Source organism: Heliconius melpomene, chromosome 6 (genome assembly GCF_056956725.1).
Source record: "Heliconius melpomene rosina isolate 202511_hmr_F chromosome 6, ASM5695672v1, whole genome shotgun sequence".
In the NCBI taxonomy this organism is placed as follows: Eukaryota; Metazoa; Arthropoda; class Insecta; order Lepidoptera; family Nymphalidae; genus Heliconius; species Heliconius melpomene.
In genome coordinates, this window is record NC_140394.1 from 2,049,377 (window position 1) to 2,193,555 (window position 144,179).

Genomic DNA, 144,179 nt, shown 5'->3' on the forward strand with positions numbered 1-144,179 from the left:
ACTAACTGTAACATATTCAATTTATAGCGGCTATTAAAGACATAGCAGGAGGTGTTTGCCATTGACATTGTGGTCACGTCCCACCCAGAGCTACTCGTACCACGTGAAATATTCACAAACCGGTGGTAGTTTGCCCCGGAACCGCCTTTTAGCGGGGACATAAAAATAAAATCGGGATCGTTTTAAGCGTGTCAACGAATAAAATGGTATTTACATTTTATATGGGATAGGCAATATTTGTGAAACTGAAAAGAAAAAAAAAATAATTGAAAAAAATGTAGCTTAACGCTGTATTCCGTGAATAGCACGGTTGGTAGAGGGCATTGAGGCACCTAGTGTTAAGACGTTCCGTTTTCATTAAGATATTTCCATTAAAGACTTTGAGACAATGAGGCATTGCATGTTGAGTGGCGGAACCCAACACCGCGGCGCTTGACAAAAGTTATTCCTACCAGCTACGCGCTTACCGTAAAATTACATAAATTTAAATTTAAACAGCTAAAACAATAATTAATATTAGGCTACTTAACATGCTGTCGTTAACAGAGTCATCATGGTTATTTAGTTAACGTACAAAATTATATAATGGACTAGATAATTAGACAACGTATCATTTTAGTCTAAACCCACAAAGCTATTACTAAAACGGAATTTTTAATTAATTTTTAATAACTTTTTTTTTTTTTTTAATTAATTTTACTTTAAAAAATTTTTATAATGCCTTAGCGGTATTTAACCAACACACAAGTACTATCAATCGTCTAGCGGTTACTAAAGTGTCGTTGCGGTCACACCACGGCTATAGCTGGCTGGCGACCAAATATTTATTAATTCATATGTAATCCTTAAAATTGTAATTACTATTACCTTATAAATAATATAGATTTTTTAAGTAGGTAGGTATGTGTGTTAGTCTGGTATAATAAATATTTTCATTTCTTTTGATGAATAATTAGTTTTTTTTACGAAATTGGAGAAAAAATTGTATTAAGGAATTTAGTAATCTCGAAAAATATGTTAAAATATCGTGTTTTAAGAATTTTTATAATTTATATATAAGTTATATAATTTATATAGTAGTGGGACATCAATATAATATGTAATACGAACACTGCCGGAAGTGCAATGTCGCAGACATTAATTCAGACATCCATAATTCTTCTACCATCCTATATCTTATAAAACAAAGTCGCTTTTCGTGTCTGTCTGAACTTTCTAACTCTTCTTCTTCTAAACCACCCAACGGATTTTTATGCGGTTTTCACCATTAGGTCGAGTATTTCTCAGGGAAGGTTTATATATAGTTTATTATATGTACATTCTTATGTAAATTAACATAAATACGATAAATGTGTCTAAAGTCCTACCCGTTGAGACACTTTCGCGCATGCGCTGCATTAATGGTAAGTACTACATGAAAATAATGTACTGGAGTATTGTTCCTCTTAATAAGATCTACAAAAAAGTCCGCGAGAGCATATTTTTATCTTTTAAGGATAACGTGTAGTGATCATATTTCTGTCTAAAAGTAGTAATTTCAATATATTTTTTATTGTGAGGGATATTTTTCCATAATGGTATTAATCCTTATCCTTTAAAATACTTTATTAATTTTCTACGTTAAACGAAGATAAAATTTGCTATTTACACTATTTCGAAATTGCGAATAGTTTTAGAGAAAAACGCATTTAATTGTTGACACATCACGCCGTTGACACATTAGCTATGTTTCACTTATTCCTTACTCTCAGCATATAAATAAGTATATTAGTTACGTGGGCCATTTAATGTAGATCAAAACTGTCTTTTACTGTTTTTTCATTTTAATAAGTACTTTAGAAGTTGTTACAATATCAAAACATCCTTGCTGCGAAACGCGCCCCGCGACGTTTTGCTTATACAAGCGCGTCATGAGCAGTTATCGGTGGTTCAGTGGTAGAATGCTCGCCTGCCACGCGGGCGGCCTGGGTTCGATTCCCGGCCAATGCATTCTATTTAATTTTCCTCACAGGCAGCCACGTAGTGCTTGCTTTTCATCAGGGACAGAATACCCTCTTCAGCATTAACCACAAGCTCGAAAAAAAAACCCGCCCGCTATAGAGGCATAGCAACGAAGATTTAGATGCGTTTGCACGTATTGAATAATTGGAGTTGAATGTATTATTTCAGCGCGATATATTTGGTTTCATATTTTTTGTAGTAGTTATAAGTAGGTAGGCTTTTGTTTATAATTTCTTCCGTTTAAAAATAGTCATTTAACTATCTAAAAATAGTCATTTAAATATATTTTAATAAGTACTTGAAAAGATTAGTAGCACAGATTTAAAATTACGATACCTACTAAAAAATCCTTGCCGAGTAAAACAATTGGAAAATCCTTATTGAAACTACGAAAATGCGGGTTGCATTAGAGTTTAATTAATTTTCACATTATCTTAAGTGCTTTGCAAACATACATTATATGAATAATCCAGTAGTAAAAGCGGGCGAAGCCGCAAGGGGGTCGCTAGTTCTATATATGACCTAGTTGACCGGGTGTGGACTCCATCATGGTACAGGAAGAGGAGCCTAGAGCAGTACCTGGAACTTGTAACCCAAGTGTCGGTTTAAGGGGCGCCACTCTACGAGTACCTAAAAAGCACTTCCTAGAAATGAATTATTAATAATACTAAAAACGATATGTAATAAATAATACAATAGATCATGATCCAACATATTCTAACTGAAGATCCATTGAGATCTCCTCAACATGGTACGACATGAAAAATTAGAAATCGCTATCTAAGCCTCCTTCACCAATTCGCAAGCATTCAGAATCGCGATACAAACTAAATTGTGTAATAATGCCTTTTGGAAAGGATCAAAATGGCGTATCTGCGATATATTACTGTCGCTCCTCTGGCATGAATATGCATGTTGTTTAATATGCTAAGATCCTAAACATCATCGATATGATCAAGCATGGAGGGTTGTTTGGTACCTGCAAATATATAGAACATATTGATATGCATAGTAAATGTGTTGTAATCCTTCTTGGTTTTACTTAAGTGCACGAATATTTTGAGATTGTGGGTTTGATTTTCACTTAGAGAAATGAAATATTTAATATTTTAATTCCCTGGCTCTGGTAATGAGGCAAAAGAGCGGAGTTAAATTCCGCCATTCAACACGCAATGCCTCCAGAATTCAGCAGAAACTGGGGAGCGCGGTGCAGGGTATAGCACACACGCGGGATACAGCGTGAAAAAAAACCATAAAAAATGCACCGAATATCTACAATATACAACACTTATATAGCCATATTACATTTATTTTACAAATAATAAAAATATCTTGGCAAAAGGAACGAGGGAAAAGGACAATAATAACCAACCGCACGGAAACCAAATCCCAATCCGCAACGATTGCAGAAATACGTTTCAATTTTTCTTACTATCTCACGACTCCCCTAGGGAACAATGCGCTATAAATGTTCTATACGTTATACGTGTTCTAAAATATAAATATGCAATTAAGCTATGACTGAAGAAAAAAGATAAATAAAATTTAGCTTTATACTGTACTCTACATATAGCAAGGTAACCAGAGGGAACCTAACATCGTAATACTTACGTTACTCGCTCTTGGCTCGAAGTCAAGATATTGAAGTTATAAAGTAATTTAATTTACCCGAGTGGGATCGGAACCTACAACTATCGCTCTTATAATCAGACACTGTCTTATTGCGCTACAAAAGTATAAATCATAATAAGAAATCATAAAAGTATAAATCAACCATTAAATTTAATTAAATTGCCAATTCTGTATTGAATGCTTGTCAGCAGAACTTGACTTTTGCGCCTTCTATTGGTTTCTCCACGCATACCTACAGGTCAAAAAAAATTAGAAAAAAATATTTTTTATTATTCTTTTTTGCAGCTCCAAGCTTTTCTCCATGCAGGGAAAGTTGAGGGAATCTAGTGTCAAGGCACTCAACTTTGCGCCCGTACTCCAAATATTAAATATTGATTATGGGTTGAGCTTGCAATTAAAAAAAATGTTAATACTTAAATAAAAATAAATACTCATCTAGACTTAATATAAATACATATATAATCTTCGATAATTATAAATATTTAATTCGAAAATCTCATATAAAGTAAATTAAGTTGTGGTTTTGTATGGTTCATACGCATTTTATACGTATCAGTAATTTCGAAATTCTGCACATTAACCGAAGAGTACTCGAAGCAATATGGATTGAAAATTTTTGCAATATTCGTTTGAATGCCAACATGAAAGGTTTAATTAAAATTGAATCAATATATAAATACTTATAGCTATAAAAGATTGCTTTTAATTATTTAAAGGCATATTTCATAATTATGACTTACTAGTGGACCCGGACGCGGCTACGCCTGCTTGAACTATAAGAATATTTTCGCGTAGGTCATACTATGCCGCCGGTGGGCTAGGTCATTTCGAATCAGTGACATCTCCTTAATTATTTATTAGTATGTTATACAGTAAACTATAATTTCAATCTAGATAAAATGCTAAAAGTGACTATAATATTTATTTTCATAAGGATTAATATCAAAATGTCGCGGTAACGGTTGCGTAGCGACGCGACGGTTGTTATTAACATGGCAGAATAAATAGCATGTCAAATTAGAAAGTACTTTAAAATATATTAGTTTATATGTATAATGTAATGTTATATAGCCTATAGCACTTCTGAACAATGCAGCTTTCATACAAAACAAAAACAATGTAAATCGGACTAGTAAATTATGTACGGTGGCAGCGTAGGTTCCAAAAAAAACCGATTTTACTTAAAAATATTTTATTAAAATTAACTTATTATTACAAAAGGTGAGACTTGCTCAAAGTCGGAGACAAGAATGATTTTATATTCTACATTTAATTCTAATTTTAATTATAACAGCAGGTGCGGGGATTCGAATAACAATTCCAAGATTTAAGAGAATTGTGCAATGTATTAATTGGAAATTAAATTATGGGTAACGTTGTGGGACATATTCTGGGTGGTCCTAGGTCAGCGATTCCCGGGTTGTGTGGGAACGTAACACCTCCCTCCTGAAGAACAGCACCTATTCGGTGTCCTTGGATCTCGAATAGTGCTGGAGAATGTGCTCTAGTGGATCTCGAGCGCTGGCCTCTTCTTTTGAAGAATTCCCTTCACTCGATGGCTTAGGCTTTTTATTTTTATTAAACTTTTTGAAATAGGTTGCTGTGCGGAAAATTTCTAATTTGGCTCGAAAATTTCAGTTTTTTGGTGTTATTTCAGAATGTCCTTGTAGGTTTTAGTTAACAATAAGATCATATAGGTATGATTCACCGATCTTCGGGCATTCAGCCTCTATGTAGGTACATAAAATCTTTTTTCGTGAATTGCTAGTAAGGGGTGAAAGGAATAAGGATGTGGCGTGTTATTTTAGGTACAGAGTACAAATGATTCAGGAAAATTCTTAGGGACAACAATTGGAAATTTAAAAACTAAAATAATATCTTAAGCATTATAATAATAACCTTCATTTATAAAACTATAACTAATATCTAAAAGTTAATTTCCTTATATACTGTATTTAATTTGCTTAACATATCTTGATACATATTAAAAATGAAAATAGATTGATAATTACTTTTGGCACGAATGTTGCCTCCTAAAATTAAAAATGTGTAAAAGTTATAAAATTTAGTTTTCAGTTCCGTATTCGTTAAATTACTCATTAATTTTTTTCTAGTAAGTTAATGGCTCTATCATACTTTATGGCGTCCGTATAGTCGAGATTTCCCGAAATACTTTTTATTACAGACCCTGATAGATCAATGAGTCCTCTCTTAACACGGTAAAACTTAAAAGTTTTCAGCTGCATTGCATTTGGAAAAGGGAAAGCTTTAAAATCTAAACTATTACGAATTTTACTTAAATCTACACGTTACTAAAATTAATTTCTTCCGCTAGGGTCAAGGTCATTAACAGGATCGTCAGTCTGTGACAATCGAGCACTATTAGGTACTCTTTTTAGCCTCGTTTTTGCAACAGGTAATCGTTTTTTCTTTGTATAAATGTGTATTGGTAAATCAGCTAAAACATTATCACGAGTAAAACGAGAGGCTAGTTTTTGTCGAGATGATTTAGGGTTTCGTATGAATATCTGTTGGTCGGGTAGGTAAATAGTCTCGGGTTCCCTATTTTTATTTAAATTTCCAATAATTTGGGTTCGTTGGTGTAAAGAAGATTCGTTAATAATGTCATAAACCTTTTTCATTCGGTCACGATGATCGCTTATATATAATTGTAATAATTGTTCTGTCAGGTCAATGTCTACGGGATCACGGGGGTCGAAATGTCCAGTTATTATATCTAAAGGTCGACATTTTGTGAAACTATGAATAGAACTATTGTAAGCTAAGAGGGCATAAGGCATGAGATTAATAACTGATTCTCCATTTTGGTTTAATTTTAATATTCTTAAATGTTCTAATAATGTGGAATGGAGCCGTTCTACTATTCCGTTTTCATTAGGCGAACAAGGTAATATCTTATGGTGAATAATTTTATGTAGTCTAAGGAACTCTAAAAATAATTGGTTTGAAAATTCGGGACCTCTATCGGTTACGACCGTCAAGGGCACACCGTGATGAGTGAAAAACATTAATAACCCTTGTACAACACTAATCGCAGTAGCATCCCTTAAATGATAAGCTTGTGCGTATTTTGAAAATGCGTCAATTATTGTTAAATATTTTTGATTTTCTACACTAAATAGATCTAAATGAACTATGGTGAAAGGTTTAGTTGGGGGAGGAACAATTTGAAATTTTTGCTTAATAGGATTACGGTCATACTTCGCTTGTCCGCAGATAGAACATTCATTAATATATTTCGTAACCTGTTCCTTTAATTTTGGCCAAAAATATCGTTTCGATAACGAGAGATAACTTTCATTTATTCCGCGATGGTTCGTTTTACCTTCATGATAGTTTTTAATTATTTCTTGTTGTTTTAAATAATCTTTTACATTTTCTAAATTATTTTTACAAAGGAGAAGGTTCATTGAAGAATTTTTAAAGTTATTTTGAATTATTGGGATTATTTTATACATACCTAATGGGGGATTAATTATAATACCAGTTTTTACCTTGGGATTTATATATTCTTTTACCGCGTATACTACGTCGTTTTCTAGATTTGAACTTGAAATTGAAATCGTAGTTTTTATATAATTTTCAAATATTTTCGATACCACAGGTCTACTTTTAATGTCGCCAACTATGTTAAAAATAATCTGCCTATGAAATTTATTTAAGGGGTCGTCAGTTATGGGAATTTCTAAAATAGGGTTTTCTGAGTCTGTATGTACGGTTGCTGTATTTGAATTCGAAGGGGATTTTTCTGAGCAATTTACTGCAATTGAATTCGCTTCTTCATTATGAATCTCTATACGGGATAAAGCATCGGCATTGCAATTATATTTACCCTGTTTATATATTACAGAAAAATCATATTCACTTAATTTTAACCTCCATCGAGTCAGTCGGGAATTGGGTTCTTTAATATTCATAATCCACTGAAGGGGTCTATGGTCAGTCATAATTTTAAATTTTCTTCCAAATAAATAGGGGCGGAAATACTTCGTAGCCCAAACTATCGCTAATAATTCCTTCTCAATTGTGCTATAATTAATTTCGCTCGTATTTAAAGTTCTAGATGCATATGCAATGGGTTTATCTGAACCAATAGGTCCTTGCGAAAGTACAGCGCCTATAGCTAAATTCGAAGCGTCCGTAGTCAGTATAAAGTCCTTAGAAAAGTCGGGGTATTGCAGGATGGGATCGTTAATCAATAATTTTTTACATTTTTCGAAACAATCTGTATAATCTTGATTTAAAATAATTTTTGAACCTTTTTTTAAACATTGAGTGAGTGGTTTTATAATCTTTGCAAAGTTGGGAATAAATTTTCTATAGTAACCTACGAGTCCTAAAAATCGTTTTATCTCGGTACTCGTTTTCGGAATGGGATAATTTTGAATAGCAGATATCTTGTCGGGATTTGGTTTTATTCCGTCGCATGTAATAACATGACCTAAATATGCTGTTTCTTTTTTTAAAAATTCCGACTTACTCATTTGTATTCTAAAATTTGACTCGCGTAACCTATCAAAGACTTTTCCTAAATTTTCTATATGTTCTTGAAGTGAAGTGCTAAAAACTATTATGTCGTCTAAATATACTAAGCATATTTTATTTTGTAAACCACGTAAGACATTATCCATGACCCTTTGAAAGGTCGAGGGTGCGTTTTTTAAACCCATGGGCATTCTTAAAAACTCGAAATGCCCATGCTCCACATTAAAAGCGGTTTTAGAAATATCAGCGGGGTTCATCTCAATTTGGTGGAACCCGCTAGCAAGGTCTAATGTACTAAAATATTGACAATTGCCTAATTTATCCAAAATATCCGATATATTCGGTATAGGATACTTATCGTCAATCGTTTTTTCATTAACTTTACGAAAATCTATGACAATGCGCCACTTAGTTTTTCCGGAAGCGTCGCTTTTCTTTGGAACGATCCATATGGGAGAGCTCCAAGCTGAGTCTGAGGGTCTAATAATTCCTTGATCTAACATGCTCTGAATTTGTTCCCTGACTTCCTGTCTATGTATAAAAGGATACCTATAGCTTTTAGTATATACGGGTATTTCATCTGTCGTTTTAATCGAATGCTTAATTGTATTGCTAAACGTTAAGGTTTCGCCTTCTAAATAAAATATATCCGAATAACGACCACAAAGCGTTTCTAAATTAATTCTTTCTTCCTCATTTAAATGGCTAGTCCGTAAACGGGAGAGAACATCTTTTTCGCGTTCTATCATTCGCTTGGTATGCTTATATTCGATATTATTCAATTCCGCCTGGATAGGTTTATCGATAGAAAAAATGATGTCATTGCGTGTGGGGTTATAAATTTCTAAAATAGCTCTGTTATTTTTCGCGCAAGTTAAACACTCCTTTATAATACAACTAGAGATTACTTGTTCTGGGATAAAAATTTCACCTTCACGAATATTAATTGGTAATTTTAGTAATTTCGAGGTACCTGCCGGTATAATATTTTCGTACAAATTTAAATTACACGAATTATAAATTTGAATAGGGTTGCACGCGTTTGAAGTAACAAATAATTTTCTTTTATAATCGATAGTCGCTTCCCATTTATCTAATAAATCCGTACCGATTAAACCGTCAAAATAATTATGGAACTTATATATAAAAAATGTAATGCTATCTTTACTATTAAATTCAGGAAAACTGGGTATTGTTACGGAATACTTATGTCTACTTACAGCGTGTACGTTACTTACTTCGAAAGGATCATATTTTAAAGAAAATTTATTAAAATATTTTTCTACTGCATCTGGACTTATAAAAGATTGATTCGCGCCGGTATCGATAAGCAATTTTAGAGGGGGATTTTTAATCTGAATATAGGGAAGTTGACGTTGAGTTTGGAGATTAAGTTCTATTTTGGTTTGTCTAAAATTTTGAGTTTCTGAAAATCCTCTTCTTTATTAAGGGTTGATGACGAAGGTTCCTCTACAATTTGTTCGCAATTTTGAGATAATTCTTGGGGTGGTTCGCTACTATAATATGGATTTGCGTAATAATAATAGTCGTAATTATAATATTCATTATCGTCATAATAATCATAATAGTCATAGTACTGGTCATAAAGGTCACTGTCGTGGAAATTCATTTCCCTTGTTTTAAAATAATTAGACGGTGGTGGGTTTCCGTGCTTACTCCAATCATGTCCTGGAATATGTCTAGTGGGTGGTAAATTTCTAGGTACAAAAGTACTAACACCGCTCATAGGACGAGGTGCCTGAGACGTCGAGTTAAATTGTGGGGGTGCATTACGTGGGTTAATTCTAAATGCATTATGGGGATTATAATTTGGGGGTTGTGCTCTAAATATTTGTTGAGTACGTGTTGGGCCTAAGTGTTGTCTATGTAATGTCTGTTGTGGGTTAGTTATAAAATTATTACGAAGTGGATAATTAGCTTGAAAATGTGGCTTAAACTGTGGAATGTGGTTATTAAAATTATTTACCTTAAAAGACTGAGAAGAAAAGTTCTGGGGGTGCTTTGTCCTGTCGGGTTCATTTCGAGCCTGTAAATACATAGTATTTAATTCGTCTTGAACGAATTCTAACGCTTTTTCTATGGTTTCCGGCCTCATACATCGTATGCGTGAGCCTAAGGGGTCCTTTAAACCTCTTAAAAACGCTTGCAAAGTTAATTTCTGATATAAAATTCTTTTAGCTTCTATTGTAGTTCCAATTTCCTCATGCAATGTAATATATGTCATTATTGTACTAAATAAATTTTGGCAACGTTCATAAAATTCCTGAGGGGTATTAGATCCCTGTGTTAAAAGAGAGAGATCATTGTACAACGCAGTTTCATCGCGTTGATCTGAAAAATTATTAATTAGCGACTTACGAATGCCACTCCAGTCTGATGGAATACCACTTGTATTTATTAAGCGTGCCGCTGGGCCTGTTACTTTATTTAAAATACCATTTGCAAGAGCAATACTAACTAAATTATTATCGGGATTATTACTAATAAATTCCTGTACCAATTGATCGCATAAACTAATAAATCTGGGTAAAACATTTGAATTTCCGTCAAATTCGGGCACTAGGCGTAAAGCTTTAAAAATGTTATCTAATTCAGACATTTTAATTTAATTATATTCTATTTAATTATATAATAAAAATAATTAATTATGTTACAATAGTAATTACTAAACCTAATATCTTAGATTACCGAAAAAGGAAATTTAAGAACCGCGTTTTTATTTCGTATTAAACCTAAATTAACATAAAAAAATCTCCAATTGCCACAAAAGGGAAACGGAAAAAAGGAAACTTAAAAATACGGGTAAGCAATCACTAGAAAGATTCTAATGTACTTACTGGGTTAAATCTGTTTTCTCTGGTGCATCAATGTCTGGATACTCCTGCGCCGCCTCGTAGATTCTGGATACTCGTGCTGGTGCTTGAGAGCCACCCGGGTGGTCCGCGGAGACGTTAAATTCGATATTCCCGAATTTTAAGTTACGTTGCTCGCGACCCGGCCCGCGAGTATCCTACCGACTGCGCCAATTATGTACGGTGGCAGCGTAGGTTCCAAAAAAAACCGATTTTACTTAAAAATATTTTATTAAAATTAACTTATTATTACAAAAGGTGAGACTTGCTCAAAGTCGGAGACAAGAATGATTTTATATTCTACATTTAATTCTAATTTTAATTATAACAGCAGGTGCGGGGATTCGAATAACAATTCCAAGATTTAAGAGAATTGTGCAATGTATTAATTGGAAATTAAATTATGGGTAACGTTGTGGGACATATTCTGGGTGGTCCTAGGTCAGCGATTCCCGGGTTGTGTGGGAACGTAACAAGTAGATCCGGAGATCCTAGCGTTCAAACAAACAAACAAACAAACTCTTCCGCTTTATTATATTAGTATAGATTGTGAAGATTGTTGTATTTATCGGTCAGTCGTAGCGCACAAACGTGACTGTAAACGTGGGGGGTTGTAGGTTCAATTTAAAATCGAGTAAATTAAATATTTATTTAAATATCCATTTCTTCGCTCTGGTGTCGAGGCAAAGGGCGGCGCTGAGTTCCGTCATTGAACACACAATGCCTCGAGAATTCAAGGGAAAGTGTGGAACGGAAAAATATTAACCCTAGAATCCCAGGTTCCCTCTGCCTACCTGAAAAGTGGTGTGAAAAAAGTGGCGTGAAAGTAAAAAAAATACATAATATAAATACATAAAAAACGTACACGAATCTGCTCCCCTCGATTTGACGTCAATAAAAATAGCTAAGTCTTAAACAAAAGCCAGAACGAACCTAATTAAAATATATTCCTGGGGGAAATTCTGCAAGATCAGGTAAGACGCTTCGGAGAGCGAGACATTACTTTTCTTATTTTCCATTGGTTAATACAAAATTGATTGAAACGAGACCCTACGACGTTATTATATGTATTGCTTGTACTTGTACGTAAAAACAATTTAGTTGTTCTTGTTGTATGTATATCTATATGTTATATAGAAACTTGGGTAAGTCCTTGGGATTATTGGTAATTTATTATGAGTGTTTGGAGGTTACAAATTCGATTTTTGTGTAGAGAAATTAAATTAGTCTTAGCACAAGTGGTTAAAATTCTGATTATTACATTTTATTACGTACTTTGTTACAGCTCGACCCAATCAAAGAACAAATTAACAAAAAAAACGTTTAAAAAAGAACAAATGTAAAATACACGTGATTAAGATGTTTTAGATGTTTTTTTTTAGTTTAGTCACTCCGCTATCCACTTACCGAATAATTTCGAGGCATTGCATGTTGAGTGATGCAGTTTGAGGAATTGATTTTTTTTAAAGGAAACTCAGTGAAAAACCGTGATCATGGACTACTGCAAAGTGCTCGAAATGTGTAAAAAATTGTAAAATATTAATAAAATAATAATAACTAAAATTTCATACGTTGTATTGTTTGTGTAAATGTGTATATAATAATCGCGATAATCAAATATTGTATTATACAAAAATTGTATTGCATATGGAAATATATTTTTTAAATATTATTACACTTATATTCTAACGCAATAATAATAAAAAAAAATCCACGTAGAATTTCGCAAATAGCTGTCTGTGTTTTTTCGTTTGGGCCTAATGAGATTTGTTGTTTCCGAAGCAGCACACGTGCGACGAAACAAAAGCAACTCGGCATATATTACAGGGAACCTTTCTAATCCGTTTATTTAGATTTCCACTGCCCTCTCCCACTGAATATCAACGAGTCGGACAATATAAACGTTTACAAATACAGTAATAAAACAAAAATATAACTTGGCTACTGTAAAATTCTTATAGAATACTAAATACAGGTTGTTTGTGTTATTAAATTAAATATATAATTTTTGGTGTAGGTCTATGGAGCATGATTTTCACTTTTAAGGCTACCGCTCTAAAAATTTGGAATGTATTATTTAAAATTTTATTTTTTCGCTCTGGTAACCAGACAAAACGGCGGCGTTGAGCAACGCACAGTGTCTATTTTAACACTAGGTTCCCTCTGTTCACCATACAGAATACAGCGATCACGTCACAATTGAGTCTACATATATGTAATTTATAAACCAACACGTTATACGAGTATTACATCAATATAACAAATTTACCTTTAAAATTTCACAATAATAATATCATTTGTTGAAATTGCAAATTCATATTATATGTATCGAAATTTAATGCATATTAAAATAGCTCAATCCCGCGCCACAGATTAAAAGTATCGGCAGTAGTAATCGATGGTGTACCAAAAACGTGCTGTCTAACCGCACCGCGCTCATTGAATATGCGCCTATTGTGAGCTGACCTTAGATGATGGAATGGAAGTGGGATGAGTTTTGTATATGAAAATATGTTTTTTTGAGGCCATCGTTGTGTGGAGGTTTTCGCGACGGTTTTCGCCCTGGGAAATGAATTATTATGTTCATTTCTTAGCTCTGGTAACAAGGCAATAAGCGCGAGGATTCCTCTGCCTGCCGCATATAGCAGATATGCGGGATACAGCATGAAGCTGAAAAAAAATAATAGCTAGAGCTATTACGCAAGCTACTACAATCGAAATAAAAAAAAATACCTAGAAAAGAGTATACTACTCTACAGCTGACAGACGACTCTTGTATGTAACATCAGAAGAAAAGGAAATGGAGAAAGAAGCGTAAAAATCCCTAAAATTCTGTCATTAATTATGCAAGGCGGATGCTATCTTTGGTGGACGTAATTTCTTTGTTCTTTCACGTTAGTACCTGCATAGCGCGAGTGGTTTGTGAATATTTACCTCATACTTATTACTCATTGCGTAATATTCTTATAATTTGCATATTGTTATAATTTTTATTTAAATAGTAGTTATTCGTATATATAAATTGAAATTAAATATTTCATATTTTAATTTTCTTCGCGTCGTGTCGAGGCAAATCGCGGTGTTGAGTTCCACCACTTATGCTTCTAGAATTCGGAGTGTTTTAACACTAGGTTGATAGGTTCCCTCTGCCTACCTTGCTGTGCGCGGGATTCCGCGTGAATTTAAAAAAATAATAATTGTTTACGGTTATTAGAATCTCACCTGAAAGATAATGAACAATGCATTACTTACTTGTTACTTGCTCGTATGTCCATACATTGCAGTACAAGTACAAACTAGCGTTGTTAACATCGTGTAGTACAACACAGCGCTATGTCTCACAGCGGTCGGCTCTGAGACTAATTTGTCTTTAAGGCTATTTCACACTAGTACTTATATAATATATGTATATTATGTGGATTCATTTATTTAAATACAGTGATGGAAGTAGTACGTAGATATCGCGTAGATAGTTAACTCAAATACTTATTTTAGAAAATTGCGTTAAATTTTTAATACGTTTTAAATATTTTTTATTATGGACGAGTAATTATAATTATAATTTCAATGAATAAATTTTAAGCATATTAATGTCTTTCCCTGTTGAACTTTTTTTAAATATAAATATTAAGTGGGGAACGGAAGTGTCTTAATGGGAACGGAGTTTCCTAGAACTAGGTTTTTAGGTTCATACTCTGCGTGAGGCTAAAGAAATATATTAAATTGAAACCTATAATCATTCAGTGTACAAGCAGATACTTTTAAAGAAAACAATATCAATTATCCATTCAATAAGACACCAGTAAATTTATTATAACAAGAACCCAAAACCATCACTCAGACTTTGCCACTGCACTACAAAGGCTTCCTCCTAAAAATAATTACAAGACAAAGCATATAATATCTAAACAGACTTTAGACAGCAGTAGTTTCGTGGCTCCCATATAACTCTTAAGGACTATTAACTCTAGCAATCTCGAGTGTCGTGGACATTAGTGTCAGTACACGCTTCACAGATTTTATGTTTCACCCGACATGACATTGTTGGGTAAACGGTAGCTATGTAATGTATATAAGCTTAAATTTATAGATATTTCCATGATATTATTTTGAGGATGCACTATACTATGAATATGTATTAGTTCTGCCACTCAACACGCAATGCCTCCAGTGGGGAACGGAGTGTCTCACGGGATTCCTTCTACCTATCCTGCTGTTTGCGGGATACAGCGTGAAGCTGAAAAAATATATAATAATATTTGTGTTCGTAGAAAACTGCGTTTTTAACAAAATATTTTTGGTTTATGTGAAATAACACTTAAAAATGTAAAAAATAATTAGTAACCTATTAATAATATATTTTTTATAAGCTTTATAACTTTCGTTAGTTAGCTTTAAGCTTAAGTAAAATATTTGAAGTCAAAAAAACAAAGGCGAAAGAATATATATAATCAGTAACCGTCAATAAGCAAAATGTCGTATAATTAATCAAGTTAGTAAATCGGTGGATAACATTAAGCTAATAATTCAGATAACACAATACAATTATTGGTAATTAATGTGCCTCATATCTCTACATATCTACATACTCGTAGAACACTATTGAACTCTGATATAAAAACATTATTTAAGTTGTATAATATTCACAATTCGAGATTTACGAAATAATTTGAGACAGTAACATTAGTTTTATTGCTTAAATTTCGTTTAAAAATAACGCTTTAAAAATGTTGAAGATTGTTTAGTGTTTAAAGTGTTATTTTTAAATGCAAAAAAAAAAAAAATTACGCTGTGGCTCGGTGGGAGCGTCGGACTGTAAATGTGACTTTTGGGGGTTCGGTTTCTATTCGTGGGAATAAGACCGATTCCAAGTATTTAAGTTCAGACAAGTAATCTTAGACCATTTGTTTGTCTACCAGAACAGGGAAATTAAAATAATGTCAACGTAATCATTCCTTCTGAATTGAATCCACAACATTCACAGTAAGACTCTGTTCCATTGCGCCATGATAGCCTCGTATTTATTTCAGCAGAAAAACATTATTCCTCTACTTTATAAGATAAAAGATAAGAGGCCATTCGTAGCGAAGGGGCACAAAGTGTGACTGTAAAATCGACAAGTTGTCAGTTCGATCCCCATTCGAGGAAATGAAATATTCATTTTAATTTATATTGTAATTTCTTCGCTCTGGTGTCGGGGAGGCGTTGAGTTTCGCCACTTAACACGCAATGCCTCTAGAAATCGCCGGAAAACGAAGTGTCTTAAGGTTTATCTTTGAAATAGAATCTAATATTACTTTAAAATAAACAATTTAATGTAACATTTAACGTTCTTACATCACAAGTCAAAAACAATTACGCTTCAAGAATAGAAGAGAACGAAAGAGTTTTTATTAAAAACTCCGCCATCTAATACACGTTAGAACATAACTTTACAGCGAGGTCGAGAATTACAACCGTCTAGCAAGTAATTTACAATGGCAGCATCTGTACAACTCATATTATATAGAAAATGATTTATTTATATATATTTTTTTTAGATATTAAATTATTTCTAAAAATGTAAACCTAGTATTTATATTTTCTTTGTATCGACGTTTAGTTATTTAAATTTATATTTACATCGCTCTGATGTCGAGGCAAAGACCGGCGTTGAGTACCGCCATGTAACACGTATTGTCTCCAGAATTCTTCTCTATGTGTTTATATCTTAACGCTATGTTTCCTCTGCCTACCTTGCTGTGTGCGGGATACAGGGTGAAGCTGTATTTATAATAAATTTATAAATAAAATTTATTTAATTTATATTCTTTAACTAAACCTTAAACTAAATCTTGACTAATATAACAAATTCAGGCAAATCGATACACTGTACATACAAAGTCGTACGTAAAGCAATTTATTTTTCTTAAAGGCTAAGCCTTATGAAGATTGATTGCGACGCGCTCGCAGTGACTCGACGCGCTCGCCGGCTGATTGACAACGCTATTTACTATATTGACGTACTTAATTTGCCCCCCCTTCCTCCCCTTATTGGAGATGCAGCTGGAAAATATAAATAGAAATACTTATTTATTATTTATTTAATCTATGAATTTGTTTTAAATATAAGAAAAACCTAAAGCTATTATATGCCAAATTTTGGTAGTTTCATCTACGTGTTGTCTTCCTGTCCAGTCAGCAATCAAAAATTAAAAACAACCAAGAATCGCGTGTTAGGACACATTAAAAATACGGTTATGTAACAACGAAGATAGGTTAAAAGTTACTTACCTTCCTTCAAATGAGCGTTCAGTATAAATCATTCATAATTAACCTCGCTCACGTAGAGCTGCTAATGGTGAGCAATTACAGGCGTTCATGATACCTACCTCGGTATTAACTTTAAATGTTTAGTTCGACGATAATTAACAGTTTTTAGTTAGAGTTAAATACTTAATTGTAATCGTTCAGTTTTCTTTAATAAAATAGAGTTCTAGGATTTTTGCTTGGTTTCCAATTTTTGTAACTATTTTTCTTTTGTATGTTCAACTCATGTATAAGAAGACCTTATTCTATGAATACCTTATTTATGACAGAGGTCGCCGAATTTTCGAACTGTAATACGAAGAAAACCAGCACTATACTACTTGTTTAATAAATTATTTATGTTACTTTACTTTCTTACGTCAGGCATTTAAATTACAGTAACATGCTTTTACTATACCTATTAGGATAGGCAAAGAGGACCTTGTGTCAACACACTTCATTCTCCGCTTCTCACTTGAATTATAGACTGCGTATTGAGTAACAGAATTTAACACCGTGGTTGAGTTCTGTTTTAAAATAATTAATTTCCCGAGTGATAATTGAACTCACAACCATTGGGTTTACAGCCAGTCTCATATAAATTATATCCACTAAATAACTAATGAAAGAAAATGGAAAACAGATTATTATCTATCAATAAGAATTCTTTAACCATTCACCCATGTCCATAAATAATAAAAACCAATATGCAAGTAAGTATAAATTAGCATCGAATACGAATAAAGGAATCATAAAATTAAAATATATAAGTAGCTTATGTCATCCTCAATCTCTTGTCAGTGAATGAAATTGGGGAAATAATCTTCGCTGGATCAGCTTATGCTTATGGAAATTTTATTATAATTATTATGTATTTCAGTATCACTTCTTCTTCATAATAAGTTTGTAATATTTTATTTATATATGGTTTATGGTTTTTATTTATATTGTAAGTTCTTACTTATTGCCAAATTTCAGAACTGTATACGAGAGTATCCTATGAGTTTTGAATTTCGTAAATGCGTGTATTTTTTGAATGCGTTGACAAGACACTCTGTTCTCATTAGGACCCACTGAAATAAAATATAACAGAACACGTATTTACTAACTAAGATTAAACAGATAAGAATACGAAACTAAAAAAAAATATTTTATATACCTTCCATTTCTTTTTTTACAAAAAAAAAATAAAAAGAAAAAAAAATGTAACAACTATTAAGTAAATTTAATAATATGGCGGTAGGTTGGTTGGTATAAGTGTTTTGGGTTCATCATAAATCGACGTTAAATAGGATTAGATCATTGAAGCGAAAATGGGGAAAACATGTTTACGAGAGGTCCTTTCATTATTACATTAGTGGAGTATCTGAGAATAACTGTTATAATGGAATTTTTTTATATGAAATATCTATTAGTTTAGATGATTTTTAGTTTTTAGTTTAGTGTGATAGAAAATATGTGGGAATAATATATTTTAGCCAAGAAATATATATTTTCTCAGCTTTGTTGTAGTTCTTAAAAGGGAATTTATTCTATAGTGTCACCGTGATGTACGCAAGTTATATAAATCAAAACACAGTTGAACAATTGGGCGGAGAGTGGGGAATGAATTGTGTTCATATCAATTTCGATGCAACTTCATTTATCAGAGGACTTGGAAGGTTTTTAAGAAGCGTGGGTAAAACTGTAAAAACCCACTACGTTCAAAATCTTGTATATTTTGGGTAGGCAGAAGTCGTCTTACAATCATACGCTGGTACCTCTACGCCTAGATCGCTCGCTCTTAGTGCGAAATAATACTTAAAAAAATATTAACATCATTGTTATTTTGATTTACTTAAACAAATTTAATAACACTTTACCCCAGTCTCTATTTTTCCATAGCGTTTATTGCGTGGTAAGGAATAGTAAAAAATAGTGTGAAACAACAAAGTTCACTAAAAGCTACTTGCCTTGAAACGAGCGGCGTCAGTGAGTCATACATAATATGAATAGCTCACGTAGTGCTAATGGAACAATTACAGCCGTTGTATTCACGTACAAATACTGGGCTTATAACTAACTTAAATTTTAGATTTTATGAAAAAAATAATTTCTTCAAAACAATGGTTGACGAGATTTAAATTCGTAAGTGATGACATAATGGTGCTAGATTAATAATTATAAACATAATATATGTTTATGCTAACTAAATGATTATTTCGTCCTATCTGGTGACAATAGGTTCTCTCTTCTATTCTGTTATAAGTGCATTAAAGTTTAGAGAACAAAAGAAAAATCAATAAAAAAAATACATACTTCTTGAAAACATAATTATGATATTCATTCTGTCACTTCGTTCCCACTCATAGCAGGCTAAGCAGAGAATTGAGTGTGAGCATTTCAGTTAAAACACTTCCGTTCCACTCTCTCCGCCAAATTCTCCATTCATTGCTTATTGACTAGCGGAACACAACGCCGCACAACACCTTGTTACACAATAAAACATAAATAATTTAAAATATTATTTTCTACTACGACGCCACGTCCACGGTATATTATATACCGCCTTCTAATAGATAGACAGTAAAGTAATGCGCCGTATACTGCAGCGTAGGTTTTGAACGTTAAATATTCGAGTGCAATTTAACGCTCGTGTAAACCTAAAAATTTAAACCTAAATGTATCCTGGAACGTGATTCCTCCATTATTCATGTACAATGTGTATAGTCGGAAATATGCTCGTCGTTGCTAACATGCAATGCTTAAGGTGGTTTTGAAATATTTCATGTATTTATTTATGTAGCTTTTTACTGCCTTAGATTGTCTAGGTTTTTAGGGTTTAAATATTATTTCAACTATTACTTAATCAGTAAGGTAGCAGCGTAAACAGAAGAAACCTAATGTCGAGACATTCCCCACTTCTTGCCAAATTTTTGAGGCATTGCGTGTTGAGTGGCGGAACTTACTGCTTAATGCTACGCTTTGTATTGTTACCAGAACGAAAATATGTAAATATTAAATATTTTATTCCCCGAGTCAGATTCGATCGCAAAACCGTCGTGTGTACACTTGTACTGTCGTACGCTTGTGCCCGTGCTTATGTCTGGACTCTTATTTAAATATATTAAATAATACCTTTATATTTATATACATATGGATTTTGTTTGTATAGCAATATATACCTCTGTAATGAGTTAGATATATAATTTTCCTACTCTTATAGACAAAACTCAACGTTCATCCATCATTCAATACTCAATTTCTCGAAAATTGGGGAAAAAGTAAAATACAGAATATTTTAACACCAGATTCCTTCTCTCTACCCTGCTATAAATGAGAAGAAGCATGAAGCTGAAATAAAAAATAATATATTTTAAAAAATCCTAACAACTCTAACTAAGCGTAATTTAAATAACCCAACCGTGTATATGAAGCACAAGCACATGCACTCGTAGAGCTCGTAGCGCTACGCCGTAGTCCGTAACTGCTACGGGTTACGGCCCATTGCACAGTTGCAGTAAAATAGGATTTTTACTATGTTATAGTTAAGTATAGTTTAGTTTGAAGTACTCAATGACTTTTGTTTGTTTAGTATGTTTAAAAGGATTTTGTTTTTTTCTAATATAATTGTTTTGAAATTATTTATTTATTAATTTGTGCTCTATAATTTCATCTGATCTTTAAACAAAGCCCCGTATATATCGGCTCAGCAGTTCCGAAGTCAGTTGGATCCAGACAAACTGAAAGACACTGAGAAAAAAGAATATCTGTTTGTGTTTTAAAATCATGTAAATAAGTAATATACACTTGAAAAAAAAAGTCATTTTGAAATTACAGACATACACTTCAATTTTATTGGTATATATACATATATATATTAAAATATTTACATATTGAATCTGCACTTTATACCAAAGAAATTTGACGATTGATCAATGTATGTAAAAACGAAATAAAAAGTTATAAACACAAACGGAGCCAACGTCAGAAATACTCGTAGCGGAGGATTTCGCTATTTCCAAAGCTGCTGCATAAAAGAAATGAATGCTTGCTCTCTGAGGACGTTTCCCGTTCTTCGTATTCAATACTAGATTACAGAGATTCAATTGTAAAAGATCAATTTTTGAAATGTTGGCTTAGATGATTTTTGGTATTCTTGATATGTGTTGTTGGTACTAATCAATGACTATAATATGCCATCTGTTACTTAAAGTAACTTACAGATGTAAATCGAAAACTACTTGGCGCTGAACGCTTAATATAGGTTTCTTGAGGAGAGTTAAGAAAAAAACGAGATTTTACGTTTTACAGTTCACGGAAATGAAGGTACGGACGGGCCACTAAATTATACTATACTAGCGGCCCGCTCGCGGTTACACCCGCGTGAACTATGCTATTATTAATTTCTGTCTCCATGACTACGTCCTAGTAACGTCTATGCAAAATTTGAGACTCCTAGCATTTGTAGTAACGAAGTTTCATACAAAGTTTCGACCCCGAAAACAACCCCTTAGAAGTCGAATATTACAAATTCCCGTCTTAGCGAGCACCTACGTCCTATAAGTAACTCCTATGCAAAATTTGAGATTCCTAGCACATGTAGTTTCTGAGATTTCGTGATGAGTGAGTGACCTTTCGATTTTATATATATAGATATACTAGCTTCACATTGTATCCCAAGAGAGTCAGAAAGATGGTAGCTTCATCTGAAATGTCATTAAACACATATTACATAAACTATTTCGAATTAACTATTTACTAAAACCCTACATTTTCACTTTGAACGACAGGGTTATTCCAATACTTCTTAGAAAGTAAACATTCACGCTCAAACGATATTGAAGCTACGAACACATATCACTGTGTGTGTGTATAACGTTGAATAAACCTTGCTCTGGGAATTGGGATACACAAAGGTTTCGATCAAAACAGCAATTATTTCAAGAATTCGAAGAGTTTCACTGCACAAAGTATGATTTTGGAGGCAATCTATTTCAGTGTATGCAACTAACGTGGGAATCTATGATAGATTTTTAACAATTTTAGAGTGAAGTTCCACATTTTGGAAAGAAAAATACTTTTTTGGAAAACCTGAAAACTCCTAAAATAATATCTACCATCTATTCCCTCGCCTCTTGGATGGTTTCCAAGAGGCGCGGGTTCAAATCTCGCTACGTTAAAATTTGTATACGTTTTCTAAAAAAATGTTATTAATTTAAGAATTTCCAGGTCGATGATTTTAATATAGCTTTTGAAAGTATAACATTAAGTTTTTTTTGTCTGTATCCTGCACGTAGCAGGCAGAGGAAACCTGGGAACCCAGTGTAACACACTCCGTACCTATTAAGACTTCCATTTTCCACTTTCCGTCGTATTCTGGAGGCATAGGGGGTTGAGTGACGGTACTCAACGCCGAAGATAAGTATTATTAGCAATAATTAAATTGTTAATTAAATTAAATTAAATGTATCTTTATTTGTAGCCCCGTTTAAATAAATGCACGCTTGGCCGTACACAATGCAGTGTTGGTACTTAATTAATTATTTTATTTACCATTTATTTAGACTTGCTTTTAATTTTTTTCTACAAGTTATAATTACAGTCGTAACACCATTGTCAGATATTATGTTGTATACAAACTAGAATTAATTAAAATCAAAATATTTTAATGCAAAAAGTTCCTCTAGTAAATTCACTATACTCGCAGGTCTCTCGAAACAAAATTTAGTTTGTGCAATTTAAATTTGTTAAATGGAATTTCAGTTTACAGTCTGTTAATTGTGTAACTTATCGTAGCACCTGTTTATTAGAACCCAAATATTTGAAAGTAAAACGACACCCAATAGTAATTTCATGTATAAATTTGAATTGAAAAGATTTATTGCTCGTGTTCAAAATTTATATGCAAATTAAACTGTTGTAGAATAACCTTATCTACACTTCTATACTAATATTTAATAATATAAGTATATAAGTATAGAGAAGTACACAAGCCGAAGACATTGTTTGGTTAAACGTGCTATGCTATTGAAACTTAGTATTAAGTTCCGTTCTAAATAAGATACTTCCACTGCCTACTCTCCACCGAATTCTGGAAGCATTGTGTGGAGAGTAAATTATGTTCTCCTTCTCCTTTCCTGTCGTAACACTCTTGTCAGAGCGGTCGTGGTTACTATGTTACTTGTTTTTTTATTTCTATACTCAATATTTAAAATTAAAAAAAAAAAACAATAAGCTAAAAAAATATAAAAATTACAATTTAATATTTTAACGCCAAAATCAATTTAAGCATTAATAAATTTCAATTACTGAAGCATGTCAATCTGTATAAGGTAACATCTGTCACAAATTGCGGTTCTAAAATATTCCGCGTAAATTGGTGGATTCAGTTATTTCCGTTGTAATGATAATTTGATGGTTTCATAGTGAATTGTGAAAATGAAACCATTTAAAAATTGAAATAGCTAATGTTTTAAATTATGCTGGACAGTGAAGAACGGAATGTCTCAACACTAGCGAGGTTACAGCTAAATTATCAAAAATATATTTATTTTAGATCAGACATTACCACTTTCATTCAACTATTTACACCATACAGAGGCCACTCTCCTCCAAAATTAAATTTCAAGTTAGAAGCTTTACACGGGTATTTATTTACATAAATTCTAGTGTTTGAAGCGCATACTCAACATTATTCACGTAATGAACGATGTATGTAGTTTATAGAGCAAGCACGTGCCGAGTTGGCTTGCGTTTTATGTTAATTGCACTGCGTTACTAGACGCAATTACTGAGTCGCTTAAGTTTGTTTTGAGTTAAGCCGTGCTAATGTGTTGTGTAAGACGCGGCGTTAAGTTCCGCCTCTATGCTCAATGTCATGAATATTGAGCGGTGCATCAAGACTTGTTTTAAAACTGGGTTCTCTCGCTTTTGCGCGTTCCCAGGGCGAGTTAATGTAAACATTTAATATATAAAATAAATATTTATTAAATATTTCATTCTCATGATTGGGACTCAAACTTGTAACCATCGTATAAATATTATAACTAAATAATACTCCAGTTATATTTAAAAGAAAATTAAAAGATATGTAGATTATAGATAGTTCCGTTTTATGTTTTACTATTGTACAATGAACGTGATTGCAGTGGAGACGGTTATATCGTCATAATATTTGTCTTTCATTTACATTTGAGTTTATGCCTAGTAGACACTAAATTGTTATTAATATTAAACGTTTTTCACATAAATCACTATGTTTTCATTTTGTATGAAAATAGCTTAGCTTAGTTAGTGTAGCGTTTTTGAACTGTAGGATAGAGGTTGTGGGTTCAATCGTTATAAAATTACGTATTACGAATACTAAATTAAATAACTTTTGCGTTTCTGAACATTTGAATAACCTTTTTAAAACAGAGTATTGACCGAGATTCCTTGGCTCGGGTTAGTTCGACATGACTATGTAACATGTCCTTCGAGCTGATATTCACGTTTGCTAAACAAAAGACGGAAAATGAACTATTAATGCAGCATAAGAATCCAAACTAGCATTTTGAAAACAATTAATTTTTATATATTTTTTTTTAGAGAAAAGAAAAATACGTTTCCTTGTTAAATAATAAAGATAATTGAAGTTTATAAAAAATATATATAAAGAAAAAGTATAATTATCAAAATGTTTCATAGTTGTATCGAAAAAAAAGCATACTATGAGAGACTGTTTAACTCTGCGCTATAATATTATTAAGCCCTCTGATTTACCAGTGTCTCAGAGTAATCATTTTATATAGATTTTTTATATAATATTATATATTCTATTTCTGCAACTATTTTATAGTTGTAGATTTAGCATGTTCTCACAGATATTTTGACAATTAGAAGCGACAGAATCGGTCGGAACCTCTTAATTTCCTAGTCTTTGTCTATCTAGCGAGCAATGCAGAATGGAATTGTAAATTACTTATAGAAGCTATTTCATTTGTTTTTACTATAGCACAGTAAGCACTTCGCCTATAAAGTACCATTTACTGAATACACGCTTTGTCAGATCGAATTTCGTTTCTATTAAGATTTTAGATACCCAGGTACATTGTAGAAGAAATTGTCTGGTATTAACCAGTATCGAGACAATCTCTTCTCCAATTTATAACTTGAATTAAGATATTAATTGTTGAGCAGTACCTGTACGCCATGCTTTAGTAGCTAGAGAGAGAGCAATAAATATGTTTGAAATATTATAATCTTTCACTCGAAAAGAAATTGACTCCTCAATCTTCAGTAAGGCAAAGCAAGGCGAAATGATAATAATTCCTCCAAGTGGGAATCGAATCTACAACCGTCGCTTTTACAGTCAAATTATAAAGTTATATTACTTACTATATTCAACTTGGCATCACAATGAAAAAAAATCATTAGTCTATGAAAGGATGGTGAAATATTTTAGTCGGACTAAAATACTCACTGACAGACAGAAAGAAGTATTTCAATAAATAACCGCTCTTCGTATCTTGGAATATGGGACACCCCATGAATTTCAAATTTTATTTGAATGCATAATTCATTTGAGTTTGCAAAGTCATTTTTATAAATTTCCTTTTTTTCTTTTATTAAAACAAACATTTATAATTTTTATTGTAGTACAGAAATTAATCATCATCATCATTGAAGCGTCATTGAAGCGCATCTGTTACATATATTTATTTGTGCACTCAATTTCTATTAGAGGCATATTATTTAGAAAAAAAATATCTTTGCCATTCATCCCAATATCATTATTCAACCATCCCATATCGCCAAAAATATTTTCTTACAATATAATTTTATAAAAATATACCTAATCTATATCTATATATATAAAATCGAAAGGTCACTCACTCATCACGAAATCTCAGAAACTACAAGTGCTAGGAATCTGAAATTTTGCACAGGAGTTACTTATAGGACGTAGGTGCTCGCTAAGACGGGAATTTGCAATATTCGATTTCCAAGGGGTTGTTTTTGGGGTCGAAAGTTTGTATGAAATTTCGTTACTACAAATGCTAGAAGTCTCAAATTTTGCATAGACGTCACTAGGTACGTAGGCACGTAGTCATGGAGACAGAAATTAATAATAACATATTTCACGCGGGTGAAATCGCGACCGGGCCGCTAGTACACAATAAATCTAGAGTTTTAAAACCTTATTGGGTCACAGTGTTGTTCGTCTGCTCGGCTTTCGTCATATGATTATATATTTCCCTAAAAATATATAAAAGAAAATAAATTTATTCAATTCAGAGTACATAAATCAATTTTCCAGATCTCAGAACAAACTTTTATCCTTCACGAATCTGTCTCAAGTTGTATCCTTCACAAACCCAAACCAACCTGTCAAACAAACGTAACGTGTTAAATTTGAAACTGTAACAACACGCGTCACGCGCCTGTGGGATCGCCCTCGCAAATAGTGTCCACGCAGCTCAGCCTTGTTGACTCTCCCACCACTTGACCTCTGGTCTTCATCCGGCTGTGCACCGTTTACATTTACTTACATATTTAAATAATATTAAGAGGCCAGCTATGGCGATGGGGCACGAAGTGTGATTATAAAAGCAACTGGCTGTGGGTTCGATCCCCACTCGAGGAAATGAAATATTTATTTAAATTTATATTTTCATTTCTTCGCTCTGGTGTCGAGGCAAAGTTTGGTGTTGAGTTCCGCCACTCGACACGCTATGCCACTAGAATTCGGCAGAAAGCGGCGAAACCTGTTATGTGCGGGATACAGTGTGAACTGTGCGGGATAAAGCGTGAGCGTGACCATCGCGGTTACAAACAGAGTCGGTCCCATTGCGCCATATAAGCCCAAATTCTGAATAAAAAAATACCATTACCTTTTAAACCACTATCCATAGCAAGCGGGGCACAATCCCGGCCAGATGGTCTAATGTTTACAAGTAAAGTTTACCCTCGCTGATCCGTCCCCGTCGAGTAAGAAACAATATGCCGCTGTTTGTACGCTGTTACATTTGGAAATATTCCAAAAGCGGATTTCGTGTGATAAAGAGAAAATCGTAAAGAACCTACGAATAATTGTATAAATAGAAGTGTTATATGTCATAGACACGGTAAAATTACATAAATAATGAGAAAAGCAATATGAAATCGTGACCGATTGAAATTATTGTATTATCCTATAATTTTGTATCGGCACAATTACGCTATACAGGTTTCAAATTATTCTATTAATTTATAATTTTATATCGGCGTAGTTACGCACGTACGGTTTCATATATTAATGGAATGTATGAAATTAACAAATTAAACAAATATTTTTCATTTATTATTCCAAACTCTGTTATTATTAATTTATTATTACACTCATAATATTTATATTGCTTATTGAAGCATATAGAAATTTCGAGGCGCTCGTGGTTAAATTTCCACTCGAGGAAATTAATTATTTATTATTTTTATTTCCAAGTCTAGTCTACTCTTAACACTAGGTTTATACGAGGCCTAAATTATATGTGAGACACAGTGTGTCAAGTATCTTAATGACAACGGTTCCTAGGTTCCCTCTACTCACCTTATTAAGTAATAACATAAACTAAATAACTTAAATTAACTAAAAGTTACTTAGTAAAAACATAAATTTATAAACATGAATTTCCACTAAAAGCTAAAATAAATGGCATTTCCACTACTAGTATTTAATCTGCGAAGCGCGGTTTAGAGCTAATAAGCATTTGGCAATCAAGTGCAATGTTATTAGCGCTGATGCCAGGGAGCAGTCTAATGCCGCGTCTTTACTTATCACCAATTTATAGGCCAATTACACAAAAGTTTATATTTAGATAGCAAGTCATCAAGAAAATTAAGTTTTTCTTTCAGCTCCACGCTCTATCCCGCCTAAAGCAGGATAGGCAGTGGAATCTAGGGTTCTTTTGACACTTTGTTCTCCACTTTTCGCCAGATGGAGCATTGCATGTATAGTCAACACCGCGCTATTCCATGTCGCGCTTTGCCTTGTTATCAGAGCGAGAAAATTTGAATATTAATAATAATTCATTCCCTTGAGAGGGAATCGAACCCACAATCATCGTGTGTAGTCACTCTTGTGCCACTGCGCCACGATCGCCACTTGATATCATGATATGTATAGGAGAACAGAGAGTAAGGTCACAGGTTTTCTCGGCTAAATATGATATGTAGGAACAAACGTGAACCTTTTGTATTCATCAGTATACAAGCTTCTTCAGGTTAATAATAGAAACAACCATTCGGTTCCAACACTTTATTGATGCCACTTTGCCGTAAAGTAAGTGTACTTGCCGAGGCTCGGGCAAGGAATGAATCCCGACTACTAATTCCATGCCTTTTATATTATTAGTCAAATCAACAACTATCTTGACAAATACAATTATAACAAAATTGTGTCATTTGACTTCACAAAATATTATTTAAAAATTTAAGCCAAAGAAAATAACAACTTTATTAGAATTATTATACCATAATTCTAATAAAGTTTAACAACAAAATACTAATAAAAACAACTTTACATTATAATAAATTCACAACGCTAACAAGTATCAGATCTATTTTAAATGTTTGTATCTATCTAGAATTAACTTATTTTCGAATTGCAAAATGAAAAACATTTGAATCGTCCAATGTAAATCAAAGCTGCAGCTTTGAAGTCACTTGTGAATCGTAATTGAGTGATTTTGCAGGCAGACATGAAGCGCATTATAAACATAATCACGTCTAACGTTTACGAGTGCTACACCAGCGAGAAGGGAATTTCTGCTTACCACTGAAAGGGAACAAAGTTCCCCAATGGGACCGTTGTGTGTTAATACCAGGTTCCCAGGTTCCGTTTGCCTACAAACATAATAATGCAACTGCAGCTATCCTGCATATAATTCAAATTATCTTATTTCTACATATTTTTATCCTTTAAATATTTTTGGACAAAGTTATAGGCTTTCCTGATTAATATTATTTTTACAGTTACTTTAAACGTCTGTAGTCTCAAATTTAAAATATATATAATAACAAATCGTTTGTATTTTAAAAGTTCTTTAAAGGGCCATCTGATAAAATAATAAAAATATCACGCATTTTAATAATAAAATTTATAATACAAAGAAGTTTACTTTTAAAAGAAAAAAGAAACTAAGATAGATAAATAGCGAAGAATGTCCTCACAGAGTTAAATAGTATTTGCTTTTGAAAAACAAGGAACAGAGCCACAAAGGATGCTGGTACAAAAGAACTCTGGAAACATTTAATTTCGTACTAAGCTGTATTTTTACATCATGTTTTATGGGGGAATAAGACGTCGACCGTTTTATTGATAATTATACAAAAAATACTTTATTCTACTATTTCTTTTAGCTAGGATAAGCAAACAAATACCTACTAGAGATTTTGTTGAAGAAATTTACAGTGATTTTTATATACGATTTAAATCAAATACGTATAAATGTGAATGTAACTTTGCTTGTTACGCTTTCACGCCTAAACTAGTCACTCGATTATTATGCAACTTTGTACACATATTCTTAGAGGTATTAGAAAGGACAGGATATTTTTTAATTATTTTTTTAAATATTTTCCTAAGCTTATAACATAAAAATTATTTAAACGGAGATTCAAACTCCAGTACATATAAAAAAACAAGTATGTTTCCGTGATTTCCTTATCTCTACTAATAATATAAACAAAAGTATCGAAAAATCCCAAAGACTATATAAACAAATGCACCATAAACACTGGACGTTCTAATATTGATACAAATTGTGTTGGGAACATACAAAAGTACGGCGTACGAGAGGCCAGTCCGGACGTCGACTTTGGAATTTACATTCCAAATACACCAATGACGTATTGCAAACCTTCGAGGGAGGTCGTCACACCGAGAAACTTACATAAATTGAAGAAAATAAGATATGTTGTGTTGTCATTTTTTATTAGTAAAATATGGATATAGACTTGAATTGAATTCATAAAGTGGGGAACGGAGTGTCTTAGCACTATGTTCTCTCTTCCTACTCTGCTATGTGCAGGATACAGCGTGAAGCTAAACAAAAATATATAAAATATTGTAGCACTGGCACCCTAAAAATTCCTCCTTAAACATCCGTTTCCATTTTCATTTCTCGCTTTCCGACAAATTATTGATACAAGGGATATCTAGTGGAAATCGACATCGCGGTTTGCTTCCTTATGACAACAAGTGGGTAATGATCCCACAACCATCACGCTTACTGTCGCTTGCTTGTGTCCCTGCGCCACTACGGCCTTAAAAAAACTAATTATTTTTAAATAATCAAAATAGCTTCAGTGTGACAGACAACCACTTTAACAAGAGTCAACTATAAATTTCTGTTCCTTACAATAGTTACACAGATTGCACCTGGGAGCTGTCTTAGTACTGTCTTAGTCTAAACTTGTACGAGATAAATCCCGGAAGTTTACTGCACCGGCCAACAAACGACAAATTGAGTTACCAACTTCTGGGTTGATGTCATTTTTGTACTTCAAAATGCATTATGCGATCGGTAAACTATAAGGAACTATGAAATATCTATGTACCATGAATAAAAAATATAGGATTAACAAAACAAAATTGACAAAATACATCTAAAGTATCCCACGCAAGGTAGTAATTTTAAAAGAAGAATACTAAAAAATATACTCGTATAAGTATTCTAACTTGAAAATATCTATTTATTTCAAAGATGCCAGAGTAGGTATGTAAAGAAGCCAACAAATAATGAGGCTAGTTGTCGCGCAGAGGAACAAGTGTGTGATTGTAAACGCGACTGGTTGTGGGTTTGATCCCCACTCGAGAAAATGAAAAATGTTTATTTAAATTTATATTTCCATTTCTTCCCAGTGGGGTCGAGACATAGCGCAGCGTTGAGTTTCGCCACTCAATACGCAATGCTTCTTTAATCGGCGGAACAGAACAGAGAGTATTAGCACTAGGTTCCCTTTGCATACTCTGCTCATATATTCATATTTCCATGAAGAAACAAAGGAATCTACTCAACGAAGTGTACTACTATATAATATAGAAACAAATAAAAACGCCAGCATTCATCTACAATCTACTATAGTAATTAAACTGTTGCAACTATTTATTGCGTCCGAGATAAATCTTTTGTTGCACAATTTCATAGCGGACTTCCCGTTTATTTTTACCTCCACAGCCGGTACCTACAAACAAATGTAGTGTGTTGTTAAATAAGAAACTACTGAGACCAACAAAGAAGGCCTTTTGTTCTTGCTACGAGGCGCCGGCTCCCTTTGAATATCCAGTTATTATGTGAAATAATAAAACTTTATTTAGTTAAATTAATTAGCTACTAAAATAAACTTTGTTGCTATGAAATGGAAGTTGTGTAAGTATTGTTCTCTTGAAGACGTCGTTATGGCTGAGTGAGTGTTACTTAAAATTGTAATATATGCTGGTAGAAGGTTCAGTTTTTATATTTTTGAATTCTATGGTCTCTGGATGAAGAAGAAAGTCACATTTACGAAATGATAAAGAATTATTATCAAATCACTTCAAGACTATAAGATAATTAAAAATAAAGGAAAAATATAATGTTTATAATAATAATATAATAATAATATACTTCATTTATTTAAGTGACCAGAGACTCATTATGGTTAGTAAACAATATTTCTTACAGACTAGGTTAGTTACAATTATAATTATATTTTAAACAAATGTTACAATACACATGAATCATCGCTGCACCGTCCCGTTCGCAACGGAACAGCAATGATTTATGTAGATACAATCCAGTCTACTGGATGTCATGTTTAGTATTTTGTTGGCACTACCCCGTACCCTACGCACCAGAGACCCGCATCTTTTTCTCATGAGGGCGTAAAAACAGTCAACACGCGCTTCAGCGAACATGCCTGAGGCACTGCAGTATCGAGGTAGCCCCAACAGCACCCTGAACGCGTTATTGTACTGAATGCGGAGAGCGCTATAAGATTTTTGGGTATATCCTGCCCACAGGCTGCACGTGTAAAAAGATGTACAATATGCTCTAAATAATGTTATTTTAACATTGGGTGAACTACGTGCAAACCTACGAGCAAGCATATTCGCCCTCACCGACAACGCTCTCCGCTCCCGTTCAATATCAGTATCGTCTTTTAAATCAGAGGTCAAGTAATGGCCAAGATATTTAAAACTATCCACCCTACCTAAGCTACAATTATTTAGAAAAACTGGTGGTAGTTCTCTCCTACACTTGCCTCTGACATTGAACATCATTATTTGACTCTTATTTACATTATACATTAGTCCATGTGACTTAGCATACGACTCACATAAAGATACTAATTTTTTTATGCCACAGACAGATGCACTCAGCAGCACCATATCGTCAGCATAGCTAATATTGTTAACACATACATCTTCTATATGACAGCCAACTCTGGTGCTGCTGAGTTCAGCTATCAATTCATTCACATAAATGTTAAAAAGAGTTGGCGAAGTCAAACCCCCTTGTCTCACGCCACACTCCAAGCCGTACGGGCGAGACAACACTCCCTCCCATCGTACATTGTTGACCTGGTTTCCATACCAATACTTAAAAATGTTAATGAGCTCCATAGGTAAGCCGCTTTTCTGAAGTTTCTTCCATAAAATATTGTATGAAACCAGGTCGAAAGCCTTAGAAAGATCAAGGAAACAAGCAACGATTGGCGTTTCTCTCTTTAGGTAGTAAGTGACAGCACTCTTTAGACACAACACTGCAGTTTCTGTTGATAGACCCAGTTTAAAACCAAACTGATTGTCGTGCAGTTGGACGTACGACTGTGTATTAAGAATGCTATCAAATACTTTTGAGATTACGGTTGCCAACGAGATTGGCCTGTAGTTATTCTTATCAGCGTTGTCACCCGTTTTATTTTTGACTATAGGGACCACTACTGTACGCATCATATCATCCGGCATATAACTATGACTTAGACATAAGTTAAATAATATACACAAAACACGGGCTAAATGAGGACCAGCCAACTGTAAGTGCTCAATGCTAAGACCATCGTGACCAGGTGACTTGCCTCTGGTCATTGACATTATAGTTTCAGCAATACTTTTAGTTGTTATTATTGTCAATCTGTTCACTCCGGCCTCATCATCCTGCATATGATTCGAACTACCAAGTGGTGACTTCACTGAAAAATGATCTACAAAAAGATTAGCAATCTGCATCAGTGAAATCAGTGAAACCGCTGATGCTCACAGGGATACCCGGCTTCGGTTGCAATCTGTTGCTTTGCTTCCAAAAGGAACGAAAATCTTTATTTATATGATGTGACGCTAATATATCCATTTTTATTTGTTCCGCATGGTCTTGGCACCATTTTAAACGCGATTTAAATTTTCTCCTAGCCTCACACATTCTCTGATAACAAGAACCATTTGACGGTCTTCCCTGCAACGACCATAGCTCAAATTGTAGCCTGGCATCCGTGTGAGCAGCAGCGACATGTTTATTCCAGCCTGGTACTACCCGCCTGCCACCCCTCCTGCGTACACAGCTTATAATAGCAGATTCACTTAAAGCCGCTACAATATTTGCGTAAAAGTTATTTATGATAGTTCTGTGACTCGGATCATAGCACATAATGTCGCCACATTTACGAAGTTCATGTGGGAAATCAATAAGACTCAACTTTTTATTACATTCCTTTAGGTAAGTTTTAATTTGTTGCGGGTGCCTGTCACCCCACACAACTTTATTGCATTTTAAATTAGATTGCATTTTTACTATTGGAATAACATTTAAATTACATTCAACAATTAATGGAAAGTGATCCGACCACGTCATATCATAGTTTACATACACCTTTTTTACTGTTTGAGCGGCTGCTTTGGTCACCACGCAATGGTCGAGCCATCGCTTAGAGCCATGAGCTTCACTAATAAACGTGTAGGTATTAGAAACTGATTTTAACATTTCAAAGTCTATGCATAACCATTTTTGTTCATTACAAAAGGCCATAAGCTCGTCATAAAATCGCTCAACAGGGTGAGCGTTATAGTCACCAAAAATGTAAGCATAGTCCACATTACAATTATCTATTATTGCACTTACCGAGCTCAAAATATCCGTAAATTCCGTTAAATTAATCAGTGAATCCGTTGGCATATATAAACTCAATACTAATATTGTCCTTTGATTCAACACCATTTTCACTGCACATACACGTGAATTATTACACTGCACAATGGTTACATTTTGAAAAATCTTACGCCTCCACAGTAGGGCAACACCGCCATAAGGTCTACCACGCAGGATTCCCACCGAGGTATCAACAGCTGACACGCCTGTACAGCTGAACTCGTCACTGATGGTATTGAGATAAGGTATTTCATCTGGCAACAGCCATGTCTCCTGGAGAGCCACTACATCAGCTGTTTTGCATAAATCACGGATACTATCTATAGATCTTTTCACGTTCTTACAGTTAAATGTAGCAAACTTATAAATATTATTATTATTATTTTTATCCATTTTGTGTTTTTATACTAGGGCCGATATTTTTACTCTGTGACACTTTAAAATTAATAAAGCGGCGAAAAATAACCCCTTTAGGCCACAAACTTTCATCCAAGAATAAAGAAACTTTACTTTGTAATACAAAAAATTTATATGCACTATATTCACATTCACGTCTTATAGATATTCTCTCAAGTTTAACGGTTTCCTGAGTTTTCTTATGTATGTACGTAGTAATATCCGATTCTGAAGTATTTTTATGAACATTGGTAATAAACAGGGGTGTATACCGCTCTGCCGCTCTGAATTTTTCCTCTGCATTAACTACCACGCTCCCAGTTTTCCCTTCAATATGATTCCTTCTTTTCCGTCCTTTTTTATGAACTAGTTTCCACCCCTCATTCGAGTTGGGTTTCGCTTGCGACTTTGTGACTATAGCATAAGACTTATTTTGCACTGTCTTATCGCATTCATTCAGCTGACAGTCTTTGTCGTCAAGTGACTCATCGCTTACCGACCGCACTAATACACTTTTGTTGATAATTGTTTTATTACTACCTCCCGCGGTTATATTATTTAATCTTTTGAAATTGAGATTTTCGTTTTCGTTACAGCTTATAGGCGATTCATCCACATTTATTAAGCCTATAGGACCGCTATCCCGGCACGTGCCCCTTTTAAGGTTGACATTGGCAGTAGAAACGCGGGGTGACGCACATTGTAACTCCAAAATATCCCTTTTTACAGCTTCCAAATGATCGATAGATACATAAGAGGACTTAATAATGTCAATCTCGCTACGAACCAGCGCCAAATCCTTTAGGAGCTTGGATGTATCCAGGTGATCAAACAAAATAGGAGGTAGTTTTTCCAATTCTCTTGCTACGAATACTGGGAGTAGGTCAGGATCAGTTACTTTGAAAAAGCTGATTATATCAAATAAAGCACGATTCCCTTTTCCCTTGCCTTTTCTAATCGTTTTACGTTGATCGGTTGGAACTGACTCAAAAAGTAACTCCTTTGACCTACTTATTTGTTCATTGGAGAACGTCGAAGCACATATCTTCACTAAGGTTTCTTCGTCAGCTATCGATATTTTATTTTGTAAATACGATAGCAGTTCGTCTATCACAATATTGCAACTGTTACATTTAATCGTACACGACATCGCACTTATTGTTGTATTCACTTAAGTGATGCAAGTAAAAGCCTTTTTTTGAAGTGCACTTGTTTCATATTATCACGTTTATTTAGTTACAATTTACTATACACGTTAGACGCCGCACGCGCACACGAGCGGTCAGCGTCAGTGTAATGCGACGACAAAATTTATTATAAATTGTATAATTAAAATTTTGGCAAATGGGGCAGTAAACGTCCCAAAAAAAATTTTTCTAAGAAGTCATCTCAGGGACATTTCATTTAGAATATTATAAAAACTTTTATAAGATAATGTTTAAAAGTTACCAGACGGTGGAAGCTTTGATGTAAAGTACTTAAATATTCGTAATGAAGATACTTAAATAATTATTATTTTTGTTTAGAATATTTTTGATACTTATTTTACAATTGGCTTAGCATCATTATGACAACAAAGAGGCCGTCAGGGACAAGACAGTAGGAAAGCGTGTAACTCAAAACGCGAGGTTAGTGGGTTCGACCTCCACTAGAGGTAAATATTATATTTGATTTATTTTGTTTCTTCCCTTTGGTAAACAAATTACGGCGTTGAGTTCCACCACTAGAAACGTTATGTCTCGAAAAATGGTACTAGTATAATTCTGCCTACAAAATAAATTACTATTTAAATGTTTTTTTTTGTACGCTATTACGGAATAAGTAAGTAAGCAGAGAGTGTTGAGCCACTTCGTCCCTTATTTCCTCTATTTTAGAAATGTTTCACGATGGGTGGCGGAATCCAACGCCCGAGTTCGTTTCACCAATTCAGAGGTAATGAATGTACTTCAACTATAAATATGCCACCGAGTGTAAATCACGTCTACATTTCGAAATCGTACTTGCAGTCGCAATTTTTTCATGTCTTTATTTTATGCTGCTTCTATATTCTATTCTATTCTATTCTATAAAAAATATTTTTGAAAGTTTCCTCAATTAAAAGGATAATCTTAGCTTTACAATGTATACAGCAGGGTAAAAGGGAGCCTAGACAACCCCCTCTTAATAACGGTCTCTATTATTATGTCATCATAATTTTGTTTTACTAAAGAATTATTCGTAGTATAGTATAATATAACGTGCTATGCACAAAATGTTGCTTGAAAAGCTCCACTAGTCAAAGTAAAGTTCTTTCTGATTCTTCGTTTTCCTACAAAGCATCGGTATTACGATTCAGAGGGGGATTCCAACGTGCGTTCTTCTCGTAGCGCAGAGCTGAAATGAATTTTATATCATGAAATATTTAAATATATATGTATCTATTTATCATATAAATATTGTTTAGTTATAAATTTAATAATTAAAATAATTTCATACGTTTTAATTTTTTTTATTTAAATAACAAGTAAAATCATCTAGTCTTTACTATAAAGGATAAATGTGATAAAATAGTATATGATTTATTTATATCCACTTTTAATATATGGAAAAAAAACATTTTATCTCAAAAAAGTTAATAATTCATAGGATGACTATTAAAATCAGCAATTCCAAATAATAAAACCGTTCCAAATATTATATCTTCAAAGCTTTTGGGGTATCTCATAATTCAATAAAAATACTAGTCTCGGGACCGTCCTCAATTGACGACAAGATTTACTGCATTGATTTCACACAAGTTACCCGAAAGGAAATTGGCTTAGAAAGTCAATATAGAGATGGAGATATCTTTATATTTTATTTTATATATAAATTTTGTTATATAAAATATACAAATAGTATATACAAAAAAACTGAAGCAAATAATTGACCCTGTCTTAGTTTCGAGGATTGAGAATTATGCGACGCGACGTCTGCCTTCACAAGCTATTTTATTATACAATATTTGTTATAACGACGGAATTTGCCGTTCTTTTGTCCTTTGTTAACATTTCTCAGCGAATATTTAGTTAAGGATGTATTTAAAAATAAATTGAATAAAAAAATGTTGACGACATTAAGTTCCATTGCAGTCAAGATAAAGTTACTCGAAGTAGTTTTAAAAGTGGAGAAGGATATGCTTCGAACATGGTTACTCTCTGTTTACCCGTTTAATATGTGAAAGATGCTGTTGAAGCTATAAAAAGCTTTTCGACAATTTTTAAATTGTTGAGGGCATTCGCGGCGCAGGGGCACAAAGTATGGCTGTAGAATCGGCTGGTATTGGGTTCGATTTCCTTTATGTTTTCATTTCTTCGCTCTGGTGTCGAGGGAAAGCCTCTCTGCTTACCATTCTGTGTAAGGACTAAAAATAAGAAATAAACTTGTTTATTATAATTATTATTATTTAATTTTTTTACTAAATTCTTATATCTATGTAAACTTTTTTATTTATAATTTTATTTTCACTTCTCTAAATACATTCAATACAACTAACTGAGAATATTATAAGTACTGACAAAACGGCACGTCTGTTAGATAGTAACAAATGGGATGAAATTGCTTCAATAAAGTGACTTCTTCGCTCCCAAAATGGCCATTAGACCCGCCGCAGGACAGGTCTCACATAAAATAAATATTATGTAGATGTATAGAGCTTACTTAATCTGTTTATGTACGGTAATTAATTTATTTTTAATAGTGTTCTTCTAATGGTTAAATGTTTTTTTTTGTGTTGTTAATGTTTATTGCTATATTAGGGTGTTGTGGTGCAGAGGGACGTCGTGGAAGCGTCATGGTTGTCAGTTCAGATCGCTTCTTGCGAATTTCTCCGAGAAATTACTAACATAATGAATATAATTAATTCGAATTATTTTTATTTTCCCGCTTCAGTAGTCAAAGGGCGGTGAAGAATTCGGCTACCTTATATATCCGTAAGTGGATATTACAGATACTGACGGAGCAATCTCAACTATTTGTAAAATTTAAGTTAAAAATGGTTTTTTTATTGGTGGAATACCAATAAAATATAAATATTCCAAAAATTTAAAAATATATATTCATTATATAGTAATTTCTTTAAATGACTTCAATAATTATTTGCAGTGAATACATACATTTTTTTCATTCAGCACTGAAAAAAAATATTGAAAAAAAAAACAAATAAAAAATGAACATAAAAATCACAAACAATTATTTTCAATCCGCGCCCACTTTAGTAATTATCTAGTGACGTTTATAAATAATGAACGTCAGCTCCCCGATACTTATCGACTAATGAATCCCGACTGATCGACCGCTCTACTATCTTTTATTGTACTCATGAATTACATTTCGTCTCCAGTCAATTTGTAGTGAGGGGCTTAAGTCTTAGTGTATCGATATCGATTTTTTTATTTCATCGATATCATAATAAATTTATCGATGGATTAATTTTATCTATCTGTAGATATAAAACTTTTTTTTTCAGAGTTACTTGGGACTGCTTCCTAACTTGATATGCATGTAGTTTAGTTAGAATGTATGAGGTGCTAAGATATGATTTCTCGAAATTCTTATGATAACTATCTTAAGGTACACGCTAATTGAGTTGCGTGTGACGTCTAGTGTTATTATTTTTTTTAGCTTTAATGTGTATCCGGTACACATCAGTGTAGGCAGAGGTTACCTGGGAATCTAATGTTAAGTCACTCTATTCCCATTAAGACACTTCCGTTCTTCCCTTTCCACAAAATTCTGTAATGTTTGACCTGATTTGCAATTGTCATCTAATATTACATTTTGTTTCCACAACCAACTCTCAATTCTCTATTAACTAAACCGCAACCAAATGACGTTACAATTACAGTAATAATAACTAAAATATACTGCACATAATATATGTATATTGTATACCAATCCACAACGAGCATATTATATCATGTTCTACGAAAGCATTATCTGTAACCTAATATTGTGAGACATCCATACTACATATATGTGTAAATTGAGTTACGGTTAATTTAGACGTTTATTGTAATAGTAGCTCGTCAGACCACCGCGCGGTGGTTAGTTTTGGTTGGAGTTCGCTTGGAATACCTTTATATGATGTGGGTATTGGTGGTAGTGCGTGTAATGATTTTGATTTTAATTAATGTTATAATGAAAATATATGTCGTTAGTGTAGATAAGTATAGTTATGTGTAAGATGATTTTAATGAACTTTGTATATGAAATAAGATTTTGTTTTTTTTAGTTTCACGCTCTATCCTTAGCTGGGGTAGTTAGAGAGAAAAGAGCGCGAATAGAGCTACGATCTCTGCATACCTCTTTCGGTTTCCAACCTAATGCTTTTTATGTAACTTTTCTCTAGGACCATCGGTACTGTGTTTTCAAAGGCATTATATTTGATTTTGAAAAAAATATGTTATATATATTTAGTTATATTCAATTCTGATTCAATAATAACTTCTATTCAACACTGAATATTAGATAGCGTAACCTAAAGCCGCACCTAACCTATCTAGACATAAAAAAATAACAATTAAAATTAAACTGATAACAAACTTCACAGTCAAACTTAAAAAAGCCAGAAGAAAACAACTCTCACGAACATCACTATCGAACTTTGTTGAGAAGTCGATACTTTCAGACAATGATAAGAGAAATAAATGATATTTCACAATGACGGTGCGCGGCCTCGGCTGCCTCTATCCAATCCAATATTGATTTCGAGTGGCCTCTGAATGGGCCACTTGTTATGGGGAAGTACTTTTAAAGTACTAATGGAAAATAAACTTTTTATATTTTATAGCGTTTTCAATTTGTTATCATCAGTTATACTCGTAGTTACTGTACGGTTATCGTTCCCATTGATAGCTCATTTTTATTATTCTTTGCAGCTATGAATCAGGTTTTTGTTATATATTGCAAGCTTTTAAGTGAGTAATATTCTATAATAAGTATGTACTTGGGTTAGTGAATTGACTACGACAAAATAACATATTAAATTATTTTTATTTAAAGTTTATAAATATATTCTAAGATTTAATTTAATAAACGAGCCCGAGTCGTGAAGTGGCACAGCGTCCGCCGCGATGGTCTTGGATTCGATTTCTATTCGTCGGAATAAATTAATTCGATTTTCCTCGCTCGGGTAGCAAAAGCGCGCCGGAATTGGCAGAGAGGAATGTCGTTATAACAGATTTCCTCTCTTTACCCTATTATGAGAAGAAAGACGTGAAGCTGCTTCTCTTTGCTACTCTTTGTTTTTATTTTAAATTTTCCGCACTTCCTGTAATTACACGGGTGGGTAGAGAAACTATATAATTATCACGACAATAGCCATACAATTTAGCTATTTATACTCCAGCTGACAACCATCGCCGTCTGTGTAAAATTAACAAATAAAATTAATTAAAAACTTACACACCAATATTAATTGTTGGCAAAATATCAATTTAGAAATGGGAGTGAATTAATTATTGTTGAGGCGGCGTTCTACGTCCGGAAGGTACGAAAGAGCTACCAAGATTTATACCTCGCATCCGATGTGGCTTCAGGGTCGAGTACAAAATGCATATTGCAGCGGAATTTTAAACAGACCGCTTCAATGGCTAGGGAGAAAGTTCTTTTTTTATCTCTTTGTGATGGAGTAATAATGAAAAATGTATCGCTCATATGGTGTAACAATGACGTAATTGCACTTTTTTTTTGGAAAATTCAAATATTGAAAAGTCGATGTTTTAATAATAAAAAGATGTTTTAAAGAAATGCAAATATATTATTCTCGCACCAAATGAGTGGCATGTGAAGTTACAAAATATATAAAGAATATAGTTAATAAGCATCTCTCTATTCTATGTCGACAGTGTGATCAATTTGATTTTTATCAATGCTACGTAAAGGAGGGTAATGTGTTTATCTGTCTGTATATATTTGTATTTATATATCCCTAGGTATATTTTTTTACGTGTTGAATCTCAATCATTCGTTTTTTTACAAAATTTTACGTTTTTTTTAGTATTTTATGCATTTCGGTTTTTGGTCTTAGATTTATTCATTTTCTGTATTTTCTTAGATAAGTTTTGTTAGTAGAAAAAAAATCTACTTTTTTATATGTTAACAGTTGAGTTTCGTACAGGCAGGTGGGTACTATACGAACACGTCTGACTTTAAATTCATTTCCTTTCCTTTCACTAGATATAAGACGCTTACCGCCCGTAACTTAACCCCGTGTTCCAGGCAAAGACTAGAGTTATTAATTAAAACATTATGAGCAGACGCACGTTTCTCCTTTGATAACATAAAATTACGATAGCAAAGCTTACTGAATACGCGTGGCAAATCACGTTGGGAATATTTACAATAGTTTATTACTTATTTTACTAAATGGAAGACCACTCCTGACGCAGGGACACAAGTGTGTGACTGTTCACGAGATAGATTATGAGTTCGATTTCCATTCAAGGAAATGCAATTTTGAGGTTTTCGCATTCAAATTTCGATATATATTAATTTTATTCATTTTCTCAAACCTATTTACAAATCTATCTTTGTGCGAAAAATGTTAATTTAAAATATTTACTTCAATAAAAGTCTGGCAACGTACCTGTAGCTCCTCTGGTGTTACACGGGGTCGAGAGCGGTGGTGATCACTTACCATCAGGTGACCCGTAAGCTCGTTAATCTTGTCCTTGTACTTTTCCATAAAAAAAAAATTACAACATATTAGCAGTATTTTTCATTATCTTCAGACATTTTTTAGACATTTATTTCTTATCTCAGTACTGAAATGTAATTCAGTCAGACAAACCTATCATAATATTATAATAAAGTTATTTCTTAAACTTTTCCCTTAAAAAAAGCTTTTAGCATTCAACCCACAGTGTCCCAAAGTACCGACAAAGACACTTTAAAATGACAATACAAAATGGTCGGTATTTTTCAGGCAAGCATAGAAACAAGGAACGTAATGTAAAAACGGTCTTAGCCATTAGTGGAGAAAAGGCGAGCATCTCGACAAATTGGGAGAGATACCGTTGGCAAATTACATATAATCTTTTTTCCAAAGCTAATAGGCAGAAATAAGAGATGTCTTCATTTGCATAATGGGATGTAGCTTTAGCCCTCTCTATTCGTTTTTTCAATCACATTTGTAGTTCGAGAGGAAGTTGTGAAAATGAGGGCGCTTATAAATAGATTTCATAGATTCTCTTGCTATAGGGTAGGTGGATTACCTAGTATTTATCGTAACTAATTGAAACAGCATTTTCAGTTTTTTTATTACATTTATTTTTACCGGTAGTTCGCTATTTTGACTTACCAGACCAGGATAATTACAACAATTTAAAGCAAAATCCTTGTCTTGAGAAGGCTCGAACCATCGCTTGTACAGTTACAATAAACTTTACAAAATATGAAAGAAATATAAAAATAATAAAATAAGAATGATCTTTGAAAATTAAAAAATAAAAACATATATCAAAGAAACAATTTCCATCTGTCGTCCCCTAGACTACTTTGTATATCTGAAATGACATTGTATTTTGATTTCAATCCTTATTCATTGTCATTTGCCTTTGAGTCTGATATAATCGTAAGATTTTGTGTCTTTTCAGTGACGCTTTATTAATGTTACTTTTCTTCTTTTATTAAGCTAATATATTTTATCCATTATACACTTTGATTCTGATATTTGCTAATATTTTATGCGAAATGCCACACTTTGCTGAAATAAGTTGAATTTGAATTTAATTTATAACGAAATGTTGATTTTTCTTTCAAATTCTTTCTTTGCAGTTTTCTAGTCTGCTAAATAGTTTCGTTTGCAGCTTCACGCTTCATCTGGCATTGCAGGGCAGACAAAGAGAGCGTATGACTATGTTTTTCTCTTTCGAAGTCAAGGCAGGGAGAATTGAGTAGAGAAACTCAGTATTACACTTTGTTTTATTTTTTGATCTCACTCTATATTCCGTACACAGGAGGCTGGGCAGGGGAAGTCTGGGAACCTAGTGTTAAGGTACTCCACTCCCAATTAAGACACTTCCGTTCTCCACTTACCGCCGAGTTCTTAAGACATTGCTCGCACCTTGCCTCATTAACGAAACGAAGAAATAAAAATGTTAAATATATATCTAAATTAAATATATATATCTAAATTTATTTTCAAAAAAAAATAAGCAAATTTTACAGTATAACTGCTGCATAGATCAGATTTATATTTTGTGTTCGTCTTCTTTTCATATGACGAATACCTATACATATTCAAACAAACGAATGTAAAAAATACGTTTACCCAGTGTCGTATATACGAACTATCGTTAGTCCGGCTAACAATGCAATACTCGCCCGATGTCGACAAACCCGCTAGCCTACAACTGGAGATCAAAAAAATAGAGCCAATCCTCAGAGGTTTCAGCTTTTCCAACTCTTTTCCTATTTTCAATGTAGTTTTCCAATGGATTTTTATAACAAATATATATGCTTTTATTCTATTTACTTTTGTGGTACATATAACTTACTAAAATATTTTATTTCATAAGAAATATTTTTGTTTGTAAACAAAACAAATAAGTACTAAAAATAGGTTAAATAAAACCAATAAAAAAACAAGAAGGTAACAAAAAAACACAAGTTTACACATGTCAGAGGGAACTCCTTACTTACTTAAGACACTCCGTTCCTCGCTTTCTGTCCAATTTTAGGAGCAATTTTGTATGCCAGAACGGGAAAATATACAATCTTAATTATATAATAATTTTTGCGCAAATCTCGTGTTTGCAGACAAATAATGTCTTCCACAAAACTTTTTATTTTAAAAATTAATAGGAAATAAAGAACAGAAGCAAGCAAAGCAGTATAGACAGAGAGATTCTGAGCACCCATTGCTAAGACACCACCATTAAGACACATATATCCCCACTCGTTGCACTGCGTTTTGCTTCGTTGCCAGAGCGAGGAAATGAAAATGTGAAATGTTTTATTCCCCCGAGTTGAAATCGAACCCACGACGGCCCCATGCTTCAAGATATAAGTAAATAAATCGTTTAACAATACGTTATCTATATATATAAAATCGAAAGGTCACTCACTCATCACGAAATCTCAGAAACTACATGTGCTAGGAATCTCAAATTTTGCATAGGAGTTACTTATAGGACGTAGGTGCTCGCTAAGACGGGAATTTGCAATATTCGACTTCTAAGGGGTTGTTTTTGGGGTTGAAAGTTTGTATGAAACTTCGTTACTACAAATGCTAGGAGTCTAAAATTTTGCATAGACGTCACTAGGACGTAGTCATGGAGACAGAAATTAATAATAACATAGTTCACGCGGGTGTAACCGCGAGCTCGCCGCTAGTTTTATATATAAAGACATTTCATTAACAAATCAGTATAGACAAATCCCTGAGCAGTCTAATTTCAAACATCAATTAGGAATATTTCGTCTGAAAGGAATTCGTGAACTTAAATGGCTTCTACAGTCTCAATGAAAATTAATACAAATTCAATATCCAAAGAAATTCAATTTAACTGTAATACTTTACGAGTTTAATGAAGACGCTTAAAGAAGCTTTACGTATTTAATATTAAAATGTTTCGTTACTAGATGTTATTTTAAGAGAAAAAAAATATATATATTGGGCAGGTTACTTATATTAAAATCCTATAAAATTTTAGTATGTACTGTAATAATATCTAATACAAATATACGTAACCGCATAAACATCGAAATCAAATTTAATTTTTAACTTGGCTTTCACATTTTATATCTCATCTTCTTTCTTGCAGTTTTTTTTTCAAGTTAGTTTTTAAAAATGTTAATTTTGATCCAAGGACAAAAAATAAAATAAAAATTACTGTGCTCACGCTGTACCCGACATGTAGCAGGCAAGGCAGAGGGAACCTAGTGTTAAGACATTCTTATATTTTATATTCCTATTATGGGCTGTAAGATTATAGTCTTTATTCCCGAATAGGAATCAAACTTACAATTGTCGCGTTAACTATTACATGCTGTGCCACTATGCTATGCGGGGGTCTCATGAATATTTATTCCAAATATTATTAAATTCGCTTTTGCAACTGATCACAAACAACGTATAAAGTCTAAACTGAGTACGCTTGCCAAGTTCACTGTAATGTGAGGCTCGAAGTTTCTAGAACAGGTGCAAACTTGCACAGAAGGTGTTGAGATTCTCTCACTTAATGAAAATGTTTGTATATCGCGCTATATAATATTGAAATTAACTAGCTATCAGAACCAGTTTACGTTAAATTTATTAATTATCTGCTTATATTGCTTTAATAAAAATGTTAATATCTAATTAGGAACAGGAGGCTAGTTGTGGAGGCAAGATGAGAATGTAAACGCGCCAGGCTGTGAATTCGATTCCCACTCGAGAAAATGAAATATTTAAAATTTTTATTTCTTCGAAAACGCGGCGTTGAGTTCCGCTACTCAAAACGCAATGCCTCCAGAATCCAGTGGAAAGTGGGAAGCGGAGAGTTTTAACCCTATGCTTTATCTTACTTTATCGCGAAAATGAAATAACTTATTCCCCGAGTGGGGATCAAATCCACAGTCGCAGTTATAATTAGACAACGTCGCAAGTTGGTCTTATAAAATACTGATAATTTTAAAGCAAATTCTCGAGCTTATCTCTTAGATATATATCTGGTTATTAAACTTTTAATCTGCTGTCAGAATAGACTTAGTACAGAAAGATAAATAGGATTCCGAGAAAGTATTTTGTGATAAAAGTTTAAAGTATTATTTAGTTCAATTTAAAAGGGATTAGCTATCGTCGAAAAGTTGAACGCAAAGACAGCTATCCAAAGTCTCGAAATCTTATAGAGATAATGAGAATTTCGAAACGATTATGGTCTAATAAATATTTTTAATTTCTCTTGTTTCCATGAAGGTTATTGGAAAATATGAGTACCTATATGTTTCACTCAAATGGAAACATTACACTCAGTTAAATGTGTTTAACCGAATAACCGCAAATAATATAAACTATATATAGGTAATAATGTCAGAGAGAATTTCACGTCAATATTGCCATCTTTAGTTCAGGTTCCGGTGTTCAAAGAAAAACCAAAAGTAATTTGAAAATTTCACCCATTAAGCAGATTGTCTTTATAGTTCTTTAACTTTTATTTTCACTTCAGAAAATTTTAGTTTTGTTCGAGTTTTTTATTTTTCCCGTATTCCTGCTAGCAGGGACACTTTTAAATTAGTTTTAGTAGCACTCAACTAAATGAAATCCCTTTTCGACTACACTCAAGCGTGTCAAGTCGTGGACTTGGTGTAACTTTCTTGGTGTGATTTGAAACTTATTCTATGTTCACAATAAGCATCTGACTTCATATTTTTACTGTATTAGCCTCTGCCTATATATATTTTCTGAAGTGAAAATAATTTTCTCTAGATATTATTGCTAAGATACAGCAATTTTCGCTCCATTGATCGGCTGGCAAAAGTCATAATTTTAATAGTTGGTGCGACAATGACGTATTTAGTTTGTTTAAAATATTATAGAAGACGAATTAAAGTTATTAATGTTTGTAATTCCGAATGACTATGGAACACACAAATAAACACAAAAATAAAATAAGATATTACATGTAGGTCGCCGCGGTGCAGTGGCACAGCGTGTGGCAGTTAACGCGGCAAGTTGTGAGTTCGATTATAAGTCGGTAAAATAAAGTTTAATTATTTTTTCATATCCTCGTCGTCCTCTGGTCAGAAGGCAGAGCATGGCCAGTTACATCACATAGAGTGGCGGAATAGCTAAGGAATGAAGCTAAGCTAAAACATAATTTTACTGCGTAACGTAAACAATAACAGTAAGCTACATCAAAATAAGAAAACTATTTCATAAGAATTAATTATTTATTCATCTGGACACTTAAGAACAATAGTCAATTGTCATTTCAAAAGTTAGACTTAGGCTAAGTTGTTATCAGAGTTATTCAAGGACATGGTAGAGTCCATTGCATCCATAGATTTTGCTGCCGGCTTCCACTTTTCAGTTGGCGTGAAAAGTTCTTTGCCCCTCTGTAATAAGAAACAAAAATAAATAAAAAAAGGAAAAGGAAAGGAAATTTAGGGACCACTATATTAATTTGAATACATTAAAAAATATTATATGATATTTTTACTTAAATCTTTTTTAAGATCATGAAAAGTCCAGTATATAATTTTTTTTTATGGGCTTTACATTTAATTTGATAATATAAATTTATTAGATATGTTCCATATTTCTATAATTATTTGTATTATTGATACAACGAATGATAAATAAAAAAATATACCTAATACGTCTTGAAAATAATTTCATATTTTTTTCAGTTATTGAAAATTCAATATTTTTTTCACTATTAAATTTAATTATTAACATATAAGTTAATAATAATTTGTTAATATAAAGTTAATGGGACCAAAACAATTCAATGTCTACTTCTAACCTGTTGTTAATTTATAGTGCGTGAGTCGAGCTTATTGGTAGATACGCATCTATCACCTTGAGGTCTGGTCACGAAACATTACTTTCCAAATAAATATAACGGAATATTTAGATTGTTTTATATATTTTATTTATTTATTTTATTATTGTTTGAATGTAAATAATTTTAAAATATTAATAGAAGGCTTCACGCGGTGTCCCATTATAGCAAGGTAGACGAAGAAAACCTTGTGTTATTCCGTCTCCCATCTTTCCGCCCAACTTTAGAGATTGTGTATTAATAATAAATAATTAATAGTAGCGAAACTTAAAGCCGCTCTTTTTCTTGTTACCACACGGAGACAATGATAATAATTCATTACCCAGAGTAAAATAGGTGTCATTGATTTAATCATGTCATGAAGAATGAAGAATATATCAATTTAAAACTTACATATCCTTTTTTCCAAGCCCACGCTACACCAACCGGAAAGAGAATGATTGTAGAAGATCCAATGATCCAACCAATTACATCGGCGAACACTGGGAAAATATAATCTGCAAATGACGGCGGGCTCCACTCCACCAATACGAATATTAGAATGAACTAGAAAAAAAATATTACCATTATTACCAAAAGTTACATAAAAATAAAAAAAAAATCGTAACATTAAGATATTCCTTTCGACACTTTCCGTCCAAATTACATATTTATTAATTAACGAAACGATATACCGCACTTCGTCTTAATTTTCATACTTCTATGAAAATAATTAATTTCCCCTAATGTGGATCGAACCTACAATCGCCAATCGTCCGTCGCTGTTGTTGTTCTAATAAGCTTTACTAATAAAAAAATAGCTAATGTGTACGAATAAATCTAACAAATTACATTATATGTATGTTATTAGAGAAGAAAGTTCTAAAATATGGAGCAAAACTTTTTAAGAGTTCCTTAAAACTCCAGAAAATTTCCGTAACACAAATAAAAGCATGTTTGCTTGTTAACTTTCGGGGCATCGTTGCCAAAATACCAGTTATCCGTGGGAGTGTGAGGTTCTAAAGTTTTCCTGCAAACGATAAATCTGTAGAAATTCAAATGTAAAAATTATTTATTGATCTTCCTGAAAGGAAAATGATATCAAAAGGTTTTGAAAAGATTTTGGGTATTTAAATTACGATACTTAAATAAGGCTGCTATGGTGTTGGCATAAGTATCTGATGTAGGTTGGATTACAGTTTTGAGTTTTGTATATTCCAAAAATATCACATTATACTAGTTATAGGTTCTTATATTTTTTCTACGTAATACAAATGATGTGTAAATATCCCTTTAATAGTAATTTTTGTTTTAGGTCACTGAAATATATTTTTTAACATTACGCTGTATCCCGCATCCCGCAAGACAGGACAGACAGGTTAGACAGAGAAAATCTATTGTTAAGATATTCTATTTTCTACGAACTTAGCACCGCTCTTAGTTTTGTTACCAGAGTGAGGAAATTAGAATAATTCAATTCCCATTTCCCCTTGTGGAAATCGGACCCAAAAGTCGCGTTTTATAGTCAGACACTGCTATATATAATAATGCACAAATATTTCTAATATAATATTTTTATTATTAATAAATTGCATTTATATCTAAGAAAAAATAATAATTCGTCTTCTAATTTATATTGAGAAAAAAAAAGAGAAACATATACTATGAAGTATATATTAACACAATAGTAAACAATATTGTAATGGAGCCAACGTTACAGCGGATGAGGTAATCTGGGAGATCATATCTTAAGCATTAGATTGATTAATGGTGTTTGGCTATTCGTATGCTTCCTCGTAATTGAAACGGAGATACATTGTCAAATATAATTTGTCTAGATTATTTACATTATTATCTAAAGTTAGTGTGGTTTTGTTCTTGACTTTATGTAACAAATTATAGAAGCCTGTAGCCAGGCCAGACGTGGCTGTGGGGCACAAACGTGCAATTCTGAGCCCGACAGATTATTGGTTCGATTTCCACTCGAGGAAAGAGAAGAGAAATATTTTCATTTCCCAGCTTTGGTAACGAAGCAAAGCGCGGGCTTGAGTTCCGTCAATTAACACACAATGTTTCCAGAATCCGGCGAAAATTCCCTAATTTTGTGTTACAACAATATGTTTTTTTTAATGAGAATGGAGTATTTTATAAAAATTAGGAAAAAGTAAAATATTTTCATTCCCGTTAGGGTGAAGCAAAAAAAAAACTAAAACTAAAAGACAAAAAACTAAATAATCTATACTAATATAATAAAGCGAAAGAGTTTGTTTGTTTGTTTGTTTGAACGCTAAGATCTCTGGATCTAGTTATGTTGCCTCATGGCGTGAGAACGGTCTTGGTAAACGCCTAATCAGCGTTCGGCGTATGTAACGCGAATCCCCTCATGTCATGGGAAACAAACGTAGTGTTTTAATATTAATTATTCTATATTTTATTCTTTAGTCGATTAGAGCATGCACTTCTGCTCGGTCGATTCACTAGTTAAGTTAATTTTAAGTTAGTTATAAGAACATAAATATATATATATATATATATATATATTATTGAGCTGTATCATGTATATATGTATATATATATATATATATATATATATGTGTTATATATTTTTTAGGGTTTTTAGCATCCTTTTGTTTATTTGTCCTTATATTTGATTAATTTTATTTGAATTTTAAAGTTGCTGATTAATTTATTTTATTTTATTAATTTATTTAATTTTTAATTGATTGTACCATCAATTTAATTTTAAGTTTAAAAATTATTTATTATTAAGTGTCTTTCACCTTAAATTATTAATATTATTAATTGTTTTTTTTTCCGTACTTGTATAACAAAATAGAATAAGTGAATAATTTGTTAATGCATATATGAAACTGATTTTTATCTTAATAATGTATAACTTGTGTGTAGCATGTGTAATTTATTATTTTTTGTGTTGTGTTTATTTTTAAGTTATTGTTTGTTGTTATCGTTAAATTTATTTTTGCATGTGGAGCCCACCTGTAAATAATTGAGCAATTAGAAATAATTTACTTTGTTTTTTCTTTAATGGCATATAATAATTGTATCAATTGTTGGTGGGCCTTATAAATAAATAAATAAAATAAATAAATAGATAAACATATAACCTTGTTCTTATTTTAATTAAAATAAATTTAAATTTAACTTTCTTAGTTATTTTTAAAAGCCCACTCGCGCTCCCGTAAACATGTCTATCTACTGGATCGATTTACTTTGTTTTTGTTTTGTATGAAAGCTGCATTCTTCAGAAGTGCTATAGGCTATATAACATTACATTACACATATAAACTAATATATTTTAAAGTACTTTCTAATTTGACATGCAATTTATTCTGCCATGTTAATAACAACCGTCTTATGAAAATAAATATAATATAATAGTCACTTTTAGCATTTCATCTAGATTGAAATTATATTTGTATAGAAATTATATTCTCATATTTCAAGCAGGCGTAGCCGCGTCCGGGTCCGCTAGTAAAAATATATATGTAAATATACTAAATAATAATAACTATTTGTGTATAAGTAGGATAATATTGAATTGTATGAAGATATATACATACATATGCATATCTAGACCCAATTTTTATCGACTACAGTAAGAGAGTTCTCTGTAAACTACGTCCTTACAAATACTATTTGCTAATTAACCTAAATAAAATTAAATACATTTCAGCCCATATTCATAAAGTTAAATAATAACTGCTTTTTGTGTAATTTTGTTTGGGATCCTCGCAGTGACCTGATCGTAATTAAGGGTCGGTACTGCTTTAGCAGACGTGTTTTCTATCATATTGTCATTATGTTTCATGTAATTTTGTATTTAAAATGTTATATTTTTAGTTAACCCATATATTGCAGAGTATGGTAAACTTCCAAAGAACCATATTTGTCCATTTCTTTTTTTTTATTGTAATTTTAGTGACAGAACTCAACGCTTCGTTTTGCCCTACAGGCCGTGATGGCCTCAAAAATACTATATCAAACCATAAGTATAATTTAGAAATAATAATCTTGACGCTCGTTGTAATATATTTTTATGCAAATTACAAAACTATGATTTTAATATTTAATCTAAATAAGTCTATAATATTATGTCTAACAGTTCTGAAAAACTTCTATTACCGAATTAATGATAAACCCGAACTAAAGTATAAATACTTTAAATACATTTTTTTCGTTTTCAACTTTACTAAATTCAGAAAAAATCTATGATTTTATTTACAAAATGTGGAAGATTTATAAAAGATTTTTTTATTGTATTTTCATAAATGCAGAATATAGTAAGTATAATATGGAAAGTATATTTTTTCTTACCAAACTAGCCGCAGGAACTGTGACCGTCCAGACAGCTTTCCAATAGAACCTCAACACTCCGTTCAGCTTTATGTCCATAGATGCCAAATCGTCCATTGCCCGATTGATGCCGTAACTCCAAGACACTGCTGTAGTCTGAAAAAATAATAATTTCTCATATTCTCCCACCTCATCACGGCATAATTCTCTGCCTACCCCGCTGTGTGCGGCATACAGCGTGAAGCTGATTTAATATAAAAGTTTCCCATTCTTCCGGTCTAACGTTAAAGAAGCTCTAGCTTTCAATAGCGAGCTCACATTAAGCTTTGCACTATCTCTAAACTAGCAAGACGCGGCTCCATGACACGCCGTAACATTATTAGACTACTTCCAAAACTTGCTCTTTGAGGCAGTTCGTGTATTGTTTGAGACATGTATAGTGTACGCGGCTGCGGGGTATTTATTTGAGGTAAATACATTTTGGGAATATATTCCACTAATATTGTGTTTATAAAACTAATATTAAATTTATTAAAATAAGTGAAACTTTTACCTAAACTAACTAAACTTTTATCTATATCTATATTTTCATTTCTTCGCTCTGGTATCCAGTTAAAGCGCCCCGTAGAGTTCTTCTCAACACGCAATGCCTACAGAATTCGGCAGAAAATGGAGAACGGAGTGTTACACTAGGTTTTTTCTGCCTACCCTGCTGTGAGCGGGATACAGCGTGAAGCTGATGAAACAACGGCGGAATTCCCCTTCACAAGTTTAAGATATGAGGTAAGCTGATTTTTTAAACGTCTAGAATATATTCAATGCCTCCAAAACGAACACAGATAAGAATAAAATAAATTAAAAATCGTCGTTACGTCTAGAAAGATTTTGGGGCTTACGGAAAGCACTCCTTAAGATTGTCTTGAAATTATTTAAAGGGGACCGTGTTATAATTCAATTTGTACGCTTTTCGTTTCGCTGTACGACTTAAGAGATTGCAATTTGTTTTTGCGAGCGTGCCTGAAGTCTGGCTGAAGTTAATGTGAATGTTTTAAATATGGATATTCATATATTTGTGTTTGTTTGTGTATTTGATATTTTTTGTGTAGTTTTTAGTGTCATCGGATAATGTACATTTAGTTTTCATATTATGTGTTTATTTTGAATAAAAATGATATTTTATATTTTTTCTTACTTTTCCCCCAAAACACATCATGTGTTGGCTGATTTAAAAATCGACTAATTTCCATATTTTTCTAATAAAATAACTAAGCTAAATTGAATTTAATAGTGTTATTCATAGTAAATACTTAAAACAAATAAAAAATGTATAATAAAAAACATTATGAGAATAACATTATAATATGTTCATGTTAGAGTTAGTGTTTTTCGTGACAGAGGCGATTAATTTATAAGTATTTATGGAATAATTAAAATTAAATACAATTAAAAAATTAAATTAAAATAATAATAAACATTCATAAAACGAAATACAATCTGAATTGTGTCACGACGGTGTCATTGAAAATATAAAACAGTGTAAATTCAAACTAAGAGAATGCAGTTTAAACAAGACTTCAAGGAAAACAACAAGAAAATATAAATTTGGCAAGCATTCCAAGAAAACGTCTCTCATTCCAAATCATATTATGTTTCTGTTCAATTTAATATATTTAGGCGTTGGAATCGTAGTACTTTAAATTGTAAGGCTTACCTAGATATTAAAGTCATATAGATATATTATATTTTACTTTTACTTATTTATACTTTAATAGTGAACGTATGTAACGTAACGTGAAATAGTTGAAATTGACATTCAACACAAATTTGACCTCCCTTAGAATTCAATTCAACACAAGGATTCAACTTACCTCTGCTATACCGATGATCAGTACAGCCCAAGAGGCGGTGTTCCAATCCAGCAATGTAAATAGATACACGCCGCCGCTGAAGCACATCGGTATTCCGAGGAGAAAACATGAGAAACAAGTGAATGCAGTCACCTGGAACAAATTTGTAGTTTCATTTATTATAATAAATATAAAAATATTATAAAAAAATATATAATTTTCAGTCATTTACTCATATAGTGACTAATAGATTACGAAAAACAAAAAGCATACAATTTTTTATTAGTAAATTGTCTGTCTGTCCCATTTAAATAATTTCCAAACAACCTTAAAAGGAGTTCGTCCGTAAATGTGTTTAATTTAGTTTATTCTTATCTGTGCCATTTTTGTAGGCATGGGATATATGGTATTCGTATACAGCCATTTATATAGCCGGCTTACAACAGATCCATTGGAAATATTTGCATTTTAAACTTTTTGGATGGAATTCATCACGCCGTTGTTTCGTCAAACAAAGCTTGGAGTTTTAATTTGAAACAATGTTTTTTTATTAGCAAAATATCAATCATACACGTAGGTAATACGCAAATAACTATTATATGCAATAGTAATGAGTTCGACTCTTTTTAGTAGGAACGTTTATATTTTTAAGCGTTAACGACTCGCTCGCGGCTTCGCCCGCTTAAACTTATTGTTTTATTATGTGTTATTTTTATGTATAAGCTATATTACTGTAAAATATTATCAAATAAATACGTTTAGTGGGTGCACATTTATAATAATAGTAAGATTTTTGATTTGGCCATTATACAGTGTTTCTAAAGTACAAAATACCTACGGTCAGAAGTAACTATTATTAAACCTACATAACGAAAGAGAAATATATAGATAGATATTTTTGATATATTTTAGACAAATAAATGAATAGTAAAAAAAATAAATAAATAAAACAAACTAAAATTGAACAACATTTCAATTTATTCAACAATATTTGTTGAAAAAATTGGAAAAATCGCATAATACAATATCTAGGATTAACGTGAACGTTTTGTTATATTACCTAATCTGGCTATCTAGCGTTAGGTGGTAAATGAAAGCTGCGGACACGTGGAACTGGTCACCTGCAGGGATTATAGGCTTACTCTTATCTGGCAAAGCTAGGGAACATTGCATTTGTGTTCGTTACAAAAACTAATTTAGGTTTGTACAATAACAACGGTATATACCAAGCAGTATAATGATAGTTTTTGTATTTGATATTTTATCCTTTTTTATAGTAGGTTGGCAGAAAAAGCTTACTGTCCAGACTCTCCGTTCCGTAGAGACATTGCGTTTTGACTGGTAGAACTTATCTATCTGAACATGGCAAGAAAATAAAAAAATAAATAAGTTTCGAATGTGAAAACGCGACGGTCGTGATTTCTATCCCCATTAAAACGAATTTTGTAGGTGTTTTATGAAAATGATTATATTTAAATTATGTTCATTTATCCACAATGGTAGAAAAAGCGTGGCGTGGTAAATTATTACATATATTTTTAATATAAAAATACTTTTTATAACGAATTATTAGAAAACGTCCCAATAATATTTTACTATAACTTTTATTTGATTCGTCAGGTTTTTATCTGAAACCGGCGAGGATTTATGAGCAAAAAGGGATTCCCGGCTTGATAAGGTCAGATGTTAGTGTCAAAGAAGATCTTCTCGTGCCAACTGTTAGAAAATCTTTTTTAAGATATTTTTACTGACTATGCAGGATTCTTTGAAAACACTTTAGTTTATTCTAATTTGATAGTAGATATTCATTTTGAAATTAAGAATATATAAAGAAATAGTTTAAAAAAATATGAATGAAAAATAAGGTATAGAAAACCAAAAATCTACAACGGCTGTATACAGTTCAAAATAGCAGCCTTAATATCATAATATTACAGTTATTTTTCAATTTGTTGTTTTATTATATTAAAAAGTACTCAATTATAAATTATTTAATATAAATTTTAAAAAATCTAATGTTTGATTCATTAGACACTGTTAATTTAGCAATTATTTATAATGTTAACATAGCGATAACTACCATAAAGTAAAAAAAGAAACATTTTAAACCTGATTTTTTGAACTTACCATCCAATATCTCTTCCTCAATTGCGGCCACTGATCCACAATCGCTGTATTGATAGCCTCTATACCCGCGAATTGGCTGCCCAAGCCCAATATGAAAAGCATGAAGAAGAACAGTATAGACCAGAGTTGAGGTATCGGCATTTGGAGTAATGCTTCCGGGTACGCTACAAAAGCTAAACCTGGACCTTGTTCTGCCACATCTGTAAAGATATTTATAAAATTTATTTATTTGGATATGTAAAAGCCTAGAGGCTAATTATATATTTAATCTATACTTTATCTATCTATCTATACTAATATAATAAAGCAGAAGAGTTTGTTTGTTTGTTTGTTTGTTTGTTTGAACGCTAAGATCTCTGGATTTACTGGTCCGATTTACTATGTTTTTGTTTTGTATGAAAGCTGCATTCTTCAGAAGTGCTATAGGCTATATAACATAACATTACACATATGTACTAATAAATTAAAATACTTTCTAACTTGACATGCAATTTATTCTGCCATGTTAATAACAACCGTCGTTGCTAAGCACCGGTTTGCAAAGTTTCTTTGTTTTAAGAAAACGTCAGCCAAAATGAACTTATATTTTGATATTCATTCTTATAAGAATAAATATATTATATAATATTTAATAAATATTCTTATAGTTCAAGCAGGCGTAGCCGCGTCCGGGTCCACTAGTACTAATATAATAAAGCGGAAGAGTTTGTTTGTTTGTTTGTTTGTTTGTTTGAACGCTAAGATCTCTGGATCTACTGGATCGATTTACTTTGTTTTTGTTTTGTATGAAAACTGCATTCTTCAGAAGTGCTATAGGCTATATAACATTACATTATACATATGTAGTAATAAATTAAAATACTTTCTAATTTGACATGCAATTTATTCTGCCATGTTAATAACAACCGTCGTCGCTACGCGACCGCGTTCGTTACCGCGTCATTTTGATATTCATCCTTATGAAATAAATATAATAGTCACTTTTAGCATTTCATCTAGATTGAAATTATATTTCTATAGAAATTGTATTCTTATATTTCAAGCAGGCGTAGCCGCGTCCGGGTTCGCTAGTGATCTATATACGTTTATGTTAATTGAACAATACATAAATATCTAATATGAAAATCTTTCTATTTGTTGATTTAATAAGAACTATAAACGTAATAAAATATTTGTTCTTCACATTTTTTATACGTTTTAAATCAAAACTATTAAACCACAGTAATCGCGTATATTTAATTTAAATATTTTTCATTTCATTTAAAAATACATTTGAGAAATATTCATTCTGTATATTTCCAAAACCGAAACAAAGCTTTAACCAAATAATGACTCTGATAACCGCCAGACGGAAATATTGTAATGAACTCACGTGGAGTGCTAAAACAACAAAAGATAGGCCATTCATTAATGTAATGATAAAGTCTGTGCTCCTTGATATTATACAAGTACTACAATCTACTACAATGTTGTAAAAAATAAACAGATAATAGATTATTAAAATGAACATTTTTTAATAATAAGGCAATTATAATATAAAAGGATAAAGCAGAATTTTTAATTGTTTGATATGTAGGTATATATTATTTTTATCCTCATGCTGTATCCTGAACATAGCAGGGTAGGCAGAGGGAATCTGGAAACCTAGTACATTCCATTCCCTTTAAGACACTTCCGTTCCCCACTTTTTGTCGAGTTAAGTTGTGGAACTCAACGCCGCGCTCGCAAATAAAAATATTACTTTTTTTATATTATCGAGTGAGAATCGAAACCTCAACTCGTAGCGTTTACATACCGGTATGTTACTACTCTAATTATATGCAAGCAATTTTTTTTTATTCAATTTAAAGTAGTTAGGTTTAAAATTGCGTCTCCTGGACTATTCTATAGAAGTGCTAATTTATATTACATGTAATAGAACACATGTACATAAGCTATATGAGGCGACTAAATGAAATATCGAAGAATTAAAAAAAACTTTTGAAATGAAACCATTTTGCAAAAATTAAACTATATTTTGAACAAAATACGTTAGGCGATTGTCATGAAATGGACTATAGCGTTCAAAATTGAATTAACTCGAGCAAACGTGCCAAATTAGATTACTACAACGGGATACATTTACATCTGTTGCATACGTATTCGTAGGTATACCGTTGATTACTTCACTTCTCTTATCCTAAAATGGACTGCAATTATTATATCACATAAGAAGATTAAAATATTAAATTAAATCAGCTTCACGCTGTTTCCCGCACACAGCTGGGTAAGCAGAGGGAACCTAATGTTTTGAATTCGATGCAATCGAGTTACAGGTGATTAAACCTATTCCTGGTATTAATATTATGTGCATCACCAATCTGGTAAACGAAACTTCCAAAAGACAAAATCTTTATAAAATAATTCCTGTAATATCCTCCTAAAGCCCAAAAATATTTTAAAACAATATCTCCCTCTCAGATCAGACAACATACAAACATAGTTGTTTTATAAAACAAGTACCTTTGCGGCTCGTTGTTTGTATTCGTGGCTTGCACCAATCCGTATGGATTAATCAACTTGGGCAGGTCAATACATCACGCTGGTTGAGCGTTTTCATTAATTTCGATGTTTTTTATATGTATACGAATATTCTATTTATTATATGCAGGTGTATCTTATTAGCGATTCTCTTTATCGATCTCGTTATGTTTATTGGACTGTTAATCTCACAGGGAAGCTTGAGGTGATTCAATTCTTCATTTTCCTAACTCAAAGCCACAGACAGCCATATTAATTCCAAAAAAAATCAGCTTCACGCTGTATCTCGCACACAGCAGGGTAGGCAGAGGGAACCTAGTGTCAAGACACTCCGTCCCCACTTTTTGCTGAATTCTGGAGGCATTGCATTACAGTCACACCCTTGTGCCGGTACACCACGACGCCATCAATTTTATTTAATTAATTTAAAGTTAATCCATCATGTGTTGTTATTGGCTTACTTATTTAAAGAATAATTTCATTTTGATTTCAAATATTGGTCCAAATAGATATTATATATAGTGACAGAGTTTAAAAATTTGTTGATTTAACGTACATAATAGATTCAACAATGCTATCATTGTTCGTGATGGCGGGCGGCGGTACGACCGATGTACTGTTTAATTAAATTTAACAACTCAGTATAAAGAAAATGTACATATATTTAATTTTAATCTTTCTGTAACGAATAGTAGTTTATAACGTGGATTATTATTTATGGTTTTATATTTTATTCATTAATATTTAATAAATTGGTTCAAATTAATAATTATTTATATAATATAATATATTTAATTAATATTTTTTTTATTTTTACACAGAATTGTACAGAATATACGACTTAAATCAGAAATGAAACGTATATTTCAGTATATTGTATACTATTGGACAAAAACATTGCTACATCCAACTTTCTATTAGTGTCCAAACGACTACGACGAATTTTGTTTTTTCTATTTACATTTATAAAATGTACAAAGTAAATCTTAATTTGATATTATGATTTAGAAATGAATATTTTTACATATGAATGGAAATCGAATCCACAACTTGACGCGTTTGAAGTCATACCGCGTGTGCCACTACGCCACGACTGGCCTCTATATCTTTTGTGAACAATGATATAATTGTTAACAAAACAATGCAAAAAGCCAACGGTCACGCGGTGTTCCCAGGCGGTCACCCATCCAAGTACTGACCGCGCCCGACGTTGCTTAACTTCGGTGATCGGACGAGAACCGGTGTGTTCAACGTAGTATGGACGTTGGCGAATAATTGTCTATATATTACAAATATAATCTTCGAATTACAAGCTTCACGCTACATCACGCACATGGCAGAGTAGACAGAAGGAACCTGGGGACCTAAAGTCAAAACACTGCGTCTCTCTCTAAGACAATTCCGTGCCCCATTAAGACACTTCTGTTCCCCACAATCCGGCGAATTCTTGAGATATTGCGAGTTGAGTGGCGAAACTCAACGCCGCGTTTGCGTCGTTATCGGAGTGCGGAACATAAAAATATTAAATATTTCACACCCGTCGGACTCGAACCCATAATAGTCGTGTCTAAAGTCACACGCTAGTGCTCCTGAGCCACCACGGCCTTAATTTACAAGTTTTGGATAGAAATATATTAAAATAAATTCCAAAAATTAGATAATTATTAATTATGTTTCAATTATAAATAATAGCATTAAAAAAAGTAAATTGACAAAAAAAAACAAAAGAAAAAATACCTCTCCGGCGGGGAATCGAACCCCGGTCTCCCGCGTGACAGGCGGGGATACTGACCACTATACTACCGAAGACCATGATGCGTTATTCGAAATACCTTGTTATTTAACGTGATATAAATATTTTATGATTTCAATGTATGTATTTATATATTCAAATTGTATTATGAGTACTCAATGCAACGATATAAACGACAAAAATTAAAAGTCGTGTTGATGTCTTAGCTTTTGTTTCTATTTGTAGAGTTCCGCATCCAAAGGGTAAAATGGAACCATATTACTAAGTCAGACAGTTGAAATTTTCACAGATGTATTACATATACGTATCTTTGCCGCTATAACAACAAATACTAAAACAATAAAATTAATATTTAAAGGGGCTCCCTTACAACAAACATGTTTTTTGACGTTTCTATAGGCAAAGGGCAGCGTTGAGTTCTGCTGCTCAACACGCAATGCCTCCAGAATGCGGCAGAAAGTGGGGAACACAGTGTTTTAACACTAGGTTCTCTCTGCCTACCCTGCTGTGTGCGGGATACAGCGTGAAGTTGTTTTTTTTTTGTTATATTCTTAAACCTCTCAATCTATCGCACTAAGAAAGAAAAGATAAATAAAATAACTTACCATCAACACTGACACCCATCTGTCCAGCTTGGAAACCGAGGACTGTAAATATCGCTATTCCAGCGTAAATCGACGTCAAAAAGTCCGCTATGGTGACAAATACGGCGTCGAAATGGCAGTTGTTGTTGAACTTGTTATACGACGCCAAAGTTACCAGCGAGCCGCACGCCACACCGAAAGTATAGAAAATCTGGTAGAAATGAAAATTAAGTAATGTTATAGGTAATTGAGTATTTGTAATGTTTTTAAAGTGTTATTCCAGACTTAGGAAAAAACAATATTTTTTTAAAAAACATATATATATATAACGTATATGGAGAATTAAGTGTGTTTTATATTTAAATAATAAATGAAATTTATATTATTATAATTAGGCTTCATGTATAAGATATACCCATAATTAGGATATACCTGGCATAGGCCGCTGCCTACATGGCACATGGAAGTTAAGACATCTCGTTCAATACTCTCCGGTAAAATCTCGAAGCATTTAATAATTTGAATGTAATGAATAAAATGGTATTGGTATTAAAAATGATTTAAATAAAGCCAGAGAGAACCAGAATTAGATGAGTTAATAATAAAATATACATTAAAATCAAAAGAAATTCACAATACTATCCAGTAAAGTTACAATCTAAATCCTAACCAAGTTTAACTTAAAGAAAAAAAAATGAAACATGAGCTGCTAAGTTATTTGCCGGGAAGTTTTAAAAGTCGCTCAGTAGCTTAAGTGAAAAAGTTGAACCAAAAAACTTGAAAACTTATAAAGCAACGTGAATTAATTTCAAACTTTTTATTAATCACCGTACAATTTGTTCCAATTTTCTACTTAATTAGCGTTAACGTGTTTATTTATGTATAAGCGAAAAAGGAAATGGTTTTCGATAAATTTTGTGGAGTGATTTGTGTTTATCTCGACTTTTGTCAATGTTAATGGGTGAATGAGGTGGTGGATCACTTTTCTTGAACGAAGATTAGCTACTTTTTATTAAGCGAAGCGACTTTTTACACTCTTTGTCACCAATAGGCTCCCAAACAGTTTCACCGATTGATATGAAAATTTGCAAACATATAGATATGACCACGTAGTTGGTTTTCGTCGAAAAAAAAATCTAAAAATTCATTTCTCGCTTCGCTCAACATGTGAACACTACCGAGATTTCACCTACCCTGCGTTATACAGCGTGTATCTAAAAAATATATATAGCCCATCAAAATTACCTGTGAAGCAGCGTCACCCCACACGCGTGCTGACAACAACCTATCCCAATCAGGTACCAGGTAAAACTTAATTCCGTCCAAAGCTCCTTCTAACGTAACTCCTCTTATCATCAGCGCAGTCAGCATCACGTAAGGGAATATTGCTGTGAAGTATACCACTTTCCCAGCTGATTGAACACCCTGTATTAAATAAAGAGGATAATTGATTTAATTATTATTTATACTTAATTTTTGATATGGGTTTTGTATATTTATTTCATTATATATTTTTAAAAATTATAAAACCTAATAGGATGGCTATACATATTTTTAATGTAACATAGGTCTATAATATTCTAAAATGATTCATGTTAGAAGTATGTAAATAAAACATAATAAATAAATCTAAATTTTCGATAGTGGAAATAGTAAAATATTATATTATTTTTTGTAGATAATTAATATCTGAAGGTACGTGCCAACAGAGCCATGACTAGATTAACACATACATAGATATTAATCAGAATTAATGACAAATTGATAAAATACTTAGATAACTATTAAAGATGTAATAATACAGTGAACTTTTTAGATGATTTGGTTGAAAATTTGTTTTTAATTTAAAATTTTTCTACGTCATCGTATTTAATATATTTTCTTAATATATTAAAATATTTAATTATTTTCATAGTTTTTGCTATAAAACATTTTTGTGTAAATTTTATTATAAATTTTATTTTAGTTTTTTTTATATGATTTGGTCTTTGTTTATGGCTTTTCAAACGTGCCAGTTGAGCACTAATAATTTCACCAATATAACGTACTATGGAGAACACACAAAGGAGGTTGTACGGTAAAAAAGAGAGAGTGGTACACAATAGGAGAGTGCCATTTTTTTCCTTATTCTATATAACAATATCAAAGATCACAACGAAATAACAAGGACTTACCTTAATTACACACAAGAATGCGACGAACCAGGAAAAGAAGAGACAGCCAACTAAATGCCACTGTATGGTCCCCCAATCTTCCCAAGTCGAGTCGCCCCTTCCTAGTACACGTTGGCTAAAAAAAATATTTTGTGATTAAATGGATGTTTGGGGAAAATTAAGCCCATATATTTTTCCAAAATATTTAAGAAATATATTGGAAATTTATATATAAAAAATTTCTTTCATCAAGATCAAGATTTATTGATAGATAGAGAGACAGATATTTAAAACAATATAAAAGCAATTATTAAGAAGAGATTACACAGATCCGATTCGGCCTTGCTTCGGTGAGGTCGCACAATTGGGCTATTATATTTATTTCGATCCCTTGTCGAAGTGATACTGTATTTATATTAGTGTTGTGCTGCGGATTCCTGCGACTGCTGAGCTGCGTGGCGTCCTGCTGCGCTGCGTTGCCCTGTGGTTGCCGAGTCCCGCATCGCTCGTTTCCAGCGTCCGGATTGTTTGTTCAGTAAGTGAATACACAGTTGTTATTAGATAGGTACTCACCTACTGTTCACCGACGGTAGATTTTGCTTGTTATATATAGTGTTAGTTTTAAAGCACACACCCCGTCCCTCGCCGCAAGGTGAGGGGAGAGACAAAGCATGGCCGGCCTCAGTAGCTCCGAGCTGCTGAGGTACTTAGAGACCTTCCACGGGGAGGCATTCAACGCCGTGATGAAGTTCGCGCAAACGCGACACGATGCGCCTAGCTCGCCTAGCGCGCCAGAGGTCGGCCCGGATGCCGATATGCAGCCTTCAGCTGCCGGCCCGAGTGCCGAAGATGAGCCGTTGTTCTCCGGTGGGCCTTGCGACCTCGGAGTCGCCCCGCCGAGGGAGCATTCTCGTGCCCCTACGCCGATCCAGACTGAGGTAGAGATGGAGGAGGGCACTTGCCTGTCCTCCGATTCGGACGATGACGGTTTCGAGACCGTCGGATCGCGCTCGGCCAAGCGTAAGGCCAGGGCCCCTAAGGCCCCCCCCCCGCCCAAAAAGGCGAACAAACCCGACGGCCGGCGTTCCCGCGCGAACGACTTAACGGTTTTCCCCTCCCCTGCCCCCGCCTCTGCGGTTGAGCGGGAAGAGGATGTACCCCCCCGCGCGCCCCGCGTTAAACCCCCGCCGCCCATTTATGTGCAAGATAAGCACAAATGGGGCAAGGTGTCGCAGTGGCTCAATAGCCACAATGTCCAATATTCCACCGCGCGCTTAACGCAGGTTGGAATCAAAATCCAAGTTAGGTCTTCGTCGGAACACCGACAATTTACCTCTTTCCTTCGTGAGTACCAGATAGGGTACCACTCTTACGCCCTGGAGGACGAGCGCCAATTGCGCGTCGTTCTCAAGGGCATTCCCAAAGAGATCGAAGTCGATCTCGTGTTAGATGACCTTCGTAGCAAAGGCTACCCCGTGCGCCAGGCGCACCGTCTCTATAATTCGCGTACCAAAGCGAAATTCGATATCGTGTTAGTCATCCTTGACCTCACTAAGGAGGGAAAGGAAATATTCAATCTGAGGTCGGTGTGTTCTCTCACCGGCATCAGAGTCGAACCCCCACATACGAGGGGTCTCATTGGGCAGTGTCATCGCTGCCAATTATACGGGCACTCTGCCCGCAATTGTTTCGCGCGGCCTAGGTGCGTTAAGTGCCTAGACGATCACGCGACTGCGGATTGTCCCCGCAAAGTCCCCGATCCCGCTGTGCCCCCAAGCTGCGTGCTATGCGAGACGCAGGGCCATCCCGCGAACTATCGCGGATGTTCCCGCGCGCCGCGCAGACGCACTAGGCGCGGAGGCAAAAAGCGCACCTCCAATAAAAAGGAGCCGGCTCCTACTCAATACGAGCCCGCCCCTCTCCCTAAAGAGAATGCGTGGTTTAAACCCGCACCTACACCGGTCGTCGCCCTCGCCGCGGCACCGGTACAGCCACCTACCCCTCAGGTAGCGGCTCCCCGCCCCGCGCTCGCGCCTTCCGGCGCGACCGCGACCGCGCCCTTGCGCCCGGCGCCTTCCCGCGCCGCGCCCGCGCCCGCACCCGCGCATTCCCGCGCCGCGCCCGCCCCCTCTTCTAACGCTAGCGACTTAGCACTTGTGCTAAGATTCGCTAGATGTTTTGATTTCAAAGAAATCAAAGTCCTCGCGGCGAAACTTAGGAACACGAACGGTTCCGACGATCGCGCTCAAGTTATTATAGATCATATAGATCTCATCGAAGCCATTCAAGGCTTCGTCGCGGTTTAAATTTTTCCAATGGCGGTCATAAATAGATTTACCCCACGGCCCGCTGACTCGCAACTCGCGCGTATTAAACCTAGAGCCCTGTCAATAGCGACCTTTAACGCAAACGGTGTCAAACGCCAAAAAGAGGCTGTGAGCGCCTTCGCGCACGCCCATCAAATAGATATCTTGTGTATACAGGAGACTTTTCTTAAACCTGCTGTTCGTAGTCCTGGCATTGCGAACTACAGGATTGTGAGAAATGATAGAGCCACCCACGGTGGAGGCACTATGATTTATTACAAGAAGAATTTACACTGTATACCACTCGACCCTCCGTCTCTCGAAGCAGCCGAGGCGTCGGTGTGTCAGGTATTCCTCACAGGCCATCAGCCTTTAATTATAGCTTCAGTTTATCGTTCGCCGTCTAGGCAATTATTAGAAAGCGACATTTTGGCGCTACTTAGTATGGGAGACTCGGTCCTTCTGATCGGGGATTTCAATTGCAAACATAGACTTTGGAATTCGTCGGTGACTAATGTCAGCGGCAAGAGGCTTCTAGCCTTCACAGAGAAATATAACGCTTGTGTTATAGGCCCGCCTTCTCCCACTCGCTTTAGTGTCCTCGGCACAGGCGATGTACTCGATATTGCCATACTTTCGAACGTTGCACTGTCGCAACGTTCAATAGATACCATTCTCGACCTAGATTCGGACCATCGTCCTGTCATTCTCAAGTTAGGTGACGAGCGCCCCTCTGGCCCTCCCACCAAAACTGTGGTCGACTGGAGGAGATTCGCAAAGCTCCTCCGCTCGAATGAATCCCCTCTTAAGGAATTAATACCTGGCATCGCCGACTCCGCGGCGCTAGCGATAGACGCGGCGAATAAATTTACCGATTATATTTTAAATACAATCCAGAGTTGTTCGAAAGAGGTAACAAACTTACCCGACGGTAGGTTTGATATCTCAGAAAAGCTCAGGCGATTGATTAGACGCAGGAACGTAGCTATGCGACGACACGATACCTACCCGACTGACAAAAATCGTAGGGAATTTTACAGATTAAAGAGGAGAGTTCGATTCGAATTCGAACTTCTGCGCGGTGAGTCGTGGGATAAGAAGCTCGAGGGGCTCGCTCCATCGCACCAGGCATTCTGGGCGCTGTCGCGAGCTTTTAGAGTCGATTGTCTCTCGACTATGCCTCCTCTAGTTAGGTCAGATTGTTCAATTGCCGCCGATGACACCGAAAAAGCGGAATGTCTCGCTGACAGTTTAGAGGCTCAATGTACCCCGAGTAGTCAGCCCTGCGATCCGAGCCACATTGCGCGTGTGGATTCCGCGGTCGCAGAATGGGCGCTGACGCCCCCGCAAGGGGAACCGCTCCGCCCGACCTCTGAAGACGAGGTCAAAGTCATCATCAAAAACCTCAAAGATAGGAAGGCCCCGGGGCCCGACAAATTGTCTAATAGAATGTTCAAGTCCCTACCGGCTCAGTTCATATCTCTATTGGTCATTATTTTCAATTCCCTTCTTAAGTCGTGCTCATTCCCCGACGAATGGAAGGAGGCCATAGTCATAGGCATTCCCAAGCCTAATAAGCCGCGGAATATCCCGTCCAGTTATCGACCTATCAGCCTTCTCAGCTGTTTAGGTAAAATTTACGAGAGAATCATTCTCGTTAGACTCTCAGAGGTGGTAGAGGCCGACTCTCTGCTCTGCAATGAGCAATTCGGTTTCAGAAAGAAACATTCCGCCATACATCAAGTCCACCGTGTTGTAGAGCATATAGCTCGATACAACCTTAGGGATCCTTCTCACAGCAATACAGCTGCTATTTTTCTCGATATAGCGAAAGCTTTCGATAAAGTCTGGCATAACGGCTTGATTTACAAGCTGCGCGCCGTTTACGGCTTGCCAGACTGTCTCGTACACATCCTGCGGGACTTTCTCTCGAATAGATACTTTCGCTATAAAGTCGAAGGCACTCTCTCTTCCCCCCGCCTCCTCCGCGCAGGCGTGCCACAAGGCTCTACGCTTAGTCCTATCCTGTACTCGTTGTACTCCAGTGATATCCCGCTCACTCCGGGTGTTCACCTGGCTATGTACGCCGACGATACAGCCCTCTTCACAACCTCGCGTTGTACTATCCTATTAAAAGATCGACTCCAGAAAGCGGCCCGCGCACTCGGTGAGTGGTTCCGCCAATGGAGAATCGAAGTCAATCCCGAGAAGAGTAAAGCAATACTCTTCCCTCTCAATAAAAATATAAGAGTCTCTACCATCCATCTCTTAGACAAACCCATTCCCTGGGAAAAACAGGTCAAATATCTAGGTGTCACTCTAGACTCTAGATTAACTTTCAAACCCCACATTACAAAAGTCTGCAATAAAGCAAAGTACATTCTCAATAGATTATATTATCTCATAAACAAGAATAGTAAAATGTCACTTAGAAATAAGCTGACACTATACAAAGCTTGTATTAGACCTGTCCTTACTTACGCTTGCGTTGCGTTCGCGCACACCAAGCTTGCTCCCTTGCAAAAAGTGCAAAATAAATTCCTGCGCATCGCATCAGGTTCCCCCTGGTACGTGCGTAATGTCGACCTACATAGAGATTTTGAACTGGAATCGATTCACGAGCACTGCAAACGCTTAGCGAAGCGCTACTTTGAGCGCGCAGGCTCGCACGCGAACCCCCTCGTCGCTGAGGCGTGTAATTACACGCCTCACGCGATTCGTAGACGCCCGCGTAGCGTCCTCTTAGACCCCGATGACGCCATTACCGTAGCAAACGGCCCGTACGTAGGTAGGAAACACACTACACACGCACGACACACACACCGTCGTCGCCGGAATCGACGACGTAGTCTAGCTTATCTCACGGCCCGGCGGCGCCTCGGCGCCGTCGGGTCCAGCGGTTAGGGACCGTTAGCTCCCTTAGATTAGTCTAATTTTATCCCCCGGTCGCGGCTTCTGTGTCGCGGCCGGCTTTGCTTAGAATAGGGAAACTCCCAGCCCGCTCGACGACCGCAAGCCGAGGTTCGAGCCCCGCAGGGGGCGCCCTTGCGTCGTCGGCACTCCCCACAGGCAGCCACACAGTGCCTGCATATTTTCAGGGACAGAGTACCCTCTTCCCTACCCACCCGGTGTCGCTGTAAAGGCCAGTAAGGCTAACAGCATTAAAGTCAAGTCCGAAAAAAAAAAAAAAAAAAAAAGAGATTACATGATAATTGAGGTAATGTAACACTGTATTCAGTTGGCCGGGGAAAAATATTAAGAAAAAAATCTTCTCTTAGTGTCATATCTATTAGTTATTTAAACTTAGTAGTTTAAGTAAGATTTCTATAAGTAAGTCCTCGGAAAAGGAAAAGAGGGACACATGAAACTTCAAATTTTATAATACTGTCTAAAGAAATTGCGAGCTATTTCTAGTATCATTTAAATTAATTCTGTAATTTAGTTAAGTACCTACGTAATACGTACGTAACATCACTCGTTAAGGCCATAATCAGCTTTAATATATTATTCTTTATTATATTTGAAATTTGCCTTAATTACTTTTAGTTATTTTGTTTGCTTACTTCAATCAGGTTTTTTTTCTAATATTAATGATTTTATTCCTTTTATGTATGTCTATTTATTATTCTTTTTCGGTTTATTTTAATTACTTAGGTTTATATTTTTTACTATTCCTATTTTTAACATTAAGAAATATTTTATAAATATATTAAATTAATATTTGTAACTATACAAAGCGGGCGAAAACGCCGCGGGTCTGCTAGTATAACAATAAATTCGGTAGCCATTATTATTTTTATCCATGTATTGTTTGATAGCAATAAGGTCATTACTTAAAATCGTATATTATGTAAATAGTAGTGATAAAGGTAATCACTTCTACCACAAGAAATAATACGGATATATATTGACCAGCAATTCATTGAATTCATTATAAATAAGAACATACTAGAGGCTTATTCCCGACTTTAACCGCTTGAAGGTATATTGTATCAAAATTATATAAAATATTTACATTATTTGTATCCTACTTGTCATTGTGATGTATAAGCTATATTACTGTAAAGTTTCATCAAAATCCGTTCTGTACGATTTGCGTGAAAGTGGAATTAACATCCATCCTCATAAAATTTTACATTTATAATATTAGTAAGAAGATTACGTTTTTATAAATTACAGTAATGTTATGTAAAGGACACTGAATGCGGCAGTAAGTGACTTCAAATTAATATCGTCGTGATAACGATATCTTAATAACGTTTGATTATGAACCGTTATATGTTATAAGATCTGGTGATAGATATATAATAAATAAATTTACAAAATACATTTAAAAAATAAAGCAAATAAATCTTACATTTTTGGGATACTAAACAAGCGTTCTTGTCATTTCTACAATTCACTTAAGTCCAATATTATTATAATCTAGTCTAAATCTAATACTAGTAAATCTCTAATACTACTATACTATGTCTTTTTTTCTATCAACCCTGGCACGATATGTCCAGAGAAAACAATAAATTATAAATACTAGTAGGTATACATACTCTTTCCGACTTCATCTCAATGAACCATTCAAGTATGCGTAGAACAACCGATTAGGATTTAAAAAAAAATCACTACTAGAAGCGATATCAAACAAAATAATTTCCTATCATTTATAAAAGTAAAAAGTTTTCAAGAACACTCAATAAGTTTAGTAAAGTTTTGAATAACCTTGATGTTTTATTTCATGGTAAAATTAATTAATAAGAATAATAATAATGACGTTATTTAGAGTTATTTTCTATAAAAATTTGGCAGTAAACTTACTAAAAATATTCTTCGCTAGCCAAGACCCTGTTCACGTTTTGGTACCAGGGAATAACTTCAGTTCCATTCAAACAAGACTGTCCATCGTAGGGATCGAACCCCGTACTCCTGCATATATCTCCAATGCTCATACACTGCCGCAAGTAGTATGTGAGATCTGATGCTGCTCCTGTGTTATTTATTCGGCATTCCTTGTCGTAAACTCCACTATAGCAAACTGGATTGGCATAGACAAAATATGTAAATTAATTCAATTTGAATTTAATGTTAATATTTTTATGGTTACGTAAACATTTTTTTTAGTTTCACGCTAGCTTTTTTTTAGTTTTTTAGTTTGTCACATACACCAGGGTAGGCAGAGAGAACCTACTGTTGAGACACTCCTCATTTTCCGCCGAATTCTGGAAGCATTTCGTGTTGAAACTCAGAGCTCATGTTAAAGGAGGAGGATTTTAGGTGTTAGTAGCCCATAAAATGTATAATTATGAATATTGTCAATAAAAATACTTTTTTAGTAGGACAAATTTTATCAAAAATCTATTTATATTAAAAATGTCTTTATGACATGGTAATATATATAATTCGGATGCCATGAGAGACGCTAGCAATATATATTTTACCATCAGTAAAGATACCAATCTAATAATCGCGTCTCTTTTTTATGAGAATTATATGTACGAGTATATTCATCTGACATAAAATGTATAAATGAATCAAGTATACATTTTTAAAACAAGTGACCTATTCTGGGTTTATCCGAATATAAAAAACGTCAAACAATTAAATTTTATTAAAACAAACATTCAGGAACCAAGCAATTTCAATGACAAAATCACATCAAATTTAGTACAATATTTTTATGATATTAGTTTTATAATAATACAAATGAACAGATAAAGAAGAAAAGAAATAAATATTTTGTCCTTTTTTATCTTGTTACACTAGTTATTTTTTAAGCATAAAAACAATGTTTCATAATACATATTTACGTAAATTAAAATATATATTAAAAAAAATACAATAAGTAAATTACAAACAAAAAAGAACTTACATAGTGTATTAAAGCTGTTTTCACACGAACCCCAATCCAAATTGCCACCAATCGACATAAACGTATAGAATATGGTCCACGCTACTATAATCATGTAGTAAATAGAAATTAAACTAATTACTACTAGAGTACAGTAACCAACACCACTGAAAAATGGACTAATTGCGGAAAACGCTTTCAATGGTCCCAGCGATGTGTATTGTCCTATATAGAGTTCGAGGAAGAATAGAGGAAGTCCGATTAGGATCAACATCAGGAAAAATGGAATCAAAAATGCACCTGAAATAAAAAAATAACTTAAAAAAAATGTTTATAAAAAGAAAATTCTTATAGGAGCACTTTGTTGTCTGTCTATCTGTCCGTCTATGCCTCGTACGATTATTATCCATATTTATTAAATTCGTTCAAAAATGTACGTAATAAATATTGTTATATATTTGGATTTTTTACTTTTATATGTCGATACTGAATGCATAAAAATACAAGCAAATTATTTGAATATTTTAATTTTTTATGCTGCAAGTCACGAAGCGGAATCCCCCTCGAGTCTCAACATATCAATTTTACTTAAATTTTCAAGTAAATAATAACTTTAAAAAAGCTATTTTCTAAAGGGAATCTCAGAGAGATGAGCTTTGTAATGCGTATATTATGTTATTGCATTTCCTTTGTCGCGTCCGAGGACAAATTCTGTTATTCTTTAAAGAAAATGTGGAAAAATATTTCGTTACAGAATTCCTTTAAATGCTTAGTTTTGTAGAACGTTCCTTTTAATCTATATAATCTTTTAGAGCTAAGCGCCGACCTACGGTATTCTTGTTCTTACCCAGAATATACTCGTATAGATACGCAACTATAGAACAATTTTATTATATGAAGCTTACAAGATTTCATATATACTTTATTTAATATTCGATTTATGGCTAAGATCTTAAAAACACATTTTACTTTTTGAGGTACGGAATCCTAAAAAAAAATCCAAGTGGAAATGTCAAAATCCGTAATTGTTTTCTTTTTCATTTAAGTACACAGGGGTTTTATGTAAGTACCTACTTCCTAATAAAATATGAACAGAACTATAAAATAAAACGAACTATAGTATATTATCCATACATGGTCGAGTACATACCACCACCATTCCTATAGCAAAGGTAGGGAAATCGCCACACATTCCCCAAGCCGACGGCGTATCCCAAACATGCCAATATGAATTCCAGCGGGCGGCCCCACGCCGCTCTCTCGACGGTGTCTTCAGAACTCGCAGTAACGCTCCCGTTGGCTGGAACGTTGTTCTTGTTAGCCTGACAGAGAATATCAATATATTTTTTAAAGTTAGAGTTTTTTGTACTGGTTTTTTTTAATATTTTTTTATATAAAAGACTCTTAAGCAATCAAAAGGCACTATTTATTCGTCATATAGGGTAGCGTAGGGTAGGCAGAGAACACCTACTGTTAAGGGAGTTCGTTCTGCACTTTCCACCCCTAATCTAGATATTGCGAGTTGAATGGCAGAACTCAGTATAAAAATCCATACCTATATTATAAATTCGAAAGTAACTCTGTCTGTCTGTCTGTTACGCAATCAGGGCCAAACCGCCAATTTAATTGTGATAAAATACTCATATAGAGATACTTGTGGGTCCCGGGATGAACATAGGATACTTTTTTTTTCTCATATTTGTAATATTTTCGATATATACCAATATATTAAAATAATTAATTTGACAAGCAATTTATTCCGCCATGTTAATAACAATCGTCGCTACGCGTTGCTAAGCAACGGCTTGCAAAGTTTGTTGTTTTAAGAAAACGTCACCCAAAGTGAGTTTGCTTAACGCATACATGGCGCGCGCTGATATAGATTTGTATACATTAACAAAAATTAGATGATTTCTATAATTTGATTTTCATCTTTATGAAAATAAATATAATAATCACTTTTAGCATTTCATCTGGAAATTATTGTTTACTGTATAACATTCTAATAAATAATTAAGATGTCACTGATTCCAAATGACCTAGCCTACGAGTGGTATAGTATGAACGACGCGAACGGGCAGATGACTTTTATGGTTTTGTAAATTTTTATATATTTTCGAATTACTGTTAATTTTTATGTAATTAATTGCTGCTAATAATTAATTTATCTCAGTTCGGTTATCTATACCGATGTTATACACTTAAAATATCATAATTTTAATCATTTGAGATTTTATTTAATAATGTTCGCAAAAATTAATAATTATTTAATATAGAAAAATCTTTAGTACTTTACTTTTTCTAATATTAAGAATTTCCTTTAGTTACTTTTATTTCTTTTGTTTGTTCATTTCGGTTACTCAGATATTTTTTCTAATAATAAATCTCCACTTATTATTATTTTTTAACTTATTTTAATTATTTAGGCTTATATTTTCGCGGGCGTAGCCGCGTCCGGGCCCACTAGTCTATATATAAAAATAGATTTTATGATTAATTGCGAAAGGAACTTTTTTTTGGTTTACAAAAATATTTCCTCAACCCAAGCTTTTTTATACTTAATTTTACTTGAAAATATTGTAGTATATATCATTATTAACTTTAATTACAGCCATAAATAATAAGATTAAATAATGATTTACCTATGTCTGGAAAGTGCTTAATCTGCATAGATATGGTTATAAATCCAGCAATTAATTTCGTATTGTAGGTACTATTAATAGTAAATAAATGTCTGGCTTAATAAAGATATAACTGAAAATATTCAAATTATAGGCATATTTAATTTCATTGCCCCGATTGGATAGCGGGGCATTGTACTCCGCTAAACAACGTGTCTTGAATTTGGACAGAAAAAAGAGAGTCACTAGATCTCAAGATCTCAATCTTCTGTCCATTTTGACTTTAGTGGAAGTGTCCACGGAAGTGTGCCGACACCACCGCACTTGATAATGTTGATTTTTGATTGCACTTTGTATAAGTTTGACGTTTACATTATGTTATTTATTGCATTGATATATTAATACATTAATAAATGCTTGGCTTTATGCTTTTTCCCACCTATGAGAATTTATCAGTATCTCTTATCTAAAATGGTAGTCGGTTTTACGTTTTTCTCAATGTCTCAAAAATTTGGAAGAAATTGGGGAACACAGTGTTTTACCACTATGTATGTTCCCACGGTCCTCCCTATATGCAAGTATTATTTATAGAGAACCTCCAAATATGAGCCCATTTTATGAAACATAACGCTTTTGGCGATAAAAACGTACGACAAACTTTGCCTTCTAGCGCTTGAAAATGAAAATGACATAAATAAATGTTATATTATATTTACTAAATATTAATAGAGACGCCTTGAATTGAGCGTAAGTGCTTAAGAATTTCTTAGTACAATAAGGAGGGTGCTTACAAACTTATTCCTTTCAAACAACTGAATAATTATTTTAATTAAAATGCAAATTTGTCTTCAATTGCTGTAGATTCAATAGAAACGCTTAGTTCGATTCGTTTTCCTATTATAAATACAATGTTTTGAAGATTTTTGTAGAAAATTTAAAAGAACCTTTTATTATGTATAATATAATAATAAGTAGTATATAATAATGGCACAGCGGCACAGCGTCTATAAACTTATTTCAATTCCCAATCGGGGTAATGAATTATTTTCACTTCCTCGCTTGCTTTAGTAACAAGACAATGCGTGGTGTTGAATTCCGCCACCCCGATGCAATGTCTCAAAAATTGAGCGGTATTCCACTTAACAGATTAGGTACAGACAACTTGTTGTTTCGAGACATTACAATGATAATAAAATAATTCATTCGTCCAAGTGGGAATCGAACCTATAACCGTCGTGCTTACAGTTAGACGCTGTGCCGCGTCGACCTCTCTATCTATAGTATAGAATTACCTATTATGCTTGTATGTGTCAATATACATACTTATTAATATTTTTATCGTGCCATAAATCAATTTGTGTCATTCTTATCATTATGAAACTGTATATATATTTTTGTTGATAAAAAATATTAACTGTTGATTATCTTGTTCATAGATAAGTTCGTTATTATATTTTTTGTAATTGAAAATTAAATTAAATTTCGTAATCAAAATCTATAGAGTACTACCCGTGGATCTACAGTTGTGAAATTTGGCGCAGAGTGAACTTTCAATAAACATAAGGGAAAAAATCTTTAATGTATAGATATTTCCTGGAAAAAACAATTACAAGCTTATAATTGTAGTTTATTCAAAATGATAGCATATAACTCTCTTAATATTTAACTTAATTTTTTTAATTTTTATTGTTTGTACTTGTCGTTGTCGTTATTATAATTTATTACCAAAGCGGTGGAATGAAAATAATTCATTTGTCCGAGTGTTATATTTTTATAAAAAAGTATAGATGCAAAGGTCGGTTGGTGAAGATCCACAAAATAATATAGCCAGAATAAATATACAACCTACAGAAAGATAAATAAACAAATATATAAAATTATTAAAATTTCATGCTTTATATTTCTCTAAATATTATGAAATTCATATTTATTTTTCTGTGAATGGAAACCGAATTATCTGAAATCAATTGAAAATAATAATTACCTCCTTCATAGAGTTATTTCCACCAGCCATTTTAGAAGCTCGTTCTCTGTTTCGTGGTAGGTAAGAATTCTATGCTTTGTGAAACACATATGTAATTAAAATGCCAATCGGAGTATGAAAACACTACTGCATATTACGGGACACTGAAGCTGACTGAACTATATAAATATATAGACTGGCATACCATCAAAATTGGTAAGCTTATCATCGAAGATTGATATTGTGAATGATATCTACAAGTAATCAGCGATATAACTTTTTGCTTGAGGATTAAAAGAACGAAATAATAGATGAGATACGAAGTAGCGTCGATTGAAATTAGTATTTTAATTATTAAATTTGTCGATTTCCATTAGATTGACATTAGTCTTATACAGGCTTTTAATAGTTTTATAGATTGTAATAATTATATAGATGTTTTAAATTATGGATGGATTTTTACTCGTAACTTTATGTCATTAAATAGATAGCTAATGTAGAAGCTTAAAACATTTCTTTTAGCACACTAGTTTTTGTTGAACTATAAATAACTATGAAAATATATATTTATTTGTATCACCATTTTTTATAACTTTTTATTTTAGTACCACTATAAATATCAACATCAATCAACTAGTGACCTGAATGCGACTTCGTCTGATTATAGTTTAAAAAAAAAATCAGCATCCGGCTATGATATAATTACGAAAAAATGGAAATATAAATTTAAATAAATATTTCATTTCTTCGAGAGGGAATCGAACCAATAACCAGTTGCGCTTACAGTCAATCTTTGTACCTCTGTGCCACGACTGGCCTCTGTTTCAAATTATTGTTGTATTATACCGAAATTATAAAAAATCTTTACATAAATTGTAGCATGTGACATTCTTATGTATATTCTATATTAATATAAAGTTTCATTTAAATCCATTTAGTAGTTTTTATGTAAAATTAGAACAGACATTCAAACTTTCAAATTTATAATATTAGTATAATGTCTCAAATTTAATAAAAATAGTGTCGAATGTACTTTTATATAGTTACATATATTTCAATAAAAACTGGAATTAAATACATAGAATACAGCTTATAAGATAAATTTGATAATTGTATCTCTGGTCTGCATATTAAAGCTTTACGTAATATAATTAAGAATTTTTCCCCGGAATTCGATGATTATAATATATTATCTAATCAATAACGAAACATTGTATCTAGGTACTAGTATTCTTAAAATAACAGCAATGAATGACCGTGTTTTATCAACAAAACTTTAAAATATTGTGATCAATCTCTTTCCACTTTCGACCATTTAGAGGTGTATGTATACAATTATTAAAAACAACGACAAATACTTTCACTACACCATAATACCAAATGTAAAGTTTTTTTACAATAGTATAAAAAATATTTGTTTGAATTATTTTATAATTAACCCAGCAGTGTGAATATTTGAGTGTGACTTTACTTTAAAAAGGAACTAAAGCTTGCATCGTATATTTCAAAAAACTCATAGTCAGTAACATAAAATTCATTTCCAAATATTCCTTACATAATGACTTATTTTTGAAGCTATTAATCCTTTTGGGGCGTTGGGGAAAAATTATGAAAGTAAATTTTTACGATGCGAGTGCATACCATCACGTAAAAACTAGCCAAGTAACTATAGTCTACATTTTAGTTTTTTTATTATTTACATATATTTTTTTGCGTTATTTAAATAAAATTTATTTAAACGTATATTACGTTATAAGAAAACATTGTTTTAATGTATTAAATATATTTTTTTGTGAAAATTTTTAAAAGATTTTTTTATGCCAAAGTATGATTACTTCTTCCTAATATACAAAAGTATTTAATAAATATGACAATTTTATAAGTCATATAACTATAGTTATTCATAGTGATTTATTATTGTATTCTATTTAAAAAATATTTTAACTGCATAAACGAATAACATAATTAATTAATTAACATAAAGAAGTAATTACCATCTTCCAATACAACAACATGACCTATATTTTCAAGCTAGATAAGGGAGTTAATTAAATAAAACAAGGCTATAATCGATTAATGGTTCCCGGTAGCTTAGCGATCTAATTCCTCGATAAAAACTAATTGGACTTCCGGTAAAATTGTTATTTTTGAAAGTTATAGAGCACTCATGTTAGTATCCCCGGGCCGTGTTTTGTCTTGAGACATAGACGTTATATGAAAACTACCAAAATATTATAAGAATTACGAGTATAAAAGATAATTCTTAAAATATTATCATGAATTTTATATAGTGTATATTCGAATACTAGCATTGTACAAAATATTAATTAAAATTTAAAGATGTGGGTTAGATTTCCACACACTCCGCTCCCCACTTTCCGCCAAATTCTGGAGGCATTGCGTGTTGAGTGGCGGAGCTCAACGCCGCGCTTTACCTCGACACCAGAGCGAAGAAATGAAAATGTAAATTTAAATAAATATTTCATATCCTCAATTTCGTAATTGTAGGTTTTCGGGAAATACGTACAAAATATAAGTTAAGTTTGTACTATTACAAAACATTATTTTGTATGAAATATCTATATATACTTATGTAAGATCTGCCTTCGAATCAAATTTCAAAACTGTAGGTCCATGGGAAGTATCTTCATATAAAATGCAGCAAAAACTATCTATAAATGTCCGTATTTTTTTATTGTCTACCCTGCTGTGTGCGGGATACAGCGTGAAGTTGGTTTATTTTATTTTTTAATTTCTTCGCTCAGGCACCAATGCCCGACGTTGAGTTCCGCCACTGAACACGCAATGCCTCGTATATTTATAAGGTGTACTTCCTGTTGTCCTACATTGCTAAATTAGTACGGAACTCTTGGAGAGCGAGTCCAAACTTACACTTACTCCTTTTTTATATCAGAATTAATAACATCATAAGTCCTACTACAGATTTTGTTACTGTAGATTTTGTTACATAAATGAAATCATATATTTCTTTCCCAAGAATTAATGACGAGACAGCTTAACAAGTACGATTTATAACAAGTTAGCTGCAAAAGTAAATTAAAAACTTAATTGGTCATAAATCTCTGAGTTAATGAAATAGCTTGTGATATTATAAGCTTATTTTTACGCTCCCGTTAAATACTTTGTTACTTATTAAAAGATATATAAGCGAGATGGTAGAATATTATGAACATATACATATAATATATATCTATATGAACATATATTTTTTACCCCGCACTTATCCTGCTATATAAGCAGAAGGTACCTGGGAACCTAGCGTCATAACTATCTGTTCATTAAGACATTTCCATTTCCCTACTTGCCACCGAATTGTGAGTGGCGGAAGTTAACATCGCGCTTTGTCTCGTTACTAGAGCGAGGAAATGAAAATATTACCTATATATATGTGACACACTGAGTTAGAGTCTAAATGAAAGTGGTGCCTGTGAGTGAGTAACTCCAACCCGAGGGTACAATTTTTAATTTGTTTTCATTATGTCTATGCAAAGACTAAGCGCGGCTGTGTTTTTCACCTCTGAACACGCTAAGTCTCGAAAATTGGGAGAAAAGTGGAGAACGTAGTGATTTGCCACAAGGTGCTCTCTGACTACCAATATTATATCCGGGTTACCGTGGGAAGGTAAAAAAAAATTATATATATGTAAACATATGTTTTTATTATATTTACATCTTTATGTTATATATATTGCGTTATTAAAATAATGTTACACACGAGTTTCTAAACTAGACAAACTTTCATAAAATTAAAGTAACGACGCGATGTCGCGTCCTATTTCACCATTTTGAAATAAACTTCTTAACTTTTGCCAATTAAATTCAGTTTTAAGTGTCATAATTGAATAGAACAAAAAATATAAGCCCGATGAAAGTTAGAGGCGAGAAACGCGAGTTAAATGAATCCAGAAGTCAAGGCTTATCCTACATAGATGTATAGATTATGAAAAGTGGCTTGAAATTTGATTTAAGTTGATTTTTTACGTATCAAAAATAAAAAAATACAGTCAAGTGCGAGTTCACTTATATTGAGGAGAACTCTGCACCCTTATAGACTACTAGCGGACGCGCGCAGCTTCGCTTGCGTAATTAGGGGTGAATTCTTATAAACCACGAAATGTGTGTTCAATGAAATATTTTTAAGAGTCTAAATTTCAAATTTTATAAAAATCGCTGGCGATTTAAAGATTTTTCACGTGTTCAATTAAATACTTTTAAAAATCTAAATTTCAAATTTTATAAAAATCGGTGCCGATTTAATTTTTTTTCCATACAAACTTTGAACCCCTATTTCACCCCTTTAGGGTTAAAATTTTTCGAAATTCCTTCTTAGTGGATGTCCAGATTACGAAAGTAAACTTTTGTCCAAATTTAACGTTTCTACGCACAGCGGTTACAGCTGTACGCGCGTCTTACCTCAGTCAGTGAGGACAAGTCCTTTTATATACTCGTATATAGATAAGTGCCATTACAGGCCTAATGGTGGCTACCATAGCGAGCCAAGGGAATTTCTCAACGATTTACATCCTTTACCTTTTATAGGACTCACTTCATATTTTTTAATATACCAAAATATCAATTCGTACAAAAATATTACAAAAATAAGACTAAAATTTTACATATAACTACCACTACCTACTCATTAAAGAAGCATCCTTTAGAAGAGTACCCATCACTGAAAATTGTAAAATATTTTTTTTTATAAAAAGCACCGACTTCAAACAGTAAACTGAAAAGTGAAAAGTAATTTACTTAACATATTTTATAATTTTGGAGTCAGTGACAAACTAATCTTACAATTACAACAATATCAAATTACTAAGCCAGTTTGTTTTAGTTAAGTTAAAGATGAAAAATAATGAAATAAATTTAAATTTATCAACTTTTTTAAGAGCAGAAAGTTCCAGCCATTCATTCATTCATTCAAAGAAATAATTTACAAAATATTTATGAGAATTATCTTTACAAAAATGAGTACCTTCATTCACAGACAGTGTCTACATCAATTAACTGATATGGTCACCTTATCGATAAGTGCGTTAATCATTCATGTAATTTGTACAGTATTTATAATTAGACTTTAGACTCGAGACATTCTGTCTATGCAAGGCGTGTATATAGTAATGTCAAAATATTTCTAAGGGATTGGCACTGAGGGGAATGAAATTCGGGGGAATTTTCTGGTAACGACGATAATCGCAACGTTGGGTTCCGCCACTCAACACGAATGCCTCATGATTTCGACGTATTGGAGTAGGTACGGAAATGTCTTAATGGGGATCGTAATGTCTTATCACTACCTTACCTTAAGTATATCGGAATTAAATTTCTTTCTTCTTTCTAGCAGGACAAAGCACAGCACTTGAATAGAAAATGGAGATAAATATCTTAACATTAATTTCCTCATCTAACCCACTTTTAAAACTCTCTACCCTCTACTCTTACCTCTCATTATTATGACAAAGTAATATTTTATCTTTCATTTATAAATTTAATTTCTTTAAGGCAATCAACATAATAAATACAGCTGAACTTTAGCTGTTATCACTCCACGATCCTACAATAGGTCCTCCCGGGAATCTCAAGAAACTTTAATTAAAGATGCAACTACACAAAACGAATGTTGGTTTTAATCTAGTAATAGTTTCGCAGGAACAATCATTGTGATACATCAAAAAGAAATGTACTTACACATTTATTTGTATCATTTTTTAATAAGGTAGTTAGTATAAGAAAAACTTTTTATGTAAATTTAGTGATGATTTCGTAATTTTAATAATTCTCAGAATATTATAAAGAATATAGAATATTACAAAACCTTTAAGATGTTTGAAGGCTTCAAAGACATTTTAATATTTATATGAACTCTCTATATTATAGCGTAAAATTATTTCATGATGAAAATGTTTTGAGACTTTAAAGATAATTGTCTAGACATATCATATAGAGGCTTACTTGATATTTATATATAATACTAGCGGACGCGCGCAGCTTCGCTTGCGTATTTAAGGGTGAATTCTAATAACCCATGAAACATGTGTTCAATGAAATATTTTTAAGTCTAAATTTCAAATTTTATAAAAATCGGTCGCGATTTAAAGATTTTTCCATGCAAACTTTCAACCCCTTATTTGCACCCTTAGGGGGTGAATTCTAAAGAACCATGAAACACATGTTTAATAAAATATTTTTAAGAGTCAAAATTCCAAATTTTATAATAATCGGTGGTGTTTTAAAGATGTTTCCATACAAAGTTTCAACCCCTTATTTGCACCCTTAGGAAGAGAATTCTAGAAAACGATGAAACACGTATTCAATTAAATGCTTTTAAAAATCTAAATTTCAAATTTTATAAAAATCGGTGCCGATTTAAATTTTTTTCCATACAAACTTTGAACCCCTATTTCTCCCCTTTAGGGTTAAAATTTTTCAAAATCCCTTCTTAGTGGATGTCCAGATTACAAAAGTAAACATCTGTCCAAATTTCACGTTTCTACGCACAGCGGTTACGGCTGTGCGTGCGTCTTACCTCAGTCAGTGAGGACAAGTCCTTTTATATATATAGATATCTTATTAGATATCATGTAAGTAGCTTGACAGACAGAGAAATCACTTAAATTAATTTTACCTTAATATGTGTAAAGAGGTATTCGTAGCGGAGAGCTACGAGCGTGTAAACGCAACGGTTGTGGGTTCGATTCCCACTTAGGGGAATTAAATATTTAATATTTTCTTTTATTCGCTCTGGTAACGAGACAAAGCGGGACTTGAGTTTCGCCACTCAACACAAGAATTCGGCAGAAAGTGGGGAACGTAAGTGCCTTAATGGACGATGGAGAGTCTTAACACTAGGTTCCCAAGATTCCTTAACATCTGCGGAATACACCTTGAAGGTAAAAAAAAATTTGTGTGTGGCCATAGTGGGGCAATATGACAACGTCTGATTATAAACATGAAGGTTATATAGGTTCGACGTCTACTCGAAGGAAATAATTATCATTCTATTCTGGCAATACTAAGCGCGGCGTTAAGTTTCGCCGCACATCTCGCAATGCCTCCAATCAGGAATTTCTGCACTTATACAATTCAAATTAATAATACTAAAATATTTTTCAATATAGACTAAATGAGATTTCGGGACTTACTCTTACGTTAAAGAAATCAAAGGCAACCACATCTGTCGCAACAATAAAAACTTGCTACGACGTATTATTATAATGCAATGCAATGAAGTTATTGTAATAACGCGAGACACACGGCCTTTTAAAATATATATATTTTTAATATTTTTGTGTTTTTAGTTTCTACAGAGAAAATAGATTTAGTGTCTACAAACTCGAAATAAATTATTTTTAACTACCCACTCCGTTAACAAGAAAAAAGACAAAAAATGGATAACGGGCTGGGTTCCCTCTACTTACCCTGCTATGTGTGCAGCGTGAGCCTGAAAAAAAAATATTACAAATTTCAAGGAAATAAATATCGTGTGTATTATAGCCAAAAATAATAGACATCGCGTGTCTTGAAATTTATTGGGCGATAACCTCTTTTATGAGACATTCACGACTTTTTTAATGACGTTTGGTTCATAATTAAAATGTGGTCCCATTTATTATTTGTTTTGTGTAAGCCCTTTGAGCTGTTGTTATGAAATTATAGTTTTCAATACGATTGCTTGGAGATTAGAGGCTTTAGTGTGTAATAACTTTTGTTTTATTTGTAATGTTTTGTTTATTTTTTAAAATAATTGTTTTATTAGCGGTTATGTCTTTATTTTAACATAAAAATGATCTATATAATTGTGTACATATTGTACTTATGTTAATAAATATGAATTTGTTTCTTTTTATTTTATTTTACTGCTAATATTTATTATTCAAATGTCTTATAGAATGCGGCATCACTTTTACATAACTCTGATATGCAAAGATTGCATGGAAAACTTTAAGCGATGTACTCTAGTTACAGTACTTATTGATGAATTTTAAGTTTACATGTATTTTTTTAGCTTTACGCTGTATCCCGTTCATATAAAAGTAGACAAAGGAACCCAGTGTCAGGACACTCCACATCCAATAAGAAACTTCCGCTACAATACCGCACAATACGTTCAATTTTCTCAATAACACAAATATCTTTTTTAAATCAATGTAAGACTTGACTTTAAATAATACATTACTTCTTTTTTTTATTAACCCCTACTTTTTTCAATAAACTGAAAATCTGAAGCTGCAAATTTAAATGTGCCAATGCAGGTAAGAGTAGTGGAAATGTTCTAAATAAATATTTACGAAGCAGACTGCTTCTCTAAGTAATATACGTTCTATGTTAACACTCCTGCTGCTATGTAAATTTTAAGTAATTGTATATTCGTATTCTTCGATACTACTAGTTTCTGATTGATATTTTTCACTTGTATTTTATACATTCGAATCATTCTAATCTAAATATTAAGTTAATTTACTATTTGCATAGTATTTCTCAAGCTCAAATATCATCCTCATCATTTGCATACGTGACCCTCCAATACTGTGTGGTTTCGTAGGAACTTCTTTCTCCATCTCAAAGGCTGGCAACGCACTATAGCTCCTCTGGTATTATATGGGATCGTGGACGGCGGTGAACACTTTCTATCAGGTGACATGATGCTCCTTTGCCTTGTCATTTCCAGTATAAAAGCAGTAGAGAGTTCGCATAGCAGATTAAACAAAAGGAACCTATTGCTACCAATACGTTATGTATCAGAGCGACGAAATGAAAATTATTTAAATATAATCATACCCTTATTGGGCAGTGAACCCACAACTATCATGCTTACAGCCAAATATTGTTCCACTGAACTACAATGGTACACTTTTTATTACATGAAAAGATAAAATATATAGTATAAGCACCTGCATTAGGGTCACGATGAGGCACCTGTATGCGCTATTTATAAGGTAACAGGTGCGAGTTAATACGCTTAAAATCTCTTTAATACCTTCACACTGTTTGTACCTGAGAATATGAGAAATGAAAATAATATCAATTTAGATTAAAACGGACGATGCTATCTTAGTATTGACGTACATTGATATCACATTCTTGGATGCTTATAAGTATATATAGGATGTAAGGAGATCGATGGATCAACGATTGTCTATGGGTAGAGGACCTCAGTATCTATCCATTTCACCCTCATCCCCCATGTACATATTATGATAACCGATTTTCAGTAGTTCGGTTGATATATGAGAATTTGGGCATGGGAAAAAATGGGATGTATTATTTTATAGTTGCGAAATAATATTTTAATATTTTAATAATATATCCTGTAAATTTTATATGTGGCGTAAAAATATTTTCTTATTAAAAGAATTGGAGTAAGCGTTTATTATCAGCAACACTATTGAATTTAATTTTCTTTATAGATAAAAATTCTGCTACATGCGGGATACGACGTGCAGCTGAAAAAATAAGTATTCTTTACCGTAAATAAGGAAGGTAGCTTCATTATTAATGAAAAAATATTTTTATGTAATTTTTTTTCTCTTAGTTTTAATACAGCGTGTGCAATAATAAACAAATTAATATTGTTTATCAAAAGTACTATATAATAAAGTAAATTACTTTATCCATTATTAATAAAAAAACGGGTACTCTTAATAACAATTCGTAAAAGTGGTCGTATGAAAGGATCGCGTGTCGATCACAATGCTGCACCGCCGCGCCGCCCCGGTAGTGTCCAGTGGGGGTACTTTATTACTTAACAGGATAAAAATGGAGAAGATAATTTTTAATATTACTTATTTGTAGAGTAAGCTTCGTTTCGCTGAAAGAGTAGAAAAAAATACATAAATACTAGGTTTTTTTTATTAGATAAGTAGAGCCCAGTTGTAGCGCACTTGAGGAACTCAAATATTTAGGCAGAGGGAGCAAAAGAAACTGCTCCTCACATTCTGCTTATACATTGAGAGTTAATTGGCGGAGATAAACGTCGCGCTTTGCTTCGACACTAGAGCGAAAAAATGAAAATATTAAATATTTAATTTCCGCAATTGAGAATCGAACCCACAAAATTTTACAGTCACACGCTTCAACTCCTGCTCCACTGGATAACTATAAAGAACAAATAGAGAAACGGCTCCTTAGCAACATATATACCGATAAGATATAACAATCAAAAGTTTAGAACATATCATCATTATGTAGCAGATTATATGACAGATAGATGATTAACCAAAAAGTCCACGCGAGCGAAATCGCAGGATTCAACTAATCTATGATAAAATAAGTGTCTATTTCCAAGATTGTTATTCTGTTTGGCGTGTAATGGAGCAGCCAGAGCCCTTCTATCATCAGGTATTAAGAGATAAGAGCCGACCACTGAGGTCGATGTGATAATCCCGCTTACTTATACCATTCTGTGGATGTTTACGAATTGTTTCTTTACTTACTGTTTTTGTACCGTACTGTAGACATTTTGACTAGGTTGCACTGTTTTTTTAATATTAATTAAATATTTAATTGTAATTAAGCTACTTATTTCAGATCAGCGTGGCGTAGTGACACATCATAAATCACTATATAAATAGTGAAATGAACACTATTTAAAAGTAATAGTTATCGTTTCTCTTCAACTTAGAGCTTTACTCCGCATGACAGGGTAGACAAAGAGGACCTAGTGACACAACATTCTGTCCTTTCCTTAAATGACTTGATAAATGGTAAAATATATCACTATTTTACGTACAAACTTGTATTAAAAATTATTATCGGTTCAATATAAGAACGAAACATAACCCCTCAATGCGTGGAATCTTGAAGTGTATAAAGTTTAATTTACTTCTTTGTATAGGTATAATATGAGTTATTTAAAGGAGTCTATTTAAAATTAAGAGTTGCAGTTAAATGAATATAATAAAGAAAATATTTACTTAGAACAAAACAATAATAAATTTTGTATTAGAGCGGTAACTAATGACTATTTATATTTAATGGGATATCGTTTTTTTTTTCTTTTATCAAAACAACATTTTATACTTTTGTACCACCGAGAATTATAAAAGTGCTACGGAAGTGTCATTGTCTTGGCTCTTAAGATATTCTATGAAAAGAACTATAGTGCTAGAAAAATCTTACAGTTTACTAATTGCTTTTTAATTAAAATATTATTTTTAATGACAAAAGTATTTACTACCAAGCTGTGTCGATTAGTTTAGTTAGCTTCGTTTTAGATTTAACTATATTTTGTTCGTAGTGACGCAGTGCGGACACTTTCATCCTCCATTTCCAAATTCTGGAGCCGTTGCGTGTTGAGTGACAGACCTCAACATTGCTCTTTGACTTCTTACCAGAGCGAGTAAGAAAAATTATTAAATATTTCAATTTCCCGAGTAGAAACCGAACTCACAATCGGTCACGTTTACAGTCACACTCCTGTGACCCTGCGAAGATTAGCTCATATTATAAGAAGTTTTCACAAGAATTGTACTTTTTCGTTTTACTCATACCATAGTTTTTCTCACTTAGGTATTCTAAGAAACTAAGCAAACTTATTCTCCTGGACACTGAAAAAGAGGGAAAGGAAAAATTCAGACGTCTCGATTTGTTAAAAGGGATCACCTCCAAGTACGTAGGTGTTATTTTACTTCAGCGAAAACATTGGATCGTTTTAATAAGATTATAAAGAAATATATTGTTTTGTTTTCTTTATTTTTGTTTTATGTGTATTTTAATTTCACATTTTAGGTTGCATACCTAGGGTAAGATGGGCAGAGAAAACCTAGTGTCAAGACACTCTGTGTCGACGAAGATCTCAACAATCAATAACTTACTTAATGATAATTAGAATTCGATCTACATTCGGCGAATTTAATCATTTTCAGTCAATCGAGTATCTAAACAGCAGGTTCCCTCTGCCTATCCTGACGTATGGGAAAAAATGGAAATCGTTTTGTTTGTTAAATTAAATAAAAGTAAAGGCAAATTGTAACAATCTTAATATTTTTATTTTTGTATTCTTAATTAGTACATTCTAAAACAAAACGTTCGTGATCGAGGTTTTCAAATTAAATGTATACTTCAATTTCGATTTCCTTGGAATTAACTTCTGTTTGGGTTCGTGTTCTAATACACATAAACTGTCCTGCTTTTGATTATACAGTTTTGTTTATTTTGGCCTGTAATTATTTTGGAATCAGTAGCAATTCTGTATGTACACGCAAAGTTTGCATGTTAATGTCTTCGGGTTGCTATTGAACTAATTTTTTGAATGACGAAGCCTGAGAAAAGCTTCTCTTAAGAATTTCTGAACTTTTCTTAACAAGTTTTTGGTATTTTAATACAATAGTTTTTTTTTTTTGGTTCACGCTGTCCCGTATATAGCACGGTAGGCAGAGGGAACGTGTACCTAGTGTTGAAAAGCAATTTTTTAAGTGGCTTACCATAGCATATAGTTTAAATACAGCAGTGCTAACATTTTTAAATATATTCTGAAATAAGAGGAATAATTACTGAATGTGAGTATCATACAAATGTTAAATATACGGGGTGTATATTTAATCAAATTTGTATTTTTATATATATTTTCTGGTTTCTACTACATGAACAACAAACACATAGAAAAATTTTAAACCATTTTTAATAGTAATACCTATACAAAATTTTCCTTCAATACTAATTTTAAACACAATAATCAATAAGGCCCGCTGAGTATTCGCCAGCGCGGGTATTTTCATTTCGCAAGCGATGTGGGTGGAACAGTTTTAATTAATTAGGAGCATCAATAAAGGTGAATCACAATCTGTTACATTCAATAGTATTGGGTGTATTTCTTGTTTTTTTGTTAAATATTTTTCTTTTGTTTCATGTAATATAAATTTTAGACCTATAAAGTTGTAGTTTTGGTTATGAAACATTGAATTTTTTGTTTGGAATTTGGAATAAAAAATCAGCGTTACGCTGTATCCCGAACACATCAGGATAAACGAAGGGAACCTAGTGTTACGACACTGACTCATTTTTCGATGAATTCTATAGGCACTGTGTGTTTAGTGGTGGAGCTCTACGCCGTGCTTTGCCTCGACACATAATTGTTTCAAATTAATAATTGTGGGCTTTAAATCGATATTGAGAATCCCTTTTTTGAGTGTTTTAACACTAGCTTCCCTCGGCCTACCCTACTACACACGGGATACAGCGTGATGCTTAAAAAATACTTTAATATTTCAAAAATTAAAACTATCATAACTAAATTTTCAATATATTTTTCACAATTTCCGTTACCACGGAAAAGCCAAAAGCATTCAGAAACCAATGGAAAAGCGTAAATACTTTTACGTCGCACACTTCCAACTTTGCCCCTGAAACATTTTTTCAGTGGTAAAATATTTCACTCTATCGCGTGATAGCGTCGCGTTTTTTCGTAGAGATCACTATCACAAAATGAGATGTAACTTATTTGCTTGCGGTAAAAAAAGGCATTGCGACAACTTTTGATCGCTTAATCAAACCCCAGTTGATAAGCCGCTGTGTACATTTTGTACTGTTAATGTTAGTATTTTACCAAATCATTAATTATAGTGGTAAATTTGAGTTAAGTTTAATTGGGCTGCGGTTTAGATACAATAGGTTTATACATGTATAGATTATATATATATTTTGTGAATCAATCATTGCTAACCTTAATGGAGTTGAGATATTTAAAAAGTAGGGGCACAAGCGTGAGGTACTGTAAAAGCGACAGGTCGTCGGTTCGGTTCCTACTCGAGCAATTGAAATATTCATTTTTTTCATTTCTTCGCTCTGTTGTCGTGGTAAAGCGCGGCTTTGAATTTAACATTCAATGTCTCTATAAATTGGCGGAAAATGAGCAATAAGTAGGCAGTGTCTTAACACTAGGTTCCCAGGTTCCCTCTGCCTACTTTTTAACTTTAATTTACTTAAAACAAAGAAAAGATTTTTAATTTATTGCAAAAATTTAAATGAGAAAAACAAGCAAAGCAATTCCAAGCTAATAGTACTTCCAAATTCAGTAAAACCAATATTTACAAGTCAAAACGAAAAGTAACACAAATAATAAACAATATAGATATAAATTAACATACAGCAGTGTAAAATAAAACATGTTCTAGAGTAATTGATGGAACTCCGAAAAAAAAATCTGGAAATATATGGGCGCTACAAAAATAGCAGCCATCTTTATTTATGTTGTTTGCTTTATATAGTGAAGTGTATGTTATTTATTTGCATCTCTAAATAAAGTTTTAAACACTTGTTGTTTGAAGTGGTGAAATTGGGAAATTCACACACTCACTACTATTAAGTCTAAATATAATAAACATAAGAGAGGCCATAACGCCATGGTTGTGACTTCCATTCCCATTCGGGGTAACGAAGTATATAATGAATATTTTCATTTACTCGATCTGTTAACGAGGCAAAGCACGGCGTTGAGTTCTGCCACTCTACACGCAATCCAGAATTCCTCGGAAAGTAGGGAACGGAACTGTCTTAATGGAAACAGAGTGTCTTAACACCTAGTCCCCATGTTCACTCTGCATGGCAGGCTTGCTAAAATACAGCTTGTAGCTAAAAAAGAACCAAATCTAAAGTTTTTTTTTTTTATATTTAAAAACTGGAGAAAGGTTTTTCAATTCAGAAGCCATGGTGGAGCAGTAGACATATACGAAAGATTGTAAGCACGTTGTAGAAGTGTGGAGAGAATGAAATATTAAGAGAACATAATAGCGTTTTATGTCATTAATTCTGTGTATATCTAAAAATATTATAACATCATTATATTTATACAAAATATATTATATAAATATGAAAACAGAATATTTCTAAACAAGGCAAACCAATCAAATCATGAACAGTTCACAAAACAAACAACTGTATTGACATTCGTTAATAACTCTTATTTACCAATTATTAAATATGAAAAAGCGAATGTACTATAATAGTAATCAAAAATAATCCCCATGGGAAATAATACAGTTTCAATTTACTTTCAATCGCCGCAAATACCGTGGGAGGAGAACGCAATGATTGAATACATCACTATTAATATAGCAAGACTGATTACTCTTATAGGCTTTTATTTGGCGCGTGACGCAGCATCTCAGTGTAAACGCATAGGTGTGGGCTTGAGCCCCACTCAGGGGAATTAATTATTTTCATATCTTCGCTCTATTAATAAAAAAAGCATGAAATCGAAGTCTGATGTGAACTCGCAACTTAAACGATAGGTTAGCTTAGCTTAGGTTAGCTTAGTTAGGTTAGCTTAGTTAGGTTAGCTTAGTTAGGTTAGCTTAGTTAGGTTAGCTTCCCTCTACTTATTCTTGCTGTAAGCGGGGTACACGGTGAACTTAAAATAAAACAACTTATTAAAAAATAATCCCTTAAATTGTCTATAAAAACAAAATTTCGTAACGAAACGAATTTAAAGATCCTAATTCAAGAAATGTGCAAAAGCAAATGTCCGCCCAAATGGAAATGGCCGCCGAAACTGATAACATAAAAAAATGGCGGCATTAATAATTCAGAGATGAAAGCGCAAATGGCCGACAACTTAAGATGTCGTATTTTATTTTTATTGCGTTACTTGTATTTTTTTGTGATATCATATTATTATTATTGTTTTGTAAGGCCATCCATTGACCCGAATCGTTTTTGTTTTAGCCGTGATACACATACTAAAACTATGTTTACAAAAATAAATATTATTTAGCGATGCTTTAATTTTATTTTAGTTTTAGTAAATATACTATTTCACAGAATGTACATTTTAAACCAAAATGGATTTTTATATAATTGGGTGTTGTCAATTTTGAAGTATCTACTTCAAAATTGTCAAAATATAGAAATAAAAATATCAGTAGCTTTTAATAAATATTTAATATCCTCGAGTGGGAATCGAACCCACAACCTGTCGCGTTTACACGCTGATATATCATAAAAATATTTAATCAAAAACATTATTTAAACTTTATTATAATAGAATCTCCACCAAAAGCATGTTACTCAGTTTTATTACACACAAATAGCATTATTTTTCACTTTAATGTCTTAATAATTTATTCTTTTTCACGGTTTATTAAGCATGCCTCGTGGTTATAAACGAATGGCGCGCCACACATTATACAACCTTAACACGATAAGTCGGTTAAATGATAGCCTTAAGGAGCTATCGTTAATTCTACAGTAATAACTTTCAGAATATTAATTATAATGGTACGTAAAGTTAATTAATATCCACATTTACATGTTCAAGGAATAGTAGCATGTAAGCTTAACGTGATGGTTACTAATTTGATATCAATTTGGTATTTTTTTTAAAAATACCTACCATTTTTTTTTTAGTTCCGTTCTGGATCCTGTGTATAGCATTGTAGGCAGAGGGAACCCAGTGTTAAAACACTCCGTTCCCCACTTTCCACTGCTGAGCGGCAAATAGCGGCTTTACCTAACTAAACCCAACACTAAATTTTTCATATTTTTTTTATAATAATCCAAACCTTAATGTCCTCTTGCAAATAAAAGTTTCTCTGAGAAATTAAATTTTTATTCTCATAATCCCGTATTATGTTTGGTAGCGGCGTGAAATATTAAAATGTAATTTGTGTGCCGCATTGTGGGTGGTGTTGGTATTGTTAACTTGTTTGACGTAGAGTAGGTACCTATGTACGATTTTCAATCCATACTTTTTCATCCTTATGAAGATGCGAAGTGATGGCTTGGAGTTCGATTCCAATCAATTTGTAAAATTTTAATAAAATTTAGTATCTAAAATTAAGGTTTGGCTTCACATTGAATTGTATTTTATGATAATCAATTAAAAACAATGAATTGTGTGGGAAACTGAGTGTGTTAATACTAGGTTCCCTCTGTTTAATACTGAGAGATCTCTCACGGTTTTCTAGAGGCGTGGGTTCAAATCCCGCTAAGTATAATTTTTTATACGTTTTCTTAATAAATATTTCACTAATTCTAATACTTAGAATATACGAAATATAAAACATTTAAAATATGAAAATCAAGTAAAAAAAAATTAAGCCACCTGTGACACTAGATAATGCGCGCAATTCCAACAGACCGAAAACTGATATCTTGATATTCCCAATTCAATAAACTGAAAGGTAAACTCTGTACATCAACGCTACATACTACAAACTTTACTAACAAATAAATTACAACTTTATTTCTCATATAAATAAAGTAAATTTTCAATGATGAAATGATGATGACAACAGGGTCGGATGCCACTGTAGCTAATGTTTTGTGGGAGGATAAGAACAAAAGGATACCTTTCAAGCCATTGATATGTATGTTAGATAGAGTTGTATTATGTTTTCAGCCATTTCGATGCCGTGATATATTATTGGTATGTCATCTGAATATTTACAAATGTAGGTCACGGGTTCTTTTCTGGTTTCGCTTATTTGTAAAAGTATATGTAAAAATTAAGGTTTCTTTTTTATATCATAGAATAGTGTATTAAATTTTTCTGCCTCTATTTGGCAGAATTTTTTTATTAAAATTTAATAAAATTTGAGAAAGATAAGAACAATGAGTAAAGTTAATAAGAAAATCGTGCAAAATACGTTTTAACGTCTTAACTAAATACAAACAAACTATCAGAACATCTTTCAAAATTCCTTCACAAAATAATAAACAAATACAAATTCACTCAACTAAAATCATAATGTCATACTCATTAGCAGCGCGGTTCAAAAAAAATAAAAATAATTTAAAAAAATCCTGTTTTATAAAGAGGAAATTTACAAAATTCTCTAAAATTTGAAGCGTGCAACGCTAAAGCCCGCCGTGAAAGACAAATTATAAAGGTTATTAATCTCGCTGGATCTTAATATTCACGTCGCTTAACAGCGCCTGATTAAAATGTTCCCTCTGAAAAGGTTTGACGATAAAATACAAATGTTGCCGCGTCAATTTCATAAGGCATCAGATGAGAGAAGCCTTCAGCGGGCGCTATAAATCAGTCTAGCTGCTAGGAATTAAACATTATGTAATTTTTTTATATATATATTAGGAAATAATATATGTTATATAAAAAGAGATATATATATATATTATAAATATATTTAATTTTTATGAATTTAGTTGAAAATTAGTTTAATATACTTCTTTAAAAATATGATATTCTTGGTATTTAGCAATTCTTTATTTCTCGATATCTATATTCATGTTCTCAGTAATGATATCAGTCCTAGATTTACTAAATCTAATACGTTGATGGCTATTATTATGGAAAATCCTAAGAAACTTTAATTTTCCTGCTGGCAAAAGTTAGGCGAACTAGAATATTTTAGAAAAGCTCCAAGAAAATTTGAATAAATTGTGACTTGATTCCGACAAAAGTCGCATTTTTATGCTTAATAAAAAGGCATAATGTGTAAAAAACCTGCTTCCCAAGTATCCATATAAAATGATTGAATATTTTTATTTCTTCGCTCTTGTAACGAGGCAAAGTGCGGCGTTGAGTTTCGCTCTCAACACTCAATACGTCAGAATACGGCGGAAAGTGGACAACGGAAGTGTCTTAATGGGAACGGAGTGTCACAAAACTAGGTATCCTCTGCCTACCCTGCTAAGTGCGAAATAAAACATGAAGCTAAAAAGAAAGAAATAAATAAACTGTGTAAGATTTGTAAAGATACTTTATTTTCAATTCAATTTTCAATGTTTACAGTGATTTTTCTTCGTTTGCTCTCGAAATTGGCCTCATTCCGCGCGGTGCCAATATCAGTGTGTTTGTAGATTTAGTTAACGTTGCAACTTTTGCCGATTAATCTGTAAATTGCGTATTTTTGCTCAACTAAAACACTTTCTGAAACTTTATGCGAAAATTCTTTTATAAAGCTAAACACTTACAAAGTGTTTGGGTACTCGAAATTTTTGCCTTTTAGCGTGTACTGTGAAAATTTAGCTATATTACGCTGTTAGATGAATTCTGTGGCTATGTGTTGGTTTATAGCCTAGTTAAGCTGAGAATTTAAAATTTTGCTTAAATCATAATAATCATCTCTCTAAAAGTCAAGGCTTTCTTTTCTTACCTAATCTCCTGAGGCACAGGGGGATAAGTGTGGCTGTAAATGTGACGGTTGTGGATTCCATTCCCATTCGTGAGAAAGAATTATTTCATAAAATTAAGTGGAAAGCAGGGCACGATGAGTCTCAACTCTAGGTTCCAAATATTTATATTTCAGGATACAGCATGAAGTTAAAAAAAATACCAGAATAAATTCCAAATTACGGAGTTTGTTGCCAAGGTCTGCCTAACTATTACTTCAATCATGCAAAAGCTGAATGACACTACGGCACACACACACACACACGACACACTAACACACACTCAAACACACATACATCACATGACTTGAAAATACGCAAACGATATAGTAGGTAGCGTAGGTCTATATCTAAACGATAGCTTCAATTCCCATGGGAATATTTTGCTTATAAAATGATATTGCAGTCGACGCTGCCAGGATATTTTAAGTATAATTTTCAATGTTCATAAGAGATCAGCAGTAAATAACACTTTATAATAATTAATACTTGTATGTTTATTTTAGCGTACATTCAATATAATTCATCGATTTATGTGTATCCACAAGTCATTATCATACATATTTTATTTAAATTAAATTCGTTTAACGGAGAACGGAGTGTCTTAACACTAGGTTCCCTCTGCCTACCCTGCAGTGTGCGGGATACAGCGTGAAGCTGATTTAATTTAATTTTTAATTGTAATTTGTTTATATATACAAATCTATATATTTGTAGTAAATTTTATACAAAATGAGTTCACATGCCCGCAAACTTATGCTGGTCGCCTTTTATAAATTATACTACCCGTTGATCTACAATCCTAAAACTGGTACGGAACTCTCGGTATTCGAGTCCGACTGGCGCTTGATCGGTTTTTTTATGAATTCTATATGGAAACAGCTATAAAATTCATACAAATTAGTATATCTTATCCACAACAAAAGGAATATTAAAGCCTATCAGTGTACAGTACGAGTACGTTCCCATACAAGTACGCGCAATGTTGACGGATGGATGTGAAATGTTCCGCGTATTATGATATACGCGCGATACAAATGGAGATGAATGGCCAATTACACGGCTATACGGGGAGCGTAACGGCATCAGTCACGGCCTGTTTTATCCATATTCATTAGGATATATCGAAAAACTCTTTTTTTATTTTTAGTATCTTCAGACATTTTTATAATGTCACGTGAAACCCTACTTTTGGGCAGCCATTGTGTTATGTAACGTAGAAGGTGTTGAAAAGAGTATCTGTTGAGTGGTGGAACACAACACCTCACTTTGTCATGAGTTTATATTTTCTAGAGGAAAACGAACCTGTAGCCATCACGTTTATAGTCAGAAGCTGGGACGTTGCGCCACGAACTCTATGATATTTTCCAGAATTTTCTAGAAGCATAATGCAAGAGTTACCTGCAGATATCTTGAACTTTATACTAAAATAAAATGGAAATTCATAAAAATAACTAAGCGAAACTTCTATCAGTTTCCAGACGTTTCAAATTAAAAATATATAAAATTGATGAGATAAAATTTTGCATATTGAACCTTATCTATTAGTCTGTGAACTAAGAAAAGGTGACTGACTGATTTATCTTTTTACTTTGCACAATATTTTCTTTTCCCCACTTTCCGCCGGATTCTCGATTTAAGTCGAGTAGCGAAAATCAACGCCGCGTTCTGTCTCGTCACCAATATTGAATATTTAATTTCCCCTAATCGAACCCATAACCGTCGCATATACTGACACACGCTTGGCCTCTTTGCCACGATGACCTAATGTTTTTATATAATAAAATTAAATTGTTGTATAAACTTAATGCTCCTAAAAGTCGCTGTAGTTTAGTGGGATAGCTTCTGTAAACGTGATTGTTCACGTTTCGGTTATTCACGAGTAAACAAAGCACGGCGCTAAGTTTCACCAATCAGCAGGCGATATTTCGAAAATTTGGAAGAAAATGAAGAACAGAGAGCCTTATATTAGGTTCCCTTTGACTAATCTACTGTTCAATGTTTTAAAAGGATATTTTTTTGTTTAAAATATATTGTACGAAATGAAATTAAAGTACAATTTTCATTTAAACAGATTTTGGATAATCTCGTTAATTAGTGCATCACTAATTGAAATTCAATATAAAGAATTTATAACTAAAATATATGTTAAAATAAAGAATTTAACTCCAGGAATATATTCCAATATGGGCTTAACGAAAATAACTTAATTAAGTCTACGTTACTGCAAGTAAGGGTGAAAATTTACGTTAACTTTTCCCGATATATTAAAATAATATAAAATTAATTCCATATATTTCAATATAAAATTTTAATATCTTGTTAGTTCAGATATAGATTTTATATATAACTAGCGTTTAGCTGCGGCTTCGCCTCCGTAATAAAACATAAATAAATAAGAGTTAGTAGTTAGTATCAAACACTCATTTTAAATGCCAGAGGTTATTCGCACTGCAGATGCAGTGAAATGAGGCCGTCATGGAGCAGGGGTAGAAGTGTGTGACTGTAACGCGGTTGTGGGTTCGATTCCCATTCAAGGGAATGAATTATTATTCTGTATATATATATATATATATATATTTTTGTATGTATATTTTATTTTTTTTCCTCTGGCACCAAGGCAAAAGCCCCGCCACTCAAAGCGCTATGCCTCCAGAATTCGGGAAATGGGAAATGGAGTGTCTTAACACTACGTTCATCACTTATAACAGGGTAGGCAACGTTGTTATATGTGGGATACAACGTAAAACTGCTTCTTTTTAGATGTAGTGAAAAGATATAGAAAAAATGCTTTAAAGTTCAATAATATAGATATTTATGGTGGACATTGATCGTATATATATATATGTTTAGCTCGTATGTTGACCATCGTCTCAACGGATTCTTAAAGGAAAATAGAGGACGTACGAGGCAGATGCTAAGTTGAATTTACACCGTCGTCTTTGGGACTTCTACCTCACATCGAATTCCCGGCACTCAGTGCTTCTCAATGTTATATCTATTGACGTTTTATTTTTGAAAATCTAAATATTTTTGTGTTTTTTTATATTTAGTTAATCATAGAAATATATATAACTTTTTTTTATAATAAAGAAACATTCAAATTCTTTTATTTTTCAATACTCCTTTTCAACAAAGTATATTTATTCAGCTCTAACTTCAACCGCGACGGTTATGGTTTCGATTCTCGCTCGAAAGAATGACCTATTTTTATTTCCTCGCTTTGGTAACAAGATAGAACAAGAGTTCTTCACTACTTAATTTCTTAAAAATTGGGCGGAATGGTAAAGAGTGTGTTAACACTAAGAGGACATGTAAGAATTACATGAAGTCACATGATATATAACGTATATAGTTATTTTTATAACTCAACATCAACCTATCAATAGAAATGTTGAGAAACACAGCATTACACGAACTGTTTGGGAATACGCAGAAGTGCTACTCCTATTTCCATGCACCGTGACGAGGGAGTTTATTGTTTTCCCGGAATTTATTGCATTCATCGAACAGGTAAGACGCCTTCACGAAATTTACATCATATTTTTAAAATCTACTGGGAAAATACGTACATCTGCTTCATTTAAAAATGTATCCAAATACAAGACAGCTTCGTGTCGCTGTGAGGAACTGTAAGAAAGTATAGACGTTGGATATGAATCGATATTTACTTACGATTTTTTTTTTATTGAAATATTTTTGTTTGAAGTTAAAATAAATGGTTTGTAGCGCAGTTGTCGTAATAATAATTAAAACTAGCTTCAGATCGTTAAATACATAACCCAAAATATAAAATCTTTCAATAAAAATTGTTTTAAAAATATTATAATTATGAATTTGTGGTATTTCTGATCATTAAACGGTTTTATTAAACGGTTTTATTTAGCTCACCCCGTTTGTTTGTTTGTTTGGGTCAAATTTAGTAATTGAAATTTAACCCTCTTCCCGTTAACCGATTGATCTGAAATTTGGTATACGCCTTTGATTCTGGTGACAATACAATTATCCATATTCAATATTATTGTGAATCCAAGATGGCCGCCGCTACAAGATGGCGGACAACTTAGTTTTTTTCAATCCCATCAATATGGATATCAAATGAAAGGGCTTGTCAAGTAGAATTCAGTGGACTATACAAAATCAAAATCCAAGATGGCCGCCACTATAAGATGGCGGACAAGTTAGTTTTTTTCAATCCTATCAATACGGGTATCAAATGAAAGGGCTTGTCAAGCAGAATTCAGTGGACTATACAAAATCAAAATCCAAGATGGCCGCCGCTACAAGATGGCGGACAAGTTAGTTTTTTCGATCCCATCAATATGGGTATCAAATGAAAGGGCTTGTCAAGTAGAATTCAGTGCACTATACAAAATCAAAATCAAAGATGGCCACTGCTACAAAATGGCGGATAATGTAGTTTTCAATCCCATCAATATGGGTATCAAAATAAAGGGCTTGGTAAGTATAATACAGTATACTATACACAATTACAATATGAATCTCCCACCTAAGTCAAGATCTGGTATCCTGTCGAGGACTGTGTGGCTATAGGGTGCCTAAAAATGATACGTCGCTAGGGGTACCACCCAAGGTAAAAGGTAAAAGCGCGCCGAGAACTGTATGGCACTAGGTGGATAAAAATGATATGTCGTTAGCGTTTTCCCCTCAAGATTCAGGCACATCTTGTTGTACATAGCCTTGTCCCTCTATTGGACCTCTGGGGGGGTCGTTCGTAACATTCTCCATTAACCTTGCAATAATGAGACATCGAGCCTCATTTCAACGAATTGAATAGCATGAGAAATAAAAACTAAAAACTTAAAAATAAAAAAGTAAAAAAAAAATTTTAAGTTAAACGGTTTTATATTGCAGATAAATGTACTAAAAGCTAAAAAATAATTTCATAGAAATTATGATTACTAAAATAAAATCGTGGGGACACTTGCTACTTACCACTAGGTGGGTGAAGTCTCACGCTATGTCTTTCAATTGTAGATATTGGACGTGCCCCACGATTAAATTTTAGTAATCATAATTTCTATGAAATTATTTTTTAGCTTTTAGTACATTTATCTGCAATATAAAACCGTTTAACTTAAAATTTTTTTTTTACTTTTTTCGTATGAATAAATATAATTACCAATATGAATATATTTAAATCAGGCTTAATTCCTTATAATTGTATTACGTGATAATGAATAAATACAAAATTTACATCTACTTTATGCATGCAAAGCTTCTCAATGTAAAAATGTATCAATAATTATATGATATTTTTTGTTATTATGTAATTAGCATTGTATCCTGGCTTGGCCCTTTTAATCATTAATAACTGACAAGATACAATTAATAATTATCTTATTTTGTTATGTTAAAGAATACTTTGGTAGATGAAGATTCCAAAATAGTTAAAAAGCTCATATATTTCTTGTAAAATTTAGAAATTTAGAAGATACTAGGTTCTCTCTGCCTACTCTGTTGTATCAGAGGCATCTCGGAAAGGATCCTGGAATCCAACAGCAATGTAAAAAAATACAACCTACAATCAACAGTGTACAATTTGTTTCCACCTGCGCTAAAATAATTTCAATATTTAATATATATTAAGGTAATATACACAAATATTGTCATATTCTATATTAAGCTTTAAGGTAAATGTCATATCCACTTGGGATAAGGACTATTAGAGAATTGTTATTTTGACATTCAAGCTTAGAGAAAACAAATATCAACCTGACCTTTCAAATAAGATATCAAATAACACTAAATTAATATATCTGTTATTTTGAAAACGAAAATACTTTTATATATAAATATGTTCTCAAATTGAAATCGAATCCTGTTCTGTTTTTTATTATATTTTTGTGTGATCCAAGGGTTCCTTTTTACCTTAATAGATATGGAACTCTAGAAAGAGATTCAGTTATTTTTTTTTACTGTCATTTATCATAAAATGCGGCTAGTTATACAACAGGTCGTGGGTTCAATTCCTATTTGGGGAATTGAAATATTTAATATTGTCATTTTTTCACTTTAACGCGGCGTTGAGCTCCACCACTTAACACGCAGAGCCTCCAGAATTTGCTTCAGAGTGATGAGCAAAGGGTCTCAACACCAGACTCAGTGCACCCCGCTGCTTGCCGTATAATAAATATTTGCAACATCATATGTATGTACATAATAGTTAGATTACTAATAACTTCTATTCTGTTTAATGTTTAAATACGTCGTTTCGAGGTGACAAGTGGAACCCCACTCCTACTCTACTTCCCCAAGCCTCTGAGTAATAACTAAGTCTTATGTATATTTTGACTTTATCCGACTGTCAATTATTTCAAAAATGTATAACATGGTAAGCCAATTGATATATATAATATATTGATATGGTAACCAGACATTGTTATTTCTGGAAGCGTCTTTAAATTTTCATAACATTTCACCAGTAGGCACCCCGCCTCCAGCTTCCGTTGTCAGGCCCGCGTCAATCACGGCCTGGTCTCACGGGGGACCTCCTGTCTTATGATCTAATCTAGTTGTGGTATTTACTACCTTGCCTTTTATCGTCGGTGGGGTGCTTTTATTCTATGTAGCGTAGATTTTTTGTTTTGAGTAATATTTTGTTTCAGAATTTGCAGCTCTTGTTTTAATTTGAGTCGCTTAGTTTTTTTTTCTTCACGGTTTATAGAATGGTAGTCAGTGGAAACCTGTTTATGTTATTTTAAGACATTCCCCACTTTCAGCTGAGTTTTTGAGACATTGTGTGTTGTAAGAGGCAAAACTCAACGGAGCGTTTTGTCGTATTACCAAAGCGAGGAAATAAAAATATTATTTAATTACTTCATCTCTACGAGTGTCATCTCTTTCGCCACGAAGACCTCAAACACCGAATATTGTCACATTAAAAACATGAGTAAATGCTAACAAATTTAAATATTAATCATTCACCCTGATGAATTGAACCTACCTATATGCAGTTCTCTGCTTACTAATTTTAGCTATATATTTAACTAATTATTCCAGTTAGCTCATTGTTTTTTGGTTAAAAGGGTCTTTTCAGGGGGCCTTTTGGGCTTAACCGAGTGAAGGCAATTTGTTTAATTACATACCAACATAAATTATGCTGTTTTTAATATCAGATTAAATAGAAGGCAGTAATTTAAAGTCGTTACGCGTTAATGTGTAATTGAGAACAGAAATTAGGAACTTATTTAATGTACTGTCAAATAATTTATTAAATTAAGAATGTGTTTTTTCATCGAAAGTTGATGAATTAAGACACTCCGTTCCCCATTTTTCGGAACTCAACGACACACTTTGCCTGGTCACCTGAACGTAAAAATAAAAATCTTAATTATTTCATTACCTCGAGTGGGATTTAAACCCACAGAAAGTCCAGACCTTATTTTTTTTAGAGGATGCATTACATCAATATTAGACGGTCCTAGTTAATGATTAGAATATTAAAAAATCAAATATCCTCCATACAACATTTGAAATTAATTGTAAAAACAAATAAAAAATATCATTATTTTACAAATTTTCAGCTCCAGACTTGAATTTTACTAAAATCACATGCAATTTTTCATGTTGAGTTCAAATGGTATGCACTTACAAACAACACAGAGTGGTGTTTTAATTAAAATATTTTATGTTAAATTATACCAGCTCTTTTTGGTTTACATATTTTATATTATTAGTAACAAGGCTAAAGTGACGCAGTGGTACAAACTCTTGCTGTAAGAATGATGGACGTGGGTTCGAGCCAAGCACAGAATTAATTATAAATTAATTTCATTCATTTTCACCCCCCGATTAAAAAATCGCGGCGGTTAACCCCGACACACAACGCGTTGTCACGAATTTGGGCGGGAATCGGTTAACAGATCGAATTGCTCTTGACAATGTGCTAAAGCGTGAAGCAAAAGAATACCAGCAAAAAATATTTTTTGTGGTAGTCAATATGATAACGTGACAAATCACTCCGTCATTAATATAGCCTAACTTTATCGGATTGTTAATATTTTTTCAAAACAAATAATTATATATTTTTTAGTTCGAGTGCTAAAATGTTCAGAATTCACAATATAAAAATTTTAAACAGTAATTGTCAAAGTATCACGTTCAGGTTTGAAAAAAAATTGCCAAATTCCACCGATGTACATTACTTTTCTGAAGCACATTAATTTTAACTCACAGAGAGATGCACTCCTAGCCACAAATTCAAGCATTTTATTTTTAGAGCACTCGGTCTTCGTAAATAAGCATCTATTTCACCCAGAAATATTCAACTTAATATGTAAAATCATTATCTTTTCTCCTCGAAATTATTGAGTACATTTGTACTTTGTTTGATTTGATATTTTTTTAGTTTTATACATGTATCTTATAAACAACGAAGTGGGTAGAGGAAACTATGGCACCTTTTTGTTTAAACTTATGGTAAGTGCTTGTAGACTATATTAATTTATTATTACAATAAAGATAGTTATATGCTCGAAGGGGAAATTTGCTGTCCAAGGAAGGGGTGTCCTTGCTCGATCCTCATGGGACTTAAGCCCTAAATCAAATTTTGTAAATACATTATGACATACAAAATGTATACTAAACCTTATTTTTACAAAGTAATTTTAGATAATATAAACTACTAAATGAGACATGTATTTGATGATAAGTTAAATGATTGTGGATTCGATTCCCACTGGAGGAATTAATTATTTTCATTTCCTCACTCTATTAACACACAGCGCGGCGTTGATATCTGCCACTCAACGAATTATACCGTATTAAATTTATACGCGATATAGTATAAATCTGAAAGAAAACGATTGTAGATGAATACCTCACTTTGAAGTTGACGGATGATTCTTTATTAAAATGAAACTTCTTTATTAAAATTAAAATGAAACCATGAATGCATGCATACATGAAACTAAATTATATAACATAAATAAAAAAATATAAATAAATTAACACTATTAATATATTTTTAAAGGAATTAAAAGAAAAAATTGAAACTATTTTTTTAAACAAAACACAGTAACAAATTCATGAATGTAAAATTTTCCTACATATTTTTATATTGGAATAAAAATTATATTATACAGATGTGAATATTATTTAGTTTGAAATTTCAATGAGTGCTACAGAATTTTTGTAAATAAATTTAGCCAATTTAGCAAGCGTATATTTTTAGTACTTATATTTGTTTGGACATTTTACTAAGGGTATTTATTAAAAGTAAAAAATCTAGCTAGAAAATTGTAAAATGTATAATTATATCATGTTAGGGAAGAAATTACTGTCACTATCAATTAGAAAATTAACTTTTACTAAAATAACATAGATAATTCAACATTTAATTTATATTATTTGAATATATTTCATAATACAAAGGTTAGTTGCTTTAACTAAGACGAATTTAACCGCAAGAGAGTAAAGTTCATTTAACTCAGGTTTAATAATATTAATTGTTTGTACGTTCGGACCGTCTGTAACGCCCCGTGGGGACTAATTCCTTTGAAAACGCCAACGAAATAGTTAATAGTGATTATAATTATATTATGAATGGACTTTCGATGATTTACTTTATTGGTAAATTATTCGTAATTTTAGTTGAAATTAAATTAAATTATAATCATTATTTATGACTTAAACAAACACAAAAGCAAGCAGTTTTTTTAATAAACAGCTTTTTATGTTATGCAATCACAACTTCTATAATAGTTACAAGTCTATTTAAAAAAATGGGCGTATACCGCGTGAGGATCGAACCCACACACCCTTGTGCCCCTGCGTCCCGACGGCCTTAATGACCTCAAAGGCCTTTTCGGATCACGGATTATTTTAAGACTTTGATTGCATTTCCTGAAATAGTTAAAAAACTACAAATACATCAATAGCATCAAACGATCGAATTGCTTTTTACTCTCCAACAAAAATGTGTTTCACGAGTTATTTTACTATTTACATACAAACAACTATGTTTTTCCATACATTCACTAATATATAATAGTAAAGTTAGCGAGGCGGTCATCTTCAACGTGACCTGGGGAGCAATATTTCAGTTAGAGCGCTCGTGGGAGCGATGTACCCTAGTAGCTACTGCTCACGGAGGTTACGCCAAATCACCTAACTTTGTCTCTTTATTGAACTAATTTAGTGTTTGTTTTGTGAATATTATGTTCTAGTTTCTTATGTAGTTTGAGGTTTGACTTGAGTACGATGGTTGTAGGTTCGATTTGTATTAAAGGAAATAAATTATTTTCCATTTCATTTCTCTGGTAATGAGACAAAATGCGGTGTTGGGTTACGTTATACAACATGTATGTCTCGAAAATCGGGCTGTAAGTGGGACACAGAGGTACTGACTATGCTGCTATATGTGGCGTTAGCGTATGCGTATGCGTATGAAAAATAGTTATGCATATATTTTTTTAGTACATTAATGATGGAAATGGAAATGTATGTAGAGAAAGAGATTTATGTTTAGTTTCGTTTAAATAAAAGATTTAAAAAAAACCAAGTTTTTTATCTAAGTGCGTTAAAAATATAAATTAAACTTTTTCTTTAAAACTTTTCAAATCAATTTATAGCGTAATTATATAATTTGTATGATTTTAAAGTTTGTCATGAGTCAAGTTTGACAAGTAAATTAAATAATAACTTAGCCTGAAACTTAATAAATACGGGTACTTTAATCTCACGACTAGCTTTTACCACAGGAGTCTCTCGATTATAAAAGTTAAGTTTCATAAATATATATTTTAATGCACAATTGTATGAAAGAATTCCTTATTTATTTATTTTCTTCACACTGTATCCTGCACATAGCAGGATAGGCAGAGGGAACATAGAAACCTAGTGTTAAGACACTCCGTTCCTAACTTTCCACCGAATTCTGGAGGTGGGTTCAGTGGCGAAACTCAACGCCGCGCTTTTGCCTCAATACCAGAACGAAGAAATGGAAATATAAATTTAAATAAATATTTCATCTCCTCGAGTGGGAATCGAACCAAAAACCATATACAGTCACACAAAATTTCAACACTTTTTATTTAAAAACAAAAAAATATATAAAAAAGCAAAAGTAGGAAAAATACTCACACACACATTACAAACTGAAATGGGAAATTATCACAAGTGCTTACGAAATAAAATTTTTCCAAGTGCGCCACCGAGAACACCGACAAGGGAAATTACGATTTTTATCTAGTTTTTTAAGATAAACTCAAATTTATTCTATTAAATGTTATCATTTGTAATGTTAAACGTTATAAATATTTATTTTTCTTATAGAAAATATTTTTTCAACGACACTTATTTTTAAAATATGTCTGTACACGCAAAGGTTATAGGTTCGATTTACATGTCATATAGACGTGTTGAGTTGGCAAAGTCTAATAAATAAATAGGTACATACAGCAAAATCTAATCAGAATAATTAATATTTTATGCGTATATATTTTATTGTATTTGTATGTAAACAAACAAAAGTGACATTTGAACCTATAGTCATCTCGCGCAGCTTAGTGTGTTTCAATTAATTTTGTATATTTATTTTTTATTGTTAACTTATATTTTCTTCTTATTTTAATGATATTATTTCAGAACACACTGACAAACACTAGAAAGTAACACAGCAAATTAAATAAAATCTTGTAAAGAAGGTAAACTAAAAAAAATCTATTGAACCTGTAGTCATCGCTTGCAGTCGTGCAGTCTTCACATAATATATAACGAAATCAAACTAGGGTTATTCTTAATATTCCTATCTCCTCCAAGAGATCAAAACAATTTTACTTAATCGCGTTCCAGTTCATCTTAAGAAAAATGTTAATTACAAACTAACTGTAAAGCTAAAGTTTCAGAATTATGAAGCTTTTATGCAAAAAAAACTTCTAATTGCTATGAAATATTTACTTTTATTGCGGTTATGGATATTTTTGCTTTGGCTACGAAAGTCCTTTACATCCCTAAGGCCTACAGAGAACCTAGTGTCAAGACACAGTGTTTTAACACTGGGTTATCTTGTATTTGATATATTTCTTTTATTTCACATTCTCTATGACAGATCATTCAATTCAAGAATGTGTTTTTTTTCCAAATTGTAAAAATAGGTATCGAACTCATTACTATCGCATAGTTTTTTATGTTTTAATAAATACAACAATTTTATATGAAAATGAAAAAGTAATTTCTCTAACATGAACTTTGAAATTGTTTTAGAACGTTGTAATTATTTCTTAATGGCTTAATTACCTTGCGATGAAGGAACGCCGCCTGCTCACAATGCTACGTGTAAATTGTGCTTATTTTATATGTAATGTGTTTTCTTCGTATGACCTCGTAGTGGCATTAAATGTTCCTTGTGTAGTACTTACGGTTGCCAGACGGCCGGGAAATGTCCTGAAACTCATTAATACTATTTTTAGTCAATCAACGTTGAATATTTTGATGTTAAAAGTTATTTTTAAAATTGGAATTATATTTATGAAAATTACATTTTACGTACCTAATTAAAAATGTGTTTACAAAAAAAGAATATCAACCAACAATCCTAAGTAGTAGAATCAGATCGGACACTTGAACTCTGATCTCATTGGTGGTCCAAGAAATATCCCGGAGATGAAAAACCTGGATTTCTAGAGCCTATTTATACTATGTAACGTAGTACAGAGTTTGATTGTAAACATCTGTTTGTGGATTCGACTCCAACTCGAGGACTGAGTTCTGAGTTACTTCACTTAACACACAATGGGATAGAAAAATGAGAAGAGACAATAATTAGATTTACAAGTACGACAAAATATTACCCCCCTTTTTAGGCTATTATTTTTAGGAGGTTTTCTTTTTTTTTTGCTGAATATTATTATTAGAGAAAGGCCTAAGGAGATTAGGCCTATTAATTTTGATTCCGTTTATTTACAATCGAATTTTTTAATCCACATAGATTGTTAATTAATTGTTAATTGAAGATTACATTCAAATTATAATTAACACCACTTCAATATGTCAAAGGTAATTTAATTAACATACATACATAATATGTGAAATATAATCAACACCAATTATCCGATAACCGCAAACAATTGATAACTTTTGTTATTTTCAAATAACAATAATCTTAAACTATTTCACTTAATTTAATTCATTTTTAAGGCATTCTTAATGACTTGTATGACGATAACAGGATTTTGTAATTGCTGAATTAATTTACTAGATTTGTGTTTTAAAGATTTAAAGAATATTAATATTAAATTTTATTACAGGTTTAAGATAATTATTTTTTTAAAAGGAGAGGCCGTGGTGGCGCAGTAACGTAACGTGTCACTGTAAACGCGATGGTTGTGAGTTCGATTCCCGCTCTAGTACGAGGCAATTGAGTTGCGTCACTTAACACGCATTGCCTCAAAGATTTGGTGGAAATTGGGGAACGAAAGTGTCTTAATGGGCAATTTCCTAACAGTTAAAAAAGAACATATTTAATGGCGTATCTACACAGTACACCATACATTTCAGTGGGAAGTGGGGAAGAGAATAAGACTAGGTTATCTCTGTCTATGCGGGCTAAAATAAATATGTTCATAAAATTTAAATTGAATTATAAATCAAAAACAATAAAAAAAAATTAACGTCACACAGTTCTAAAAAAAAGCAGCTACACCATTTTTCCCGCATAACAGGGTAGTGACAGAAATCAAAGTATTAAGGCACTCCGTTCTACAGTTTCCGCTGAATTTTTGAGACATTGCTTGTTAAATAAAAGAGATTGACCCGAGTGGTAATCGAACCCATAAGCCTCATATTTATAGTCAGATACTGTTTCACTGCGCCAGGACCACCTCAATATAATAAACAAAAATTTAAAGCCTTAAGCCCAATTACCTCATATCCTAAAACATAAAATATCCAAGTAGACATCACGAACACTGTCGTACCGACATTTTTAAAATGTATAAATATATACATAAACTTTTGTAGGCGTAAATCCTTTTTATCGTTTCAGAGAAAGGCTCGATAAGAGCTAATAAACCGTCCCTCCAATGCTACACCTGTTACCCGCGCTATTGTACAGCACTGTACCAAACAAAAGGCCCAGAAATTGGTAAAGATAATATTCAAAGCAGTTACATTTTAATATTTTACAATATGAAAATTTTCTAATTAACAATTCTTCGTTAGACTTATCAGGATTGTAGAAATTGATAATTAGCATTAGATAGATGGAGTTCAAATTCAAAAAGATTCAAATCTACCTGCTGGATGGAGCGGTACACGCTACGGGCTTTGCATACCTTGCCTCTTCCAATTTCATATACCTCTTCATCCACTTCGGGGGGTCCTCGTGAACTTCAAATATATAAATTTGATTGAGACTTGCATTTCGTTAAGAAACATCTTATAATGCAAAACCATACGCCGCGCTTAGTCTTTTACTAACATTCAAACTATAAAGGTTCTGTTTTTTCTTTTAAGATTTCAAAATTAAAAAGAGGAAACTATGATTTGAAAATAAAAATGAATCCAAATGAGAATCGAACCCACGATCATGACATAATCATATCAAAGTGTTCGTATACTACGTTAGAATATTTAACAACCATATCCCATGAACAATATTAACAGGGTATAGTTATCGGCACTTGCATTATGGACACGGATAAATGGCTTGCTGAAGGGGTCTCATCTCTTCAATAAGTCACAATTTATGACGCCATAAAGTTGAATATGAAGGACGATACGAACCTTACTACGTGATTATATCCTCTCCTTACTTTTAAAGATTTTTTTTATGTATATATATTTGTGTGTGTATTGGGAAGTTTCTAATTAACAAAAGTTAAGGGTTGGTAGTTCAAAAATTACAAGCTAGTATTTAGTTTTTACTAGCGGTATAAAAATTATAGAGTCCATCGTGGCCCGGTGGCACAAGGATGTGACTGTAAACGCGGCGGTTGTAAGTTTGATTCTCACAAACAAAACAATTCTAAAAAGTATAATAGTTAAAACGTAGCGTATTTGAACCCGCTCCTCTTGGCAACCGAAACTCTTGGACGATTTCCAAAAGGCACGTCTAAAAAAGTATTTTTTATATGCGAAAACTTTCCTGAATGTGGAAATCTTTTATAAAAATACCACTTCTCTTTGTTCTTCACTTTTAAATATTATCAATATTTATTCAACTTACAAAGATTTAAAGTCACCTCCCCTACGTTTAATTAAAGCTAAAATAACCAAACAACGATTAATAAAATAATAGAATTGATTAAATTACGCAGAAATTGGAAAAAAATGCATATTATTCAATTAAAAAAATTGCTTCTCCAGTAAAATAAGGGGCGGAAGGACCAGGTGAATTATGCAAATTAACTTAGAAGACGTTAGTAAGGCCCCCACAGATCTTGTCTCATTTGGTAAAAATTTGATTTGCTAAATAGACCCTTGCAAGGAATGAGTGCGCCTTATTCAGTCAAGTTAACTGATTCAATTTGTACCAACGTCCGTATAAAGGTATCGTAAAGTATATAAACTATTTTTTAAAAAATTGATTCGGTGCTGCTTCTACTGACTGTAAACACAACGGTTTCAGGTTCGATTTCCACTTGAGGGAATGGGCTATTTTCGTTACCTTGCTGTGATAACATAACAAAGCGTAGCGTTGACTTCCACGCAATGTCTCAAAAATTAGGCGGAAATGGTCTTCGTTTCCCATTTTTCTTAATATTTATTTCCCTTTACCTACTCTGCTATATAAGAATCTAGAATGAAGCTAAAAAAATTATTTTAATAATATTAGGCACATATTTTTAAATCTTACCAATTGCTTGATTTATCACTTCTTCTACTGGCTTCTCTTTGGTTCCAACAGAGAGCATGCATGTACTGTAAAAAAATATAAAAAATAATAAAACTATAACAAAATCGCAGTCGCCAATATAATATTTGTAAGAAACAATTCACTTTCCTTCCAATTCCATTGAAAATCTTTTACAACAGAATTTATTTTCGACGAATGTAGTTGAAAATGGTACAAGTTACATTTCTTTTGGAGCAAATAATTAGTCTGCTATTTTACGACCCCCAGCACTGGAGGCTGGGGGCTTGGGGCTGGGGGCTGGGGGCTGGGGGCTGGGGCGGACCGGAAAGGTTTAAGTGCCTTGTAATAAACTGTAACTATTAAAAGCTAGATATCGCCATCTTGGGAGCGATGCAATTTATTGAATTTGTTAGGTACTTTTATTACTCTTTTCTATTTGAAAATACGTAAGAGATGAATATAAGAGAATGTGTGCATACGGTGTGTTGTATATTGTGATATAGTTTTTCACGCTTTATCCCGTATATTGTTCCCGCATCCAGAATTCGAGTGGCGGAACTCCACACATAACTTTGTGTTACCAAAAAGGGAAAATGAAAATACAGCCATACGTTAGGCAGAGGGAACCTGGGAATTTATTGTTAAGACACTTCGGTTCCCCAACTTTCAAGGAATTTTAGAGGCATTGCGTATTCTCGACTCTCCTTTCTATTACAAATAATCTTCCTTCATCATTACTTGCAAAAGTTTTTAACAGTTTTCTTATTTTTATAAGTTTTACATGTCGCATAGTGGATGAACGAGCTCTAGCATAACCATACGTAAGTGAAGTGAATTGTAGAATAAACTATAAAATCCTTTTATAATTTTAGCCCAATTAAAACTGTACAACAAAATAAGTGCTTAAAAATTGTAGTTAAAATGTCTTCTGCATCAAAGAACTGAACTAGACTTTTACGACCTCACAATTCTGGGATCAGCTTTAACTGCCATATACAGTGTAGATGAAAGTTTATTGAATTTATTCTTTTATAAGTCGGTATAAATTTTAAAAGAAATTGATTTTGTAACAACTATTACAATTTTGACGGAATGTCTAAACACAAGGTTCCCACTGCTTACTCTGCTACGAGTTATTTATATATACAATACATATATCATATACAATATTATTTAAAAAATTATGAAACATCGTAGACAAGAGAGGGAATCGAACCCACGAATACGTTTAAACAGAGATGTGACAGCAATATGAACACACAAAATACATAATAATATACGACCTACGCTAAACAAAAGCACCACCAGACATCCATTAATGCGAAATCAATTCAGTAAAACAAAAACATTTATAAACTCCCAGCTGTCAATTTTTCATGAGACAGCGTACAATAATTCATAAGCAGAAGGTGTAATTTATCATTTAGAAGACAGCCAGTAATGGAACTGGTGCACTCTGCGGAACACCGCGCCGTGCACGTCAGCGTTATTGTCTGTCTACACATTGGTAAAAATGTATGAAAAATGTATGTAGCTGGATTCAGTCTAGTCTAACCTGTCTTGGAAATGTAATTGGAAATATTCATTCTTTTCTTATATTTTTCTTTGGATTTAGTGTTGGTATGGTAAATTTTATGTCGTGAAATTTGCATGTGGAACTACTCGAGGGAATTAAGTTATTTTTTAGTTTCAGGAACTGGGAGACCCTGAATACAAAATGAAGCTATTTTTTATTTATTTATATTTTATATGTTATTTTGCGGCGTCGAGTTCCGCCGCTCAACACGCAATACCTCAAGAATCTGGAGATAGTGGGAAACGGAGCGTCCTGAAACTAGTTTCCCATGTTCTCTATATAACATGTAATCAAAATTAAAATATTATTTCCATTTTTTTGTACGACGCAAGCTGTAATCCTTGTGTTATGATTGTACTTTCTGTTCCAGCTTCATCCTATTAATTATTATCAAGTATCGATGTATTTACGATTCTAATTAAAACAGGATACAGTTTCCAGTTAAAGCTTCTATAATAAAAAAAATATTAAATATTAGAAATGAAATAGAATAAAGTTAAACTTCATTAAATTTTATATTATAAACGACATCGAATCTACAATCTCTAGGGCACACTGCATACAGTTAGGACTGCGCCATATGTCCTACAATATCAATTTGTAAATTAAAAACGTGAATTCTGTTTTACGTTTCTCGTCGGTCTCCGTCGTCAAAGTAGGTATATGAGAAGACTAGAATTTTACAAGTATGAATTTTTAATTTCAAATTGTCGTATGCAAAATTGATGTCTATTGAGGATTTCACTTAGGATAATCAGTTCAATTTATATATGAAGTGAAACTTTATTTAATTGGTCTTTGACAATAAAAATGTGTGGAAAAAATATTCCAGCACTCTGGAACAGTCCAGTCCATTCCAGTCTATCACTAGTACGTAAGAGAATGTAAGTAAGAGAATATGTCATTTATAATTTTTTTTTATTTCTAGTATGCTGTAAAAAATATTTAAAAATTTAAAAAAAATATTTGTTTTTGTTTAATATGTACCTATCTTCGCAGATTATTTATGATTTTGTTTTTAATCGAATTTCAAATAAATTAGGAAATTCTAAATTCTTGAGAATCTTTTTAATATTTCCAGTTTTAAAGTAAAACTTTGTAGGTACTCTCGGTCGATACGTCTCCTTGAAAAAATATATATTAATAAAAACCCAATAAATTTGTTCAGACTGCACCACGTGGTAGCACAATAAATGAATGAAACCCACACCACCAAATACAGAATTCCCAACATATTAAACTTAAATATTAACAAACATTACTGGAATTGATTCGTTAAACGACATATTAAGTTAAAACCGCTTTAAATTACTAAAAATAAATTATTCTGTTACATAGTTATTGAAAATGTCATTAAAATAATCAATTGCTTAATTAAGGTACAGTCGGCAACAGAAATAAAGACGAAATATTTTTAGTAATCTATTTTTAAAAACAAATATTGTGAGATAAGTAAAATAAAATTTTGATAAAAAATGTTATAAACCAGCTTTAACTAGATATAATGATTATTGCGTTCAATGAGAACAAAGTCTGTATCTTTATCTGCACGGTGAAGTTTATGAAGTGGGCGTGTTTATTTAGTTTTTTTTTTTTTAATTATAATATAATAGCATTTACTGATTTCGTAGGTATTATGACATAATATGATTTGATTGAGTGGAAATCTAACCCACAACCATCGTTTTATAGTTGTACACTTGTACCGCTGCGCCACGACGATATCAATAAACTTTTCAGCTTTATAGTATAGTTTGTAGGACTGTTAAATGCACATGAAATGATGCGATTTATCAACTCGGTTGCGGGATCTAGAGCATTTTCTAATTTATTTTAAAAGTACCTATAAGTTTTTCCCATTTCTAAACGTCCAACGATATAAATATTACGCTACATATTAAATCCCTTATGTATAGCCATTTTACATTTTCCTTTTTTCAATTTCAATTTCCTTAAAAAAATGCTTAAGAATCTATCTACGAGTACAAGTTATACACCTTTGCGTAATTCATACAACTTCTTCATAAATCTTAGTAAATTCACTAAAAACTGAATATATTATTATAGTTTTACCAAACATAACAAATAATACAGCGTTGTCAGCTCCTCGAGACACTATTTAGTAAACTCTCTTATCAATTCAAGTGGATTTTACCAGTTCGCTGTGCCCGTGGCGACCTCTCACCTAGATAACTGTCAGTCTATGCACTAGTGATACTATTGCACATACATACATATCCCTGGCCCCTTTCATACTATTACGTAAATACATGACAGACAGCCCCAAGGCCAACTAAAATCCCCTTTTCTATGAAATAAGATTGCATTTTTAGAATATGAAAAAGAGTTTTGTTAATAAGATTGACGCCTTTCCGAATTAACTTTAGCTAAACACCGAGAATCTACTAATGAGTAAATTTCTCCTCATTTTGATGTTTTTAAAGCAGTCTCCCGAAAGAGAGAGATAATATCGATTTAGCTTAAGAGGATCTAAGGGAACGAAATAAATTTTATAGTTAGATATTACGTTAATACTATTCAATAATTTCATTTCCTACTATAAGTAATGTTAAAACTATGTATAAACTGTTGAGCTTTATTCAATGACTATTCAATTCATAAAAAAGAACTTTTTGAAGCACAGTCTTGTATATCTTTTGTATTATTGTAAATGCACTTAACCGCTTTTATGTACTATTTTTTTTCTTAAGATACTTAGCCGATACCACAAATTTAGGTGATCTAGATAGACCCCTTAACACCCTTATTGTAGCTCATATTTTTATAAATGGTCCTCAATATAGTGACGGGCCTATCTGCTACTCGAAAGCTAACGGGATCGATTTCGGCGAAGGACTATTATTATCTATTAAGAACAGAAAAAAAATTCCAATTTTGTTGAACCAAACCTTTTTTCTACAATTTATATTCATATAATATTACTGTTTTGTAACTGTTATTTTTTTAAATAAATATAACTCATTTTAAACCTAATCATGTCCAACCTTTGTTGGATATAACCTCAAAAAAATAATTACAATCGTTTATTTATAATGAATCTATTCGAAGTAATGTAAAATTCCTTTCAATTTATTTTTATTACACTTTATAGATTTCTTATACTGCCAGTTTTTCACGAACTTTTCAAGGTTTTTGCTATTTACATTTTTTATTACTTTTTTTATGAAAACGGTTTATTATGTAAGAAATTTAGTTCACTTGTATTTTTTAAGTCTATTAAGAATTTTATTCTGGAAACGCTTAGAATATGGAGTAGGTACTATCGAAAAGAAAAATTATTTTATAGCTAACAAATTTGTAGGTAAAACGAAAGTACCCAATTAATCTTGATTCACATTGTAATGTCGAAAGATGCGTTTTTTGCGATATAAACGGTCATATGTTTTTCTAAGTAAACATAGAAACATGTTTTTTTTTTTTTCAGAAAATCATAGGGCCGTAGATCTGAGTATATGATTTAAATTTCTACTTGATATCCAAGTGTTCCTGAGATCAAGACAGACAGACGCAAAACAGAGTGATCCTAAAAAGGTTCCTCTTTTACTTAATAAATACGAAATCCTAAAAACGAGTTAATGCTAATATAATTTGTCTTTTATATAATTAATTTTTACAATACAATTTAAATATTTGTAAAACAACTTTTGATATTTTTTTCGAGACTTGTCACTTCGATTGTACGTGCAACAAAACTAAATCGATCATTGAATTTGTATAGATAACGATTAATGCTTGTACTTGCTCCAATAATAACTATATATATAGCTGACTTCAAAGATCGGCAGTCAGTATTGTCATTTCACTCGAGAAAACTCGATTTCTAAATTTGATCCCTACTTCATTTATTATTTCGTAAAAATGATTGAAAAAGACGATAACGTTCCCGCTTTTGCTGAACTGAGTGAATTTGCCAGTTTGAGTGTAAGTATTTTTTTTATTTTTAAGTAATTGTATTTTTTAAAATTGAAGAATATAATGATGAGACACTCCGTTTTCCACTTTGAGTTCCTTGTTTTTTTTATTTATTATTTATTTTTAGTCCAATTTAGTCTTTCGTCATCATCATAAATACTATGTATATATTTTTGTTTTGTTTTGGTTTTATCAGAACAGGTATCGTCTTTACAATTGCAATAAAATTATGTCAATGAAGAAATATTAAAGACGTTAATGACATTTATTAGGTAACAGAATATTTACTAATGTAAATATCTCTGTTTGTAGTGGGTATGATATGTTATTTTTAAATAGACTACCAGGCCACATGTTGTCATCTACACTAAAATAAAAAATAAATAATAGAAATTTTATTACTCTAGGCTGGCGGCAAAGTTCTGTTTTCCACCGACGATTTCTTCGCGATATGTGAGAATATGCTATCAGATACGGAACCAGTGTTTGTGGCGGACAAGTACACAGAGTTCGGGAAGTGGATGGATGGGTGGGAGACACGCCGGAAGAGGATAGCTGGACACGATTGGTGCATACTGAAGTTAGCTACGAAATGTGTTGTACGAGGTAAATAACATTATTTGTTAAGGTGGTGGTAGCAGTTTAAATTTTTGTAACTAGATCTACTTATAGAAACCATCAGGCATTGCCGCAGAATATGACTATAATTACAAAGATTGAGGGTTCGATTTCCACAGGAGTTGATGAATTATTTTTGTGTGCTCGCTCTGGTAGCAATACAGAGTGCGGCGTTGAGTCCCGCCAATTAATACGCAATGTCTCGAAAACCTAGCAGTCTGATATTTGGTTCTGCCTACGCTGCTACATATAGGATATAACGTGAAATTTAAAAACAAATACCTATGAATAATCTTTGGTTGAGGTAGAATATAAACCAACAAAATATTATGTTCAAATTTCTCTTATAAAATATACTAACCATAACAAAAAATGTATACATATAATTAACTTTATTTAAAAGATTACTTTAAAATAAGTTTTAATGTTGAAATTTCCGAAACAACAAAGTTTGTTGGCGTTAATAAATCACTTTGCTTTACTTTAGATTACAAAGATTACATGCCGCAGGATTTCGTCTTGTAAACACGAACTTATTTTGCGGTATCTAGATAGGGAATGGTATTATAAGAGTCTTAATTTTTTCTTTATTTTTAGTATTTGTTTAATAAAATGATATTATTAAATATATTATAAAAAAAATTAATGCTTTCATGGCGCAATGACACAGTATTTGACTGTAAATGCAATAGTTATAGTTTCGATCTTTACTTCGGGAAATTAGTCATTTTTAATTGTCCGCTCTGCTAAGGCAAAGTGCGGTGTTCAATTCCGCCACCCAAACACACAATTTCAAATTGATGCTGAAAGTGGAAGATGGAGTGGCATAACATTAAGTTCTCTCTCTCCAAGCTGTATTTGTTTTTAGCTTCACCGTCTAAAAAAATATAGTTTGGAGAGCATCTGCTTCTTAATACTGTAATCTGCATATTGCAGGATAGGCAGATCCCTTTGATCTAGTGTTGAGACACTCCCGTTCCCCACTTTACACTGCATTCTGGAAGAAAAATATTAAATATTTAAAAACCGTCCTCTATAATTTTTTTTAATTTATATAAAAAATGAAATATTAAATCAAATATTGTTGTTTTAGGGTTGCTCGTCGACACCGCATTTTTCACGGGGAACTATGCACCCAAGTATTCTATACAGGCCGCTTGCTTGACACCTGAAGGTGAGTTATACATATATAATTAACATATTAACATGGTATGGTATCATTCATTACACATATAAATACGTTAATTGTACGCTACTCTAGCTGGCAATGTCTAGAAAATTAGGCGGCGAATAAGAATTCTCTGCTTATCATGTTAGTAAGGAAAATACGTTAACGGTTAAGCTGCTAAATTTAATCTAATATATTTCTAGAAATTTGTATTAAAATATTTCAGCAGTTAATAGTTTAGATCGAAAACTGTCAAGATAAAATGAATTAAGTCCATTTATGAGGTGGATAATGGTATCAAATACTGTCGACGCGTAGTTAAAGTAGCAATAAGCGGCACGCGACGAATTTTTTTCATTATATTAACATATTTGAATGTTTTTATTGAAGTTTTCTATGATTTTTATTGTGAAGTCTAGTTGTTATCTAGTCTTTTGTCTTTTTCTATCCTAGAACATTATAAGGGCTACAAACTAACAACTAAGGGACCTTTTGGGATTCAGAACTCTAAAAATTAAAAAAGAAAAACAATTAAAAAGTCTAAGATTTCTCCTTCATATATATGTAAATACCCAAAAACAATTACATACAAGGTATCAGGGTAAAACCGACATTAGAGGTCCACACCACTAATTATTTACCGTAATTATAGAAGAAGCGTTATTGCCGGAAAGGGACGCGGAAATGGGTTCGGCGTGCACCAAATGCGACTTGAAACGGGTGGAACAGCTTAACTCTGACAAATGGGAGGAGATCGTCCCCATAACGGCGCTGCGACCCGGCTACGGTGACTCCAGAATGAACTATCAGAAGGTTAGTTCTTTTCTTTTGGCTGTATTGGATATTTGTTTTAGATTAGTTGTTTTAGGATTGAACTGGCTTTTTCCTGTGGTTTGGTTAAAAGGAATAACTGACACACAAAAGATTTTTTTTTAAATTCAAAGTAGTAGTTGCTGAAGTTAGCTGGTTCAATTATACAAACTGTTTAGCTTTTTTCTACTCTAAGCTACTATTCTACTCTAAGGTTCACGCGGGATTGCAGGATATACAGAGAGAATCTAGCACTAAGACATTCCGACCCCACATTCCGCTGAATTCTCAAACCGTTACGTGTTGAGTGGCGGAAGTCGACGCAGTGCTTTCTCGTTCTCCAGAACGAAGAAATGAAAATATTTAATATTTCGTCCCCCGAGTGGGAATCAAACCCACAACCGTCGCTTATAGTCATAGGCTGCGCCACGACAATCACATATAATTAATCAGTTGACTAAATAAATTATTGCTTAGGTTCTCTGTGACGAAGCATGGACTCACATCCGAGTAAACATCTACCCCGACGGTGGTATCGCCAGGCTGCGGGTGTACGGTGAAGCGAAACCAGAACTGCCACCCAGTGATAAAATAGTTGATCTGTCATCTATGCTAACTGGAACTACTTGTATAGGTATTAAATATTTTATTTCTCTATTTATTATTTTATGTTTTTCTTCTTAGGACTAGTTAGGCTAGTTGAGTTCGCCATTCAACACGCAATGGCTCCTAAATTCGGCATAAAATGGGGAACAGAAGTGTCTTAATAGGAACAAAGTGTCATAACACACCGTTCCCAGGTTTTCCCTACCTGCCCTGCTATGCGCAGGAAAGAGCATGAAAATAAAAATAAAGAAACTATAATTTGTGTGCAGCTTTCAACGATATGCCAAAATTAATAGTATCGCGTCCACAAATTCTATCCCGAGACGATCCAAATAAATTGCAGCCATTTCGCAAGCTGCACACTTAAGACGCTTCTTTGTCACGATACCATTCATGCATCTAAATTGTCCTTTGAATTTGTACGCCCGAGCACGTTTGGCGTTAAGTTACGTAATTAATTATGCCATTTTATGTTCTATTATTTAATTTAGGTATCTGTTGCTGTGGATTGAAATTAATATTTTGTGTTAAATATTTTGGTGTATTTAATATTTGAAACGATTTAATATTTTAAATAGTTAATAGATATAGCCTATAAACGGTTTTGGGTTCGATTCCCATTCGGGGATATGAATTATTTTTATTTCCTCGCTCTAGTAATAAGAATAAACGCATCATTGATTGCCGTCACCCAATATGATTTATCTTGAAAATAGAGTAGAAAAACCGTTTATAAAGGCGATTACTTAAAATTAATATTAATCTGCAATATCTAATAAGCTTCCCCTTTTTTTTTTGTTTTTAAAGGTTATTCAAACGCACACTACGGTCATCCACGCAATATAATAAAACCTAATAAAAGTGAGGAAATGGCTGACGGGTGGGAGACAGCGAGACGCTTGGACAGGCCCGAAGTACTCGAAACGGAAGAGGATGGCACTTTAAAAGTAACAGGTAGATGAAAAAAAAATGGTATTTAATAAATATTTGTTAAAGATAAAAGTTATGTTTTTTTTTAAACGTGTTAAGAATTTAACTTAGCGGGATTTGAACCCGCTCTTAGAAACCATCCAAGCGCTCTAATAACTAGGCTATGCTTTCTCATCAAGCTATGTTAAACTAAATATACGCCTGCTTCATTTTACTATATTTTTATACGTTTTCTAAAAATGTTTATTTATGTCTTTATTCTAATAATTTTACGTTACTAAATTTATATAAGTAGAGTTAACGTAATTAAATTAATATTATAGTTTAATCATTTGTTTTGCCATCCAATATGTTTATTGAAAATAAAATCTAATATAACTAAATCTGTTCTAGGTGAAGAATGGGCGGTATTTAAACTAGGAGCGAGCGGTCGAATAAAACAGATATGTGTAGACACTAGACATTTCAAAGGCAACTTCCCAGATTCAATCAAAGTGGAAGGCGCTGTCTTAGAAAAGGACTGGTCGCTAGCAAAACCTGCTATTTGGTACAACATCCTGAAACCTAGCAAGGTAAATATATATTTCGATATTATAGACACTTACAAGAAGTCACTCGAGTGGGGAACTGAGTGTCTTAACACTAACTTCCCTTTGCTCCCCAGTAGTGCTAAAAACGCCATTCCGCCATTTTATTATGTGATAAATAAAATATATATATTTACTATACGTGAAATCAGTATTTAGATAATACCCAATTTGTTCTGGAATTAATTTATTTGTAAATTAAAACGCTGATTAAAATTCAAACTCACTCGAATGGCTTTAACAAATTGTAAACAATACCCGTGATTAATATTTGTCTACAATATATTTACAAATATGTAAATCATAGTATTTTGATTGAAAATTCCAATTACTAAAAATAAATTAAACTATTTATTTAGTTTTGCGAACTTTCCCACTAAATTCTATGAAATAGAATATGTGTGTACTTTATATTAATTAATAGAACTGATTTAGTATAGATATTATTTTTTTTATTAACACGCATCATATCTTTTTAATTTGAATAGTAATTGAAAAAAGTAGTGTCACGTTACTCCGTTTCATTTTTATATTTATTTAAGGTTAAATGTTTGAAGTTTGTAGCAGGATATTTAGTATTCCGCATTTAGTAGCGGGATACAACGTGAAAGTAAAAAAAAAAATTTAGCTAATAATAGTAGTCTATAAACCACAATCAAGTTTATAAATTAAAAGTATCGTATTTTTCCCAGTTATCAGCACACAAGGAACATTGGTTCACTTGCAACTCTGACCTGATATCCCACATACGGGTCACCATCGCACCAGATGGCGGCATCAGCAGGATAAGGACGTTTGGACATGTGGAACCAACTATTATTTGATGTCTCATACAGTTATTATTATAGGAATAAAAAATAATGAAATAATATACAGTACTTCGCTATAATTGTTATTCGCTTTTTGTATAGCTGTAATATGCTAATAATATAATTCTATTAAATGTTAGTATTTTGGAAAACATCGAAATGTTTCAACGGAGGGGACTCGATTGTGTGCCTCCTGGAATTGGATAGCTTTATAAAGGTGGGAGTTCAAATTTCACAACGTTAAAATAATAATAGGTTCTCTGAAAGCTTTTTTTTTTGTACTTGTCTTTTTTTTACTTCATAGTATAGTAAACATGAGGAGAAATCGTCACTGACTATTGTACCTGTTAGTTTTAACAGTATATACCTAGTATGTGGAAAAAACCGTGTTGTCAGGAAATGTTAACCGTGTGTCGGCTAAATATATTAGATATAAGGCTTTTTGTATATATTTATTTTTAGCTTCTATGTAAATGTAGAAATTATGTTTTTTGATAATTATAAAAAGTATTATTAATGATAAATAAATTGTTATAAATTAATGTGATTTTAATTGCCTCATATTCAAATTATGCAATGTTATTAGGTATACCTATTAATAATTTAAACATTATTATTTATTAATAAGTGATCTAAGAATTTGAAGCTATCGTGGCGCAGCGGCAGTAGCAGTCTACTATCAGGTTGTAAGCACGATAGTTACTGGTTCAATTTTTATTCCAGCAAACGGAACAATTTTGTGTTTGATTATTAGTCGGGGAATGAGGTGTTTGCACTTCCTTGGTCTGGCAACAATACAAAGATTTTTACATTTTGCATTTCGATATTCAAAAAGTGATGGAAAGTAGAGAACGGAGTATTTCAACTCTCTTACCAGTAAGTGTGGAAAATCTAAAAAACTAACTAACAGGTTCATATTTAACGCTACAACAATAATGACGATAAGAAATATTATTATTATCTATAATCATCTAGTATAATCAGACTAAATCCGTAGAACAAGTACAGCAAATAAAAGGAAACGAGCGTCAGCTCGAGGCGTTGTCCTCTATTTATTTACCTATATAAAGTCTTAAAACTTGTTTACATTTTTTATTTACCCAAAAATTCAAAAGCTTTATCAAATTAAAACTTGATATGTATCTAATTGAAATCAACAGTAAACGTGACGGTTGTTGGTTCGATTCCCACTCTAGAAATTATTTTCAATTTCCTCGCTATATTATAGAAAAATCGCGGCGTTGAGTTTCGTCACTCAACGTACAATGTCTTGAAAATAGGGCGGAAAGCGGTGAGTCTTCACACTATTTTCAATTTGTTTACGCTACTATATATGCGGAACTTATCGTGAGAATATTAAAAATAAAGTCAACAAATACAAAATATCTCAGTAATAGCATAAAATAGCTGTCCATTTTCCTTTTACTCGAGAAAACCAAAGTATTTTTTGCCTTTCCGCACGTCATACTCGCCGTACAAAAAGTATTCACCGACCATAGCCACGTGATGGATTATTCGACTAACCGGAATAAATGGTAATAAGTTTTTATGCATCTATACTAACTTAGAATGTAAGAAGAGAAAAACTTAACTTTTTTTAAAAAAGAAAAAATATATTGAAGAATTGATAAATATACTTACATATTGGTAGTTATAGTGAATATTTATTTTTTATTAGGCCGTTGTCACGCAGTGGCACAGCGTCTGAGCACGCCGATTGCGGATTCCATTTCCACTCGGGAGAATGAATTATGTTATTTTCATTTCTCTTATCTGTTAAAAAGACAAATCTCTTAATATTTGGCGTAATGATTATTGAAAAAAAAATAAAAAAAAAAAAATATTTATCTTATAAAGTCAAAGTCGCACCGCATATAAGAAGCAAGTATTGGATATTTGTTTACTTGCGCAATAAAAAAAATAAAACATAACTCTAATAAGCTAATTGGACCAAAATTTCCACATTTATCTCAATTGTTTCGTAAACAAAACAAAACAAATGACTTTGCTATCGACACGAGTACAGAACTATGATAGTTCCAGGATCACATCCAGCCGGAACTGGTTCAATGCTGATAAATAGATTACTAAGGCATAGGTTATTTGATAAGAGACACGAGTACTGCGGTTCATTAGAATTATAATGTCGTCTTAATATTTACTGTATGAATCAGCTTCACGCTTTATTTCGCACGCAGCAGGGTAGGCAGAGGGAACCTAGTGTTAAGACTTCCCCAATTACCGCCGAAATCGACCCGTTGCGTTTACAGTTACAAGCTTGTGCCTATAGCCATGACTGACCTCAAAGAGGTATTATTCTTAAAGAATTTTTAATTTAACACTGTGCTGCGTAGTACCTTATCTCCAGACGGCAGCAGCAAGCAGAGAAAGGAAACACTAGGTTCTCTCCACTTATCTTACTATATACGGGACAAAGCTGGAATATTATATATAGGAAAATACCATCCAATTACGCTACGAAGATGTCAATACGAAAACTTAATAAAAAAAAATATTATAAATGAAATAATGATGGTTCTAGCGACTTGTCTAAATAATAAATATATCGTACGATTATGAATGACTCCCGAACGTACATTTTAATGAGACACCAACAATTTATTATATAGGAACGAGAGTAGATATATAAAAGAGCGCGCTCTCATTTGTCGTATAATTCACTAATTGGATGGAAATATATTTATAATATATAATTTATAATACTCTAATAATGTTTACTAATATTATGAATGGTTTAAAATTTGCTTAATCAGTTACAATAGATGTCTGCCTGCTTGTAAACTTAAAACTACACATGTAATTTATTGTTATATAATAATTATTTACATTTTATTAACATATTTTTATTTTTATAATTAAATATTATTAATTTAGTAAGATTATATGAAAAACAGTAAAAATGATGCATCAATGCTCTTATCTTTTGTTTGTGTTTGTTCGTTTGCTTGTAGGATTAAGATTTTTTCTGTTTTCCAAGGAAAAATAGATATAATTCTTGATATTAGTTAAATTGAAATTTACTAAACTGAATATTTGTTTTAATTAGTTCCATTCTCGACACCTTCACGCGATGTTGCGATAAATGGTCTTGATAAACGGACAGACGGACAACAAAGTGGTTCTATAAGGAATCCGACATTTTTTTGAGGTACATAACCCTAAAAATATAAAAACTTCTTTTATATTTTATAACGAGCTGAGATTATAGTGATTAAGAGATTAATTGCGAAATCTAATATAATTTTAATAGAAATTTCTTAAGCTCTTAGTTTTTATATCTTCATTACTACGTTATTATCGTTGAAAAAATAGCAAAGCTTTTATAAGTTTATATTTTTTATAATCATTAAAAATATTTAAAACGCGCGGAGCGCGTAGCCAAGTTTTTTTACGAACAGAACTGGCGAGCAGCACCGTGTGTTATTTTACACGAACCATTTGAAGCCACTTTTTACCTATTCGTAACTCAAAAACTATTCCACCTAAACCTGTCATATTTGGCTCAAATATTAAGACCCCCTACCTGTATACGTGCATTAAATTTCATAAACACAGCTCAAACAGTTATTTAGATAATGACGTCCAAAAATCGTAAATTTTTAGGGGGGTGACTGACCTATAGACCTTAATGTTAACCAAGTTCCAGATCACCTAGAATGGTGAAATTTAGCATCCGGTTAAGTAATTGGGTGTATATCAAGGGAAAAATCCGAAACTAGTATTTTTTTAATATTTTCTAATAATTTTTCAATAAATAGATTCAATTAGGCACATTTACTTATAGTGTAGCGCCTGGCATAATATAAGAGCAATGCATTATTTATATATTGTTGCTTTTATTTATGTCACACGTTAGTAAATATTTTATTTGTTTTGTAGACTAACTTCACTATTACTTACGTAAGCCATCTACAACAACATGATGCTTTCAAGTATATTTTAAGATAAGATATGTCTCCATTTGTAGCTGAAAATGACTCTAATTTATGTCCTGAGAAAGCCTGTCATCATGTGGAGTTCAAGGGCTTCACGTAAAAATATAAAAATATAATAAATGGATTAACATCCTTCATTATTATTTATTCCTAGCGGACGCGCGCAGCTTCGCTTGCCTATTTAAGGGTGAATTCTAATAACCCATGAAACATGTGTTCAATTAAATATTTTTAAGTCTAAATTTCAAATTTTATAATAATCGGTGGCGTTTTAAATATTTTTCCATACAAACTTTCAATCCCTTATTTGCACCCTTAGAGGGAGTATTCTAGAAATCGATGAAACATGTGTTCAATTAAATACTTTTAAAAATCTAAATTTCAAATTTTATGAAAATCGGTGCCGATTTAATTTTTTTTCCATACAAATTTTCAACCCCTGTTTCACCCCTTTAGGGTTAAAATTTTTCAAAATCCCTTCTTAGTGGATGTCCAGATTACGAAAGTAAACATTTGTCCAGATTTAACGTTTCTACCATCACCGGTTACGGCTGTGCGTGCGTCTTACCTCAGTCAGTGAGGACAAGTCCTTTTATATATATAATAGATAATTTAAACATTTTAGTACTTATTAATTATACTAAGAGTATTTGCATAGTCGATTAACGTATTTGATATTAAATTATTATTACAATATTTAAGTACTAAGTCCTATATAAGATCCTATAAGGGTTCTATTTTATTGCTTTCAAGGTACAGAATCCTAAAACAGAAAAAAAAATACACTAAAAAAATTATATAAATAAAAGCTTTTAAAAAATAATTATATTGATAGAAATATATATAAAATTTTATAATAATATACTATCTGTAAGGTCAGTCGTGGCACAGGGGCACAAAGTGTGACTGTAAAACCTGACTAGTTGTGAGTTCGATTCCCACTCGAGGAAATGAAATATTTATTTAAACTTATATTTCCATTTCTTCGTTCTGGTGTCGAGGTAAGGCGCGGTGTAGACTTCCGCCACTCAACACGCAATGCCAACAGAATCCGATGGAAAGTGGAGTTACTGAGTGTTTTAACACTAGGTTCTCTCTGTCTACTCTTCTTAGTGCGGAATACAGCTTGAAGCTGATTTGATTTTTATTTTGATATCTTGTCAGCCTACCAGCTATCTTAACAGAAGTAATTATAAAGTAATTATTAACAGTAAAAATTTAAGTAATTGTTAATAAAAAAAATAAGAAAAAAATAAGAGATAATTAAAAATTACTTAAATAAAATAATAAAAAATAAATAAATCCGCTTTACGGTGTATCCCACACATAGCGGGGTAGACAGAGGGAACTTAGTGTTAAGACACTCAGTAACTCCACTTTCCATTGAATTCTGGAGGCATTGCGTATTGAGTTATTCCAATCTATACTAATATAATAAAGCGGAAGAGTTTGTTTGTTTGTTTGTTCGAACGCTAAGATCTCAGGATCTACTGGTCCGATTTACTATGTTTTTGTTTTCTATGAAAGCTGCATTCTACAGAAGTGCTATAGGCTATATAATATTACATTACACATATGTACTAATAAATTAAAATACTTTCTAATTTGACATGCAATTTATTCTTCCATGTTAATAACAACCGTCGTCGCTATGCGACCGCGTTCGTTACCGCGTCATTTTGATATCCATCCTTATGAAAATAAATATAATAGTCACTTTTAGCATTTCATCTAAATTGAAATTATATTTCTATACAAATTATATCCTTATATTTCAAGCAGGCGTAGCCGCGTCCGGGTCCGCTAGTAAAATTATAAAATTAGAAAATAATAATAATAAATATATCAGATTTCTAAACGCAGCATACATTAATTACTTTCAAATCTGACAACTGTCATTTAATCAACAAAATAAAAACTATAGCCGAGATTCATAGATAAATATAATCTATTTTCATATATAATTAAATATCGTCTTAAGAGTAATAAAACATAATATTATTGACCATAATAAAAAAGTAAATACCTAATTATATTAGATATATTTTATTGTACGAAGGCGCTCATATTTTAATGGTTTTTTTGGCCTGGGTTTCATGATTTTACTGGTTTTAGGAACACTTATGAAAACGGCACATTACGAAGTCGACCTTGGGATCATATCAATTCAGATTGGTACCCTCAGCACTTAATAAACTTATTGTTTATATTTTTTCCAAGACATATTGAACAATGAGTCGTTCAATAGAATTGCTTGTGGTTGAAACAAGAACTTACACCGAATTGTTCCAATGCCTCCCGATGGGAGCTGTCTCTTCCATGCTATTGCATATTCTTTGTTTGAGCGTATTGATATACAACAAACTAATAAATTGCGATATAGTAGAGTACGTATGTCGTAACTGGAATGATTTAAGTATCTACACTAGCGCTCGAAACGGGAATCCTTACTCTTCTAAAGAAGACATGCTTTGCTTAACTACGTACGGAGCTACTTCCGAAATAAAGGCTGCAGTAGATTTGTACAATATTAAGATAGAAGTGTATTATCACAATGGTGTCCTACTTGGTTTATTCGGCGAAGAGAAATGTCCTATGAAGCGCTTACTCTAAACTATGTTTTAAAAAGAGCAACTCTTGAGTTTCTTGCCGTAGTAGCTTCCTATGGGAAAAGTACTTGTAATGGGCAAATTGAATAAAGAATATTTTGATTTTGATTACATTATGAATCTTCCTACTTATAATTTCTATACAAAAAGTAATGATATCCCATCAAAAACATAAATGTAAAATGAAAGCCAAGTTTTGTAATAAAACGTATCCTTTCAGCGATAAAAGAAGTGAGATGTAAATGTATGCCAAGTTCAATGGTCAGTTCTGAAATTTATTTTTAACAATATAAAATATTTTATAGCAACTGAAAATGCCCATTCTTCTTACAACTTGGAGACTTTATTTATGTGTAAAATCTGACTTGGCTAGTTTTCAAATGAATTTACATCGATGTAAATGAATGTATTCGAATTCTATTCTATTCAGATTCTATTGTAAATTCATATGAAAACTAGCCAAGTCAGATTTTACACATAAATAAAGTCTCCAAGTTGTAAGAAGAATGGGCATTTTCAGTTGTTATAAAATATTTTATATTGTTAAAAATAAATTTCAGGACTGACCATTGAACTTGGCATACATTTACATCTCACTTCTTTTATCGCTGAAAGGATACGTTTTATTACAAAACTTGGCTTTCATTTTACATTTATGTTTTTGATGGGATAAATATAACAATATCAAAAGTTTTTAATAAAATAAGAAAATAGGCTTAGGTATAATAAACGCCAACAAAAATATATTTAATAATTTCTGGTGCTAATTAATCCACATTGAAAAGTAAATCCTTTTACATACACACAGTTCGTTCCGGAAAAAACCGATGCTTCGCGTTGTATCCCGTATGTTGGTAGGCAGAGGAAGCCTAGAGTTGAGACGCTCTTCACTTTCCACCGAATTCTGGTGACATTGAGTGGCGGATCTCAACGCCACGCTTGGCTTGGCTTGTTGCCAAACGGGTAAAAAAATATTTAATATTTAATTTTCTCGAGTGGGAATCGAACCCACAACCTGTCGTGCTTACAGTTGCACGTTTGTACTATTGCAGCACGACTGGCCTCAGTCAACTAATCATCTTAATTATAATTAATTTCTACAAACATGTTATATATTATATACATTTATATAATGTATATGTTATACAAACATGTTTGTCACGTGCTGTCATGACAGACATGTTTGATCAGTCACTTCATGACACAAGTCACACGCTGACTGAGAATAAGCCTCACATTCCAGCCTTGACATGGATTCGGCATTTCAAATGGGGCGAACATCAATGGACAGGTGAGACCTCGCTAGGTATTTGATTGGAAAATTGAACACGACAGCTTTTGACTGGAGCTGACGTACGCTAATTGCTATCGGTGTAAGGAAAGGAAATAAGAAAATGTGACATTTTTCTTTTAATACAGATATACTCATATATTTAGGTTTTGTGTGAAATGTCAATTTGTATATCATTTTGTTTTAAAAAGAATAGAAGAGGTTTGTTTTGGTAACAGAATACTTTTAAAACTAATCAGAAGCTTTTTAATTATTTAATTATGTTTTTAAATAATAGTTTTTTTTTCTGTATTCCGCAGATGGCAGGGTAGGCAGAGGGAAGCTGTAAACCTAGTTTTAACACACTTCTGCTCCACATTTTCTACTGAATTCTGGAGGAATTGCGAGCTACGCAGCGGAATTCAACACCGCGCTTTACCTCGTTATCAGAGCCACTAAATGAAATATTTTAATAGTAGCTTATCTTAAATATTTTGTTGTGGAGTCTTAGAAGTGGTTAGAGAATTATTAGAATATTAAAATATTCTAATGTTTTGTAAACAAAACTCTATGGCCCAGTGACATTAATGGACTAACATTTTATATGAAACGAAAATGAGCAAGCGAACGACACGAGAGTTCGTTATAAATATAAAATTTAGGGGAGCTAAATACAAAACGAACCCACAACCACAACCAGAACCAGAACCAGAACCAGAACCAGAACATCACAACCAGACACAAGCCAACCAATAAACATCAATAATCAATGAATGCATAATTCTATAGAAATAAACCCACACTACCTTTAGTAAATCTGATCGAAGGCCACGCGGCATCAGAAAGGCAATTTCTCGCGAATATTTCATAGCGAACCATCCGTTTGACGAGGGTGTGACGCGGGTCGCGCCAATTACAACTGGAAGTGCCTGGAATCAGTATAGTTATGGAAATGTAAGTGGAGTATGATTTGATCGTGGTTTTTTTAATATTTTTGCATAGTTGAATTAGTTTGAAAGAAGTTTTGGGTGATTTTTTTTTGTGTTTTTTGGTCATTTGTAGGTATTTTTTTTTGGATAATGTAACATTTTGTCTATCGATTGTTTATATAATATTCTATTAAATTAATAAATCTCAAAAAATAAATAATAAGATTTATATTTTTATTTATAAAATTCTAATATTCATAGAATAAAATTGCTATTTATTAGTGTCTGCTCACTACTTCATTTGCGCGGACTTTTGGCCCCTGCCATGCTATTTAGAGATTCTAGTGTCCAAGATATTCGGTTCTCTGTTTTCACTCATATCTATCCTATTTTAATTACATTTTTATTTCTTTTAGTTGAAACACGACCTGCAGCCAGATTATTGGCTAAAGAGATTAGGAACCTGGAAACTAGATTTAAGACATTTCGTTACCCACTAAAATACTCCATTTCCCACTATTCATCGAATTCTTGACACATTCCGTGTGAGTGGTGGAACTCAACTTCACGTTTTAGTTACCAGAGCGATAAAATGAAAATATTATACATCCATTGCCCAGAGTGAGAATCGAACCCACAACCGTCGTGTTACAATCGCACGCTTGTGAGCCCGCGCCACGACGAACTCTAAGAATGAGGAAACTCTAGTTGTAGTAAGTTTTATTTATAAAGAATTTCTGTCATATCCTAAATATATTACATTTTGTGACAAGAATTTGAAGCATATTTCCTTTTAAAAAACATTCTGCGTTCATCCCTCGAGAGCAGGGGTGTCTCGAACAGCGGAAAATATCTTATTCAATTATTATCACAAGTTTTTATATATTCAATTTGTTTAACAGCGCTATATTGTAGAATGTCAATGTTATTCTTTTTATTAATTTTATTTATATATTTTTCCATTTTCTCTATATATCTCGCATATAACAAGGAGAGCAGTTATAATCAAGACCACTTTGTTACAAACTCTTTAAAGTGTACGGAAGTGGAGTACGAAGTGATTTATCACTAACTTGTTTTGTCTAATCTGGGAAATATTGAATTACCCATACAAAAAGAAACCTTAAAATATGTCAAAGTATTTATTCATTATCTTTCACTGTCATTTTCATTCATTTATTGAATCAAAAGCATCTGTTTAAGGTTTAAATAAGAACTTTTATCATTATAGATAAAGGAAAAATATAAAAAGATTTTCCCTCGTTATCAATTCCTTTCATAAAATATCTAATACATTTCCTTGAACATTTTCAATAAACAGCGCGTCAGTTCGCTTTGTAAAAAGATTGTAAATATTAATGTATTTCATGTGTGCACACACTTATTAAATTCAATAGTACTTAGTTATGCTTGGCTTGGGGCCAGTCGTGGGAGCACAAGCGTGCGACTATAAACGCGACAGGTTATGGGTTCGATCCCATTCAAGGAAATTAAATATGTAATATTTCCATTTTGTCACTCTCATAACGAGAAGAAGCCTGACGGCACCGTACCTGGGTCGATCTATGTCATAAAATATTTAATCTAGTAAATTGAGGAAGACAAAATCAGAAATTTATATGTAGTGTATTTTAGGGGTTAAATTAGCGTGGAATTCATGTCCAATCAAGAGCATTGTGAGTCTCCCCCCTTGATTCGCTCGACGTTTGAATGCGAACACTTCATTTGAGCTGCCAAATACGTGTCACGTTGTGCCCCCCTTTGTGAGTGCGAGATCGTTATCGAAACTGACTGTATTTCTTACATGTTTATGTAAAATTTTGACATTTTTTTTGTTTTATATATAACATCATGCAGTTTTCGTTTATAGCAAAGCGAAATATAGTGCTACGAGATTACGTTCTCCAATTTAGTTTTCCGTACTTCAAAAAAATCTTTATAGGGACACTTTATTGTCCATACCTGTGAGCTTAGAAAAAATTAAGCTTCTAAGTCAACTCAATTAACAGATAAAAATATTTGTGTATCGTTTTTGCTGCAATATATTTGAAAAACGATACGAAATGAAATTTTATAGTATTTTCATACAAAATGACGGGCTCAACAAATTTAAATTTTTCACATTTATTCGTCATATAATAAAAACATATAGGAGAATTTTCCGTTAACCTACTATCCTTATACAGGCTGGAATTGTCAGCACCACTTTAAATGAAACCACAGTTTTAACTACTCTATAAAAGCCTAATATAATTCGGAAAAGTTATTTTTTCAAACAAAATAAATAATAAAATTATCGTTTTAAAATAATACGCCATTTGTAAAGTATAACATAGGCACGCACACACTTACCTGTTAAAGCGGTAATGTCGCACACGTATGTGTGCGTCACACGAAATACAGGTATGGATTAAAATCGTGAAATGAAAAAAAATCCTACGTCCAAACTGTTGAGGTACCTTGATTAATTTTTTGTAATTCTGGGTTTGAAATATTATACACTATATGCAGTTTCAGTAAAAGGAGCGCTGCCTCTTCCACCCTGTATATGGAACCATTGTTGGGGAAATCCGTTTCGCACTTGACCGGTTTTTATTCTCTCGTAACGGAATCACGCAGTTCAAATATATCCGACTATAAAATTAAAAGATTTTCCAATATCTTAATTTCCCCAGGTTATGTTAATATTACCAACCTTTATGAACTATACAAGACATATTTATACGACTTATCTAAAATTCAAGCACATGTATGTTATATTACTTCAGTAAGGATTTTGGGGAAATTAGAAAAGGCAATTAGATTTTGCGGTAAGGGATATCCCTCGACTGCGGACGCAATTTATATTCTACTTACTTTGTTTATTATTTATTATTTGTATATTCGTATACTGTGAACCTATATTTTTTATATATTCTAGGTGAAAATACTTTTTTTAGTTTCACGCTACCGCATCTCACAGGATAGGCAGAGAGAACCTAGTGTTAAATTCCGTTCTTGGCGTTTCGCTTAATTTTTGTTACATTGTGCTTTTTAAGTAGCGGAACTCTTTCTCAGAAGTCTTTCTAAAAAGGGCGAGGAAATGAAAACAAAAAATTAAGAAAACGGGAATCGAATCTGCAACCGGCGCGTTAACAATTAGTCGCTGCTCCACAATAGAGAGTAAAAATAAATTGATATTCAATTCTTTGAAAGTTATTTTTGCTTACTTACTTTTGCTTATAATTGACGGATTTTTATATAATTAATTAACTGTTTGATGTTACGATCAAAGAATCATTGAAGTAAAGTTATTTATTTTGTATGCCAACTATTACCTACTATTTAATAATAATATACATAGCATTACAAAGCCACTGTAAATGCGACCGGAGGCACTTCAGGCACTTAATATGTCACATTCGCAATTCTTAAATATTACCATTTGACTACGTGGGCGTAGTCGTGGGTATAAGATAAAATATTAGCGATTGTGGAGGAGTAAAGCAAGTATAACGCCCTATGGAATTGAAATGAATTCAAATATCACTCAGAATATAATACATATCATTTTAGCCTGAATCTCTATACCGCTCATAATAGGGTAGACAGAGGGAACCTGGGAAACTTAATGACGTTGACAAGCCCGTTACTCATTTTCCGCCAAACATTTTGCAAGCATTGCGTGTTTAGTGGCCTTTAGTGATTTTCTTGCTTACCAGAGGGAAGAAATAAAAATATTAAATTGTTCATTCCTCCGATTAGGAGTCGAATCTACAACTGTCACGTTTACACACACCATTGTGCCACCGGGCCGTGACGATCTTATTCAAATGTCACTCAGAGATCCATGGTCTACTATCATAAGACCATGGTTGTGGTCTTTTGGTAACCAATACAAATATGTCTTTAAAAATAATAATTTTAAAATAAACAATCGAGTAAGATTATAATATGTATATGCATGTAATTTTGGTCTTTGAGGACAGTTTTCTGCAATGGGGCAGCCTCTCACTAGGAACATATAAATAATACAATTTTATGTTCTATTTTCACTTGATGGATATTTCTTAATTTATTATTAAAATTATTTTTTTTTATTACCCTTATGAGACAAAGCGTAGATTGAATTTGAAGACACACAATCTTTAAAATTAAGGTCGAAAACGGAGACTATAGGCGAATCTGTAAGTACATATTAAGAAAACAAATAATGTAAATTCATTTAATCTGAACTAAAAGTTTAATAGAACCAATACCAAAAACATTTAAAGACAAAAGAAATACCCATTTCTTTCACTAATGATTTCATATAAATGAGACATTCAAGTCTATCCGATCTGGCACCGCGCCGAACGCCGACCAACACACGCTCGCATTGTCCTCTCTAATGATTGTTTATAGCTTTTATTGTTACATATAGAGCTTTTAGTATAAAATAACTTTAAACTTAACTTAACGTTTGGCTGATAGAAATTTAAAACTTACTAAGTAGGATTAAGAAGACACTCGCTGGAAAAATTAAAAATTGTGGTGTGACTTTGTTTTCTCTTTTAATAATTCAATTTATTATTAAATAATACCTTATTTCTCAATAAATAAATGAGGCAAAAATTCTCGTATATATAGTGAAATAGCGTCTAACTGCAAGTGCAATGGTCGTGGATTCGATTTTGATTCTAAAGATTTTATTATTTTCGTTTCTCTGTTCTAGCAGACATAGTTCGGTGTTGTGTTCCGCTACTGAACATGTAGTCTTGAAACATCTTATCAACGAGTACAATGTTAATTTAAAGTAATTTCAATTAAATTTAATAATGTTTTTATAAATGACAGAATATTTGTGGAAATATTTGCAGAACTTGTTCGTGGAATATATAATGGTGTACTGACATAATTTAATAAAGCCACTTTCACGGTTTCGGCATCCCTCCTCCCTACGGATGAACACAATTTCGTAAAGAAAATGCAATTACTATTTTATTCCTTATGTTTTTGTCTTAACCCTTTACTCCACATAGGATAAGCAAAGGAACCTGATGTCAAGACACTCTGTTCTTAACACACTATTAAATTTTCGAGACAATGGCAATCGAACCTTCGACTGTCGCGTTTATAGTCCGTCGTTGCGCCGCTATGCCATGAGCTCCCTTTCTTCTTTATTATTTGTTTCATACTATTTCTTTATGTTTCAGTCTTATTCCCTCATATAGCATGGTAGACAGAAAATATTCAGTGTTAAAACTCTCCGTTGTCTACAAAAATAAAAACTTAAGCATAAACTACTACAGATATCACACAGACGAAAATATATCAAAATAAATAATTACTTTTGCTATAAAAAAAGTTGATACACAGCAAACTAACCACACAGGGAATAAATGACTACCTCAAAGGTCCATCCCATACCGCAGCTTCTAATTGCTTTTCCTCGTTTCATCCCGAAATTCTTTAATAGCTATTGCATTCACAAGATTTCATGCATAAAAAATAGTGTTTTATGTTATATTTTGTATTTTCTAATATATACATAATAATAATAATTTGAGGCCTTCGTGGCGCAGTGGCACAAGGGTGAGAATGTAACGCGACGGTTGTGGTTTCGATCCCCACTTGATGAAAGGAAATATTTATTTAAATTTATATTTCCATTTCTTCGCTCTGGTGTCGAGGCAAAGCGCGGCGTTGCGTAAAGTAGAGAACGGAGTGTCTAACACTAGGTTCCCTCTGCCTTCCCTACGACGTGTAGAATATATGCTATATTCTAGAAGCTAACAAAAAATTATAAAAAAGCAGTAATTGCTGCATTTTTGTTTAATATATCACAGAAGTTGTTTTCATGAGACTCTTTGTATATATTTTACACATACATAAGTGATATAAGGGGTGTTAATGCAAACATACCCTTTGACGGTGACGTTACAAAGGAAACTAGCGTTTTATAATATATCAAAAGTTTGTGAAAATCACATTATTAACATTTCCATCGTTGTTTTTCAGATTTTCACTGTGTCCAGCATATATGTAATAGAGAAGGCAGTTTTTTCGCGGTTTATTTAAAAACATGGGTTTTTAGTTTTAAGGCATTTTGCTCTGTATTTAAAATAAAATTTGGAGCTGAATAGCGGAAATTGGTGAACTTGGTGTAAGTTACCAGAACGAGGAATTGAAAATTACCACAATCATGGCGGTTATGGGTTCGATTCCCACTCGAGGAACCGATTATATTTGATATTTTATTTCATTTCCTTGTTTTCGTAGCTATGCGTAGCGTAGTAGTATTTGAGTTTCTCAACGCAAAATCTTCCGAAAATGAGACGGAGAGTGAGGAAAAGCACTACTCATTCTACTTTAAATGTAAGATACAGCATCAAATTACATATTATATATGCGAAATAAAGCATCATTGCTATTTTACAAGTACATTTCAACACTCGCGAAATAAAACAGTGCCAAGGCCAGTACAGCAAAAGAGCTCTCATTAACACGAGAGAAGACAAGTGTATACATTTTTAAAATATTTCCACTTTTTAAATTCTGATGAGAAGAGAGCGCAGTGTCTTCAAGAGCATGAAGTATTTTTGTAGGGAACAAAATTTACTATTATGCATCTATTCACGACTAATATAGATATTCTTCTACTAATATAGATCTTCTATCGGCGTTTAGTTCCGCCACTTAATACGCCTCCAGGAATCGGTGGAAAATGGGGAACGGAAGTGTCTTAATGGAAACGGAGTGCTACCGCTAACGCTAGGTTCCCTAGTTCCCTCTACCTACCGTCCTATGTGGGATACAGCGTAAAGCTAAAAAAAAATAAATTTTACATTGTCTTAGTACAGCATCTACTCTTCCCTAAGAAACGTGTCAAGTTCCAAAGTTCTACGCCGCGCGTTGTTTGTCAGTCAGTCAAGTGCGGAAGAGTTTTTATATTTAGATTTATTCAACTATTCAAGATAAGCAGAGGGAACCTGGGAACCTAGTATTAAGATACTCTGTTCCCATTAATACACTTCCTTTTCCTTTACAAATTTTGATAGCATTGCATGTTGAGAGGTATAATTAAGTGCCGCGTTTTGCGAGAACGAAGTACTGAAAACATTAAATATTTCTTTTCTCGAGTGGGAGTCGAACCCACAACAGAAAAAATATCACGTATAAATATTATGTTTGATTGAACGTGAGTGATGATGGTATCCTTATCGAAAAATTATATATTTGGATTATTATAAAAAAATTAAACCTGTAATATTTGTCAATGAAAAAAAAAAGGCAGAAAGCATTGACTTATCACAAAATTTTCAATAATAATAAAAATATAAACCAAAAAAATTTTTTTTATATTTTTTAAACTCTAACCTAAAAACGCATCATTAATAAAATTAATGAACATGTATATAGCACCAAATATATGCAAAATATTCATACTATTAAACAATTAACATCATTATCGTTCGATCATATATATCTTACATAGAAGGTGTATTTCTAGTATACGTACTACGTACCCGTAAGTAAATTACAAAGGTGAAACGAAGGTAGGAAGACAGGCGTAAATAATTTCCGCCATTGCCAATTATCTCACAGCGGAAGTTATAATTGAACACGGAGGCCAGCCTGACTTCTAATCTTGTAGTATAGTAATTAACTAATTTGCATTGTGATATGTTTAGTTGAAAGGTTACTGTCTATTATTTTCTAAGTTAAAAGTTAGTTTAGTTCAGAGGTTCTATCGGTGAAAATAGAGTGGTTATGGTTTAAAATTTTTACAGAAATTGTAGTCTTCTAATGTAGAATTCCATTTAAATCTGTTTATGCGTGAAAGTGGAACAAGCATTCGTTCTTACAAACTGTGTCATTTATAATATTAGTAGGAAGACCATAATTTCGCGGTAAATGCACGAAAATTAGACAAAGTTAAACATAACAATTTTATAATAATAGCTAAAATAATAAAAAAATAGATTGCTATACAAACTTATAGGTATTGTTTGCAAGCGGTAAAGTAATTGTACTAACATCCTATCCTATATCTTATAAAACAAAGTCGCTTTTCGTGTCTGTCTGAACTTTCTAACTCTTCTTCTTCTAAACCACCCAACGGATTTTTATGCGGTTTTCACCATTAGGTCGAGTATTTCTCAGGGAAGGTTTATATATAGTTTATTATTTGTACATTCTTATGTAAATTAACATAAATACGATAAATGTGTATAAAGTCCTACCCGTTGAGACACTTTCGCGCATGCGCTGTTTTAATGGTAAGTACTACATGTTCCTCTTAATAAGATCTACAAAAAAGTCCGCGACGGCATATTCGTATCTTTTAAGAATAACGCGTAGTGATCATTTTCCTGTCTAAAAATAATTATTTCAATATATTTTTTATTGTGAGTCATATTTTTCCATAATAGTATTAATCCTTATACTTTAAAATACTTTATTAATTTTCTACGTTAAACGAAGATAAAATTTGTTTTTTACACTATTTCGAAATTGCGAATAGTTTTACAGAAAAACGCATTTAATTGTTGACACATCACGCCGTTAACACATCAGCTGTATGTTACTCAAGTTTCACTTATCCCTTACTCTCAGCATATAAATAAGTATATTAGTTACGTTGGCCATTTAATGTAGATCAAAACTGTCTTTTACTGTTTTTCATTTTAATAAGTACTTTAGAAGTTGTTACAATATTAAAAATCCTTGCTGCGAAACAAGTCCCGCAACGTTTTGCTTATACAAACGCGTCCGCCGCGCCCGCCTGCCTTACACGCATCGGTGATTCAGTGATAGAATGCTCGCCTGCCACGCGGGCGGCCCGGGTTCGATTCCCGGCCGATGCATTCTATTTAATTTCCTCACAGGCAGCCACGTAGTGCTTGCTTTTCATCAGGGACGGAATACCCTCTTCAGCATTAACCACAAGCTCGAAAAAATAACCCGCCTGCATTTATAGCAACGAAGATTTAGATGCGTTTGCACGTATTGGATAATTGGAGTTGAATGTATTATTTCAGCGCGATATATTTGGTTTCATATTTTTTGTTGTAGTTATTAGTAGGTAGGTTTTTGTTTATAGTTTCTTCCGTTTAAAAATAGTCATTAACCGATCTAAAAATAGTCATTTAAATATATTTTCATAAGTACTTGAAAAGATTAGTAGCACAGATTTAAAATTTCGGTACCTACAAAAAAATCTTTGCTGTGTGAAACAATTGGAAAATCCTTATGGAAACTACGAAAATGCGGGTTGCATTAGTCACATTATCTTAAGTGCTTTGCAAACATACATTATATGAATAATCCCGTAGTTAAAGCGGGCGAAGCCGCAAGAGGGTCGCTAGTATCTTATAAAACAAAGTCGCTTTTCGTGTCTGTCTGAACTTTCTAACTCTTCTTCTTCTAAACCACCCAAGGGATTTTTATGCGGTTTTCACCATTAGGTCGAGTATTTCTCAGGGAAGGTTTATATATAGTTTATTATTTGTACATTCTTATTTAAATTAATATAAATACGATAAATGTGTATAAAGTCCTACCCGTTGAGACACTTTCGCGCATGCGCTGATTTAATGGTAAGTACTACATGAAAATAATGTACTGGAGTATTATTCCTCTTAATAAGATCTACAAAAAAGTCCGCGATAGCATATTTTTATCTTTTAAGAATAACGCGTAGTGATCATATTTCTGTCTAAAAATAGTAATTTCAATATATTTTTTATTGTGAGGGATATTTTTCCATAATGGTATTAATCCTTATCCTTTAAAATACTTTATTAATTTTCAACGTTAAACGAAGATAAAATTTGCTTTTTAAACTATTTCGAAATTGCGAATAGTATTAGAGAAAAACGCATTTAATTGTTGACACATCATGCCGTTGACACATCAGCTGTGCCGACTCAAGTTTTACTTATCCCTTACTCTCAGCATATAAATAAGTATATTAGTTACGTTGGCCATTTAATGCAGATCAAAACTGTCTTTTACTGTTTTTTCATTTTAATAAGTACTTTAGAAGTTGTTACAATATCAAAACATCCTTGCCGCCCCGCGACGTTTTGCTTATACAAGCGCGTCATGAGCAGTCATCGGTGGTTCCGTGGTAGAATGCTCGCCTGCCACGCGGGCGGCCCGGGTTCGATTCCTGGCCAATGCATTCTATTTAATTTTCCTGACAGGCAGCCACGTAGTGCTTGCTTTTCATCAGGGACAGAATACCCTCTTCAGCATTAACCACAAGCTCGAAAAAAAAACCCGCCCGCTATAGAGGCATAGCAACGAAGATTTAGATGCGTTTGCACGTATTGGATAATTGGAGTTGAATGTATTATTTCAGCGCGATATATTTGGTTTCATATTTTTTGTAGTAGTTATTAGTAGGTAGGCTTTTGTTTATAATTTCTTGCGTTTAAAAATAGTCATTTAACTATCTAAATATAGTCATTTAAAAATATTTTAATAAGTACTTGAAAAGAATAGTAGCACAGATTTAAAATTACGGTACCTACTAAAAAATCCTTGCTGTGTAAAACAATTGAAAAATCCTTATTGAAACTACGAAAATGCGGGTTGCATTAGAGTTTAATTAATTTTCACATTATCTTAAGTGCTTTGCAAACATACATTATATGAATAATCAAGTAGTAAAAGCGGGCGAAGCCGCAAGGGGGTCGCTAGTATTATAATATATTGTCAAATCACTTCCTTTTTCATTTACCATTTTAATCTATATATATAAAATCCAAAGGTCACTAAAGGTCACTCACTCATCATGAAATCTCTGAAACTACAAGTGCTAGGAATCTGAAGTTTTGCATAGGAGTTCTTTATAGGACGTAGGTGCTCGCTAAGACGGCAATTTGCAATATTTGACTCCTAAGAGGATGAAATAGTAGTTGAAAGTTTGTATGGAAAAAAAATTAAATCGCCACCGATTTTTATAAGATTTGAAATTTAGACTCTTAAAAATATTTCATTGAACACGTGTTTCATAGTTTATTAGGATTCACCCTCTAAACTGACAATATTTTCATAAATATATTAAATAAATGTTTGTATAGTTCAAGCGGGCGAAGCCGCCCAAGTCCACTAGTATTATATAAACATACTATCAACATTGAATTTCCTCATATACATACATATGTATAGGAACTACGAAGACGCACATCATTCAATATAACTCAAATCAATATTCCGATGGTCTCGATAAAAAATACTTTATAGGTTAAATTTTTCTTTTCTGGGGTTATTAGAGCGTTCGGAAGGAAAGCGGAAAAAGGAAACATTATAAAGGGTCCACCTGTCGGTCATTTCTATTGTGGAAAAAAGTTCTAGCTGACACACCCTGTTTCTTTATACTTATGTGACTCGGATATTATATCAATAAGGGAAATAAATGTTAAGCCAAAATGGAAATGTTTTTATTTTATAATTTTGTCAAATATATAAGTCTATGGAAGTAATAGATTTGTTTTTCCTTCAAAAAAATGTTTAAATGAAAAAAGTTATTTTCTTTTGTCTAATTTTTTTATACAATTAACATCCACTAATATCAGTAGTGAATATATAACTAGAGAGAGATAAACATGATTCATTCCCCAGAATTGAAATCGAATCGACTATCATCGCTTTTACAGCTACTTTAAAAAAAATTTACAGATAAAAAAAATAGATTTCTCTTTTAAATCGCCACATAGGAAAATATTTATATTCGAGCAATCTTTTAATTAAAATATATTGAGAAGAAAATGATATTACGTTAAATTTTATAAATTGCTATATCGTATAAAATTACTGCAATTATTAAAACAATTTTAATTGTTTCATATTAAATTATCATATAAATTATACCCTCAATACAAACAATATTAAGATGTTTACGTAATATATATTGGAACACTTTTGCAGCAAAATTGGGTAAGGTCTTAATGAATTTGATGATCGTGGCCTCAAATTTCTTTTAAGAAAATATTTATATTTATTAGATATTGATAGTTTTTTGTACCAATTGCTCCAAGTAAAGCAATAAATAAGATCAAAAACAAACGTTGCCTTTAAATAAAGGAAAATGAGCAGGATTTGGAGTTTTCAGTTTTATAGTTTAGTTTTTTGAATTTTCAATATAATTAACAAAAGACACGTGATAAAAAAAGATGAAAAAATATATATAATTTTAAAGCACTACATTTATTTTTAAGTTTAAACGGGTGCAAATTCATCGTGAAATATGAAAAAAACTGGAACATTAATTCATCTCGAGCTATTAAGTTTTACAGACAATTGTAGAGCTTGCTTGTCAACCGTCACTCCTCATTGAAATTTTCCGTCAGAACCTTCATTTTGAAATGATCAGATTTAAATATCCGAGGGCGCCGTGGTAGTGGCTTAACGCTTGTGATTAAATCCCTATAGTCAAGAGTTCAAAATTTATAAAACTTAACTTTTAATTGAGGCTTCAATATAGTATCGAAATTCTTAATGTGTTGTAATAAAGCCTTTTTTAATAAATGGACTATCCAACAGAAAAATATTTTTCAATTTGAACCAGCAGTTCCTGAGATTACCGCGTTCAATCAAATAAACTCATAAACTTTTCATTCCATTTTATTATATATTCATATAAATAATTTGTTACATATTTTCCTTTCATAAACATTATATGAAGAGCCCTTATACTATTACCTCTAAATATGATGAGAACTCATTATCTTCCTATACAAGTCAGATTTTACTTAACGATGCAACAAGCAGTCGTTAGGTAGATAATAATTCATTTTCCTAAAACTCGGTGGAAAATATTAAAAACTAAAAGAACTTAATAAAAACCTCTTTAAAGACCGCAAAAATTAGAATCATAGGGGAAGCGAGGTTCAATAACGCAAGAGAATGGCAACCACAAAAAAAAGGCATCGGTGGTAATAATTGTGAACAATACGAGGGGCAATACGGATGCAAGCCGCTTTTTTTCAAGTGCTTTAATATCGCGAATAGCGTTAAAGAGAGCAGTTTTAATTAATTGTTGGCTAGTCGTGTAGATAGGTTTGTAACCGGGGCAAGATCGTTCGTGCTTAACGACTTATTACTTATTTTAAGGTCAGAGTATATAGTAATTAATAAACTGATGGATATACGGAATG

General features: G+C 32.8%; 2 protein-coding genes and 2 non-coding genes across 4 annotated transcripts; 1 reads left to right on the forward strand and 3 right to left on the reverse strand.

The window, feature by feature from the left end:
• Positions 1-47,725: 47,725 nt before the first annotated feature.
• Positions 47,726-76,528, reverse strand: LOC146538043 (sodium- and chloride-dependent glycine transporter 1-like). The gene is made up of 12 exons (XM_085186622.1): positions 76,361-76,528; positions 72,906-73,077; positions 71,777-72,055; positions 70,726-70,942; positions 63,629-63,743; positions 62,700-62,879; positions 61,476-61,665; positions 56,598-56,797; positions 54,492-54,623; positions 52,645-52,779; positions 48,724-48,876; positions 47,726-47,881 (listed from the first exon to the last, which is right to left on the reverse strand). Exons 1-12 carry the CDS (start codon positions 76,388-76,390, stop codon positions 47,771-47,773), a joined length of 1,914 nt encoding a protein of 637 aa, XP_085042748.1. The 5' UTR covers positions 76,391-76,528; the 3' UTR covers positions 47,726-47,770.
• LOC146538044 (5S ribosomal RNA) lies at positions 60,267-60,386 on the reverse strand. The gene has a single exon (XR_014878095.1). It is a non-coding gene; the product is annotated as a 5S ribosomal RNA (ribosomal RNA).
• Positions 60,855-60,926, reverse strand: TRNAD-GUC (transfer RNA aspartic acid (anticodon GUC)). Its single transcript has one exon. It is a non-coding gene; the product is annotated as a tRNA-Asp (tRNA).
• A 40,088-nt stretch (positions 76,529-116,616) lies between the features above and the next one.
• LOC146538046 (allantoicase-like) lies at positions 116,617-122,830 on the forward strand. Its single transcript, XM_085187418.1, has 8 exons — positions 116,617-116,769; positions 117,168-117,366; positions 118,472-118,552; positions 119,199-119,359; positions 119,834-119,990; positions 120,770-120,916; positions 121,286-121,464; positions 122,172-122,830. Exons 1-8 carry the CDS (start codon positions 116,707-116,709, stop codon positions 122,301-122,303), a joined length of 1,119 nt encoding a protein of 372 aa, XP_085043544.1. The 5' UTR covers positions 116,617-116,706; the 3' UTR covers positions 122,304-122,830.
• Positions 122,831-144,179: the final 21,349 nt, after the last annotated feature.

Excerpts from the sequence above, each read along its gene's own strand:
- LOC146538043 (XM_085186622.1), bottom strand. The coding sequence starts at position 76,390 with ATGGCTGGTGGAAATAACTCTATGAAGGAG. Across the intron at positions 70,943-71,776 it reads AAACAGCTTTAATACACTAT|TTTGCTATAGTGGAGTTTAC; the intron begins GTAAGTTCTTTT and ends ATGCCAATCCAG. Across the intron at positions 61,666-62,699 it reads GGGGTGACGCTGCTTCACAG|ATTTTCTATACTTTCGGTGT; the intron begins GTAATTTTGATG and ends CATTTCTACCAG.
- LOC146538046 (XM_085187418.1), top strand. The coding sequence starts at position 116,707 with ATGATTGAAAAAGACGATAACGTTCCCGCTTTTGCTGAACTGAGTGAA. Across the intron at positions 118,553-119,198 it reads CGCTTGCTTGACACCTGAAG|AAGAAGCGTTATTGCCGGAA; the intron begins GTGAGTTATACA and ends CCGTAATTATAG. Across the intron at positions 119,991-120,769 it reads AACTGGAACTACTTGTATAG|GTTATTCAAACGCACACTAC; the intron begins GTATTAAATATT and ends TTGTTTTTAAAG.